We start from the raw sequence: 144,179 nt of genomic DNA, 5'->3' as shown, positions 1-144,179 counted from the left end.
AGAATACCACATACCACACAAATGGGCCCAACCCAATATATAAATAGGCCCAACCAAACATACAAATAAATGGTCCCAACCCAACATATATATAAATGGGCCCAACCCAATCAAGCAAATAGGCCCAACTCAACATACACATAAATGGGCCCAACCTAATCATGTAAATGGGGCCAACCCAACATACATATAAATGGGCCCAATCCAACATACAAATAAATGGGACCAATCCAACATACAATGCAAAAGTCACAAAGACAGGCAACATCCTACACAGTATAGTGAGAAGACTCACTTGTCTCATGAAATCATCTACACCACCGCTCAAAGTCACGCTACCAGTGCTACAACACACCTATCAAATCAAACAAGGTCCAAACTTAGTCCATACACTAAAACTGGTACTTTGACAAAAAGTCAACCCAATTCAACAATTTAAATGTCAAAGTCAAATTCAACATTTGTTGACCTCCAGATCGTGGCCATTCATCGACCATGTCGTGGCTGATGGGTCTAAACCCAATCAGAAAGTCAATCTTGGGTACACTTAGATACGCACCATCTCATTTCCATGTCATGGAATCAAGGCCACCATGTCATGATAGAGTTAGTCTCAATTAGTTGTTGAGTTCTTCATCTCCACATCATGGTACCTTATGGCCACGTCATGGGAACCGGTTGATGACAGATTTTATGAACAAGTTCTTAATCTGTTGAACCATTTACTCAAAATTTCCAGGAAGCGTATAGGGTCCTAATGCTCCCTAAAAGTGTAACCATTATGGACATATATGACCCATGCATGTCCTCCATCAAATCTAGTTCAAAAAGTAGAAATGGGAACTAAACTCATGTAAGATTTCCCAAACCACAACCATTTCTTAGATCTATGAGATATAATGAATTTGGGACTCCTAGAAGTCATAAAGTTGCAAACTTTATTCCTTTATTTCACTCGAAAATCAACTAAAGGTTTCTATCATGCAAGATATCCCTAGATCAATTAAGAAAGAACTAAAAGATTAGATCAAAAAGCCTTACAAATGGTCCAACAAGATACGTTAGTGATTGGGAAGTGTTTCTTGCCCAAAATCTTCTTCTACTTCCTTTAAAACCACCAAAAGGCTTGTAAATGAGCTCAAAAGCTTCAAGAGAGATTAGAGTTAGGGTTTCTGGGATTTGCGAGTGACAGAGGCCGAGGATGAGCAACCTTACCCTCCCTTTTTTATTTAATACCCGAAAAATTAGGGTTTTAGCCACCAAACGGATGCCACGTCGTAGCCCAAAGAATGTCACGTTGTGGTAGATTTAATAAGATCCACGTCCAACTCATACACTGCCACATCTTAACGATCTTTCCAACACAACGTGGCCTCCCAACATAAGAAAAGCAATATTGATTTAGTAAGAAATAATTATTTAAGGATTCAGATGTTACAAATCTCCCCTAATTGAATCAGACCTCATCCTTGAAGTCCTCTTGCACAAACAACTCAGAGTAGTGTTACTTTATCTCGATCTCGGGTTACTAAGTCGATTCCGAACCCTTCTGATGCTGCCATTGCACCTTCATTGGATCCATCAGCTTTTTATGAAAGATCTTCATCTTCCTGCCGAGAATCACGATCGGTCTCTCTATATAATCCAGGCATTCATCAACCAGAGTATCATCCAAAGGAATCACAATGGAATCGTATACACTTTCACAACTAGGAGATGTGGAAACTGTTGTAGATCTGGTTGAGCTCGTCAGACAGGTCTAACCGGTACGCAAGCTTGCCCATCTAGATGATAACCCTGAAAGGTCCAATGTACATGCATCTTTCCAAGGTGACACGTTTAGAAGAAAAAAATCCCTAACCTAGAACTCGAGTGTAACAGCCCGAAATTTCAGGTATTGTTTTAAAACTATTTTTGGGGCACTTTTAGGAGGAGACTCGGCGAGTTGGTGCCTGACTCGCCGAGTAGGACCACGGACTTGGTCGCAGATTCGCGACTGGACTCGACGAGTCCATTAGGGACTCAGCGAGTCGACGCTGTTCAGCAGAAACCCTAGCCGTTTGATTCTGAATCGTATATAATGTCTTTAGGGCCGTCATTGCTCGTATTTTGGCCGATTGAGGAGAACCTTAACGTCTGTGGGCATCTGGAGCAGGAGTGAAGGCTAGTGGAAACTTGAAGGCTTTGTTAGAAAAGAAGAGGCAAGGTTGTGGTCAAAGGAGGATCAAGGGGATTGAGCTCTGAAGGTTGGGGACACAGAGAACACGTTTCCAGGTAATACTCGGACCATTTCTGTCGTTTTGGTGTTGTACACGAATCTAGGGTTTATGAGACCCATTTGGGGATTAGATAGATTATTGTGCGTTACCCAGTCGTTTATACCCCAGTAATAGGATACTTAGACGTCTAGAAAGTCCCATGGGTGCATGTCTCGGGACCATGCGTATTTCAGGGAGCAGGTGATCGACTGCATGGCATGGACTCGCCGAGTCCAATGATCAGACTCGGCGAGTAGCTTGAAGATTTACAGGGACTCGCCGAGTTGTTCTTCAGACTCGACGAGTAGTTGAGGATTCATTGGAACTCGTCGAGTCGTCTTCGGACTCGGCGAGTGGAGTCGGGGTGGCCCCGCAATTCTTCCACGAGGACCTCGTCGAGTCAAGATGGATACTCGACGAGTAGAAAGGGAAACAACAAGGAAAGTTGGGGAGGACGTCTAGACTCGTCGAGTCGCCTTTGCACTCGACGAGTCCGGTCAAGTTGACCATTGACCAGAGTTGACCTGCATGTAATTTCGTAGGGTCAGTTGTCTTGTTTGATAAGATTATTAATAAGGGTACATGGTATTATAGGGAGACTGCAGATTGGCGGACCGAGTGCGAGTGGTTTCAAGAGTTTATAGTTTACATACTACGAGGTGAGTCTTCTCACTATACTGTACCCGGAAGGGTTTGATTGTGTGACCGGAAGGTCGAATATGTTATGCGTTATATATATATATGCTATAATTGAAAGGAATAGTTTATATGCATGCTATGTATGTTTTTATGGGCCGGAAGGCAACGTACTATGTGACAGGTAGGTCAGGTATGATATATGTTATATGTGATATATGTGTTAGAGTAGATGTATTATGTGTTATATATGTTTATGGGCCGGAAGGCAATCATGTTACGGGCCGGAAGGCAATCATCTTATGGGCCGGAAGGCAAGTATTTTTTGGGCCGGAAGGCAATTATATTAAGGGCCGGAAGGCGATTATCATATGGGCCGGAAGGCATTGTACTGTGGACCGTAAGGTCCGGGCCTGTAAAGGCGTATATGTGTAAGTGGTATACTGGGGAACTCACTAAGCATTTATGCTTACAAGTCGTTATGTATGTGTTTCAGGTACTAGCGAGGACCGTGGGAAGGCGCCGACATGATGCATACACACTGCTGATATTTGAGATCTTGGGGAATTTACATATGTATTTGTTTTGAACATGAAATAAATATTATGGATTGAACGAACTCACTTTATTTAAAATGAAAAATTTATTTGAAAATTTGCGTTGTTACAATTGGTATCAGAGCCTTGGTTTGAGGGATTCGGGTGTACCTTCGGGTGTAACTGAACTCAAACCGAGGATTTGAGGAAAAATCTTTTAAAAATAATAAATACATAAACTTTTATAAATGGAAAAGTGGTAAACAAGAAAGACGCAGTGTGTACGATCAGCCAGCGCCCGAACGGTAAAGATCCCCAGAATACCTTACAATGTTATGTTATGCATTGAAGTATGAATTGTATGCATGCGAGAAGACTAGGTATACATGATAGGACTAGAGTGGCCTGTTTTGTGATGCCTTAGTCTAGGGAAGTTGCTTGTATGAGATATTCGGTAGCGTGCAGGTAGATAGTGCATACGAGAAGTAGAGTACTCACTATTTGGGGTTTGGGGAGGAAGATTTGGGACGAACATTGACACGGTGTGGTCGGTAGTATTGGGCCCGTACTACCGAAGACACCGGGTCGGTGGAAGACCCAAGTAAGAATCCCTGGATATCGGAGACTGAGTAGGGTTGCGTTATCGAGTACAAATGTACTTGATGGAGTCTCTGATAATTTTATGTTGTATTTCAGAGACATCATGGTTACGACACGCCACGGAGCGAGTTCGAGCAGTATGAGTGACGAGGAGATTCGTCAGATGATTCAGGAGGAGGTAGCTGCGGCGGTTCGGGCTGAGATCCCGGAGATGTTTGGGTCCATTAAGACCACCCTGATGGAGGAGTTTAAGGAGCGGTACGCCGCACTGACTGAAGCTGCAGTCGCTGCCGCTACCGCAGCGGTGGCCGCTGCTAGACCGCAAGGGGGTGATTCGTTGCTATTCCGGGAATTCAGCAACACGAAACCCCCTGAGTTCGATGGGACGCAGGATCCGATTGCTGCGATGAGGTGGATCGCCGATATAGAGGGGTGCTTCTACACTTGTTCATGCCCGAAGCACCTGAGGGTACGGTTCGCCTTGAACCAGCTCCGTCTGGGAGCGAAGGATTGGTGGAAGTTCGTGACGGCAAACTTCACTCAGGCGGAGATTTCAGCGGTGACATGGGAGAGGTTTACTGAGATGTTCAGGGACGAGTACGTTCCCCCAGTGGAGAGGGAACGATTGATCCAGGAGTTCTTGACCCTTAAGCAGGGTACTGATTCCGTTGCGGTGGTTACACGGAAGTTTCATGAGAGGGCGATGTTCTGCCCCGAGTTGGTGTCTACAGAGCAGTCACGGATGAGCCGATACTTGGGCGTGTTGAGGAGGGATATCCGGGAGTTTGTGTCGAACTCCACCTATCGTACTTTCACTGAGCTTCAGGCGAATGCCAGGAAGCGCGAGATCGAGTTGGAGACCCAGGCCAGGGAGGAGGTCGAGTCTCGGCAGGTGGACCGGCGACCGGCTTAGTCTCAGCCGGCAGCCAAGCGGTTCAAGTCCGCTGATTCGAGGACGGGAGGTTCGAAGGGCCGCACTTGCGGAAAGTGCGGCAAGAGTCATGAGGGGGCGTGTAGAGCGGGTGGTTGCTACAAGTGTGGCAAGGAAGGACACATTGCCAGGGATTGTCCTAAGGGGTTTATGGTTTGCTTTCATTGCAACCAGACAGGCCATCGGAAGGCCGAGTGCCCGCAGCTTCGACAGGGATCTACACCTACTACCAGGACTACCGAGACACGACCGGCGAAGGTCGAGGCCCCGAGGGCTCGCGGGAGAGCCTTTCAGCTGACTGCGGAGGAGGTCCGCGCTGCACCCGATGTTGTGGCAGGTATACTGTAATTCGCATATTTATTTAAAGTTGAAATGTTATGCTTATGTTAATATATGTGTAGGTACTTTTATTGTGAACTCTATGCCTGCTCTTGTGTTATTTGATTCGGGTGCGAGTAGATCCTTTGTATCTTTAGCTTTTAGTCAGCATATCAGCATTGGTCGTGAGCCGTTAAGTCGGCCTCTGAGCGTTTCTATAGCAGCCGAGAGGGTGGTTTGTGCTACGGAGGTTCTTCGGGGATGCGTGCTAGAGATTTTTGGGGTTGCGTTCCCGATTGACCTAATTCCTATTGTGATGGGTGATGTCTGTGTCATCGTGGGCATGGACTGGTTGAGCCGATTCAGCATCGTCATCGACTGTGAGCGCCAGCTGGTGACTATACGAGACCCTAGTGGGGGAGTTCTTACGGTGTACGGCGAGGGTACCCGTTCGGGATCAGTTTTTTGTTCGGCTGCTAGGGCGAGGCAATGTCTACAGCAGGGATGTAAAGGTTTTGTGGCGTATGTGATGGATACGCGGGAGACTTCCGAGAGACCGAGGACAGTGGAGGAGGTTCCAGTGGTGCGCGAGTTTCCAGATGTTTTCCCCGAGGATTTGCCGGGAGTACCTCCTGCGAGGCAAGTAGAGTTTGGTATCGATCTGGTTTCGGGGGCTGCGCCTATTGCGAAGGTGCCTTATCGTCTAGCACCTCCAGAGATGCGAGAGTTGTCCTCGCAACTCCAGGAGTTACTGGGGAAGGGATTTATTCGGCCGAGTAGCTCGCCGTGGGGAGCACCGATTCTATTCGTTAAGAAGAAGGATGGTTCACACCGGATGTGTATTGATTACCGGGAGTTGAACAAGGTGACGGTCAAGAACCGCTATCCGTTACCGAGGATCGATGATCTATTCGATCAATTGCAAGGGGCATCTTGGTTTTCCAAGATCGATCTGAGATCAGGGTACCATCAGGTAAGAGTGCGGGATGAGGACGTCCAGAAGACAGCATTCAGGACGCGGTATGGGCATTACGAGTTCGTGGTGATGCCTTTCGGGCTCACCAATGCCCCGGCAGTGTTCATGGACCTCGTGAACAGGGTATGCAGGCCGATGCTGGATCGGTCTGTGATTGTATTTATCGACGACATCCTAGTATATTCACGAACTAGAGAGCAGCATGAGAGACATTTGAGGGAGGTCCTTGAAGTACTGAGGTCGGAGAAGCTATATGCAAAATTCTCCAAATGTGACTTCTGGTTGCGGGAGGTCCAATTTCTTGGACATGTTGTTAATCAGGCAGGGATATTGGTCGATCCGGCCAAGGTGGAGACAGTGATGAGTTGGGAGGCACCGAAGTCACCTTCCGAGATCAGAAGTTTCCTTGGGTTGGCGGGGTACTATCGGAGATTTATTAGGGACTTCTCCAAGATCGCGGTACCGCTCACCAGATTGACCCGGAAGGGTGTGACATTCTCATGGGGACCCAAGCAGCAGACTTCCTTCGAGACACTTCGTCAGAGACTGTGTGAAGCCCCGGTATTAGCTCTCCCGGAAGGGATGGAGGATTTGGTCGTATATTGCGACGCATCGATTTCGGGACTGGGTGCGGTGTTGATGCAGAGAGGTCATGTGATAGCTTATGCGTCGAGGCAGCTGAAGCCTCATGAGGCGAGATATCCCACACATGATTTAGAGTTGGGGGTAGTGGTGTTCGCTCTCAAGATATGGCGTCACTACTTGTACGGGGTTCGTTGTACTATATACACGGACCATAAGAGTTTGAAGTATTTGATGGATCAACCCAACCTAAATATGCGTCAGAGGAGATGGTTGGACGTGGTTAAGGATTATGAATGTGAGATCCTATACCACCCAGGCAAGGCTAATGTGGTAGCCGATGCATTGAGTCGTAGAGCGGAAAGCACTCCATTGCGAGACTTATGTTTGAGACTGACAGTGATGACCCCGATATTGGATGCTATTCGTGGGGCGCAGGCCGAGGTTGTGAGATCCGAGATGCAGAAGAAAGAGAGAGTCATTGGGTTAATTTCAGAGTTCGTTAAGGATGGACGAGGACTTCTGACGTTTCAGGGTCGGATTTGGGTACCATTCGTGGGCGGTACGCGTGCTACTTTGATGGAGGAGGCTCATAGATTGAAATTCTCGATCCATCCCGGTGCTACGAAGATGTATTTTGGACTTGAGGAAGGAATATTGGTGGCCTAGCATGAAGAGAGACGTCGCTTGGTTCGTTGAGAGGTGTTTGACCTGCCGTAGGGTTAAGGCCGAGCACCAGAGACCGCATGGTAAGTTGCAGCCCTTGGAGATTCCTGAGTGGAAGTGGGAACAGATTACGATGGATTTCATCACCAAATTGCCAAGAACTGCCAGAGGAGTCGATGCAATTTGGGTGATTGTGGATAGGTTGACGAAGAGTGCACACTTCCTTGCCATTAGCGAGAGTTCATCAGCGGAGAAGTTGGCGGAGTTATACGTGAGAGAGATAGTATCTCGGCATGGGGTGCCGATCTCGATTGTTTCAGACCGTGATGTACGTTTCACATCCAGGTTCTGGAAGAAATCTCATGAGGAGCTGGGTACTAAACTGCATTTTAGTACCGCATACCATCCCCAGACCGACGGGCAGAGCGAGCGGACGATTCAGACATTGGAGGACATGCTTCGAGCGTGTGTGTTAGACTTCGGGGGTAGCTGGGATGCGTATTTACCCTTGGCAGAGTTTTCCTACAACAACAGCCATCATTCGAGCATTGGTATGCCACCTTTTGAGTTGTTGTATGGTAGGAGGTGTCGGACCCCCATTTGCTGGGGAGAGGTGGGGCAGAGAGTGATGGGCAGTACAGAGATCGTACTCCAGACGACAGAGCAGATTCAGCAGGTTAGGCAGAGATTATTGACCGCCCAAGGCCGACAGAAGAGTTATGCGGACAGACGCCGGTCCGAGCTAGAATTCCAGGTTGGCGACTTCGTTCTTCTGAAGGTTTCTCCTTGGAAGGGAGTGATCCGGTTCAGAAAGAGGGGCAAGTTGGGGCCCCGGTTCATAGGTCCGTTTCGTGTAATTGCAAGGGTAGGTCGGGTAGCTTATCGGTTGGAGTTGCCAGCAGAGTTGGGTCAGATTCACAATACCTTTCACGTATCACAGTTGAGGAAGTGTATAGCCGATGAATCGGCGGTGGTTCCGTTAGAGGATATTCAGGTGGATACAAGCCTGAATTACGCCGAGAGACCAGTAGCTATCAGGGATCGGAAGATCAAGGTTCTGCGGAACAAGGAGGTACCTCTGGTGTTGGTTCAGTGGCAACACCGGAAGGGATCGGAGATGACTTGGGAGCCGGAGCGTGAAATGCGGGAGCAACATCCGGAGTTATTCGCAGAGTGAGACTTCGAGGGCGAAGTCTAGTTCTAGTGGGGGAGAGTTGTAACAGCCCGAAATTTCAGGTATTGTTTTAAAACTATTTTTGGGGCACTTTTAGGAGGAGACTCGGCGAGTTGGTGCCTGACTCGCTGAGTAGGACCACGGACTTGGTCGCAAATTCGCGACTGGACTCGACGAGTCCATTAGGGACTCGGCGAGTCGACGCTGTTCAGCAAAAACCCTAGCCATTTGATTCTGGATCGTATATAACATCTTTAGGGCCGTCATTGCTCGTCTTTTGGCCGATTGAGGAGAACCTTAACGTCTGTGGGCATCTGGAGCAGGAGTGAAGGCTAGTGGAAACTTGAAGGCTTTGTTAGACAAGAAGAGGCAAGGTTGTGGTCAAAGGAGGATCAAGGGGATTGAGCTCTGAAGGTTGGGGACACAGAGAACACGTTTCCAGGTAATACTCGGACCATTTCTGTCGTTTTGGTGTTGTACACGAATCTAGGGTTTATGAGACCCATTTGGGGATTAGATAGATTATTGTGCGTTACCCAGTCGTTTATACCCCAGTAATAGGATACTTAGACGTCTAGAAAGTCCCATGGGTGCATGTCTCGGGACCATGCGTATTTCAGGGAGCAGGTGATCGACTGCATGGCATGGACTCGCCGAGTCCAATGATCAGACTCGGCGAGTAGCTTGAAGATTTACAGGGACTCGCCGAGTTGTTCTTCAGACTCGGCGAGTAGTTGAGGATTCATTGGAACTCGTCGAGTCGTCTTCGGACTCGGCGAGTGGAGTCGGGGTGGCCCCGCGATTCTTCCACGAGGACCTCATCGAGTCAAGAGGGATACTCGATGAGTAGAAAGGGAAACAACAGGGAAAGTTGGGGAGGACGTCTAGACTCGTCGAGTCGCCTTTGCACTCGACGAGTCCGGTCAAGTTGACCATTGACCAGAGTTGACCTGCATGTAATTTCGTAGGGTCAGTTGTCTTGTTTGATAAGATTATTAATAAGGGTACATGGTATTATAGGGAGACTGCAGATTGGCGGACCGAGTGCGAGTGGTTTCAAGAGTTTATAGTTTACATACTACGAGGTGAGTCTTCTCACTATACTGTACCCGGAAGGGTTTGATTGTGTGACCGGAAGGTCGAATATGTTATGCGTTATATATATATGCTATAATTGAAAGGAATAGTTGCTATGCATGCTATGTATGTTTTTATGGGCCGGAAGGCAACGTACTATGTGACAGGTAGGTCAGGTATGATATATGTTATATGTGATATATGTGTTAGAGTAGATGTATTATGTGTTATATATGTTTATGGGCCGGAAGGCAATCATGTTACGGGCAGGAAGGCAATCATCTTATGGGCCGGAAGGCAAGTATTTTTTGGGTCGGAAGGCAATTATATTAAGGGCCGGAAGGCGATTATCATATGGGCCGGAAGGCATTGTACTGTGGACCGTAAGGTCCGGGCCTGGAAAGGCGTATATGTGTAAGTGGTATACTGGGGAACTCACTAAGCATTTATGCTTACAAGTCGTTATGTATGTGTTTCAGGTACTAGCGAGGACCGTGGGAAGGCGCCGACATGATGCATACACACTGCTGATATTTGAGATCTTGGGGAATTTACAAATGTATTTGTTTTGAACATGAAATAAATATTATGGATTGAACGAACTCACTTTATTTAAAATGAAAAATTTATTTGAAAATTTGCGTTGTTACATCGAGGTTTGAATGACGCCGGTCATCATAATTCTTCTGGAAACTCTTTGTGATCTGAAGCCACCCGTGTACCTGTTGTATCAACCTGGTGGTCTTACTACCTCATTACTTCCCATCACCTAATGCCCTACCTTGCCCCAACAAACCGGGGTCTGACATTTCCTCCCGTAAAGCATCTTGAAGGGAGGTCAGTCGATACTAGCATGGTAACTATTGCTGTAGGAGAACTTAAAAAAGGAAGATAAGTAAGCATATCTTCGAGTGTTTGAATAGTCCACTCGTTCTGTCTATAGGTCCGGGGTGTTATGCTATGCTAAAATGCAACTGAGTACCCAAATCCTCTTGAAACTTCCTAAAAAATCTATAGGTCAAGCGAACATCTCGATCATAAACCACCGATACTGGCACCCCGTATCGAACCACCACCTCCCTAATGTAGATGTCAGCTAATTTATCGACATAAATGCTCTAAGAAACGGGTATGAAATGAGCACTCTTTGTTAATCTGTAAATAATGACCAAAATAGAATCAACCCCTCACGCAGTCCTAGGCAACTTTGTAATAAAATTCATAGTGATCTATTCCTACTTCCACATGGGAATGGGTAATGACTGTATTTTTATAGGGTTTCTCTAATGCCCAACTATGATTTTCCGGAAAGTCAAGCACCGCTCCACGAACCAACCTATCTCTCTCTTCATACATGGCAACCAATAACTCAACATCAGATCTCTATGTATCTTCGTGTCCCCCATATGGATCGAAAACTTCAATTTATGAGCCTCCTCCATTAATATATGCCTAACCCCATCAGCATCCGGGACCTAAACCCTGCCACAACGAGTCAATAACCCATGATTGACCCTAAAAACAACAAGATCTGAACCCTGATAATCTCTTTTTTCCAACTCTCATTCTCCAATCCTTCTACTTGAGACTTCTTGATCATATCCAACAATGGTGAAATAATAACCATCCTCAAACATATATATCTGATAGGTTTACTCGTGGCCTTGTGAATCAAAGTGTTCTCCATAACATTAGCCTTACCAGAGTGATACAAGATCTTACAGTCATAATATTTAATTACATCTAACCATCTCCGTTGTCACCTATTCAGGTTTGGCCGATCCATCAAATATCTCATCCTCTTGTGATAAGTATAAATAGTGCATCAAACCCCATATAAATAATTCCACTAAATCTTGAGGGAGAAAACCATAGTTCCCAACTATAAATCGTGTGCGGGTAATTCGCCTCATGAAGCTTTAACTCCCTCGAAGCATAAGCAATCACATGACCCCTCTGCATAAGCACTACTCTTAATCCTGAAATTGAAGCGTCGCAATAAACCACAAAATCATCCATACCCTCGGGAAGAGTAAGTGTCGGAGCCTCACACAATCTCTTTCTTAGGGTCTCAAAAATTGTCTGTTGATCAGGCCCCTACCGGAAAGTAACATTCTTCTTCGTCAAGCGGGTCAGAGGTACAACAATCTTGGAGAAATCCTGAATAAGTCTCTGATAATAACCTGCTAGACCAACGGAAATTTTGGATATTGGATGGTGTCCTCAGAACCTCCCACCACATCACCGCCTCAATCTTGTCCGGAAAGACCAATATGTCCTTCTGGTTGACGATGTGCCCCAAAAGATACACCTCTCACAACTAAAATTTCATTTGGAGAATTTGGCATAAATTCTCTCGCTCCTTAGGGTCTCCAAAACCTCCCATAAATGCTCCACATGCTTAGAGTATACTAGAATGTCATCGATGAACACTATCACACACAAATCTAACATCAACTTGCACACTCATTCATGAGATCCATGAATGTATTAGGTGTGTTGGTGAGCCCAAATAACATCACCACAAAGTCGTAATGACCATATCGAGTCCTAAAGTTCGGCTTTTGCATATCCTCATCGTTGACCCTCATCTGATGATAGCCCGATCTTAAATAAATCTTAGAGAACCGATTTGCACCCTGAATCTGGTCGAACAAGTCTTCTATGCTTGGGAGTAGATAACGGTTCTTCTCCGCTAGCTTGTTCAACTCTCGGTAATCAATACACATTGAGTGTAAACCATCATTCTTCTTCACGAACAGAATCGGTGCTTCCCACAAAGAACTACTCGGTCTAATGAATCCCTTGTCTAACAGCTCCTGCAGCTATGTAAAGAACTCTTGCATCTCCGGCGGTGCTAAATGATAGGGTGCCTTGGATATCGGTGTCGCACCCATAATCAGATCAATGTGAAACTCAAACTGCCTCTCAGGAGGCACTCATGGAAAATCCTCAGGAAATACATCAGGAAAATTCTAAATAATGGGCATATCGCTAACGGTCGTCATCCCCTCAACTTAAGCATCTGACATATATGCCAGAAATCCAGAACATCCCTGTTGAATATATTAGGAGTGTTGATCGGGTAAAATATTCGGGTTTCGGGTAATTCAGGTCGGGTAATTCGGGTTTTTCATATAAAAAAATTTACCCGTTACCCTACCCAAATTAAATTCGAGTAATTTGGGTAATGGGTCGGGTAAGCGTAATTTGGGTATTAATTTTTTTTTTAATTTTTTAATGGCACCTATAAACAAATGTAATGAAATAAGTATGTTGTGCTAAACTTTGAACATTAACATTTTTTACTCAATAATATTTGAGATATCAAGTATTCTTTCCAAACTTTCGATCTTGGGTTGAATTCTTTATTTTTTTTTTCTATTTTTCATGTGGAACTTGAACATTGGTTGGGTTGTCAACTTCAATCGTCTCATCTTCTACTTCAATATAGTTATCCATTGGTGACGAATACCAACGAAGAGCAGACGAGGTACGAGGGGTTTTTGACGTGGGGAAAATAGAACGAGCCTCAATGAGGGAAATTGGGATTTGGGAATTAGGAGGGTTAGATAAACTCATAAAGGGACATTATTTCTTATATATATTTCAGGTAATCGGGTATACCCGAAACCCAATCAACTTACCCTTTACCCGACTCGAAAAAAATTCGGGTTACCCACTTACCCAAAAAATTAACCCGATACCCGATTTACCTGACTCGATTTACCCGTTACCCGAAAAAATCGGTTGGGTAATTTGGGTAATGGGTATTTTTGACAGGGCTAGAATATATCTCACAGCTCTCTTAGCTGAATAGAGAGTTGGTCCACGTTGAGCACCCTCATCACGGATAACCATTTCTGCCCCACTTAGGGTTCGAACTCTCATCAACTGGTGCTCATAATCATTCGTTTCCCCATTAGGGACCAACCAACCCATCCCTAAAATAACCTTTGACCCTCTCAGAGGAATCAAAACCAAATCAATGGGATACCTCATGCTGGACATATTCAAAATACATCCCCGATGAACTCTCAAAGCACAAGTTGATCGATCGTCGACAATCTCCACCTCCAAAGGGCAATATAGAGTCCCTGGAGCGTCGCTAAACTTCTTGTTAAGAGCAAGAGATACAAAAGATTGGGTAACCCCCAAATCGAAAAGGATATAAGTAGTCATACCATTGACTAAGAACGTCCTAACCACATTAGGAGCTGCTCGTGCCTCCTCGTATGTCAACTGGAATGCTCTATTCTTCACCATAGGAGCCTCCTTCTTCCCCTAGCGGCTATCGGTAATCCTTAGAGTGAATGGTGCAGGCATCGCCACTTCTCCCCCTGTTAGCCTCAGGCAATCGACCTTTTTATGGCACGTCTGATTGCAATGGAAGAATATCAATGCTCCACGAGTGCAATTCCTGCTGAAATGGCCCATTTTGACGCATCTGAAACAACTCCCTCCTTTACCTCGATAACCTTCCTTGAGATTCTTCCCACACTTAGCACAACGGCCTCGACCCTGATGGCCCCTCGATCTCAAGTCAGTAGTCTTGGTGTAACATCCCGGAATCGCAAGAGTAGAGTTGAAGGGCTAAAAGTGTAAGTTTCGGAGGGCAACTCGGCAAGTCCATGGATGGACTCGGCAAGTCAGGTCGCGACTTTGGCCGCGTATCAAGTGGCCTACTCGGCGAGTCCAAAGATGGACTCGGCGAGTAGGTGCTGTGTGGAGAAAACCCTAATTCTCGAGGTTGAGCCCTATATAAAGAGCATTATGTTTCCTCCCCAGCCTCTTAATCACCCCCTTTAGTCCCAGAAACCCTAGAATCATGGAGAAGCACCATTGTTAAGTGGATTGAAGCTTGGAGAAGTAATTTTTGAAGAAAGTTTGGAAGTTTGAAGGTGTGGAGCAAGGGGCTTTGCTTGGTTTCAAGTTCCTTGCAGATTGGGGCATGCTTGGAAGGTAAAATCTTATTCTTGAGCTGCTATTGTCTAGATTCTTCACTTTTGGGGATGTTGAGATCACATCTTTTGGTGTTATGGAGTCTAGAGGTTAGATCTGAGGTTGCTACCTCAGATCTGGAATGGAGAAGGGTTAGGATGCCTGAAAGTCCCTGTGATTGAGTATGTAGAGAAGCTATCTTGTCCCAAACTTTAGCCCTAATGTGTATTATGCCTAGATCTTCATGGATTCACGTAAAGTTTGCCACTTTACATGATAGATGGGTTGTAGGAGGCTAGATCTATGTTTTGGATCAACTGCATGGCCTGGAATGCTTCTGTATAGATTCAGACCGGTGGTACTCGGCGAGTCACAAGGGTGGACTCGACGAGTTTCTTGAAGATGGCCTGGAACTCGGCGAGTTGGAAGAACAACTCGGCGAGTAGGTTGAAGATAGCCTTAAACTTGGCGAGGCTATTCTTGGACTCGGCGAGTCTTGTCGAAGAGTCCCAATATTTTCTGGTTGAGTCGAGAATCGTGAGTCAAGGGATGACTCAGTGAGTTGGGTGCGAGTGCACTCAGAGTTGTTGGACTCGGCGAGTCTTGGGGTGACTCGGCGAGTTGGGTCGCTGATTGAGGGAAGTTCTGAGCATAGGGACTCGGCGAGTCATCGGGTTGACTCGGCGAGTAGGGTCAGTCGGGGGTTGACTTTGACTTTGTCCAAGGTTGACCAGTTGTCTTCCATGGGTATTTTGGTAATTTAGGGTATTTATTGAATTGAATGTTTTGGTGTTCAGTGGAGGAGTTTGTGTCAGAGTTGGAGCAGCGGGATCTTATCCTTTCAGCCGGCAGTTTCGAGGTGAGCTATCCTCACTATATCAACAGGGTCTAAGGCACCAAGGTCGGCCCTTATCGGATTGAGATTCGGGTAGTTGTTATTTTGTTGTTGTGATATGCTTGCATCCTGAGAGTTAGGACGGTATATGTTAGAGACCTGATTGAAATCAGTATCCTAAGAGATAGGGAGATGCTATGCTAATGACCTGTTAGGTCGGTATCCTGCTTAGAGTATGTTATGCTATGTGATCTGCTAGATCGGCTTGTTTGAATGTGAACTGTTATATGATTATATGTTTATGTGTATATGGTTGTTTGGACTGGAGATGGGTTGAGGCGGTCCTGCTTTGTGCTGTAGGCCAAGATACTCAGGGCGGACCGGTTGTTCCGAAGGCCCAGCGAGCGGTCCGGATATGCTGTAGGCCCCACGCGGGCGGACCAGACGTGCCGAGGCTCGGAGAGTGGACCAGGCCGACTGAAGGCCTGATGCGGGCGGACCAGTCATACTGTAGACTCAGAGAGTGGACCAGGTGAGTTGAAGGCCCAGTGCGGGCGGACCAACCACACTGTAGACTCGAGGTACTTGATTGGACTCGGAGGGTGGACCAGGTGGACTGAAGGCCCGTCATGGCGGACCAGTCCCACAGTAGACCCGTTATGCATGACTGTTCTGTGATTCGTTATGAGATAGTATGATATGTGTATGATATATGAGGTTGGTATTTTGGGGGTATCTCACTAAGCTTTCGGGCTTACAGTTGTGGTTTAATGTTTTTCAGGTTCTTCAGGGAGCAGTGGCAAGGCAAAGGCGTGATCGTACCGCTCCTCATGATTTTGTAGTAATGTGATTCTGGGAATACTCTAAATGATTTGTATTGAAAACCTTTTTGTAAACTATTTAATGAAATCGGGTTGTTTTTGAAAAATTTAAATTGGTTGCATTTTTCGGTCGTTACAAGTTGGTATCAGAGCCTTGGTTTGAGTGAATTGGACGAACACTTGTGTAACTCCAGTCTCAAATCGAGGAGGGTTTTCAAAAGAGAATTTAAAATGGTTTTCAAAATAAGTAAAGGAGGACGCGGAGGTATGATCATCCGGAGCCAGTAAGTAACCCGAAAATACCATACATGATATTTGTTTTATTGAGCTTTGTGATATGGGCATATTTAGTTATAAAATTCATGCATGATCTTAATACTTTATGTTGATTTTATCTCATTTAATGAACAAAAGGTGCTTAATTAGTTTAGAATTTCATTTTTCAGCAATAATGACATGCTCGGATGGAAAAAGAAGCGGAACTAGCGATTGGAAGCTTGGATCTTGGATTTTGAAGAAAGAAGGATGTTGCTGGAGAGCTTGACCCATCATCAGTGTTTTGGCCATATCTCCTGAACCGTAATTCCAATTGATGAGATTCAAAATGTTCTGAAAAGTAGACAAAATTTCGGACGACTTTCGTGTTTTGACAAAATGCTGATTCCAAACGTACTCGGCGAGTATGGTCGATTACTCGCCGAGTTGGTCAGAAGTTTTGCGATTCTTGACGCGCTGACTTGCCGTACACGGGTTTTAAGTGATGGACTCGCCGAGTAGCCCCTGTTTTGTGAAAATCTATATAAAGGGACTTTCAGATCGATACCCTAGCATATAGATGAACCCTTGGAGGCCAATTATCGACTAAAGGTGCTGCTGGAGCGTGGGAAGCAAGGGAATCAACCCTACATTCAATTTTAAGGAGAATCAAGCCAAAATCAAGTTTACTCTTACCTAATCTCTTGTTTGAACTATGTTTTTACCAATTGATTTCGTTTTTGTGCTTGTTTCTGCTGTAATCATGAGCTAAAAACTCATAACTTCTGTTTAGGTAGATGAATTTGTGAATATGGATTGATTATTTGATTAGGATTAATTTTAATTGGTGATTATGTTTTATTAAGCTTGTTAAAGAACCTTATGTGTTACCAATAGCTATTCTTCTGTTAATTAATTAGTAATTAAGTTGTATGAATATCTCTTAGTTATTAATTTCATATGATTTATTGTGACCACATAGTTGTATGTCTAGGAATAACGAATGTGAAACTAGAATTAACTAGAAGATAGGTAAGTTAATGTGTGAGATTGTTTGATGAACATCAACAAGAGGTTAATTGAAGGGCCAATATAATTAACCATTACAAGTCTTATTTAACCTGAATCAATAAGTAGGAAATTCGTTAATTTAGATAACTGGCCACTGCTTGAGTTAATTTGTTTCCTAAGGATTAGTAATAGCAAACGTGAAACTAATCATCTTAGTCGGTAGCCAATGAAGAATTAATCCGATACATTAAAATCATCCATGGGAACAAATGAGTCGAACCTAAACAGATGTCCTCTTTATTATTGAATTTAGTTGATTTTTATTTGCTTAGCTCTTAGTTTCTCAGTTTAAGTTTTAGTTGATTGTTTAAGTTTCTAGTCTTGCAAAACTAGAGAAAACCCCTTTTCTATTATTTGTTTTATTTAGATAATATTAGCATTTATTTTAATTTTTTATCGTTCCCTGTGTTCGATACCCTACTTGCTTGAACTATATTACTAATGGATAGGTACACTGCCTTTCGTGTGTTTATTTTGTGTCTAAGTTAGTAGGATTAAAACTAGTTTGTTTCAGACACATCACTTTGATAGAACAACATGCTAGAGTTAGGCTAGGGATCTTTAGGATTTCTTGATGTGTTGCCTGATTTATGATGCCTGCTAGCCTAGGGTTTCCTTGTGAGAGATTTCTAGTGTTCCTCTAGTTGTGAAGATAGAGCGTTGGTACGTATGTTTTCGCTAGGGTGTTATGGAAGTACTTCATACAAATATAGGTAGGTGTGGAAGGTAGTATGGGTCCGTACTACTGAAAGCACAGGACCCATACGCGTATTAGGGAAACCATGACCTCTAGGGTTGGGTTGAGAGTTGGTTCCCGGGATAGTGGGAAGTGTCTGAGATTTCTGGTGGTTTATTTTTAGTATGGAGACTTCAGGACACGCTGGGAGTGGATCCGGGTCAGGATCAGGAGCAGGGGAGGGAGTTTCGGGTGGGTTTGTACAGCCCGAGGTTGTCAGTTAGATGAGTACGCACGAGTTGGATGCAAGGATTCGTGAGATCCTGCATGATGAGGTTGCTGCATTGTTTCGGGCTGAGCTGCCGGAGTTGTTTGGGTCGATCAAGACCGCCATGGTGGAGTATTTTGATGAGCGCTATGCGGCTCTCACAGAGACGGCTGCCGCGGCGGCTACAGCAGCTGTAGCAGCGGCAGGGGGAGTAGCTAGTAGAGGTTTTCAGTATCGGGAGTTCGATAATACGAAGCCTCCCACCTTTGATGGAGTTCAGGATCCGATCGTTGCTATGAGATGGTTATCAGATGTGGAAAGGTGTTTCTTCACGTGTTCGTGCCCTGCTGATCAGAGGGTGAGGTGTGCTCTGAACCTGTAGAGGCTCGGGGCGAAGGATTGGTGGAGATTGACCACGGGGTCGTACTCGGATGCGCAGAGAGCTGCGATTTCATGAGATCAGTTCAGAGAGATGTTCAGCACTCGTTATGTTTCGCAGGTCGAGAGGGAGAGGTTGGCTCAGGAGTTCTTGGAGCTGAAACAGGATTCGGAGTCGGTGACGGAAATCACCAGGATGTTTACTGAGAGGGCGATGTTTTGCCCTGAGTTCGCTTCATAACAGGCTCAGATGTCCCAATATCTGAGTATGCTAAAGAGAGACATCAGGCAGTTTGTGTCTGCGCAGAGGTGCGAGACCTTGTTAGAGTTGCAGGAGGCCGCCAGGCGGCGTGAGTTAGAGATTGAGTTGCAGATGCGTGAGCTGAGGCAAGCTCCGGTACAGTCGCAGCCAGCGACGAAGCGGTCTATGACCGTTGATTTCAGGATGGGAGAGCAGAGTAGCCACATCTGTGGAAAGTGTGGAAGGGGTCATGCCGGAGTTTGTCGGTCCGGTGGTACATGCCGCAAGTGCGGAAAGGAGGGACACTATGCGAGGGATTGTCGGCAGACGGTGCCGGTTCGGGATTTGAGGATATGTTATCATTGTCATCAGGTTGGACACTTGAGGGTCAACTATCCACAGCTTGCTGCAGGGCCGGTGCGGGCTCCAGCACCGGCCACGTTGAGGATCACAGGTGGAGGTCAGGATGGAGCGGAGCCCCCAAGGGCTTAGGGTCATGCTTTTCGGGTTGCTGTTGCGGGTATGTTTCTTTCCTGTTGTCTTGATTACTTATGATTATTGTGGAGTATCGTTTATCTGCTAGTCTTGTTGGATGGTTATGGAATCGTGTTTCGGGTTTTCGTGTGGTATCTATTGTTCCTTAGGGGTTTGGTGAGTGGTGTTCAGGATTTTGTTTTGGTATCCTTTGTTCCGTAAAGGATCGATATGGTTATGGATCAGTGCTTAGAGCTATCGTCGATTATCTTTGTGAGGATTAGTGGCGGCTGAGGCGTTGGGTTGAATGTCAGGTAGCCGCTGCAGTCTGAAGAATGGATATTTGAAGATTGGGTTCCTTTCGAGCAGGTTGTTCAGTGTAAAAACATGATTTTTATGAAAGTTGTTAGCGTTGGTGAGAAACATTTTGCGTGTAAGTGTTGATTTTTTGCAAGGTTGCTTTGGGAGATCGGTGATGGCGATCAGTGATTAAATTTCAGTGTCTTAAGTGGGGTAGAATTGGAAATTCTCCGGATGGTCGTTAGGCTTGAGAGGTTGCTTAGCTGCTTTGGGAATTCAGCGGTATTTCTATCAGCCAAGAGCAGGCTCGTATGAGTGAATAACAGGCACGCGGGGCGGAATACAGACCTAGGGCACTTGATTGTGGAAGGCCTAGGAGCAGGCCGGGATCGAGAATGTATGATGGAGATAGAGTTCGGAATCCCTAGAGGGCTAGAACGGTATGCATGAGAGGATTTCCCGAAGAGATAGCTCGGAATGATAATGCTTGTTGAGCGGTCCGGATAGACTGAAGGTCGGTAGGCGTACCAGTCAGGCCGAAGGCTCAGAGGACAGTCCAGCCAGATTGGCTGAAGGTTCTGTGAGTGGTCCAGATTGGCTGAAGGCCTGGGGAGGCGGTCCAGTCATGCTGAAGACTCTGCGAGTATTGTTGGATCGGTTTGAGGACATATATTGCGTACGTTGCAGTGTGATTACATTGGGAGGTCTGGCCCCGAGTGGCGATCTCGAGCAGTGAAGGTAGTGCGTGGGCTTGCGAGTCCCTGCGATGAGAGTCAGAGTAGTGGTGATGTATGGATGTCGGGTGCGCTTTAAAGAGATGATGTAGTGTGGGGTGATCACCGTGGTACTTGTCGTGGTGACAAGGCGGTCGAGTGGTTTCCTTGGTAAGGAAAGAGGGAGGAATGGAATTCCGAAAGGAAGTGCAAACTCACAGAAGTGAAAGCGGCAGTGTAGAGTTATGATCGGAGTGGTCCGACGGTGGTCATTGAGCAGCATGTGCGGTGGCGGCTTGGGATGACATCATGAGGGGATGCCTGCCGGGGTTGCAGAAGGGATTTCCGAGGCTGTAAAGTCAAGAGGCTCGTAAGGAATGCAGATATTGAGTTTTGGGTTCCCAGTTTGATTTCGGGAAGGATTTGTGTATCAGTGGTTCATCCTGGAGGATGCTTTGAGGATCGTCGGAGTGATGGGTTTCGTAACCCGAGGGTGCTAGAGCTAGTTTAGCATGTGCATGCTATTGCAAGAAGAGAACTCATGGGAGTTGCTCTGAAGAGTGTGTCCTTCTGTCAGCCTGGAATGGATAGTGTTGGACTCGGATCGGGAATCGGGTGGTGCATGATTAACTTCTAGCTCATATTGGTCGAGTAATGGTTGTGATTTGAAGCAGTAATGGATTAGGGGTAATTCTCGGTTGTTGAGTGCGGTTATCGGAGGGTACAGCTGGTGCCCGGTTTGAGTAGGTGGTTGGGACACCGTATGAAAGGAGAAAGTGATTAACTTCTCCCCCACTTATCGGAGGGTACAGCTTCTGGTTTCTATGGTTGTGCCTTGAGGAACCTGGTCCGATTAAGCTCAGGTGGCGCATCGTGGGAAATATTTTGAAGATGAGATGTCGTAGGCTTCGAGGATGAAGCCTAATTTAAGTGGGGAAGAATTGTAACCTCTCGGAATTGCAAGAGTAGAGTTGAAGGGCTAAAAGTGTAAGTTTCGGAGGGCAACTCAGCGAGTCCATGGATGGACTCGGCGAGTCAGGTCGCGACTTTGGTCGCGTATCAAGTGGCCTACTCGACGAGTAGCTGCTGTGTGGAGAAAACCCTATTTCTCGGGGTTGAGCCCTATATAAAGAGCATTATGTTTCCTCCCCAGCCTCTTAATCACCCCCTTTAGTCCCAGAATCCCTAGAATCGTGGAGAAGCACCATTGTTGAGAGGATTGAAGCTTGGAGAAGTAATTGTTGAAGAAAGTTTGGAAGTTTGAAGGTGTGGAGCAAGGGGCTTTGCTTGGTTTCGAGTTCCTTGCAGATTGGGGCATCCTTTGAAGGTAAAATCTTGTTCTTGAGCTGCTATTGTCTAGATTCTTCAGTTTTGGGGATGTTGAGATCACATCTTTTGGTGTTATGGAGTCTAGAGGTTAGATCTGAGGTTGCTACCTCAGATCTGGAATGGAGAAGGGTTGGGATGCCTGAAAGTCCCTGTGATTGAGTATGTAGAGAAGCTATCTTGTCCCAAACTTTAGCCCTAATGTGTATTATGCCTAGATCTTCATGGATTCACATAAAGTTTGCCACTTTACGTGATGGATGGGTTGTAGGAGGCTAGATCTATGTTTTGGATCAACTGCATGGCCTGGAATGCTTCTGTATGGATTCAGACCGGTGGTACTCGGCGAGTCACAAGGGTGGACTCGATCAGTTGCTTGAAGATGGCCTGGAACTCGGCGAGTTGAAAGAACAACTCGGCGAGTAGGTTGAAGATAGCCTTAGACTCGGCGAGTCTGTTCTTGGACTCGGCGAGTCTTGTCGAAGAGTCCCAATATTTTCTGGTTGAGTCGAGAATCGGTGAGTCAAGGGATGACTCGTTGAGTTGGGTGCGAGTAGACTCAGAGTTGTTGGACTCGGCGAATCTTGGCGTGACTCGGCGAGTTGGGTCGCTGATTGAGGGAAGTTCTGAGCATAGGGACTCGGCGAGTCATCGGGTTGACTCGGCGAGTAGGGTCAATCGGGGGTTGACTTTGACTTTGTCCAAGGTTGACCAGTTGTCTTCCAGGGGTATTTTGGTAATTTAGGGTATTTATTGAATTGAATGTTTTGGTGTTCAGTGGAGGAGTTTGTGTCAGAGTTGGAGCAGCGGGATCTTATCCTTTCAGCCGACAGTTTCGAGGTGAGCTATCCTCACTATATCAACAGGGTCTAAGGCACCAAGGTCGGCCCTTATCGGATTGAGATTCGGGTAGTTGTTATTTTTTTGTTGTGTTATGCTTGCATCCTGAGAGTTAGGACGGTATATGTTAGAGACCTGATTGAAATCAGTATCCTGAGAGATAGGGAGATGCTATGCTAATGACCTGTTAGGTCGGTATCCTGCTTAGAGTATGTTATGCTATGTGATCTGCTAGATTGGCTTGTTTGAATGTGAACTGTTATATGATTATATGTTTATGTGTATATGGTTGTTTGGACTGGAGATGGGTTGAGGCGGTCCTGCTTTGTGCTGTAGGCCAAGATACTCAGGGCGGACCGGTTGTTCCGAAGGCCCAGTGAGCGGTCCGGATATGCTGTAGGCCCCACGCGGGTGGACCAGACGTGCCGAGGCTCAGAGAGTGGACCAGGCCGACTGAAGGCCTGATGCGGGCGGACCAGTCATACTGTAGACTCAGAGAGTGGACCAGGTGAGTTGAAGGCCCAGTGCGGGCGGACCAACCACACTGTAGACTCGAGGTACTTGATTGGACTCGGAGGGTGGACCAGGTGGACTGAAGGCCCGTCATGGCGGACCAGTCCCACAGTAGACCCGTTATGCATGACTGTTCTGTGATTCGTTATGAGATAGTATGATATGTGTATGATATATGAGGTTGGTATTTTGGGGGTATCTCACTAAGCTTTCGGGCTTACAGTTGTGGTTTAATGTTTTTCAGGTTCTTCAGGGAGCAGTGGCAAGGCAAAGGCGTGATCGTACCGCTCCTCATGATTTTGTAGTAATGAGATTCTGGGAATACTCTAAATGATTTGTATTGAAAACCTTTTTGTAAACTATTTAATGAAATCGGGTTGTTTTTGAAAAATTTAAATTGGTTGCATTTTTCGGTCGTTACACTTGGGCCTCTTAGGATTGCCCTATGATGTCAATGTCTGCACTGGTCTCCAATTCTTTAGAAGCTCAAAATAAATCTCTCGTTCCAAGGCTCTAGCAATCATATCATCCAGGTTCTTTCACCCCAAAAAGCTCAAAAACTCCCTAATGTCCCCCCTCAATATATCATGGTACCTCGTCTTCTTCATATCATCATCTGTTGCATACTACGAAACTAATAGAGCTCTCTCCCGGAACTTGGTGGTGATCTCATCCCCAGTCTTTGTAGTCTTGCGAGGGAGTTGAAACTCCCTTAACAGCTGATTCATCTCGATTGTCGGTGCAAACTCAACTCGAAACCTCGTCACGAAATCATCCTAGGTCATGGCCGCCACAACCATTGATCCCAACGCATTATCAACCTCCTCCCACTAGTCACGAGATCGATCCCTCAGAAGGAATGATTCGAACCCCACCTTCGATCCCGCGGGCAGAAATTTGTTCGTTGAGCATTCTCCATGTTAGCGATCCTTCAGTGGCTAGAAATAGTGTCCTTGCCCCTAAAGAACTTTGGGGCTCGACAAGCCTTGAACTCCTTGAATAAGAGAATTCGTGCCCCTAATTGTCATGCCGCAATCTCGGCCTGAAAGGCCCCCAATGCTCATCCATAAGCTCCATAATCCTCTCCTTGATGGTACCAAACATCACAAGAGTAGCATCTAGGATGCCGCGAGTGATCTCTGACGTGATGAACTCGCGTACTCTCTCATTAATTGGTTCAACACTAGAGCCAAAATCAGAACCCGATACAAAATCTCCTCCTCCAGTGATCACCATACTTACATACAAACATGTAAATGATCAGAATAACCTCGGGGGAAACTCTCACTCTATAAGCTCCTTAGAATGACCATTCTTGACTCGAGTACAAACACTAGTGTAAAATGGGCCCAACCCAATACTACCTTCTACACCTATCCGTACTTTCCTCAAGAACCGTCTTGAATCCTCTAAGTCACCCTAATATATCAAATCACACAAGACCTATGATAAGTAGCATACATATCCTCACTGAAGTACTTCCTAGGATCTCCTAGGAATCCTCACCTCGCTAGCCTCCCTATACAAGGAAATTCTACCAACACCTCTGGTTGTCCTATGCATGCAAATTGTACACAATACGAGATCAGAAAGATGGTCGAATAATGCTTCTACCATAAGCCCACAACCAAACAAGGAACATGAAATAAGGATAAAGCAATAATTCTAGGGCTATATGATCCTAATTGTATACAATTTTTTTCAATACATTTAGAAATTATAGATCCCAAGTACTTACATAACATCATATCCCCCTAGGCAATAAGGCATCACACAAACCAAAAAATTCTAGCATATAACTCCCGAAGGTATCCTTAGCCCTACTCTATCATGCAATATAAATAGATAATAACATACTACACATAACACATATGTATAGGTATTTTGGGAATCACTTACTTGAGCATGATCGATTGCACGCATCACACCCATTTCTTTGTAAAAATATTTTTAGAAAACTTATTATCTTTTTTAAAAGATTATCAACACCTCGGTTTAAGTTCAGACACACCCGAGAGTGTGTCTAAGTCTCTGAAACTAGTGCTCTAATACCAACTAGAAACATCCCAAAAATACTGGTAATTTTTTATTTTTCATTTTTATAACCATCGAATCAATAAATCAGATGTTTCAAAACCAATGACAACATAAATCAATCACAATTACCAATGTAAAATAATAAACTTCGGTGCAGAAATCATAAGGGGATGTGTGCAGTCAAGTCAGGCCCTTCCCCTTAGAACTGGAAGTACCTAAAAAATATTTAAACCACAAACCGTAAACATAAAGCTTAATGAGTTTCCGAGAATACCACAAACCATACAAATGGGCCTAGCCCAACATGTAAATAAGTCTAGCCCAACGTACAAATAAATAGGCCCAACCTAATCATGCAAATGGGCCCAACCCAACATATATAAATACGCCCACCCCAACATACATATAAATGGTCCCAACCTAATCAATCAAATGGGCCCAACCCAACATAAATATAAATGGGACCAACCCAACATATAAATAAATGGGCTCATCCCAACATACAGTGCAAGAGTCACCAAGACAGCTAGCATCCTATAGAGAATAGTGACAAACTCATCCATCTCACGAAATAACTACACCACCGCTTAAAGACACGCTGCCATTGCTACAACAAAGCTATTGAATGAAACAAGATACATCCTTATTCCATACTATAAAACTGGTAACTTAACCAAAATCCAACCTAGGCCAATAAGTCAAATCTCAAAGTCAAAATCAACGTTAGCTGACCTCCACATCATGGCCATCCTTTAGCCATGTCGTAGCTGATGGGTCCAAACCTGATCAGAAAATTGGTCTCGGGTACACTCAGATACACACCACCCAATTTCCATGTCGTGGCATTAAGGCCACCATGATGTGGCATAGTTAGTACAGATTAGTCACATAATTCTTCAATTCTACGTAGTGGCACCTTATGGTTACGTCGTGGGAACTGATTGAATACTGATTTTATGCCCAAGTTCTTAATATATTAAGGCTTTTGCTGAAACTTTCCAAAAAGCTTCTAGGGGTCCTAATGGTCCCTAAAACTGTAAACTTTATGGACATGCATCCCCCATGCACGTCCTCTATCAAATCTAGGTCAAAATTAGAATTAGGACCAGAACTCATGTAAGATTTCCCAAACCACAACCATTTCTTAGATCTATGAGATATAATGATCTTGGGACTCCTAGAAGTCGTAAAGTTGCAAACTTTATTCCCTTGCTTCAGTCAAAATCCACCAAATGGTCCAATAAGATGCTTCCAGAGATTGGGATGTGTTGTTTGTTTGCTACTTGCTCAAAATCTTCTTCTATTTCTTTCAAAACCACCAAAAAGGCTTGCAAATGAGACCAAAAGCTTCAAGATAGATTAGAATTAGGTTTTATGGGATTCGAGAGTGATGGAGGTTGAGGATAAGCAACCCTTCCCTCCCTCTTTCCTTTAAATACCCGAAAAAATAGTGTTTTAGCCACCAGACGGCTGCCACGTCATGGCAGCTTAAATAAGACATACCTCCAACTCATACACTTCCACGTCGTGGCGGTCCTTCCACCATGTCGTGGCCTCCCAACATAAGAAAAATAATATTAGTTTAGTAAGAACTAATACCTGAAGGATCTAGATGTTACACACAATATATATAATTAACATTATTTAAGGTAAACATGTATTACACCAAAGGCAATCTCTATACTTATCTTTAATTCTCTTAACTTTTGTACATAGGAAATATGAATGTACTCTTTTGCTGCAAATTTATAAATCATTTCTTCGAATAACAATCCATAAAAAAAACACCAAAGATTGGCTAAAATAAGATAATAACTAAAAGAAATTAGTAAAAATAAGTTAATTAAATTGATATAACTTATGTAGATGGTCTAATACTTAATGAACAAGTATCTCTTGCACATGAAAGAAGACTCTATTTGAAAAGTAATTTGGTGCCATGTGCTGAAGCTTGAAATTTTTCTAAAGGTCATATGTATTAAGGACCAATATGTTGTTACTAATGTACCCATTGTGATTTCTAATACAAGAGTAAAAACAATGAAAACTTTGCAAACTAAAATTCACTATAGGTAAATGGGAAAATGACATTGAAGCCTTACAATGTTTTACATATTTACCCATTCAGTCCCTAAACTATTTTCGTGACTTTGTAAGGGAACCAACTTGTGGGCAACTTGTCTTTTTAGTCTCTTTTACTTGTTTTATCCGGTTTGAGTGACACATAGACAAAAGTTAGGACCCATCTCTCTCTCTCTCTCTCTCTCTCTCTCACACGCACTATAACATCCCGATATCCAAGGTATAACACTTGTTATATAGGCATGAGTTTGATTGGGTGACTCGACGAGTTGGATCCTTAACTCATCAAGTTAGGTTGCGACTTGGGGACGCGTAAAATGGATGGACTCGACGAGTCAGGTATCTGACTCGCCGAGTCAGCATTGTGGATGGAAAACCTAATTCATTGGGCTTGAGACCTATATAAAGGACCTTATGGCCTCCCAATTGCAGCGACATCGTCCAAAGAACAACCCTAAAGAGTCCTTGATCGTGTAGAGTGAGACGAAGATCTATCTTGAGATTATAAGTGTGATTATACAAAAGATGAGGAGGTTACAATCGAGAATGCCAAAGGAAATTGCTAGATCTGAAGATTTCAATCAAAGGGGCTTTAGTTGGAGATATTATCTTCGACCCCTTTCCTTCCCTAATTGTGTAGATCTATTATTTCGGAAATTTGGACTTATATTATCTTCATGATGGGGTTTTGGATGCATCAAACCCCTTTCCAAGCTTGAGTGGTAGATCTGGACCTTCTAAGGTCCAGAGAGTCTGAAAGTATGAGATTATTGATGAGCAAACATGGAGTTTGGAAGCTATGAAGCTTTAATGGAGTCATAACGGTATAATGAGAAAAATATACCATGAATGGACATCAAGGTTGAGCCTTTGCATGACTTTTTGGGTTCTAGGAGCCCAGATCTATAGATTGGTGAAGCAGATTGACCTCGGGAGGTCGATTGAGCATGTGCATGGAGGGAACTCACAGAGTGCCTTGGTGAACTCAACGAGTCGGATCGGGTTACCCTGCGACTCGTGAACATTGGTGACCCGACGATTTAGGTGAGTGGCTCAGTGAGTTGAGTGAGACCTTAAGAGGAATCTGAGTACGCGCATGGACTCGCTGAGTCGTCGCATGAACTCGACAAGTCTGGTCACAGTGAACTGTTCACTTTAGTTGACTTTTGGGTTTAGTCAACCAATGAACCTTTAGAGCAGTAGAGGGGTAGAATGGTCTTTTACCCTTCTAGAGATTATAGTAAGAGACTTATGTATCCTTTATGAGCCATTATTGAATTAAAGTAATTTATTTGTGTGATTAGGCGGAGGCTAAATCAGTATTCCAAGTTCAAGATTGTTTGAGATATTTCGAGGTGAGTCTTCTCACTATACTTTACCTATAGTGTTAATTAGAGTTATGTGACAGTGTATTTTGTATGCTATTTATATGATGTGATACACTGCATTATATCTATGTGATTTATGTTATGTATGTTTCAGAGTTTACAGAGTTAGGACCAGAAGGTCCACAAAATTAGGACTAGAGGGTCCACAGAGTTATGGGTCTGTAGGGTCCCACTGAGACACATTGACCAGAGGGTCAAACAGATTTATAGTCTCGAGTGGCTAATATGTGTTGTATGTGGTATTTTGGGGAACTCACAAAGTTTTGTGCTTACCGTGTTATGTGTTACGTGTTTCACGTTTTTCTCAGGATCGCGGGAAGGTACCGACTTGATTGTACACACCAGCAAAAGAGTTATGTTTCGAGGAACCTGGATTTGTAATCAAACAAACAAGGAGTTGCGTTTGTAAATTAAATAAATGAGATTTTTATAAATGTGTTATGAAAATTATGTGATCTTAAATGAAAATTTTGTTTTTAAAGTTTTACGTTGTTACAAGTTGGTATCAGAGCCTTGGTTTGAGGGATTTGGATGCACCTTCGGGTAAATCTGGACTCAAACTGAGGATTTGAGAAACTTTTAAAAGGAAATGATTTTCTAAAAACGAGCAAGATTTTTTAAGAGAACAAAGAGAAGGAGCAGTGTGTACAATCAGCCAGAGCCCGAACGGTGATTTCCCAAAATACCCTTACTTTTGTGTTATGAGATATGTTGTGAGATAGTACACATGCTAGAGATAGGCTTGGTGTTTCATATTTTAGGACTAGAGTGGCCTGATTTGTGACGCCTTAGCCTAGGAGTTGTTGTTATCTGTGTTGCACTTTCGAGTATGTGCTGAGTGAGAGTATCCAGCAGGAATCCTTATAGAGAGGAATTTGGGTAGTGGAGTAATCTAGGATAGATACCTAGATGCGTATTATGGATCCTATCGAGAGAGTAGCTAGATACCCGCGAGGAGTAGAGTTGCAGAGTTCGGTGATATCTTTTGAGTATGAGCAGAGCAAGTGGAGTTATCACCTAGAGTGGGTTTTACATGTTGATAGAGATTATTCGATGCCCGAATGTTGCTTTCTTCGTGCTTTGTGGAACTCTCGGTGATGGGAGTCAGCTACTAAGTGAATATGACGACATTCAGGAGGTAGATGACTGGCACCATAAGGATTTTCTCAGCAGCTGATGGCAGAGAAGTGTGAGCACATAGGAAGAGCCTAGGAAGTGACCTTGGTTAGACGAGTACGATAGCAGAGTAGAGCATTTCGTTGGGAAGCAAGCACATGTGTTGAGATTGGTGATTGAGAAGGTTGAGCAATTACTTAGGGAATCTGGGATGGTCTGTGTAAAGGGTATGGGTAGATCTGGTAGGTAGTATGGGCCCGTACTACTGAAAGTACAGGACCCATACGTGATGTAAGGAGTATTCCGGATGATCTAAGTAGCAGATCAAGAGGTGGTGTCATGGTTCGAGTACCGTGATAAGTAGCAAATCGAGAGGTGGTGTTATGGTTCGAGTGCCATGATAAGTAGCAGATCGAGGGGTGGTATCATGGTTCGAGTACCGTGATTTGGGGTAGATTGAGAAGAGAGATCATGGTTCGACTACCATGAGATTAAGAGGAGGTAACATGGTACGGGTACCATGATTCATGGTAGATCGAGAGGTGGCCACATGGTTTGAGTACCGTGACATGTGGCGATTAGTGCTTCTGGTTTTACCAGATATTCCGTGGTGATCGTCTAGACGGAGATCAAACGTGAAAGAGTATGGTGCCAATAGTCCATGATGAACGAGTTTTAGTGGAGCATCCTTGGAGGGGGGAAATCGAGTTAACTCTAAGGGATTGTTGGTGGTATGCCAGTTGGAGTCGCAAGACTCAAGGATGAGTAGGCATGGTGCGCAATGGAAGAATACGGTCTCGGTTGGGCGATCAGCCGATAGTGGAGATGTCACCTTCTATGACCTGAGTGGTACAAATTCCATTTCCTATGGGAGACGTAAGAGGTGTTGAGATTTTGGTTTCTGAGTTTAGGGGTAAGCCCCATGGGATTGCACTGATAGTGATCTTCAATCAGAGTATATAGCAGTAGTTCTACCGCGAGGAAAGCATGTAGCTTGAACACGGCGTCAGTGGGGACTGAGTTGATCAAGGACCAGGATACACCCTGCTTGAGTATAGTAGGGCATGTGTTAGCTGCAGGGTCGGTCGATCAAGAGGAGAATATCAGAACGGTGGCTATTATTATCTTTGATGAGTATCGAGAGTGGTAATGTGAGTTCAAATCTTATCATAAGTGTCATGATGGAGCGTGGTTCGAGGAGTCGAGAATGACGAGAATGTTAGTTTACTATTTCCAGACTAAGAGTCAGAGTTGATACTGGACAATTGGACTTTCCGGTGATGGAATGTGTGGGATTCTGATTGACCAGAGGCGGTCATGATGGGAAGTTATGAGGATTTCATCTGTGATTTGGAGTAATTGGTATTGCTCGATTTCTATCGGGAAGAATCATCGAGCGTTGCGTAGCTCTTTCAAAGGGTAGGTGCAATTTTGCTGATGAAAATAATTTGTGGGATAAATTGATAGTGCGCCAATTGGTGATGGTTCATACCCTAAGTGGGGGAGAACTGGATATTTTTTAGGGGATCTTAGATTTGTTCAAGACCGGTCAGGGGACTGGTTATAGTGACCTATGTTTCGGATACATGAATTCAGGGATATTTAGTGATTGGGGCAAGGTGCTAAGTGAATTAATGTAATGTTGCACGTGGTCAGGGAGGGAAGAGTGTCTCCATGGCAGGGACCGTTGGTTGGGGACCCTATGGTAGTCAAATAAGGATATTTCTGCAGTTGAGAATCCCCAGTTCAGTGTATGGGAGGTTATGTACACTCGGGGAAGGTAGAAGTTGATTGGGCAACCAACTTCAGGTTGGGTATGTGTTTTCTTGCGTGGGTTCTGGGGAATAGAGGAAGGGGTTCCGGACGGACGACGACTTGTTCTGAGACATTAAAAATTCCTTCGTGTTTCAGCGGATAGTTGGAGTATTGCAGGATTACGAGTTGCATTAGAGAAAGATCAGTTATGAGATTCCGAAGAAATGCATTGTTGTATCCGAGCATGATGCTATAAGCAAGAGATTAGTGGTTGAAGCAAGACATATTGAGGCACCGTGATGGTGCACCTGGGGTACCCAAGTTTGATATCCAAAATTTTGGATTATTTTGAGTTTTGAGTTGAGATGGAAAGTGGGTATATAGTAACTACGATTCCAGTAGGAACCCTACTACCAATTGGCATCAAGCTAGGTTATTCAAGAATGTTGGTTGCAGCAGGGAAGGGTGTTTTGTTATAGTAGATGTCGTCAGACATAGTAGTGCTTAACTTGAATAGGTGTGTATACCTATGAGCGGTTGTTCTGCGGAGCATGAGTTAATGATCGTGATATGGCGTCGACATGAGGATGAGATTGCAGGGAGGTTGTTGTGATGCTACAGGGAACCATAGTACTCATTGTTAAGTAAGAGGTTGTAGTGATGCTATGGGGAGCTGTAGTACTCACTATTCAGTGAGAGGTTGTGGCGATGCTACGGGGATCCATAGTACTCACTATTCAGTGAGAGGTCGTGGTAATGCTACGGGGAGTCATAGTACTCACTATTCATTGAGAGGTTGTGGTGATGCTACGGGGAGTCGTAGTACTCAGTATTCAGTGAGAGGTCGTGGAGATGCTACAAGGAGCCATAGTACTCACTATTCAGTGAGAAGTCGTGGTGATGCTACGGGGAGCCATAGTACCCACTATTCAGTGGGAGGTTGAGGTGATGCTACGGGGAGCCGTAGTACTTACTATTTAGTGAGAGGTTGTGGTGATGTTACGGGGAGCCGTAGTACTCACTATTCAGTGAACAGTGTTGTGATATCATGGGGAGTCGTGGCATTCACTAGTTTGCAGGAGGTTGTTGTGGTGTTGTGGGGAGCCGTAGTACTCACTAGCCGGCGACAGGATATTGTGATGAGAACTCTCTGGTAAGGATCAAGACGCAGATGAGTTTTAGGCTTGGATAGCCCTAATATTTGAGTTGTGGTTGTTGCAACCTGAGGGAATTGGAGAAGTGGTTCATGCATGGGTTGCGGGTCATGAGTCATGAGTTGAGTACTTCATCGAGTTTAGTGGTTCCAACTCTGGGTCAGACCAAACTCTCGAGTATGAGTTTGGCTCCGGTGGTGCGTTGGCTAGGCGAGATGAGATTATGGATCCTGAGGTGGGTTCCATGTTGAGTGGTATTGTTTATCATATGATGTGTTATACCTATGGAGGTTGGGGATGAGCCGATTTTTAGTTGAGAGTGTAGCTTTCACTAGGGTTAGGTGAACCTCGTGACTTGTGTGTCACAATGGGCCGATGTAGTTTTTAGGAGAAGGAAACCATTGGGTCAGTTGGGATAATGCAATGGGGAATCTTTGGAGGTTCTAGGTTATTAAGTGAAAGTGACCTAGTACTCAGGGTTTGTAACGCCCGCAGATTACGGCTAGTCAATTTAGAGACGATAAGCATCAAAAATGACTTTTTGATGGAAGATTATTTAGAAGGATTAATCTTAAATAAGTTGTATTATATGTTACAAGGATTTTTTACATATAAAAAATGCCGAAATCCGAGTTATAACGAAGAAGTTATGACCTGTCCAAGTTTCTCGACAGAACCAGCACGGCATCGCGCGACGTAAAATATGAATTTAAGATAGATCGATATCTAGCCTTAGTAATCTAAATGAAAGTCGTAGAGTATGTTAAACTGAGAGTGTACCTAAAAAGAACGCCCAAATCTGACTTTCTATGAGGAAGTTATGATTTTCCGAAGTTTCGACTTAGCGATATGCAGCCCGAATACTCGATTTGAGATCGAGCGGTTTTTAGCCGAAACAATCTAAACGAGAGTCGAATATCTTGTCGATAGTAGTCCAACGGTAAAAAGACAGATGAAAACGGACGTCGGATGAAGAAGTTATGAATTTCTAATGGAGTTTTCCTGTCCCGGCCTATTAAAAATAATATATTAATAATATATTAAAAATAAAGTCAAAATTAGCCAACAGAGTCTAAACGAGAGTTGGTGAGCATAATCTCACCAACGCGTTGATATAAAGAACATCGAAAACGGAGTTCGTATGCGAAAGTTAGGAATTTATGAAGTTCGGGGCGTGAACCCTAAAGCAGTGTCGGTGACCACGACGTGGAAACAGTGCCCATGACGTGATTTGACTTCTAGAGTCTTATTGAGAACGACATGGCAAGTGGACCAGTGAAGAACGCAATGACCTATGACTGACCAAGCACACGACGTGAAATAAGGGCCTACGACGTGGAAAATGAGAAATTTACCCAATAAATGGATTCGAAGGGGCAGCCGGCCAAGGTTTCTAATTCACCCTTCTCTCACCCGTATTGCATCGATTTACTTGCAAAGAAGTACCCCCAAAGCCCCGGTATCATCTCGAGACCCGAAGCGAATCCTGAAGCCCGAAGATCCCGAGAAGAACAGTGTTTCCGAGCCGAAGCTCTGCTTGCGAGAAGCCCGTTGTTTGAAGATATTCTAGTTTCACCGAAGAATACTACTTTTAGAGCTGTAGTGTTGTTCGAGCACCGTCTAATCAAGTGAGTGTATAGTCTCTTACATAAACACGATTTTAATACAAATATTGTTTGAATGTATTAAGTATATGTTTGGTGTGAGTGTGTAGTTACTTTCTTCTACCTCATAGATATGAAGTATTTGCTATGAAATACGTGCTATGTGTCTAAACGTTGTTTGTTTACTTGAGATGGTTGTTGAATGAATGTTTTATACAGGTTTTTTAAATGATTTAAACTATATATGTAATTTATATCTACAAATATGTTGGGTAGAACATGGGTAGATAAAATACTTGGTGTGTGAGGAAAGATTAGTTTGAGGATGAGATGAAAGATGATATAGATCATGAGATGAGGGTAACAGGTGAAAAATGAGTGAAACCTTTACCCAAACGATGGGCCCCATCATTCAGCAGAGTAGGGATGACAACCACGGACTATTCTAGATAGTCTGTGGAACACTAGCAAGCTCGTAACTTGTAGGTGTTGTGGACTTGATGTTCACCGATGTACTCTAAGAACCCATTATTATGTATTGCTAGAGTATGTCTCGGAACCAATACTGTCAATAAATGAGATAAACCTCGACGACAATGGAGTTAGCGCTGTTAAGCGAACCTTGGTGACTATGGAGTTAGCGCATGTTACATAAACCTTGGTGACTATGGAGTTAGTGCCTGATAGTTATGCATTTAGTACCTGATAGATAAACTTTGGCAACAATGGACTTCGTGCCAATTCCTTAGGTAAATCCTTAGGAATGAATGAAGGAAGGATAGTCGATTCTTAGGGTAAAACCTTAAGAAATAAAGAAGATAATGGGGATGGGTAATTGGGTTGATTGTTTGATGATTGAATATAATAAATATATTATTGTGGGTTGAAAACCCTATACGCTCACCAAGATCCCAAGCCTGACTCACTCAGTTTTCTTTGCATTACAAGTAATGGCACAAGAGTATAAGTTGGTGGACTTTGACGATAGATTTGGATTATAGATCAGTAGTTATAAATAACTATTGTAAGGTCTATTTTATACTGTTTATGCTTTTGATCTCTATCAGAACATGACATCCCGATATTTTGTTATTTAATGGAAAATACATTTCTTAAAAGAAATGCTTTCATAAATTCTTATCACATTTTGTCTTGGGAACAAATTCTGCAGCAGTTTTCTTTAAACGATTACTCTTATTTTAAAACAAAGCATAAACAAATCAGTCTTTTTTGGCCGTGAAAATGGGGATGTCACAGAGTTCAAGGGGATACCTGAGAGGAAGCTGAGGCTTATGACTGCTAGATGTCAGAAGATATTTTGAGCATTTCCCTAAGTTTGAGGGCAGAGTATTGAGAGTCCTTTGTTCAGATGGGATTTTGATGACAGTACAGTGGATGGATCCCTGGTGTAGCGTGACCTTTTCGCTCCTTGGAGTAGGATATGGAGCACTTAGTACGAGTGGTATGAATCATCGGTAGCCAATTGTTGGTGTTTGTTTGTAAGAAATTAGAGAAGCAGTAAGATAACAGGGTTTGGTGATTCGAGTAGCAAATAGCATGGTGATAGTTCGAAATGGCGGTCTGGCGACGGGTTAGGCCACAAGAGATTCAAGATTCTTGGGAATGTCAGAAGGGAGTATCTTGGAGGAAGAAGGGTTGGTTTTGTTTCCGACTTGAGATTTTTGTGTGGATTCAGGAGCCCATGGGAAAGATATTAGTGTGGTATGAGACCCTTTCGGTGGTGCCTTTAGGTTGTTAAATTCAATCTATGTATGGTTAAGGAGCGATTTCGAGGACGAAATCTAATTCGAGTAGGGGAAAATTGTAACATCCCGATATCTGAGGTATAACATTTTTTATATAGGCATGAGTTTGATTGGGTGACTCGGCGAGTTGGATCCTTAACTTGTCGAGTTGGTCACGACCTGGGGTCGCGTCAAATGGATGGACTCGATCAGTCGGGTATCTGACTCGACGAGTCAGCGCTGTGGATGGAAACCCTATTTCCTTGGGCTTGAGACCTATATAAAGGACCTTAAGGCCTCCCAATTGAAGCCATATCTTCCAGAGAACAACCCTAAAGAGTCCTTGATCGTGTAGAGTGAGAGGAAGAGCTTGTTGGATTAGTGTCTAAGTCCATAACTATTTTGGTATGTACTTGACCCGATGGTGCATGGTCCTTTTGGGTTGCCTTCACCAAAGCAACTTGATATGATGAATTATGGAGAGAAAGGATTAAATATGATTTATTAATATATTATGAGAATAATATATTAAAGGAGAAATCATATTGTTTAATTAATATTAGTCAAGAATTAATAAGAATTAAGTTTGTGGCTAAAAGAGATTAATTAAACTTAAGGGACTAGAATTGTAATTATAAGATAATTGCAATTGAGCTATGGATTACCTTATAATATAAGGTTGGACGAATTCTATGGGGAAACCCATTAGAAATCGTCCAAGGGCCTTTAAGGAAGGAGTCCATGGGTTGCTTAGGGCTTAAGCCTCCAAATTAGGGTTTCCTTGTTAAATAACCCTAATAGCCTCTCTATTTAAAGAACCCTTAAGGCTCAAAAACAGGGTGAACTAATTGGTTAGGGTTTCCTTGAGCAGCCTCCTTTTCTTCTCCTATTCATCCTCTTTCTCTTGGTGTTTGTGAACCATTAGAGGAGTGACATTTGTGACTCTAAGCTTTCTAAAGTCAATACAAGAAGGATTTGAGATTGTTATTGCTACATAACAATCAAGGTATGATCTAAACCCTTATTTATGTGTTATATTGATTAGATCTATGGTTTTAAGTCTTGGATTAAAAGCATGTACAATAGAGAAACCTAGATCCAAGCTTTAGGGTTTGCATGAGCACATCGGATGTTCTTATGACCAAAACCCATCAGTGGTATCAGAGCCTTGATTGGTTTCTATTGTATTGATGCCTTGTATCTTTGTTCAAGCTGAAAAATCGAATTCTGGCCTACTGTTCGAACTGACTCGGCGAGTCACTACTTGGACTCGGCGAGTCTGCCCTACTTGGCGAGTTCCAATGTGTGTCTCGGCGAGTCAGAGCGTCAGACAGAGGGAATTTCGGATTTTATTGCTGTTTTGCTTAAGGATAATTACCATATTCATTTTAAACTTATAAAATACTATTTTTAATGTTTCTTAAAGATTATCCTTGCCAAAACACAAGATAATTAGCAATTGATTAGATAATAACTTCTATGTATGATTAAAGATTGATTATTTGTATTAATTGGGTAACTTATTTGTCACACCCCCAAACCTGAACGGCAGAAACGTTCGGGGGCGGATGACTTCATGTGGTAGCGTAACAAGTGAATACATAGTAAAGAAAGCAATACAACCATCATATATATATATATATATATATATATATATATATATATATATATATATATATATATATATATAAAATTGAAAGTTTACATTTGTCAAAAGTTACATGTTCAAAATCAATTACAAATATGATGTCAAAATATGAGATTTAAATTGGCGCCGCAGCATCTCTTCATCAAAAGCATAATGATACCTGTAGTTACTGAATCCTTGGGACATACAAGTAATTTTGAAAGAGTAGATCAACATTTAAGCTGGTGAGTTTCATAAGTATTTAATGACAATGTTTGTATGAAACGAAATATCTTGTCCTTGTTTGTTTGTGTTTAGAAAATTCTGTATTTTCTACTAGTATAAAAGTAGTCTTCCTTCCAGACCAAAGTTTGTTTCCAAAATGTTTGTAAGTGTAAAAGTAACCAATATGTTTGAAAACCTCGTAAATCAATGTATTTTTAATACCTCCTGTGAGCTTTATAACCATACTATTGACTCGGATTGCCTATACACAACGTTCTTCAGGCGTTGGAATGTTATGACGTTTGTCACCCCAAACGGTGGACTGTAGCTAACAGTCAGGGAGCGGGTTGTCAAGCCCGTGTAGATCTATACACAAACACCATGCTCCCCCTCCAAGGGATTTTGGTATATAATACAGGACTTGAAATGTGTACTTGAACGTACGTGAAGTAAATGTCTCACAGAACCGTAGTATAATAACATATTTACGTGTTGAAATGTTCGTTTGTCATTGTACATGAAAATGATTTCTCGAAAATCGTGTTTCTAGTATGTAAAAGTTCGCAATATCTTCATAAAACTATACCTATTATAGTTTTCTAAAAGTGTGCCTCGTTTGTTTTTAGAATATCTAGAAAAGAATCATTTGTTATGAAAACATAGATTTTCGTAGCGTCTAAGATAGACACAACATACTTTAAATCTAAGAAAATGTTTAGTTTATACATGCATTACAACCATTTATAGTTTTTAAAGATAGAATGCTATTATAATATATTTTTGTATACGGGAGTTCCCTATAAAGTTTGTAAATAACACATGATTCCACTTAACAAAAGTGTATAATAATCTTTATATATAACACCCGATAGTAGTCGTGTGTTTTACTTGTATTTCCCCCCCCCCCCCCCCCCCTCCCCCCTAGAAAGCATATAAAAGCGTTTAGAATATTTAAAAGGGTTAATTAAGGGGTATGAACTCACTTGAAAGTTTGAAGATAGCGAGATGGAAAACCGGGCAGAGTTTCGCCTCGGGAAACGGATTTTCCTCGGGATTCTCGGGAATCTTGGGAGTAAAATCGACCTTCGGGACTTGCACAAAATGACCAGGGATTCGGGGTAGTGCCGGCACAGAAAACGAGGTAAAACGCAAGAAAAGTGAGAACGAATGAGCAAATTTTCCGAGAACCCTCGCATCCTATTTATAGGAGGCTAGAACCGCCTCCGTACGCGGGGCGTACGCGTACGTCACGCATGACCAAGTCGTCAACTGCCTCGCACTTCGGATGGGACGGGGGGGGGGGGGTAGGCTCGCATAGGGGCAACGTGGACGATCCGAGGCTGTGGCATCGAGTACGTTGGGCGTACTCGTGTACGCGGGGCGTACGTGCGTGACTCAGACTTCGGCTAATACCGAAGTTTTCAATAAAAATTATATATAATTTATTTATCAAACTTCAAAATTTCATATCTCCTTCATACGAACTCCGTTTTTGACGTTCTTTATATCCCCGCGAAGGTGAGACTACGGTCTACAACTTTCTTTTAGATTCCGTCGGCAAATTCCGAATTTATTTTTATTATTTATTTATTAATATGACGTGATTAAGGAATTTCTTTAAAAATTCATAACTTCTTTATCTGACGTCGGTTTTTGCCAGACTTTTTACCGCTGAACAAACATTGTCGAGACCTTCGATTCTCATTTAGGTCATTCCGGCCAAAAGTCGCTCGATCTCTGATTCGAGTTTTCAGTTGACTGTTGCTAAGCCGAAATTGGAAAAATCTTTAACTTCAATATATGAAGTCGGGTTTGGGCATTCTCTTTTACGTACGATCCCGGTTTAATGATATAAAACATAGTAGGTAGTTAAATAGAAACTTTTTGGACATTTTATTACCAACGTTTATTTTGATTAACTCAAAAATGGTTACAGTACTTGACCTATCAGGCCATTACAAAGAGTTGAAATATCGGGTTGTCACATTATTTTGCAAGAAATTGAAATTAGGTCATATATATATATATATATATATATATATATATATATATATATATATAATGACAAAATTAATTGTTTAATTTCTATTATTTGTTATTTGATCCTTGTGTTATGGAAAAGTTTCATTTGTGCCCATGTAAGTTTTATAGTTTAAATTTGAACTTAAAGGTTTTGTTTTGAAATTTAAATAGTTGAAACCCTAATGTTTTGAAATGTTTCAAAAACTTGCCCTCAAGTTTTGGAATTTAAAAGTTGATTAAAAGTTTAATTTAGAAATGTTAAATTCTAAAATCCTAATATTGTTTTGAAAAGTTCAAATCACACCCTTATGGTTTTATTAATTAATTAAGGTGTATAATTAAAGGAGGTTCAGTAAATCCATAAAGTTTTTGGTTTACAATTTAATTGAATTCAAAGTATAATTGTTAAATTTGACCATCTAGTATTTTAAAAAGTGTAAAATACACCCTATACTACATATATAACATTAAAAGTCTAACATTATATATATATGTATGAGAAAAACTCAGTCTTACCGTTAGTAGGCCTCATTCACGAAGCTGGTCTATAAGGGGTGTTTAAGGAAATTGCATATAAAATGGCGATTGAATAGGTATCCACTCTTACCCACCGCACTCTTGACTGGTGGAAGGTCGTTAGCCGAACTGGTAGGATAGGACAGAAACCTTCCATTATAAGTATAATGAAGAATAAAAGTAACTAAATGCTTTCATAAAATTCCCAATCTTAGTTACTTTAGGCAAAAGTGAATTGATGCAATTCCATGAAATTACACTTTGTGCCCTTGCGAAGACGTTAATGGAGCGTGTGTAGTTTACCGGCACACTAAATGGTTCTAAACAAAGGTAGCAAAAGGTGACTCATTGTTTGTCATAGTTCGGTGGAGCGTGTGTGGTTTACCGGCACAACGAATAGGTGACCGTAACATGTGAGGGCACCATGTAAGTTTGCATGGTTATTCACACCCACTTTGCGATCCTCGGTATCCCAGTCACAAACTAGAGGGGCATATTGAGATTTAAACATGCCATAGAAATGTTCAATGAATCTCAAAGGATCTAGGAGTTTTCATAGATTTAAAACTTAAATTTATTTTTCGTTTTTCATGGTGGAAAATTAGTGAATCGTGATTCAGTTACCTTCAAATATTCTGCAACTAGATTACGGCATCCCTTTTCTAGGTTGTAGCGTATTGTGCTGGGTCCTAGCCTTAATATCTCATTTGGGTGATTTATTAAGGACTCAATCTATCAACTAACCTAAATTTATTTATTTTTCTCCCGTTTTGTAGATGTCAAAGTACGACAACTATGGTCTTCCCAAATCCCATGGAACAAGATTTCCACATCAAGATGATATTCCACGATTCGATCGAGGAACAATAAATCATGCTTCACTTCCTCCTCATCCTCCCGTTGTTCTCCCTAACCCACAAGATCGAAGAATTGAAAGGTTCAATGTCACTAAAGCCCTATTGGAAATGAAACATGTAGATGGTAAACCCATGTGTGCCCACGTTCTAGGAATGAAATCACACATTGATAGGTTGAAAATGTTGGGTGTGTCATTCTTGGATAAGTTGGCTGTGAACTGGGTTCTACAGTTACTTCCCGAATCATATAATGAGTTCAAAAGAAAGTATTATATGATGGATCATGACGAAAACCTCATTGACCTAACTTACATGCTCATTGCTGCTGAATCAGAAATGATTTGGCAAAGCAATGGAGCGTATTTGTTGGGAAAGTCAACCAACCATGCTTCCGAGGACGTTCTAGGAGAACCGACCTGCATTTTCTGCCAAGAGAAAGGGTGATGGATACAAGTCTGCCCTAACAGCCTGAAGAGTCCAGAAGATGGGAGAGTCAAAGAGTATGACTGTGCTTCAGGTAAAATCCACTATCTAACTCTATTAAATTCATATTCATTGATACATAATGTGATAAGATTGCATTTGAATGCTTGCAGGATCAGTGAAAAGAGAGGAAGCCTGATGGAATAGCAAGATGAGTCTAATCACGAATAGATGGATCTCGATCACGTGGATTCGAAGATTAGATTTTGAGCTTAGAAAGTTATGATAGAGTTGTTAGGAATATTTATTACATAGTTTTTCAGTTGATTTTTCATTGTAAGGACAAATGTTTTCCGCTGCTTTTATGAATAAAATAAATTTTGGTTTGACCCATTTATTTATTTATTTATTTCCTTGCAATGAAATCATTATGAAAAATTGATGTTCGTATATTTACACCAAATGGATATGATTCTTAATTATGTTGTTTGTGGAAATGACAAGAATTTACCAAATAGGGAAAGTTTCTCATCTCCCGAGTTTCAATTGGATAGAGACTTGGAATCATACAACAAATATTGCATGATAAATGAGAAGTTTCATATTTGGAAATTAGACTAATTCGTTGACAAAGTATCAAGTGAAGGACTAGGAGATCGAGTACACAAGGTTATGCATTGATCAAGTCCACCATAAGAGTAACAAAGATATCCGTCATGATTTACTAAAGGTTTAGTAAATATGATTATACTTATAAGATTAAGTTTAATTCTGAATTGATTGTAAGAGTTTAAATCAATAGTAGAACGAATAAGAAGAATCAAGTAGGTAGAAAGATAAAAGTTTCTCTATTCTAAGAAGAAGGGAGAGTGCCTTTTATTATGTTTTATGATAGGTCTTAATGATTAAGAACCATATCTCAATTGATCCTCTAAGTTAGTCTTAGTGCAATTGTATGTCTAAGAAGAGGAATCGAGAATTGAAGAAATGGTTAAATCAAGAAGTCAATCATACTTCGTTCCAAAACAAGTCTTAAAGTTAAGATTGAGATATTGAGTGACAAGTCTTATGAAGGTTTATAACACTCATCAATTGTAGAATATGGAAAAAGTTTTTTATTCTTGCACATTTGATAAAAGCTACACTAACTCTTGAATATTTGTTTGTCAAGAAATGCTTATTGATTAGAGAATCTTATATGTCAAGGAGACAGTGGGAGTCTTAATGGTCTTGAAAGGTTTCAAGAACAAATCAAAATAAACCTTATCGAACATCACTAGCACACGACTTGAGGTTTACAACCTATCGTGTTGACATTATCTTGTTTTTATGTCGTTCCAATAGAGTTAATTATGCATGTGAGCCGTTTGAGTTCTCATTTGAATGCATAAAAGGCAAGGACCTTGATTAGTGAATGGTACATTGATAAGATAGGGTGAGTTGCTTAACTACTTGGAAGACATGGTGGGCAGCCGTGTTACCACAAGGCAAGAGATCAAGATTGAAAAAGTTCTATCCATAAGAGTTTGGATTTGTCGCAAACTTTGGTTTTGAAAAATTCACATGGATAGGAACACACACACACACCATTAAAATCTAAGTGTCATAAGATTCCCTCTTTCATGAAAATGACTATGAGGAAATGCATTCACTGAAAAGAGATTTTAAGAAAATAGTGATTGTGAAAATTGGATTCTCGAATTCGATTATGGTTACGGTATCCCTTTCTATGATTCGAATTGTGAGATTTGGCAATTAGTCTGAATTGTTTAAGACACACATATGAGCTATTTTGGATAAAGTTGTATGAGATTGAGAAGCTTAGATAAAAGATTATCAAAGCATTAGATATTAGAAACATGAACTTAACAAAATTCAATAGGTATTGTTTCTGAAAGTTATGTTGTTTCTGAATACATGTCAAAGCTAGTGGGAACATAAGTATTATGTTCATAATAATCATTCTGATAGTGGGAGCATAAAAGTTGTGATCGTATGATTATTAAGGCAGGTATTGCAAGTTAGCAATATTAATTATAGAAAACAAGAGTCATACTTTGCAAAGTTGTAAGGGTTGAATAGTTGTTTTGCTATAATTAAGGGAGAGAATATTATGCTTCATTTCAAATCTAAAGGTTTAGGTTGTGGAATGTTAGTAAATTTAGTCAAGGATACAGAGTGTGTTCTTAAATTTCGACTATGATTACGGCATTCCTCTTCATAAGTTTGAATTATGAGAACGTAGCATATAAAATATTATGGCAGAAGATTGATACAGTATCAAATCTTTTTGTAAGACATTATGCATTGTGTCCCATACGCGTCGGGTATAGGATCGATTGTAAATGCTATAATATTTGACCATTCTAAATTTTCCAAATGTCTAGGACATTTAGAAGGAAAAGGAAAAGAATCGGTTTTGACTGAGACAGTTAAACAACTATCAAAGGACAATCCAAAGTTCGCCGAGGATTGGTCGCTTGTGAGTAGTTGGAAGTATAGTATTGGATGGAGCATATCGACATTATTATGAATAGATAAGATTCTATTAAGAATGAGTTGTCATATGGAAAACACGGAATCGTTTCCATATTGGGAGTTAGATATTGAGAATCTATGTCTAGATTAGAATCTTTATGCAAAAGGATGTTCAAAGAAATGTACCTTCACTGAGAGACATCGCATCTATGGAATTGTATTGTAACAATCTCCAATAGAGGACTTCGTAATTTCATTGGCAATAGTCCTTGTGACTTTAGTGCAGTGATATTACGAAAGGATCATTGCATAAAATGTTAAAATCTAGCATATTTTGTAAGTGGCAAGAATTTGATATTCTTTCACTTGTAGAAAGGATTAGGAGTTGTGAAATGAGTATGATCGGTAATGTGTGTTGGAATAGTGTCTAAGGCTGCAACTATAATAGGCAAGTATTTGATCCGGTTGTGCATGGTCCTTTTGGGTTGCCTTCACCATAGCAACTTGATGGATGATTTGTTAAGAGAGAGTAAATATTATAAGGAATAATATATGGTTATTTGATTAATATAAGTCATAGATTAATTGGAATTAATTTGGTGACTTAAAGAGATTAATTAAATAAAGGGGTATAAACTATCAATTGTTTGATAGTTAAACTTTAGACTGTAAATCCATTGGGATATGCTTTGGACGAATTCTATGAGATATAGGATAGCTAAAATCGTCCAAAGACTTATCTATGGAATGGATTTGGATAGCCTTAAGAGAAGATTATCCAATAAGGGTTTAGGTTGTAACCCTTAAGGAGTCTACAAGTATAAATAGACCCTAGGGGTGAGGGAATTCGACACACCATCTAAAGTAGAGATACTCTGGCCGAATTCCTCCCCTCTCCTCTCTCCTAAATCATCTTGCTTGCTATTGGTGTTTGTAAGCCATTAGAGGAGTGACATTTGTGACTCTAGAAGCTCCAAGACAACAAGATCAACAAGGAACTCAAAGGTATGATTCTAGATCTGTTTCAATGTTGTTATTTAACCTAATTAGCCATTAGAAGTCTTGGATTCAAAGCATGTTTAATTAGAAAGCCTAGATCCAAGCATTAGGGTTTTGCATGCGCACATAGGAAAGTTCTTATGGCTAAAACCCATCAATGTGTTCATTTGATCTATTTCACAAAGTAAGAACCATAGGTAAACATTGTGTACATGCTTAGAGCATGGGACAAGTGTGGTAATAATTCAAGTAAGAAGTTGATTACCCGAAATAACAAATAATGAGTAATCGATATGGTGATAAATAAAAGGTGTTTTATTTATACTCAAAGGTTTAAGGCCATATCGGATTAGTATTATCCTTGTGTTTCACCTTGCATGTTTTGACTTCCTGAATAATTTAATTGGTTCAGAATAGTCAAATTATTCGAACGGACCACAGTCGTTCATATGTTGGAAGTAGATATGAATGGAGACTATCATGAATTGGTGTGTGGATTATCTAAGGAGTGTTGGACATAAGCAAATGTTTGCTGCAACATTCATGAGTGCTTATGAATATGATTTGAGCATTGGATTAAACCCACGCTCACGTGGATTACTTCATGGATTTCATCACGAGTGATTGGTGAGACGATAACATATTATATTCTTGAAACCGAGATGTGTGAGTTGTATCTTGCGAATCGGTTGTACATTGATAATATGTAAACGCACCAGTAACTTGGTGTTATAAAACATATTGTTGTGTGTGATTTGGTGAGTGAGTACAAACGAGCATTGAGTCAAAGTTTATCCGTTTCTTTTATCCAAAGTAGGATAAAAGCGATATATGTGGGCCCCTCAATGATTTAGTGATGGCACCTAAGCGCTTGGCCAAGCCGGGACTAAATTGATGTGTTCAGTTGTAGTCTGTTGTCAGTCGTCATAAATTTGAATCTGGGAAACAACACATAGACAGAGAGAATGATTTAGATCCATGTCTCAATCTATACGATATCTAGAATGGAGGAATATATGATCCCTTATCTAAGGACACACATATTTGATAAGATCATAGTTGACAACGACTTTGGAAAGCTATGGTTGCAAATCAGGATCTGAAGTCATACGCAAAATAGTTATTAGACTTATCCAAGTGGGAGACTGTTGGATTAGTGTCTAAGTCCAAAACTATTTTGGTATGTACTTGACCCGATGGTGCATGGTCCTTTTGTGTTGCCTTCACCAAAGCAACTTGATAGGATGAATTATGGAGAGAAAGGATTAAATATGATTTATTAATATATTATAGGAATAATATATTAAAGGAGAAATCATATTGTTTAATTAATATTAGTCAAGAATTAATAAGAATTAAGTTTGTGGCTAAAAGAGATTAATTAAACTTAAGGGACTGGAATTGTAATTATAAGATAATTGCAATTGGGCTATGGATTACCTTATAATATAAGGTTGGACGAATTCTATGGGGAAACCCATTAGAAATCGTCCAAGGGTCTTTAAGGAATGAGTCCATGGGTTGCTTAGGGCTTATGCATCCAAATTAGGGTTTCCTTGTTAGATAACCCTAATAGCCTCTCTATTTAAAGAACCCTTAAGGGTAAAAAACGGAGTGAACTAATTGGTTAGGGTTTCCACACATTTTGGGCAGCCTCCTCCTCTTATCCTTTTCATCCTCTTGCTCTTGGTGTTTGTGAACCATTAGAGGAGTGACATTTGTGACTCTAAGCTTTCTAAAGTCAATACAAGAAGGATTTGAGATTTTTATTGCTACATAACAATCAAGGTATGATCTAAACCCTTATTTATGTGTTATATTGATTAGATCTATGGTTTTAAGTCTTGGATTAAAAGCATGTACAATAGAGAAACCTAGATCCAAGCTTTAGGGTTTGCATGAGCACATAGGATGTTCTAATGACCAAAATCCATCAGAGCTATCTTGAGCTTATAAGTGTGATTATACAAAAGATGAGGAGGTTACAATCGAGAATGCCAAAGGAATTTGCTAGATATGAAGATTTCAATCAAAGGGGCTTTAGTTGGAGGTATTATCTTCGACCCCTTTCCTTCCCTAATTGTGTAGATCTATTATTTCGAAAATTAGGACTTATATTATCTTCATGATGGGGTTTTGGATGCATCAAACCCCTTTCCAAGCTTGAGTGGCAGATCTGGACCTTCTAAGGTCTAGAGAGTCTGAAAGTATGAGATTATAGATGAGCAAACAGGGAGTTTGGAAGCTATGAGGCTTTAATGGAGTCATAACGGTATAATGAGAAAAATATACCATGCATGGACATCAAGGTTGAGCCTTTGCATGACTTTTGGGTTCTAGGAGCGCAAATCTATAAATTGGTGAAGCAGATATGACCTCGGGAGGTCGATTGAGCATGTGCATGGAAGGAACTCACTGAGTGCCTTGGTGAAGTCGATGAGTCGGATCGGGTTGCCCCACGACTCATGACCATTGGTGACCCGACGAGTTGGGTGAGTGGCTCAGTGAGTCGAGTGAGACCTTAAGAGGAATCTGAGTACGCGTATGGACTCGCCGAATCGTCGCATGAAGTCGACGATTCTGGTCAGAGTGGACTATTGACTTCATTTGACTTTTTGGTTTAGTCAACCAGTGGACCTTTGGAGCAGTAGAGGGGTAGAATGGTCTTTTACCCTTCTAAAGATTATAGTAAGAGACTTATGTAGCCTTTGTGAGCCATTATTGAATTAAAGTAATTTATTTATGTGATTAGGTGGAGGCTAGATCAGTATTCCAAGTTCAAGATTGTTTGAGATTTCCCAAGGTGAGTCTTCTCACTATACTTTACCTAGAGTGGTAATTAGAGTTATGTAACAGAGTATTTTGTATGCTATTTATATGATGTGATACATTGCATTATTTCTATGTGATTTATGCTATGTATGTTTCAGAGTTTACAGAGTTAGGACCGGATGATCTACAGAGTTAGGACTAGAGGGTCCACAGAGTTATGGGACTGAAGGGTCCCACTGAGACACATTGACCAGAGGGTCAAACAAAGTTTTAGTCTCGAGTGACTAATATGTGTTGTATGTGGTATTTTGGGGAACTCACTAAGCTTTGTGCTTACCGTGTTATGTGTTATGTGTTTCAGGTTTTTCTCAGGATCGCGGGAAGGCATCGGCTTGATTGTACACACCAGAGAAAGAGTTATGTTTCGAGGATCCTAGATTTGTAATCAAACAAACAAGGAGTTGCGTTTGTAAATTAAATAAATAAAATTTTTATAAATGTGTTATGAGAATTATATGATCTTAAATGAAAATTTTGTTTTTAAAATTTTACGTTGTTACACTTACATTCTCCTGTAAAGAAAAAGTCAACCCCCCTTTCATCTTCTTATTCCCAACCCATCTTGCTTCCCTCCCTTCACACGATGTCAAGTTTTAATCGTTGGAAAATCCAATCCTTCTTTTTAATGCCACCCTAAAACCCAAATCATGCATCATCAAACACATGTTCTTCTCTCTACCTAACTCCATTGTGCTCGGGAAATATGTCTACGAATCCTGCTAGAATTTCTGGGAAATCCTTACCACAGAGTCTTCGGTCAATTGTGATGTGTTTAACACGAGTTGATCCTCGCCATAGACTTGACCATAAAACAAAATCAAACTTTCTTAAACTAGGTTTACACACCCCTATAAACATTTTGGAGATTTTTCATAACAACGATGGTACCATAAATGGATGCTCCACTAACTGATGCTAAAAATGTATAAAAAGTGGATAGAAAGATTAAAGCATTTCTACGAGCAGTTGGTGTTCACATTAAGGCGTACACAATTAGACTTTGTTTTCACATCTAGTTGGAATCAAAATTGATGTTGAATCGAATATGACAACTAAGTATTGGGTTTAAGATAGATCGAATATCAAACAAAAATAAGGAAAAAGGCAAGAAAAAAATGAGTTGTACTTTCTGCTGTGTAAGTTTTACTCTCCGTTATCTAGGAACACATGTGATTATATCGATAGGAGGTTAAGAATGTAAGAGGCCATTAGAAAACTCAAATAATCGACTGTGAATTTCTATAAGTAATGCTTGTGAAAGTTTGAAGATTCCAAAAAGAAAGAGAGAGGGTACCTGGAGTCTATGTTTTCAACAAACTGGTGTGTGTTTATATGTGAAGTTTGATGTGCATGTATTTATATTTTTTAGTTGCAGGAGAGAGAGAGAGAGAGAGAGAGAGAGAGAGAGAGAGAGAGAGAGAAACAAATAAATTAGTAGACCAATTAAGTGAGGTGGCAAAATAAGGGGTAACCTTCGTTTAGCAAAAAAGATTTATTCGACCCGACAAACCAAACTTTATTCCTAAAAGACATGGAAATAACTTAAGGGTTCCATAGGTAAAACGGAGAAATTATTGTGAAAAGGGTAAAATTAAGAAGTTGCATGAGGGCTACAAGTGAATTTTTTTATAAAATAAATAAAACAATAAAAACTAGAAATCTTAGATATTTGACAAAATTGCAAAAATGGTCCCTGTGGTTTCTTATTTTTTGTGGTTATGGTCCAAACGTTTGAAAAGTTGAAGATTTGGTCCTTTTCAATAAGTTTTATTGTGGTTTTGGTCCCTCATCCGTTAAGTTTAACTGGTTGGCTGTTAACTTTTTTAAAATGACAATTTTACCCTCAGGGACCATTTTCGTAGTTTTGTCTTTCACCATACCATAAGGACCATTTTTGCATAAATTCTTTTTTATTTTATTGAAGTATTATATATTAATGGATATTATTTTTAATATATAATATTATATATTAATAAATATTGTTTTATTGGATTATTAATTTATTATAGTTGATTTTTAAAAAAAAAAAAAAAAAAATTTGTTAGAGTAATTCTTTTTATTGAGTTATTATATATAAATACATATAGTTTTTAATATATAATATTTACATCATAATAAATATTATATTATTGGATTATTAATTTCTTTTAGTTATTTTTTTTTTAATTTTTTTAAAATTATTTTTATTGGATTACTTCTTTTAATTTATTATTTTCTTCATATACTAAATATTGTGTTATTGGATTATTATTTTATTTTAGTTATTTTTATTGGATTACGCATTATGTGAGATATGAAGGATTCCAATGGATTATGAAGAGGTTGTTGCAGGTAGCTACCAACAACGCTGGGTGGAATAGGGTATGGTATCTATTGAACCTCTGATGAAGGTGTTTGGAGGTGATCCTACTAGGGATGTTCGTTTGGATGGATCGGTTTGATTCAATCCAATCAAGTGAATCCAAATTGATTTCGGTTTTCAAAACATGGATCCGAATAGTCCAAACTAAATTCAAATCAGATCCGATCCGATCCAATTACAATTCGGTTGGATCGGTTTTTATAATTCGGTTTTTAAAAACTAAAACATTTTAAAATGACATAATTATAATATTACTGAATTTTACACACAAGAAACAAAAACAAATTATTTAGTTACGATTTAAAATTTATAAACATCTATTAAGAAGCTATATTATATTTTAATATTTTATAGATAAATAACTTTTGAGAGAAAATGCATATTAATATATTTTATTAGGTGAAACTTTTTGAACATATTTCAAAAAATAAATTACAAAATTAATAAATACTTATAGATATATATTAAAAATAAATAAATAATAAAATGTTATTCAGTTTTTTTGGACTATTCGGTTTTTATTTTATAAACCATAATCAATCCGAAATCCAGAATAATAATTCGGTTTTGTCGGAAACCAATCCAAAAATCCAAATATCCGAACAAAATAGTCCAATCCGAATGGTCCAAGTGGACAATTTGGTTTTATCCAAATACTAAACAACCCTAGATCCTGCTAATTTTTTATGATGATAAGCGACACTTTTACGTATTTCGACTACTTTGTGGTGAAACTAATAAAATTAGAAACAATTAATAGTATACATTCAAAATAAAATAATAATTCAATAAGATAATATTTATATTAAAAAAATAACAAATTAAAAGTAATATTTCAATAAATTAATAATTCAAAAAAACAAATTAGAAAAATTAATAATCCAATAATGTATTATTTACTATGATGTAAATATTATATATTAAAAATAATATTTGTTGATATATAATAATCTAATAAAAAAGAATTGCTCCAACAAAAAGAAGTTATAAAAAAAATCAACTAAAAGAAATTAATAATCCAATAAAATAATGTTTTGTAATATGTAATAATCCCATAGTATAATATTTATTCTGATATAAATATTATATATTAAAAACTATAAATACTGATATATAATAATTCAATAAAAAAGAATTACTTTGACAGAAAAATTTAGAAAAAATAACTAACTAAAATAAATTAATTATCCAATAAAACTACATTTAATATATGAAGAAAATAATAAATTAAAAGTAATAATACAATAAAAAATAATTAAAAATTACAAAAATTAACTAAAAAAAATTAATAATCCAATAATATAATATTTATTATGATGTAAATATTATATATTAAAAACTATATGTATTGATATTATTAATAAAAAAGAATTATTCCAACAATTTTTTTTTAAAATCAACTAAAATAAATTAATAATGCAATAAAAAAATATTTAATAATATATAATATTATGTATTAAAAAAAATATCTATTAATATATAATCTTTATTAAAATAAAAAAGAATATATGCAAAAATGGTCCTTATAGTATAGTAAAAAACAAAACTGTGAAAATGGTAACTGAGGGTAAAATTGTTATTTTAAGAATTTTAACGGATAAGGGACCAAAACCACAACAAAACTTGTTGAAAAGGACAAAATCTGCAAGTTTTCAAACATTTAGACCGTAATCACATAAAATGAGAAATCACAAGGACCATTTTTGCAGTTTTGTCTAGATATTTCTTACAAATATGCATACGTGTAATTTGTAAAGGTTGAAAAATTAGTTTACGTCTAACCAATAATTATAAGATGGGTCCATCTCTAACTAAATGCAACTGCTTTTTTTTTTTTTTTTTTTTTTGAACGGCAATTAAATGCTACTACTACCCTGTGAAAAGTAGTCAATGTTGATTATTATCCTCACTAAATCGGAAGTTTCCTTTAGTTTTCTGTTTACACAAATTACGTGTTCGGTGCTCATCAATTATCATTGTTAGGGGTGTTCTTCGGTAATTATTATTATTATTTTATTGGATTTCACATGCATAGGTCGGATTAATCAAGGTTTTCTCTTTTGAAAGAACCAATATAGTTCGGTTATTCGTGTTTCAAGTATTTGGATTTCACTTCGGGTCGATTTTTTATTTATTTATTTATTTTTATTTTTTTTAATGATATACCCGAATTTAAGCTACTTTGGGTAGTTGAGTTCTAGTTCTTTGATGTTGTAAAGTTTTGTTCGTATCACATCAATCTGAGAGTTCCAATTAAAATCTAAATCTTCAACCAAAACTTTATTTCTTTATATCATATTGATTAATTGAAGCATTTTATATCAATATATTTCCATATTCCACCGAAAGGATTTAAAAGAAAAAACATAAATGAAACTAATGGTATAATAAAACCAACCATTAAATACAAATTTCTTATCTTTAATTGAAAATGATTTGATGGATAAGAAATACGACAAAACAATGATAGTGGACATGTCAACTATATTTAGGTGGTAATTAATGTTTTAAAATCGTATGTAAGAGTAGGCGGTGCACTTGTAACACTTTCCGATACGGAGGTAAAAGACGAGTGAGCAATATGACTAGCAAACTCACGCATGAACACCGCTCCTGATTTCGGTGTGTTGTGTTGGTTGTGACGACGAAGACAACTCATTTGATTGGTGGATGGTTTTTTACCTTTTTGCTTTTAATGTTAGAATAAACAAAAAATCTTTAACACTAAAACTTAATATATATATATATATATATATATATATATATATATATATATATATATATATATATATATATCCTTTAAAAACACTCTTTTAACAATATCGATATTTTTTGGGTTCAATTTCTTCTTCTTCATCAGATGATGAGTTGGTTTTGTACATGTTGTCAGCGGCACACAACATGGTGCATTAAAGAGAGGAAAATTCAAATGTCGAGAAGAAGCATAGAACTTCGATCAACCAAGATCGTATCACGAAAAACGAAATTTTGGTACATGATTAACTTACCCCTAATAGTTTATACGATCATGTTTATAATGAGGTTGTTTATGGTTAAAGGACAAACACTTATTTCTCTCTTGTTAATTCACAATTCTTCACAACCCTTAACGGGCGTTTTTCGAAAAAAATAATAATAATAAGTTTTGATCCTTTTATTAATTACCAAAAAACCTATATAAATACCACATGCCACTAAAGTTTTTCCAGCATTTTTTCACACTTCTTTTGAACATGGGACCAACAAGCGTTAAAGAGAAAACATGAGTGCCAAAATTGTAGATTTAAAGGGCTAAATAAAAGACACAACAACGTACTTCGTCTTATTTGTGTATGTTCAATTATTTCATCCAAACTCTTTACGAAGCTAGTATTCATGTCCTTTGACAAAATGCAGGATTGTACATACAGACATATGCAACCGTTGAAATTGAGAAATGTAATGCAACCTATAATCAATTGTTTTTAGTTGTTTTAGCAAGTTAAAGATTAATTTCATACATTGTATTGTAAGTTTTTGTAACACTCGATTCAGGTGCACATTGTATTATTTTGATGAAGTTAAAATTTTAATTCTAACCCATCTCACGATGTGAGATTTCTTGTCACGTTATGAGGAATTAAATGAACGTGCATACCATTTTAAGGCTCACGACATGAGCACTGGATAGATCACTAAGTGAGAATTCTCTGAGTGGGAAACCTTAGTTGTGAGGGTTTCACTCTATATTTAAAGAAACTCAGGGCTATGGTTAGCTCACCCCCAGCTTCCATCACCTCCTTACCCTGCCTTTTGAAACCTCAGCATCCATTGTTGCTCTTTGAGCTTATTTGTGGTGTTTTTAGCCAAGAAGAACAAGAAGAAGAACATCTAGTTCATCACTCCTACACTCAAGCCTCACCATCATCCATTTTGGCACTTTCTGGACCTGTTGCGAGTTCCAAGTTCATTGTTTTATGGGTCCTTAAGCTTATATCTAGATTGTTGTTCTAATTTCTCTATATATTCAAGTTGATGTAGTGATTGGAATCCATCTCCAAGGTTCCTTGAGTGTTATAATTGCTCGATCTGTAGTTTCGTGGAGTTTTATGACTCTTGCATGAGATTTGATGTCATATTTCCCCATTTTTTTCCCTAGTTGGTGTTGGGACATGTATTGGACATGAATGTCTAAAAAGCCATGATTTTTATGATGTTCTGCAGTGAATAAAACTATATGGAAAGTTTGGTTGCTTGTCTTTAAGGATCCAGAGTTTCATTATCAACTTCTTGTAACACCCATAAAATTCAAGCCAATTTAAAACTTTTCAAAACATTAAAAACCAACAGTTATTACATATTTGTTTTCAAAATAGTCTATACCAGAGTTTTCCCAGAAACATAAACAAAACATGAGGAGTTGTATGATCATGCATTCGCCTTGCTGCGATCCCCTGATGTACCTAAAACAATAAACTGAAACTGTATGCCTGATAGCTTAGTGAGTTCCCCCAAAATACCGATACACTGCACATAACACATATACAAATAACAACATATATTGGTTCCCCATCTTTACAGACTGAATTACCCCCTAAGCCCACAATGTGAGTCTGGATTGCCTTCCAGGCCCACAACTCACATCTGGATTGCTACCGAGCCCATAGTATGAGTCTCCCTCAGCTCGTATCCTGAATGCTCCAGGATTTGTTGGTTATCGCACGAAGTAGTATCATCTCAACTCATCTCACATAATATGTCAACATATAACACAACTAATGTACATACAGATATTCACATGATACTACAGGTAGTCTTATAGATCTACCTAACTGGCATATCAACTAACATGCAACACTAACTCATACTCAACATACTACCAACTGATAGGAAATCATATTCAATGGGCCAACCTTGGTGCCTTAGAACCCTTAGTATAGTGATGATAACTCACCTTGCAACTATCGAGTCGAAAGATAAGCTCAAGCTCTTGGATCACCGCCACAAACTCCACTACCTATATTCGCCACACAACCATGTTCATAAATTCCCAAAATGCCCCAGAAGTCCAATAGTCAACCCTTGCTCAATGTCAAAGTCAACTATCAAGGTCAACAGTCCATATTGACCTGAACTCGTCGAGTATAACCAGCCACTCAACGAGTTCCTTGCATAACTCGTCAACTCATCGAGTTCCTAATGTTTTGTGGCTATGAACTCCTTAGCTAACTCGTCGAGTTTCCCTTGCAACTCATCAAGTTCATGCATGTCCAAAGGTTGGGAAAACCATAGATGACTCGTCGAGTGACTTTACTGACTCGCCGAGTCTACGATAATCTTCATCGGACTCGCCGAGTTGACCATGCAACTCGTTGAGTCCCTTCAGTCCTTCATCCAAACAGATGCTTTTTAAGTAATGCTAAGGTTCCATATTGCAGATCCAAATCCCCATGGCATGTTTATTACGTGCATGCATGGCTCTAGAGACTCAAAATGACAAATGTAAGCTTGCAATGGAGTTTTACACCTTAGGAGAGTCTCATTCTTGCAAAAGCTGGAAGCTTTATGGACTTAGAGACCTAAGAGAGTTCAGATCTGTAGTTGCAACTTCAAATCTTAGCTCAAACACAAGAAAGGCTTCCTAATATGCTAGAAAAGCCCTAAAATCCACCCAAATGAGATCTAGAATGAAATGAGGTCAAGATAACGGCTTAATAGCTTCCAAAGGATGCCAACTGAGGTAGATATCTGATTCCGACACGTTCCTTGCTTCTAGTCACTTGATCTCCAAGCTTTTCTCACCAAAAATCCTCTTCCAAAGCTTAAAACACACAAATGGATCACACTCACATGAATTTAGGTTTATGGAGTATTAAGTCCCTTCTTGGACTCGGTGAGTAGGTTACTTAAACACGTGGAACAAACCGCTGGTACTCGACGAGTCCGAGCAAGCAACTCATCGAGTAGACCTTGAAATAATCAAAATCTTATAACCAAAAATCAATACCTAAGAATCGGGGAGTTACAATTCTCCCCCACATAAACTAGACTTCTTCATCGAAGTTCGCCACGGTAAACAAGTCTAGATAGTGCTCCCGCATCTCTATCTCTGGCTCCCACATCCACTCGGACCCCCTTCGATGCTCCCACTGTACCTTTACTAAAAGTATCTCTTTGTTCCGCAGAATCTTCACCTTCCTTTCTAGAATGGACACGGGCCTCTCAGCATAATTCAGACGCTCATCGACCTGAATGTCATCCAATGATACCACCGCCTTCTGATCCAAAATCCACTTTCGTAATTGTGAAATGTGAAAGGTGTTGTGGATCTGATTGAGCTCATCATGTAGCTCTAACCTGTATGCCACCTTACCAACCCTAGCAACGATCCTGAACGGCCCAATGTATCGGGGACCCAATTTCCCCATCTTCCTGAAACGGATCACCCCTTCCAGGGCGAGACCTTCAGGAGTACTATGTCCCTAACCTGGAACTCTAACTCAGATTGGTATTTGTCGGCGTAACTCTTCTGCAGACTCTGAGCGGTCTGCAGTCGCTGCCTAATCTGCTGAATCTTCTCGGTAGTCTACAAGACTACCTTCTTCTATCCCATCACCCTATGTTCGACTTCACCCCAACAAACCGGGGTCCGACATCTCCTCCCAGAAAACAGCTCGAAAGGCTGGGCGCCAATGCTGGAATGATAGTTATTGTTGTAGGCAAACTCCGCAAGGAGTAGGTGGGAATACCAGCTCCGACCAAAGTCAATAACACACGCCCTCAACATGTCCTCAAGGGTCTGAATGGTCGGCTCACTCTGACCATCGGTGTGCAGATGAAATGTTGTGCTAACATGCAACCGCGTGCCCAATTCCTCGTGGAACTTCTTCCAGAAACGGGAGGTAAATCTAACATCCCGGTCGGAGACAATGGAGACCGGAACCCCATGGCGAGCAACGATCTCACGGACGTACATGTCGGCCAACTTCTCGGCCGACGAACTCTCCTGTATCGCTAAGAAATAGGCACTCTTAGTCAATCGATTTCCAATGACCCATATAGCATTAAATCCCTTCGTTGTCCCCAACAACTTGGTAATGAATTCCATCGTGATATGTTCCCATTTCCACATGGGAATCTCCCTGGGCTGCAGCATACCATGCGGCCTCTGATGCTCAGCCTTAACCATCCTACACGTCAAGCACCTCTCGACATATTAAGTAACACCCCATTTCAAATCGTTTCCTTTTCAGGGTGGTGATCAAGGAGTGGGTATTATTTGAGTTAGAACCATCGAAGATTCAAGTTTGGGCATTTGGAGGTGGATGATGTATTTGGAATGATCCCATTTATTCGGTTTGTGTTTTGGAGCCCAAAGGTATTGGAAAAGGCGTTGGTTCGGGCCATTTATGGATTTTGGATTTAAGTTCTATTGGCTTCTAGGTTAAATAAAGTTTATAGATGCGTAGGGCTTCTTGTTAGCTTTTCGCGGATATAAAGAAAGTCAAAATCAGAGTTATAACGAAGAAGTTATGGCCATTTCAAGTTAGAAGGGTTTGGGGCAAATTGGATACGCGGGGGGTACAAGATATGTATGCATGGCGTAATTGGGTGTTATGGATGCGGATGCACATCGGAACGCCCTGCGTTCCCCAAGGGAACGCGCTGTATTCATCTGGGCAGACTAAACCCTGATTTTCAGGTCTTGAACCCTATTTAAACACCTTAACTCACCTCCAACCCTCATTTCCTTCAGCCTCCATCCTATCTAACCCTAAGAACGAAATCCTAAGCCTCTTGCAAGCATTTTGAGTCAACCTTGAGCATTTTGGTGTTATTTGGGGTGATTTGAAGAAGAAGGTGTTTAGAAAAGAAGCAAGATATTGAAGAGAGCTTGTAGATCTAGAAGTGTTACATAATTTCCAGCCTATTGAAGGTATAAAGTTCTCATCTTGGTGCTTCTACATCATAGATCTAGTTTCCCATGGATATTGACCCTTTTTGGTTTTCAAGAATGGATTTTTATGTTTCAAGTCTGTTTCTGGACTTAGGGTTGCCATCCATGAGGCTATTTGAGTCCCTTAGGCAGGAAAGTTGCTATCTTTAAGGTCCTATTGGGACCATGCAAGAGTTGTGGCCATCTTTATGGAAGTTGATTGCTATTTCTCAAGAGTGGGACTTTTGGGTGTATGCAAAGTCATCAAGTCCGTGACTTTATGATTTAGGAGGTCTTAAACAACTTGGATCTATGTTTGGATAACATGGCTTAAGCATTAAGTGCTTAATGGCCAGTTTTTGGAATCGGGGCACGAACGCGTTGCGTAGGGCTCGGGAACGCGTTGCATTCCCATTGAGACTCACGACTAGGATTGCGAAGGAACGCCCAACATTTCTCAAGGGAACACCCTGCGTTCGTAAGTCAGTAGACCTTTTTAGGTTATTTCCTTGGACTAGTTGATTATGGGCCTTAATGAACTATTATGTTGGAATGTTATTGGGCTATATTATATGTTGGGCTTGAGGGAAGGCCTATTTGAGAAGTTGGGCCTAATTTAGAAAATTGGGCCATAAGTGGACCGTTATTGGGCTTGGGAAGCCTACTTAGGGTTTGGGCTTTCATATTTTATGCTTGGGCCTTAGTTATGGACTATATCAGGGTAGGGGTAAAATAGTAATTTTACCCTGAGAAAAGACTATGTTATTGAGCTAAGTAATATTACGATTTTTGTAGCTCGGGGAGCTGAAGAAGCAGCAGTCAGGGAATTTCCAGTCAGCAGTAGAGGGTTACCAGCAAGTTTAACAGTGCAGGTGAGTTTTCCCTTTGTGTGAATGGGTCTGCGGCCACAATGCCGGCCCATGTAGTTATGAGTAGGAAGACCGGGGGGTTAGCCCTAGGCACTGTATGCTAGTATGATATTCAGGACCACGGTCCAATGTCAGCGGGCGGGTGCCCAAGGAATGGTTTACATGACAGTTTATACTTGTTGTCTGTGTGATACATGTATGTGCCTGGTAGGGAGGTGAGTGTGGGCAAGGTCACGTATCTTACCAATAGCAGAGTGTGGACGGTGTTTCATATCTCATTAGCAACAGAGCAGGGGCGAAGCCCAAGGTAGGAAGGGAGTGAGTGTGGGATGGGCCTGTATCTCACTATTAATAGGAACGTGGACGGGGTTCCATGACTCATTAGTAACAGGACAGGCGTGGGGCCCAAGATAGGAGAGGCCTTAGAACAGGAATCCAGTAGTATATGTTCACTTTATGTGTTATGATATGATTGTATGCTAGTATATGTTAGCGGGCGGGGCCTAGAGACAGGCACGACCTAAGAGAAACAGATTTGTACACCAAGCAAGGCTCGAAGCCAGGCGGGGCCTGTTATCGCGGGGGGAGCCCGAAGTAGTGGGTGAGGCCCCGTATTTGCAGTATGTGATTATGTGCATGGTATGTGGTAGGTTGGGGAACTCACTAAGCTTCGTGCTTACGGTTTTCAATTTTAGGTTCAGGTACTTCCAGTAACGGAGGGAAGATCTCGGGGTGATCGCATGGCACACAGAATTGATTAGTCAGCCTGGGATGTTTTACTCTGATAATGGAAATATGTTTTGGAATTAACACTCTGATTTATGTGATGATTTTATTTATGGTTTAACAATTATGTTTTAAGTAATGTTTTAAAAATAAATTTTAGTCATTATTTTGGGGTCGTTACATACTAATTGATTTATTGCTTCATGCATGGCCACCAGTAACTCAAACTCGGGTCTCGGTACATCTTGGTGACCCCTGTGTGAATAGAGAAGTGAGACTGACTGCATTAGGTCAATAATCCCCGGTTATCCTGCACAAAGCGGGTGTTCTCGCCCTTGATTCTCTCCATTTTCCAATTCTCCGATCGGACACCAGTAAATTTGTAATGCCGGTTTCCCAGGTACATTAATTAGTATTATAATTTGAATTGTGTTGAGGTGACTCGATGAGTTAGTGCTTAGACTCGTCGAGTCAGGTCGCGAATGGGTGACGTAGAAAATGATTTGACTTGATGAGTCAGCGGAATGCACTGGCCGAGTCAGAGCTTGCGAAAGAAACCCTAATTTCTCGGGTTTGGGACCTATTTAAGGACCCTTATAGCCACCATTTGCGGCTACCATAAACTTGAGAGAAACCCTAAGAGTGCTTGAGCTTTTGTGAGAGGAAAGAAGCCATTATTTGATCTTTGTGGGTGCGTTTTGCAAGAAGAAGGTGGTTCCAGCTTAGTGGAGTCCAAGAAGGCTGCATATCTGTGGATCTCGAGCAAAGAACAACATCCTTGAGGTAGCATATCGATCCTTTTTCTGTTTTGTTGAAGAATCCATGGATCTAGGATTTTCTATACCCTTTAATGGGATGATTGTTGGATATATGGTCCCTGATCATGTTTAGACTTAGGATTTGGACCCATTGTGGTCCAGAGAGTTTTATCCATCTTGCTTTATGATGAGTTATGGAAGAAATGGGCTTAGGATGTTGTATTTGGGGCAAATACTTCAAGTAGAGTTATTTGGACGATGAATGAGTATCAAGTTTGAACCTTTACGTGTTTATTGAGCTTGGGAAGGTCAGATCTACGGATTAGAGGAACAGATCTGACCTTAGAAGGCCATTTGAGTTAGAGCATGGAATGAACTCGACGAGTCCATGAGCAGACTCGACAAGTTGGACCGGGTTGTCCTGTGACTCACTCAGATGGTGATTCGCCGAGTTAGGGGAATGACTCGATGAGTCAGTTGGGATTTAGGGGACTTGAGTTCACGTCTGAACTCGCCGAGTCAGTGCCTGACTCGACGAGTTGGGTCAAAGGGTGGCCATTGACCAATGTTGACCAGATTTGACTTGTGTTGACTTTAGGGCATTAGTCAAACTAAGTCAGGGAGGTATTGATTAGAGATGTAATTATACTATAGGAGGAAGCTAGGTCGGAAGATTGAGCATGAGTGATCATCCGACTTCTTCGAGGTGAGTCTTCTCACTATGCCTTACCCGATGCGGTGATTATGTGTGACCGGAAGGTCTTATGTGTATGATGAAAATGTGATGTATGTTGTATATGTAATATGTTATGATATGAGTATGATGATATGGACCGGAAGGTCAACAGAGTTATGGGATGGAAATCCCCTGAGACACTTGGATCGGAAGATCCCATAGAGCTATGGCCTGGAAAGTCATATGTGTTGTACGTGGTATTTTGGGGAAATCACTAAGCATTATTGCTTACCGTTTGCATGTTATTTGTTTTAGGTACCAATGATGATCGCGGGAAGGCGCCGACATGATCAGTTTACACTTATGGTGGAGATGTTTTGAGATTCTGGGGATTTTGATTTGCAATTATGTTATGCAAAAACAATTGATTCACGTTTTTGAGACTTGTGATTAGAGTATTTTTATTAATTTAAAATGAGAAATTGTTTTGAAATTTCATGGTGTTAAAAGTTGGTATCAGAGCCTTAGTTTGAGGGATTCGGATTCATCTTCGGGTGTATTTGAACTCAAACTGAGGATTTGAGGAAGTTTTCATAAATAAACAATTTTTCCTAAAAGAATAAAAAGGAATTGAGGAAACAGAAGAAAGCAGTGTGTACGATCAGCCAGCGCCCGAACGGTGATTTCCCAAATTACCCTTACATTATGTGTTAAGAAATATGTTGTAATGTGTTATGCATGCTAGGTATTCATATTAGGACTAGAGTGGCCTAATTCGTGATGCCTTAGCCTAGGGAGAATTCTGCTGGTATGGGATCCTTGGAGGCTAGCTTGGAATGAATATTGATGCGGTATGGAAGGTAGTATAGGGCCCGTACTACTGGAAACACTGGATCAATGTGTAGTCCAAGTAGGAATCCTTATGTAATAACCAAAATTTCAACAAAATTTAAACTTTTCAAAAACATGCCAATTCATTAAGTTATTACAAAAAGGTTTTTAATACATTCATTATCAGAGCATTACCAGATCCATATCATAAAACATAAACACGAGGAGCGGTACGATCACGCCTTCACCTTGCCATGGTCTCCTGAAGAACCTGAAAAACATTAAACCACAACTGTAAGCCCGAAAGCTTAGTGAGATACCCCCAAAATACCAACCACATATACCATACACATAACATGCTATAACATAACGAATCGCAGAACAGCCATGCATATCGGGTCTACTATGGGACTGGTCTGCCGTGTCGGGCCTTCAGTCCACCTGGTCCACCCTCCGGGTCCAGTCATGTCCCTCGAGTGTACAATATGGTTGGTCCGCCCGCACCGGGCCTTCAACCCACCTGGTCCACTCTCTGAGTCTACATTATGACTGGTCCTCCCGCATTGGGCCTTCAGTCGGCCTGGTCCACTCTCCGAGCCTCGGCACGTCTAGTCCGCCCTCGTGGGGCCTACAACTTATCCGGACCGCTCGCTGGGCCTTCGGAACAACCGGTCCGCCCTGGGTATCTTGGCCTACAGCACAAAGTAGGACCCGCCTCAACCCAACTCTAGTCCAAACAACCATGTGCACATAACATACAATCATATAACAGCTCATAGTCCACAAACCGATCAAACAGATCACATAACATATCATTACCCTAATTAGGATACCGACCTAACCTGGTCACTAGCATAGCATCACTCCACATATCGGGAAATCGACCTTAACCAGGTCTCTAGCATATACCATCCTAGCTACCAGGATGCAGACATATCAAAGCAATAACATAACAACCATATCCGAATCTCAATCCAATAAAGGGCCGGCCTTGGTGCCTTAGACCCTGTCGATATTGTGAGGATAACTCACCTCGCAACTGTTGACTGAAAGGATAAGATCACGCTGCTGCAACCTCCGACCTGAACTCCAACACTATCAATACCCAAAAGACTGAATCCAATAAATACCAATAATTACCAAATTACCCCTGGAGACAACTGGTCAACCCTTGGTCAAAGTCAAAGTCAAAGTCTACCCCTGACTGACTCTACTCGCCGAGTCAACCCGATGACTCGCCGAGTCCCCATACACAGAACCTCCTTCAATTCGCGACTTAACTCGCCGAGTCATCCTTTGACTCACCAAGTCACAGCCTTCCCAAAAGAAACTTGGACCCTACGACCAGACTCGCTGAGTCCAAGAACAGACTCGCCGAGTCAACGACTATCTTCAACATACTCGCCGAGTTGTTCTTCCAACTCGCTGAGTTCCAGGCCATCTTCATCCAACTCGCCGAGTCCACCCATGTGACTCGCTGAGTACCACCGGGTATGAATCCATACAGAGGCTTTCCAATCCATGTAGATGATCTAACCCATAGATCTACCCCTCCTATGGCCATCCATCACGTAAAGTGGCAAACTTTACGTGAATCCAAAGAGATCTAGGCATTTTACCCTTGAGGGCTAGGGTTTGGGATATGATGGCTTCACCAATCACTCAAGAACAGGGACTTTAATGCACTTAAGACCTTCTCCACTACAGATCTGAGGTAGCAACCTCAGATCTATTCTTCAAACTCAAGATGCCACAAGCTAAGCCTCCCATACATTCCAAGAATCATGAATCTAGAAGAATAACAGCCCAAGAACGAGATTATACCTCAAAAAGAAGCCCCAACAGCAATGAAATCTAAATCCAAGCAAAGCCCCTTGCTCCAAACCTCGTAACTCCCCAAGATCTTCCTTCAAATCTCTTTTCCAAAGTTCAAATGCAATCCAATCCTTCACACTCGCGTTTTCTAGGGTTTTCTGGTCTCAAGGGAAGGTAAGGAGACTAGGAAGAGGGCATAATGTCCTTTATATAGGGCTCATCCTCCGAAATTAGGGTTTTCTCCACTCAGCACCAACTCGTTGAGTCCAGCCGCCAACTCGCCGAGTTGGCCACTTAACACGCGACCAAAATCGCGACCATACTCGCTGAGTCCACCCATGGACTCGCCGAGTTGCCCTTCAAATTTACACTTTTAGCCCTTCAACTCTACTCTTGATATTCCAGGATGTTACACCTTAGGATACTACGAAACAAGTAGGGTTGAGTTATCGAGTGCGAGTACGCTCCAGTGATTCTCTGATATTTTTATGTTGTATTTTAGAGATATCATGGTTGGGACACACCACAGACCGGGGACTAGCGAGGGGGTGTGAGCGATGAGGAGCTTCGCCATATGATTCATGATGAGGTGGTAGTGGCCATCCGAGCTGAGATACCGGAGATGTTCGGGTCTATCAAGACCATGTTGATTGATACCTTTGATGAGCGGTACGTCGCTCTTACTGACGTTGTTGTTGCCACGGCCACTGCAGCCGTCGCTACTGCCAGGCCGCAAGGGGTGACTCGTTGCTGTATCGGGAGTTCCGCAACATGAAGCCACCAGAGTTTGATGGGATGCAGAATCCGATTGCTGCGATGAGATGGATATCTGATATCGATGGATGCTTCTACACCTATTCGTGTCCAAAGCATCTGAGGGTTCGGTTTGCACTGAACCAGCTTCGCTTGGGAGCAAAGGATTGGTGGAAATTTATCACGGCGCATCTTACTTCTGTGGAGATCTCAGCGGTGACCTGGGAGAGGTTCACCAATATGTTCAGAGATGAGTACGTTCCGCCGGTGGAAAAGGAACAGTTGGCTCATCAGTTCTTGACCCTCAAGCAGGGTACTGAGTCAGTTACTATGATCACTAGGAAGTTTCATGAGAGGGCGATGTTCTGCCCTGAGCAGGCACGCATGAGCCGGTACTTGAGCATTCTAAGGAGGGACATCCGGGAGTTCGTATCGAACTCGACTTACCGGAAATTTGTTGAGCTTCAGGAAAATGCTCGGAAGAGGGAGATTGAGTTGGAGACTCAGGCCAGGGAGGAGGCCGAGTCTCAGGGGTTAGATAAGCGACCGGCACACTCTCAGCCAGCAGCCAAGCGGGCATAGCCCACCGACTCGAGATATAGAGGCCAGAAGGGCCGCACTTGCAGAAAGTGCGGCAAGGGACACAATGGAGTTTATCGATTTGGTGCTTGCTACAAATGTGGCAAGGAGGGGCATCTAGCCAAGGACTATCCCAAGGGATTCATGGTTTGCTTTCATTGCAACCAGACGAGCCATCAGAAGGCCGAGTGTCCGTAGCTGAGGGGGATAGCACATGGAGCATAGCAGGGATCTGCCCCTGCCACCGTGCTTGCTACTGAGGTTCGTCCAGTGAAGGCCAAGGCACCTAAGGCTCGCAGGAGAGCCTTCCAGTTGACAGAGGAGGAGGTCCGTGTAGCACCCGACGTTGTGGCTGGTATGTATTCTGTTATGATATGTGTAGGTACTTTCCTTGTGAATTTTGTACCTGCTTTGGTGTTTTTTGACTCGGGTGCAAGTCGGTCATTTATTTCATTAGCGTTCAGTAGACACATCAGTATCCAGCGAGAGGTGATGAGTCAACCTCTATGAGTTTCTATAGCTGACGAGCGAGCAGTGTATGCTACAGACGTGATTTGAGGGTGTGTGCTTGAGATTTTCGGTTTGAGGTTTCCGATAGATCTGGTCCCGATTGCGATGGGTGATGTATGTGTCATCTTGGGCATGGATTGGTTGAGCCGATTTGGGGCTATGATAGACTGCGAGTAGCAATTGGTGACAATTCAAGGTCCTAGTGGGGGAGTGCTGACAGTTTATGGAGAGGGAAATCAAAGTGGGTCAGCATTGTGTTTGGTTGCTAGAGTGAGGCAGTGTTTGCAGCAGGGTTGCAAGGGGTTCGTAGCTTATGTGATGGATACCCGGGAGGCCGCGAGAAGGCCAAGTTTATTTGATGATGTTCCGATAATGCGTGAGTTTCTGGATGTATTTCCCGAGGAGTTGCCGGGTGTGCCTCCTGAGAGGTAGGTAGAGTTTCGCATTGATTTGGTTCCGAGGGCAGCACCTATCGCTAAGGCGCCTTATTGCCTTGCACTGCCAGAGATGCAGGAGTTATCCTCACAGCTTCAGGAGCTATTGGGGAAAGGGTTTATTCGACCGAGCAGCTCGCCTTGGGGAGCGCTGATCCTTTTTTCAAGAAAAAGGATGGTTCGCACTGGATGTGTATCGACTATCGAGAGCTGAACAAGTTAACGATCAAGAACTGGTATCCGGTGCCAAGGATTGATGATTTGTTTGATCAGCTTCAGGGGGCATCTTGGTTTACCAAGATAGACTTGAGGTCTGGATATCACCAAATGAGGGTGCCTGATGAGGATATCCATAAGACAACATTCAGGACGCGATTTGGGCACTATAAGTTCACGGTGATGCCATTTGGGCTCACCAATGCACCAGTAGCGTTCATGAATCTCATGAACAGAGTATGTCGGCCGATGTTGGATCGATCGGTGATCTTATCTCCCTATTCTAATAAAAGAATAAGTTTAATCTCATATTGACAAGTGTCATGCAATTAGAACCCCTCATTAATGTTATATATTATTTATTATCATGCCACTTGTCAACCTATTAATTATTCATTTTCAAATTTTAAATTTCTCACTCTAATTTTATTAAATTAATAATTGATTCTTCATTTTAAATTTCTCTCTTTAATTATATTTAATTAATAACATTAGATTAAAAACTAAAATAAAATTAATATAAATTATAAAATGATATAACTCCACATATTTATTTAAATCAATGATTATAATTTTATATAACTAAAAAAATATTTCTTAAGTAATAATTTATTTAAAATAATTTATTAATGATTTTGATTTTTTAATACGAAAGTTTAATTAATTTTATAACCGTGGTTATCACGGGTTATAAACTAGTTTATTAATAATATTCTAGTGTATTCTAGATCCCGAGAACAGCATGAGGAGCAGTTGAGGGAGATCCTCAGGGTATTAAGGTCGGAGAGGCTTTATGCCAAATTCTCCAATTGTGATTTTTGGTTATGAGAGGTCCAATTCTTGGGGGATCTAGTTAATCAAAATAAGATATTGGTAGACCCGGCCAAGATTGAGGAGGTGATGAGTTGGGAAGTTCCGAAGTCCGCCAAGAAGATCAGGAGTTTTCTGGGGTTGGTTGGTTATTATCGGAGATTCATTAAGGATTTCTCCAAGATTGCAGTGCCACTCACTAGGTTGACCTGGAAGGGTGTTGCTTTTTCATGGGGTCCGGAGCAGTAGACCTCGTTTGAGACTCTTCGCCGGAAGTTATACGAATCCCCGAGTTATCCCTTCCAGAGGGAGTTGAGAATTTTGTGATATACTACGATGCATCGATATCAGGGTTAGGTGCAGTACTTATGCAGAGGGGGCATGTGATTGCATATGCATCAAGGCAGCTGAAGCCTCATGAGACGAGATATCCCACGCACGATCTGGAGTTGGGAGCGGTAGTGTTTGCTCTCTAGATCTGGCGCCACTATTTGTACGGAGTTCGGTGTACCATTTACACGGACCACAAGAGTTTGAAGTATTTGATGGATCAGGCCAACCTAAATATGCGGCAGAGGAGATGGTTCGATGTGGTGAATGATTACGATTATGAGATCCTGTACCACCAGTCAAGGCGAATGTGGTAGCCAAATCCCTGAGTTGTAGGGCAAAGAGTGCCCCGATATGAGGTATGTGTAAGAGAATGACTGTGATGACTCCGATGTTAGATACCATTTGTGAGGGCCAGGCAGAGGTTGTGAGACCGGAGAATCAAAAGAAGGAGCGAGTGTTTGGGTAGGTATCTGAGTTTGTGACTGATAGACGAGGGCTTATGACTTTTCATGGTCAAATTTTGGTGTTGTTTATAGGTGGGGCACGTAGTGTTTTGATGGAGGAGGCACATAGATCGAGATTCTCGATCCATCCCGGGGCCACTAAAATGTATTTGGATCTAAAGAGAGACTATTGGTGGCCTTGTATGAAGAGAGATGTTGCGTGGATTGTAGAGATGTGCTTGACCTGTCGTCAGTTTAAGGCCAAGTACCAGCATCCGCATGGCAAGTTGCAGCCACTTGAGGTTCCCCAATGGAAGTGGGAACATATTTCTATGGATTTCATCACCAAACTGCCAAGAACCCCAAGGGGTGTCGATGCAATTTGGGTGATTGTGGGTCGATTGTCGAAAAGTGCTCACCTCCTTGCTATCAGTGAGAGCTCTTACGCAGAGAAGTTGGCAGAAATATATGTGAGGGAGGTGGTGTCTCAGCATGGGGTGCTGATCTCGATTGTATCAGATCGGGATGTACGTTTTACTTCCAGGTTCTATAAGAAGTTTCATGAGGAGTTGGGTACGAGATTGAATTTCTGCACTGCTTATCACCCTCAGACCGACGGTCAGAGTGAGCAGACTATCCAGACACTCGAGGACATTCTTCGGGCATGTGTATTAGACTTTGAAGGAATTTGGGTCACGTTGATGGGTTTTGAGCATTCTAACACTTCCTAAGTGTACATGCAACCCTAATAACCTTGGATCTATGTTTGTCTAATTTGCCATGCAAAGTTGATTTCCAAGGTTATATTCCTATCTAGCATACATGGGGAACAATTTTAACATAAAGTATAGATAGAATAACTTACCTTGTTGTTGCTTGTGTTCCTTGAAACCTTGTGAGCCTAGCACCCCAAGTGTGATGCCTCAAATGCTTCACACAACACCAAATGCTCTTGGAAGAACTTATGAGAGAATACTCACTTCTTCAAATCGGCCAAGCCCTCTATTTCTTGTGTGTATGTGTTGTGTCCGATTTTAGGTGGAGACATGTTTCTTATATAGTGTTGACACATCTAGGGTTAAACCCTAATGTGTCATGACTCTTCATTTCCATGACCCATGGGTTTGTAACTCCCATATGGGTGGAACCCAACTTGATGATCCATGGAGCCTTTTAGCCCACTATACAAGATATGGATGATTTACTTAATCAACCCATATATTTAATTAGTTATCTTTTGATCACTTAATTAATTCTAAATTAATTCTTGATCAAACTAATCAAATAATATTATTAATATATTAGAACTTATAATATATTAATAATCTCCAAGCGTTATTTCTCTCATTTAGTCTATCCAATTGCATGGTGCCATGCAACCCAAATGGACCATGCCGGGTCGGGTCAAGTACATACCAGAAATAGTTATGGACTTAGACACCTTATCCAACAGTCTCCCACTTGGATAAGTCTAGTAACTATTACTGCAAGTATGACTTCAGGAACCGATCGGCAATCGTAGCTCTTTACAAGGTTTCTCGAAACTTGAGAAGATGATGGTACGCCATTTAAGATAAGTGATCATATAATCCTCTGTTCTAGATATCAGTCGGACAAATACATGGAACAATGTCTTACTTATTGTCCAACATTTGTTTCCCGATTTCCGATTTGTTTGACAAAGAACTTAATTGAACACATCAACTTAGTTCTGACCGGGCCCGGTACATAGGTCAAAACAAAATCATCGAGGGGCCCAGATATCAGCTTCTAATCCAAGAAGGAACAGATAAACTTCGACTCATATGTTTGTTCTACTACTCATTGAATTACACATAAGAGCACGATTTTATAGCATCGAGTTACCAATGCGTTTTTCGTACAATCAATGCCTAACCAACTTGTAAGTAACAAATCATATCTCTAGGTTTAAAGACTTATATGATATTACCGTCTCACGATCACTCGAGATAGAATTCCATGAAGTGATTCGAGTGAGCGTGGGTTGAGTCCAATGCTCAGAACTTATGAGCACTCATGATTGTTGTAGCCTTGTCCCAGACCTCTACAATCAAACATGACAGTCTTGATTCATACCTACTTCCGACATATGACCGACAGTGGAGGTTTGAATAATATGTTATACCAAACAAAATTATTCTGAAAGTCAAAACATGCAAAAGAAATATAGTAAACGATCGACAAGAGATAGCAACACTTTACTCATAAATAAAACACTTTTATTCATCATCAAATGTCAATTACACTTTACAAATTTCGAGATTATATAACTACTAAATCTAATATCATCCTTCAGCCCTATGCTCCGAGCATGCTGGAGATGCTTAACCCGAGTCAGTCCCTTCGTGAGGGGATCTGCCGGATTCTCATATGATGATACCCTCTTTGCCACGAGGAGTCCTTCTTCGATCCGATGTCTGATGAAATGGTATTTTCTGTCGATGTGTCTGGATCTCCCGTGATCCCTTGGTTCCTTGGCTAAGGCAACAGCACTTTCACTATCACAGAAAATTTCCATCGGCTCTTTAATAGCTGGTACAACTCCAAGGTCTCCAATGAAGTTCCTCAGCCATAACGCCTCCTTTGCCGCTTCGCTAGCTGCAATATACTCTGATTCACAAATAGAATCTGCCACTGTCTCTTGCTTGGAACTCTTCCAAGAAATTGCTCCTCCATTTAGGGTAAAGACCCAGCCCGACTGAGAGCGGAAGTTATCCCTGTCAGTCTGGAAGCTAGCATCACTATACCCTACAACTCTCAAGTCATCACTCCCACCGAGGATAAGGACCCAGTCCTTAGTCCTTCGTAGGTACTTGAGAATATTCTTTACCGCAATCCAGTGTGCCTTGCCAGGGTTCCCCTGAAACCTGCTAACCATGCTCAAGGCAAAGGCTACATCAGGTCGAGTACACGTCATAGCATACATGATCGAACCTACAGCCGAAGCATAAGGTATTCGACTCATTTCTGCTATCTCAGCCTCAGTACTAGGGCTTTGTGTCTTACTCAGCTTGGCGCTACTCTGGATGGGTAACTCTCCTTTCTTGGAGTCTTGCATTCTGAATCTCTTCAGAATCTTCTCCAAGTAGGTACTTTGACTAAGTCCAATTAGTCTTTTACTCCGATCTCTCAAGATTCTTATCCCCAAAATATAGGCAGCTTCACCAAGGTCCTTCATAGCGAAACACTTTCCAAGCCAGGACTTTACTTCCTGCAAGGTTGGAATGTCGTTTCCTATGAGTAGTATGTCATCCACATACAATACCAAAAAGCTAACTATACTCCCACTAGACTTGACATATACACAAGATTCATCTTCACTCCTAGAAAAGCCAAATTCCTTGACCTTTTCATCAAAGCAAAGATTCCATCTGCAAGGTGCTTGCTTTAATCCATAAATGGATTTCTCAAGCTTACACACTCTATTAGGGTACTCGTTACTGACAAAACCCTCTGGCTGACTCATGTAAACATCTTCAGCCAACTTTCCATTAAGGAAAGCGGTTTTGACATCCATTTGCCAAATTTCATAGTCATGAAATGCGGCTATGGCTAACAGAACCCGAATAGACTTAATCTTGGCTACCGGAGAAAAGGTCTCATCATAGTCCACTCCAGGAATTTGAGAGAAGCCCTTTGCAACCAGTCTAGCCTTATAAGTGTGTACTTTACCATCCATGTCGGTCTTCTTCTTGAAGACCCACTTGCACCCTACAGTCTTTCGACCTGGTACATTCTCAACCAAGTTCCAAACTTGATTGTCATACATGGATTGTATCTCGCTATCCATAGCCTCTTTCCATTTAGCAGACTCGGGGCCTGCCATGGCTTCCTCGTAGCTGTTAGGGTCATCTTAACTTACTAGTGTCTCATCACTAATAAGTGTCTCACCTTCTGCAGTAATATGGAATCCATAGTAATGCTCAGGTGCACTCCTAACTCTCGTGGAACGCCTCAGAGGTACAGATTCGTCAATTGGCTCAACAGGAGTTTCCTCCTGAAGTTGAGGGCTAGAGTTTGAAGTTCCTTCACCACTTGACTCTTGAATTTCTTCAAGATCAACTTGCCTCCCACTGTCTCCTTGGCTTATAAACTCTCTTTCTCGAAAGACTCCTCTTCTTGCTACAAAGACCACGTTGTCACTAGGTCTGTAGAAGAGGTAACCAAAGGATTGCTGTGGGTAGCCGATGAAAATACACCTCTCGCTTCGGGGTTCGAGCTTATCATGAGTCTCGCGTCTCACGAAAGCCTCGCAGCCCCAAATCTTGATGTGGTCTAGTTTAGGTACTTTACCAGTCCACATCTCGTGAGGAGTTTTGGCAACTTTCTTTGTAGGGACTAGATTAAGGATATGGGCGGCAGTCTCTAAGGCATACCCCCAGAATGATATTGGTAGCGAAGCTCGACTCATCATGGAACGAACCATGTCCAACAAGGTTCGATTACGCCTCTCAGCCACACCATTCAACTGCGGTGTCCTGGGAGGTGTCAATTGTGAGACAATCCCACATTCCTTTAGATAGTCGAGGAACTCTGAACTAAGATACTCACCACCTCGATCGGATCGAAGCATCTTAATGTTCCTGCCCAATTGATTCTCGACTTCCTGTTTAAATTCCTTAAACTTCTCGAAAGTCTCTGACTTATGCTTGATTAAGTAGACATATCCATATCTACTGTAATCATCGGTAAAAGTCAAATAATAACGATTAGCATCCCTTGTGGCATGTTTGAATGGTCCGCACACATCCGTGTGTATAAGGTCCAACAAACCTTCACCCCTTTCACATGAGCCTGTGAAGGGTGACTTTGTCATTTTTCCAAGTAAGCATGATTCGCAACTATCATTTGAATTTAGGTCAAACGACTCCAAGACTCCATCCTTTTGGAGTTGGCCTATGCGTTTCTTGCTTATATGTCCAAGACGACAATGCCATAACGATGCTTTATCCAAGTTATTATTATTAGTAGAATCAATACACAAAACATTATTTCCTAAGTTATCTACAATAGATACAGCTTCATACACACCATCACAAGGTAATGCTTTAAAATAAAGTACATTATTAAAGAAAGCATTAATCAAACCAACTTCATTATCAAACGAAAAGGTGAAACCTTGTTTGTACAATGCATGAAAGGAAATAATATTTCTTGCCATTTCTGGCGAATAACAACATTTATTCAAATCTAAATTTAACCCACTACTTAGCGATAAAGTATAAACTCCAATCTTGGTGACAGGTGTAACTTTCCTATTCCCCATGATTAAGTTTATTCTTCCTTGCTCCACATTCTCACTTCTTCCTAGTCCCTGCAAGTCATCCGCAACCTGTATCAAGGACCCAAGATTTCGAATGGGGTGAGTTATTAGAAATGATAGTGTAAATACCTGCATGGTTGGGTTTGACTTTCCCATCCTTTACATCTTGCTGGTACTTTGGGCAGTTCCGCTTCCAATGAGCTTTTTCATGGCAATAGAAGCATTCAGCCTCTTTTGGGTCAGAAAAAGGAGTAATGAAACCTTTCTTGGTTCCACTTGAAGAGGAGCCATCAAGGGTCCGAGCCTTGGTACCCTTTGAAGATCTCTTTCTCTTCCTCCCTCGACTCTGCCCGATTGTCAAGACCGGAGTTGAGTCTGGAGTAGGAGTGATAGCAACCGACTTCCCCTTAAGACCTGTTTCTGCGGTCTTGAGAAGTCCCTGAAGTTTGTTGAGGGTGACCTCTTCCTTGTTCATGTGATATGTCATGCAGAATTGATCATAACACGATGGTAAGGAGTGCAAAATGATATCTATTGCAAGCTCCTCAGGGAAGTTCACATTGAGCTTCAGCAAACGATCCACATACCTTTGCATTTTCTGCATGTGGCTCGTGACGGACTCTCCGTCCTTCATCATGGTTGTTATCATGGAGCAGATGACTTCGTACCTCTCTTGTCGTGCACTTTGATGGTATCTTTCCATCAAATCTTGGTGCATTTCATAAGGGTAGAAGTCTTCATAAGACTTTTGGAGTTCAGTTGTCATGGTGGCTAACATGATGCAAGCCACCTTGGTTGCATCTCTTTCATGAGTATGAAAGTCAGCGATCTCCTGGGGAGTTGCAGTGGACTCGTCAATTTCCTTAAGCTCCTTGTCAAGGACATATTCTTTGTCCTCGTAGCGGGTAATCATCCTGATGTTTCTGATCCACTTATTGAAGTTGGATCCATCAAAGGTGACTTTCCCACATAGACTCATAAGAGTAAAGGAGCCATTAGGATTCGAGCCAGAAGCATTAGTTGAAGACATCTGAAAAAGAAGAACAAGTTTAGTTTAGATTTAAGAGAGTCCTTAATAAAACACCCAAATGTAATATTAAGGCTAGGATCCAATCACAATATAATATAACTTAGAAGAGGTATGCCGTAATCTAAGCTATACCATATTTGAAAGGTAGGTGAATGACGATTCACCAATTTCCACCACGAAAACCGAAATATTAAATATTTAGTTTTTATTGGTTTTAGAAATTCCTAGATTCTTTGAGATCCAATGAACTTTTCAAAGGCATGTTTCAATCTCGGGAGTGCCCTCCAGGTTTTGTGACTGGGATGCCGAGGATCACAAAACGAGGTGTGAAGTAACCATGCAAATCACTTGGTACCCTTAAAGTTTATCACTCAATCGATGTGCCGGTAAACCACACACGCTCCACCGATACTATAATAAACCTTAAGTCACCCTTTACCTACCTTGTTAAGTCCAAGTTAGTGTGCCGGTTAACCACACACGCTCCACCAACGACTCAGACAAAGTGTAAAGTGTAATTTCATGGATTAGCACCTTATTCACATTTTTCCTAAAGTAACTAAGATTGGGAATTTAATAAACATTTAGTTACTTTATATATATTCATCATACTTTGAATGAGAATTTATAATTCCTTGTCTTACCCGTTCGGCTAACGACCCTCCACCAGTCAAGCAAGCGGTGGGTGAGAATATACACCCATTAAGTCACCATTTTATAGGCAACAACCTTATACCCACCTTATAGACCGGCTTCGTGAATGAGGCGTACTAGCGGTAAGACGACTTGTTCTTATACATATATATATAATTATTAAATCATCATAATATAAGTATAAGGTTTGAATTTTAACTTTTAAAATTCTAGGGGTTGGAACTAAAGTTTTAACTTAACTTTACTTGTTCCAAAACTTGAGGGCAAGTTTTGTAACTTTCAAAACTTTTCATTTCTTGTAACTTATGAGTTTAATAGAGTCATAAAATGAAGACTCTTCATTTTTATAACTCTTGTGTTTTCTTAATGGTTTTAACTCAAGTGTGACTCTTGGTTTTCCATAACTTAAGGATAAGTTATGGACTCCATTAAAACACATTATGATCAAGAATTAAACTACCAAATAGGTTACAAATAATTCCTATGATCATCTAAAACATCATAAGAACAAGAACATGAATATGAACATAATCAAAAATTACATAAAACTTTGTAATTTTGATAACTAGTTGTTGTAAATGAATTAGCAAAACATTACACCACCAAAAACAAGTTTACATTTACTAAAACAGTTTAGGGTAATGTTTCTAATTCATTTTCCAGCAACTGAATCGAAATTCTACACTCATTCGACCCTACTCGCCGAGTGCAAGAACATGACTCGCCGAGTTGGTTGAAGATACACATGGACTCGACGAGTCCCCCCAATAGACTCGACGAGTCCATTCGCAGACAGCAAATTTCCGATTCTGTTTTCAACTTTTAAGAACAAATAAGAACAAACAAGCCTAGGCTCTGATACCACTGATGGGTTTTGAGCATTCTAACACTTCCTAAGTGTACATGCAACCCTAATAACCTTGGATCTATGTTTGTCTAATTTGCCATGCAAAGTTGATTTCCAAGGTTATATTCCTATCTAGCATACATGGGGAACAATTTTAACATAAAGTATAGATAGAATAACTTACCTTGTTGTTGCTTGTGTTCCTTGAAACCTTGTGAGCCTAGCACCCCAAGTGTGATGCCTCAAATGCTTCACACAACACCAAATGCTCTTGGAAGAACTTATGAGAGAATACTCACTTCTTCAAATCGGCCAAGCCCTCTATTTCTTGTGTGTATGTGTTGTGTCCGATTTTAGGTGGAGACATGTTTCTTATATAGTGTTGACACATCTAGGGTTAAACCCTAATGTGTCATGACTCTTCATTTCCATGACACATGGGTTTGTAACTCCCATGGAGCATCCATGGAGCATCCTATGGGTGGAACCCAACTTGATGATCCATGGAGCCTTTTAGCCCACTATACAAGATATGGATGATTTACTTAATCAACCCATATATTTAATTAGTTATCTTTTGATCACTTAATTAATTCTAAATTAATTCTTGATCAAACTAATCAAATAATATTATTAATATATTAGAACTTATAATATATTAATAATCTCCAAGCGTTATTTCTCTCATTTAGTCTATCCAATTGCATGGTGCCATGCAACCCAAATGGACCATGCCGGGTCGGGTCAAGTACATACCAGAAATAGTTATGGACTTAGACACCTTATCTAACACACGTATCTTCCTGTAGCTGAGTTTTCCTATAACAACAACCACCATTCGAGCATCGGTATGCCTCCCTTCAAGCTATTGTATGGAAGGAGGTGTCGGACTCCCATTTGTTGGGGAGAGGTAGGGCACTGTCTGATGGGTAGTACGGAGATATTACTCCAGACGACCGAGTAGATTCAGCAGGTTAGGCATAGGTTGCTGATGGCTCAGAGTCGCCAAAAGAGCTACGAGGATAGGCGTCGCTCAGAGCTCGAGTTTCAGGTTGGTGATTTTGTTCTCCTAAGTATCACCTTGGAAAGGTGTGATTCGAATCAGAAAGAGAGGTAAGTTGGGGCCTCGATACATCGGTCCATTTAGGGTGATAGCTAGGGTGGACAGAGTAGCGTATCGTTTGGAGCTACCCGCCAAGCTTAGTCAGATTCATGATACCTTCCACGTGTCTTAGTTGAGGAAATGTATTGACGATGAGTCAACAGTGGTTCCATTAGAGGACATTTCGGTGGACGCGAGCCTGAACTATGTAGAGAGGCCGATCTCGATCCAACATGGTCGACATGGTCTAGATTATATGTAACCTGGATTCATACATCAAACAATCATAAATCGGACACCAGTAAATTTGTAACGCTCGGTTTCCCAGGTATATTAATTAATATTATAATTTGAATTGTGTTGAAGTGACTCGACGAGTTGGTGCTTAGACTCATCGAGTCAGGTCGTGAATAGGTGACGTGGAAAATGATTAGACTTGACGAGCCAGGGGAATGCACTCGCTGAGTCAGAGCTGGCAAAAGAAACCCTAATTTCTCGGGTTTTGGACCTATTTAAGGACCCTTATAGCCACCATTTGCAGCTACTAGACCCTTGAGAGAAATCCTAAGAGTGCTTGAGCGTTTGGGAGAGGAAAGAAGCCATTATTTGATCTTTGTGGGTTGGTTTTGCAAGAAGAAGGTGCTTCCAGCTTAGAGGAGGCCAAGAAGGTTGCATATCGGTGGATCTCGAGCAAAGAACATCATCCTTGAGGTAGCATATCGATCCTATTTCTGTTTTGTTGAAGAATCCATGGATCTAGGGTTTTCTATACCCTTTAATGGGATAATTGTTGGATATATGGTCCCTTATCACGTTTAGACTTCGGATCTGGACCCATAGTGGTCCAGAGAGATTTATCCATCTTGCTTTATGATGAGTTATGGAAGAAATGGACTTAGGATATTGTATTTGGGGCAAATGCTTCAAGTAGAGTTATTTGGACGATGCATGAGTATCAAGTTTGAACCTTTACGTGTTTATTGAGCTTGGGATGGTCAGATCTATGGATTAGAGGAATAGATCTGACCTCAGAAGGGCATTTGATTTCGAACATGGAATGAACTCGCCGAGTCCATTAGCAGACTCGATGACTCGTACCGGGTTGTCCCGTGACTCACACAGATGGTGATTCGCCGAGTTTGGGGAATGACTCGGTGAGTCAGTTGTGATTTAGGGGACTTGAGTTCACATCTAAACTCATCGAGCAATGCCTGACTCGACGAGTTGGGTCAAAGGGTGGCTATTGACCAGCATTGACCAGATTTGACTTGTGTTGACTTTAGGGCATTAGTCAAACTAAGTCAGGGAGGTATTGATTAGAGATGTAATTATACTATAGGAGGAAGCTAGGTCGGAAGATTGAGCATTAGTGATCATCCGACTTCTTCGAGGTGAGTCTTCTCACTATGCCTTATCCGATGCGGTGATTATGTGCGACCGGAAGGTCTTATGTGTATGATGAAAATGTGATGTATGTTGTATATGTAATATGTTATGATATGAGTATGATGATATGGACCAGAAGGTCAACAGATTTATGGGATGTAAATCCCCTGAGACACTTGGATCAGAAGATCCCATAGAGCTATGGCATGGAAAGGCGTATGTGTTGTGCGTGGTATTTTGGGGAACTCACTAAGCATTATTGCTTACCATTTGCATGTTATGTGTTTCAGGTACCAGTGATGATAGCGGAAAGGCGCCGGCATGATCAGTACACACTTATGGTGGAGATGTTTTGAGATTTTGGGGATTTTGATTTGCACTTATGTTATGTAAAAACAATTGATTCACGTTTTTGAGAATTGTGATTGGAGTATTTTTATTAATTTAAAATGAAAAATTGTTTTGAAATTTCACAGTGTTAGAAAATTTTTAATCTAAAAATAATCCTTGTTATGAACTTGATGTAACGTTCCCAATAAAACAAATAGCATGTCAATCTCATTGATATAACTTGGTATACACTATTTGGGAAAATTTGACCCTATAAGGGTCTAGGCTACATCAATGCATGAATTTTTTTTTTACCAACTAACAGACCCCGGAAGTGTAAACACATAAATCGCGGGATCGGACATAGAGTACTAGAAAATAATAGTAATATTTATGCGTAAAACTAGATTAAACTGAAGCGAGCAGTACAGGCACTACTTGCGGCGGTTGAAGCTCTGAGGATCACGAAGTGAAGACACGAAGTTCCTGGTTTCCCTCATTTTAGCACTAGATTCTGCCGCGTGGCACTCTGCTTCTGTTAGATGTTCTTCTAAGGTGTCTCGATGTTCCCGAAGTTCTTGTACTTCAGTTCGAGTCGTGGCCATTTCCCTTCGAAGAACTTCGGTGCGGTCTCGAGTTCGATCGTGGTCTTCATCAATCCGGCGGATGCAAACAGAGTTGACTTTGCTGGTTACAAGAATTTCCATAAGGTGGCGGATGTTTATCCTAGTTTATTCTTCATGGCGTGCGACACGGTGAACCATGATAGGGAGGGCTTCGTCAGCTGATCCTTCCCTGCTGAGGTTGTAGAAACCTCATTGCATGCCATAGGGAGGTCGTTGACCTTGCTCTCGACTCCATCTATGTATAGTATCGGCCCATTTGGGTGTCGGGCCTTGGAAGTGTTGCAGAGGGATAGGGGCAGGGTGTGGATTGTAAACTTTGGGTTTAGAGTCGGTTCGATCTGAGTCTTCTTCCTCTTCACCGTCTACTGACTCTTCCACTTCTACGGGCTCTTCGTCCTCCATGGGTTCCACATCCTCCATGGATTCTTCATCCTCCATGGGTTCTTCTTTGGAATTTTCCCGTGGGTCTTCCAATATCCAACCGGAATTCCCTTGGTTGGGGAAATAGGGTTCACCCGACAAGTGAAATCCTGCCATTGTGCCTATACAAGAATAGGGATAAGAAGGATGTTGTGAAAAATTTGGTATAAGAAGTTAGTTATTGCAATTTATAATGTGCTTACTACGGTTTTTGTGTTAAAATACTCCTATAGTATTTTTACGTTTGATTCTCAAGGTTTTTGGTAAGTTGAAGACTTGTTGCTCATCATGATCCTTCTTCAGCCTACATTGGTCATACCTTGGCTAAATATAGTTGATCAGGCTATATTCATCCAAGATCTGACTACATACCCCGAAGTTCGATCATGGTGTCCAACTTGTCTCAAAACTTTTATGTTTATTGTCATTGTGATACTAAACTAGTGAGTGCGATTGTACGTATACTTTTATAAAAATACAAATTTTTATTCTTAAAAGTATTTTTGAAAACCTACGTCAGAGAATTTTGTCCCGTCGTATTTATAGTTTGTATATCTTACGTGGTTCGATATACTTAGTTCCCTATAAACAAAGCTCTGATACCAATCTGTCAAACCCCAAACCGGAACGGTGGAAACATTCGGGGGCGGAGGACGTCATGCTCAGTATCATAACCATAGTGAAGAAAGTAAACACAACCATCATAAATATAATTTAGAAGGTTACATCGTTGCAAAAATACATGTTTTCAAATAAATTACATATGATATTCAAAATAGTTCAAAAGAAATGTGTGCCTTAGCGTCTTGCCTTCAAAATCTTGTGGTTACCTGTGTTATTGAATACCTAAGAATACAAGTTGTTTTTGAAAGAGTATCAACATTAAAGCTGGTGAGTTCATAAGCAATTTATGAATTAAAAATGAATGTTGTTCCTTAAAGTTTCTTACAAGTTTGTGTGACTTCCATAAAATTCACACCAAATTTAAACTTTTTCAATCATAAATACAAACCACATAACATTGTTTACAACATGTTTTCAAATCATTTTCCATCAGAGTGTCCCAAAAATCATAACATAAGGATGAGGAGCGATACGGTCACGCCTTCACCTTTCCACGATCTCCTGAAGTACCTGAAACAGTAAACTGTAAGCCCGAGGGCTTAGTGAGCTACCCCCAAAATACCAACACCACACTGACAATACCATAACAGTAATAATCAATCAATCAATCAACATGCATACTGGGCCATCGGTCTGACTGGATCGCCCTACCGGGCCTATAGTGTGTCTGGATCTATCCCGAGCTGTAACATCCCGAAATACCAAGAGTAGAGTTGATGGGAAAAAAGGGGAAATTGGAAAAGAGGAACTCAGCGAGTCCATGGGTGGACTCGGCGAGTAGGGTCGCGAATTGGTCACGTGTTAATTGGCCAACTCGGCGAGTCGGCGGATGGACTCGGCGAGTTGGTGATGGGTGAAGAAAACCCTAACCTTCGGGGTTTGCCCCCTATTTAAAGGATGTTATGCATCCTTTTCAGCCTCTATACCCCCTTAGAGTTCCAGAGAACACCCCCCAAACATAATAACTTCATTATTGAGAGGATTGAAGCTTGGAGGAAAGGGTTTGTGAAGAGAAGTGGGAGGAACTCGAGGATAGCTTCAAGAGGGCTTGGAGATCTGGAGTCTACATCAGTTGAGGCTCATCTTTGGGGTAAGGATTCTCTGTCTTGAGCTCTTTTCCCCCATGTTGTCTTCTTTGGGGGTTGTTTTGGGGTTTTTTGGGTGTATTTCATGAGTTATTCGGGATTGGAAGATGGATCTGAGGATGCTACCTCAGATCTGGAGTGGTGATGGTCCAAATGTGCATAAAGTCCCTGTGTTGAGTGTTGAGTGAAGCTATCTTGTCCTAAACCTTAGCCATAATGTGTATAATGCCTAGATCTTCATGGATTCACGTAAAGTTTGCCACTTTATGTGATGGATGGGTTGTAGGAGGCTAGATCTATGTTTTGGATCAATTGCATGGCCTGGAATGCTTCTGTATGGATTCAGACTGGTGGTACTCGGCGAGTCACAAGGGTGGACTCGACGAGTTGCTTGAAGATGAGCTGGAACTCGGCGAGTTGGATGAACAACTCGGCGAGTTGGTTGAAGATAGCCTTAGACTCGGTGGGTCTGTTCTTGGACTCGGCTAGTCTTGTCGAAGAGTCCCAATATTTTCTGGTTGAGTCGAGAATCGGTGAGTCAAGGGATGACTCGGTGAGTTGGGTGCGAGTAGACTCAGAGTGGTTGGACTCGGCGAGTCTCGGGGTGACTCGGCGAGTCAGGTCGCGGATTGAGGGAAGTTCTGAACTTGGGGACTCGGTGAGTCATCGGGTTGACTCGGCGAGTAGAGTCAGTCAGGGGATTGACTTTGACCTTGTCCAAGGGTTGACCAGTTGTCTTCCAAGGGTATTTTGGTGAATAAGGGTATATATATATATTGAGTTGAGTGTTTTGGTGTTCAGTGGAGGAGTTCGTGTCAGAATTCGAAGCAACGGGATCTTATCCTTTCAGCCGACAGTTTCAAGGTGAGTTATCCTCACTATATCAACTGGGTCTAAGGCACCAAGGTCGGCCCTTTATTGGATTGAGATTCGGATATGGTTATTATGTTATTGTTTGATATGTCTGCATCCTGGTAGCTAGGATGGTACATGCTGGAGACCTAGTTAAGGTCAGTTTCCCGATATGTAGAGTGATGCTATGCTAGTGACCGGTTAGGTCGGTAACCTGGTTAGGGTAATGATATGCTATGTGATCTGCTTGCTCGGTTTGTTGACTATGACTGTTATATGATTGTATGTTATGTGCACATGGTTGTTTGGACTGGAGATGGGTTGAGGCGGGTCCTGCTTTGTGCTGTAGGCCAAGATACCCAGGGCGGACCAGTTATTCCAAAGGCCCAGCGAGCGGTTCGGATAGGCTGTAGGCCCCACGAGGGCGGACCAGACGTGCCGAGGCTTGGAGAGTGGACCAGGCCGACAGAAGGCCCGATGCGGGCAGACCAGTCACACTGTAGACTCAGAGAGTGGACCAGGTGGGTTGAAGGCCCGGTGCGGGCGGACCAACCACACTGTAGACGCAAAGGACATGACTAGACTCGGAGGGTGGATCCGGCGGACTGAAGGCCCGATACGGCGGACCAATCACACAGTAGACCCGATATGCATGGCTGTTCTATGTTCTGTTATGTTATGTATGCTTTTTATGCTATGGGCCGGAAGGCAATATGTTTTGGACCAGAAGGTCGTAGCCTGGAAGGGGGTATATGTGGTTGGTATTTTGGGGGTATCTCACTAAGCTTTCGGGCTTACAGTTGTGGTTTAATGTTTTTCAGGTTCTTCGGGAGACTGTGGCAGGGCAAAGGCGTGATCGTACTGTCCCTCGTGTTTATGTTTTATGAAATGGACCTGGGAATATTCTGATAAATAATGTATTGAAAACCTTTTGTAATAATTTAATGAAATCTGATTGTTTTTGAAAAATTTAAATTAGTTGGACTTTTCGGTCATTACACGAGCGTTCGGCATGACTGGTCCGCCACGTGGGCCTACAGTCTCCTCGAACCGCTCATAGGGTATGTTAGCCTTCAGTACAAATCATGACCACCTCAACCCAACCAACAAGAAAATAACCATGTGCGCATAGCTATCATATAATGGCATATGCAAATATCAAACATATCTATCTCACTGATCACAATGATAGAATTCTCCTGTAACTAGAGTACCGACCTAGCAGGTCACTAACACACCAATCCCTATGGATCATAAAAGCATAACATATTGTCTACCTCGATTCCTAACTAACAATTCATAACCACATGCAACATACCATAACAATAACAACTAAAGGGTCATCCTTGGTGCCATAGACCCTATCGATATAGTGAGGATAACTCACCTCGTAGATGTCGACTCGGAAGGTAAACTCCAACTCTCGGATCACTTGACACCGACCCCACCACCTATAACCATAGTTCAATATATGGATAAGTCTTTACCATTATAAGGTATTCCATAACCCAATAGTCAACCCTTGGTGAAGGTCAAAGTCCTCAGTCAAGGTCAACATTCCATGTTTACCTCAAGTCACCGAGTACACCCAGCTACTCGCCGAGTCCCTTGAAGCACACTCGCCGAGTCATTGAGGTGACTCGTCGAGTTCCTTCGAATCCCGATCAGACCTTAAGGCCACCCGTCGAGTTTCCTCCGTGCAACTCGACAGATATACTCGCAAACATTATTCTTGGTTAAAACTCATCCGACTCGCCGAGTTGTTCTTCAACTCGTCGAGTCTCATGACAATCTTCATCGGACTTGCTGAGTTGTTCAACCAACTCGTCGAGTTCAATGGCCATCTTCATGCGACTCGCCAAGTTGACCCTGCGACTCGCCGAGTCCATTCAGTCCTCTTTCCATACAAATCCATTTTGAGAGATGCAACGGCTCCAAATCATAGATCCAAGATTCTAGGGCATGCTTATCACATAAAGTTGCAAACTTTACGTGCATGCATAAATTTAATGGCTCAAAATGACAAATCTAAGCTATTGAGGGGTCTTTATGCACAAAAGGGACCTCAATCACGACTAAAGCTGAAACTTTATGCTTCTAGAATCCAAAGAGAGTCCAGATCTGAAGTTACAACTTCAGATCTAGACCATAGCTCGTCATACCAACTTGATATTCCATGAAAACCCTAAAACTCACCCAATAAGGGGGATCTATAGGGAGAATGATGGATTGGGTACCTTTTGAAGTTGATATCTGATATGAGTGTTCATTCCCACACTCCAATTGCTTCAATCTCCTTCTCCTCCAAGTCTTCTCCCTCCAAGAACTCTCTTTCAAGCTTCAACACACACACAAGGCACACACACACACACGAATAAGGCTCTCAAGAGTTCTCTGGAACTCTAAGGAGGTCCAAGGGAGGCTAAGGTCCCTTTAAATAAGGGTTCAAACCCCGGGAATTAGGGTTTCACTTGCCAGCTCCTACTTGTCTAGTCCCATTATGGACTCGTCGAGTAGGCCACTTAACCCGTGATCCTTCTCACTGCTACTCAACGAGTAGGTAAACCAACTCATCGAGTTGGGCCTAATCCAAAAAATCATATAACAATACCTGAGAATGGGGGCATTACAAATCTCCCCCACTTAAACTAGACTTCGCCCTCAAAGTCCACTTGAATAAACAATGTCGGGTAATGCTCGCACATCTCCGCCGACGGCTCCCATGTCCACTCGGATCCATTCCAGTGTTCCCATTGTACGTTTACCAAAGGTATTTCCTTGTTCCGCAGAATCTTCTTCTTCCTTTCCAGAATCACCACAGGCTTTTCCACATAGTTCAAGCGCTCATCGACCTGAATGTCATCCAACGATACCACTGCCTCCTGGTCCATAATGCATTTTTGCAATTGCAAAACATGAAATGTGCTGTGGATCTGGCTAAGCTACTCCGGAAACTCTAGCCTATAAGCCACCCTGCCAACCCTGACGATAATCCTGAACGGCCCGATGTAACGGGGACCCAATTTTCCCCTTTTCCTGAAACAGATCAAACCCTTCCAAGGTGAGAACTTCAGAGAACCATGTCACCAACCTGAAATTCCAGCTCAGATCGGCGTCGGTCAGCATAATTTTTTTACCGGCTCTGAGCGGTCTGCAGTCGCTGTCTAATCTGTTGTATCATTTAGGTAGTTTGCAGAACTACCTCTGTCCGACCCATCACTCTGTTCCCAACCTCGCCCCAACAGACTGGGGTCCTACACTTCCGCCCACACAACAGCTCGAAAGGCGGGCGCCAATACTAGAATGATAGTTTTTATTGTAGGCAAACTCTGCAAGTGGTAGGTGGGAATCGCAACTTCTACCGATATCAATGACGCACGCCCTCAACATATCATCGAGGGTCTGAATGGTCCCCTCAATCTGCCCATCAATATGCGGATGGAACGTTGTACTAAAATGCAGTCGTGTACCCAGTTCCTCATGGAACTTTTGCCAAAAACGGGAAGTAAACCTGACATCTCGATCGGATACGATAGAAACTGGAACCCCATGGTGAGAGACAATCTCTCTGACGTGCAGATCGGCCAACTTCTCTACCGACGAACTCTCCCACATGGCTAGGAAATGGGCACTTTTGGTCCATCGATCCACAATTACCCATATAGCATGGAACCCCCTTGCCGTCTTCGGCAACATTGTGATGAAATCCATTACGATCCTTTCCTATTTCCACATGCGAATCTCCAGAGGCTGTAACTTACCATGCGACCTCTGATGCTCGGCCTTGACCATCCTACATGTCAAGCATCTCTCAACAAACCAAGCGATATGTCGCTTCATACCAGGCCACCAATAACTCGAACTCAAATCACGGTACATCTTGGTGGCTCCCGGGTGAATAAAAAAAAGGTGACTTATGAGCCTCCTCCATCACTGTCTGCCGGAACCCTCCGGACATTGGAACCCAAACCTAACCGTAACTGGTCAACAATCCGCGGCTATCCTGAACAAACCGGGTGCTTTCGCCCTTAATCCTCTCCAACTTCCAGTTCTCTGGCCTCATGCCGTCAATCTGGGCATCTCTGATCAAACCCACTAGTGGGGAATCCAGTGCCATCCTCATACAACTGGCTGAGGTCGAGGACCCAGCTGACTTCGGCTCAGAGCATCCGCAACCACATTCGCTTTACCAGGGTCGTAAAGAATCTCGTAATCATATTCCTTAACCACATCCAGCTACCTGCGCTGCCTCATGTTCAGGTTCGGCTGATCCATGATGTGTCTCAAACTCTTGTGATCGGTATATATAGTACAACGGACCCCGTACAGATAGTGCCTCCAAATCTTGAGATCAAAAACTACCACTCCCAACTCAAGATCGTGAGTAGGGTATCTCGTCTCATGCGGCTTCAGCTATTGGAACGTGTAGGCTACCACTCGTCCCCTCTGCATGAGGACTGCCCTAAGCTTGTGATGGATGCATCATAAATTACCACAAAATCCTCCACTCCCTCCGGGAGTGTCAACCGCCCTCTGCTGCTTAGGGCCCCACCTGAAATCCACCCCCTTCCTCATTAGATGAGTGAGGGGTACAGCAATCTTGGAGAAATCATGAATGAATCTCCGATAATACCCTGTTAAACCCAAAAAACTCCTGATGTATGAGGGAGATTTCGGAGTCTCCCACTGCATTACCGCCTCCACCTTGGCCGGATGGACCAAAATCCCCTCCTCGTTAACGAGATGTCCGAGGAACTGGACCTCTTGTAACCAAAACTCGCATTTTGAGAACTTGGCATACAACCATTCTCACCTCAGAACCCCTAGTATCTCCCTAAGATGCTCCTCATGCTGCTCTCGAGTCTTGGAATACACCAAGATATCATCTATGAACACAATGAGCGAGCGATCAAGCATCGGTCTGTAGACTCGGTTCATCAGATCCATGAACACTGCTGGCGCGTTGGTGAGCCCAAACAGCATCACCACGAACTCGTAATGACCATAATGAGTCCGAAATGCAGTCTTTTCCATGTCCTCCTCCCTCACCCTGACATGTTGATATCCTGATCTCAAATCAATCTTGGATAACCAAGACGCACCCTACAGTTGATCAAAAGTATCATCTATCCTCGAGAGTGGATAACGGTTCTTCATCGTTAACTTGTTCAGCTCCTTATAGTCAATGCACATCCTGTGCAAATCATCCTTCTTCCTGATGAAAAGGATCGATGCTTGAAGCACAATCCAACTCACCGAGTCATCGAGGTGACTCGTCGAGTTCCTTCGAATCCCGATAAGACCTTAAGGCCACCCGACGAGTTCCCTCCCCGCGACTCGATGGATATACTCGCAAACATTATTCTTGGTTAAAACTCATCCGAATCGCCAAATTGTTCTTCAACTCATTGAGTCTCATGACAATCTTCATCGGACTCGCCGAGTTGTTCAACCAACTCGTCGAGTTCAATGGTCATCTTCATGCGACTCGTTGAGTCGACCCTGCGACTCATCGAGTCCATTCAAACCTCTTTCCATACAGATCCATTTTGAGCCATGCAACGGCTCCAAATCACAGATCCAAGCTTCTAGGGCATGCTTATCACATAACGTTGCAAACTTTATGTCCATGCATGGCTTTGAAGGCTCAAAATGGAAAATCTAAGCTATTGATGGGTCTTTATGCAGAAAGGGGACCTCAATCACGACTAAAGTTGCAACTTTATGCTTCTAGAATCCAAAGAGAGTCCAGATCTGAAGTTACAAATTCAGATCTAGACCATACCTCATCATACTAACTTGAGATTCCAAGAAAACACTAAAACTCACCCAATAAGGGGGATCTATAGGGAGAATGACGGATTAGGTACCTTTTGAAGTTGATATCTGAGATGAGTGATGATCCCACACTCCAATTACTTCAATCTCCTTCTCCTCCAAGTCTTCTCCCACCAAGAACTCTCTTTCAAGCTTCAACACACACACAAGGCACACACACACGAATAAGGCTCTCAAGGGTTCTTTGGAACTATAAGGAAGTCCAAGGGAGGCTAAGGTCTCTTTAAATAGGGGTGCAAACCCCAGGAATTAGGGTTTCACTTGCCAGCTCCTACTCGTCGAGTCCCATAATGGAGTCGTCGAGTAGGCCACTTAACCTGCGATCCTTCCCACTGCTACTCGACGAGTAGGTAAACCAACTCATTGAGTATGGCCTAATCCAAAAACTCATATAATAATACCTGAGAATCGGGGCATTGCAGTTTGTTTCCAGAAAATCCAATATTTTCTAAAAGGTTTATTGTAGTCTTAACTGAACCAAAACTTAGTATATGTAAGTAAATCGTTATACATATGTGTGGTTTTATATTTAAACAAAACTCCTTTTTGTGAAATCATTAGATTCCCGTGAACTATGAGTTTTGTTAATTTCCCATGTGAGTTGTTATAACCGTGCTAAGAATCGAAGACCTCGTACTCAACGTTCTTCAAGCATCGGAATGTAATGACACTTCTCACTTCAGATCTGCCGGTCTAGCTGTTGAAAGCAGCTTAGGTGCGGGTTTGTCAGACCCAATATAGATCTATACACAACTATCACGCTCTCCCTACAAGGGATTCTGGCTATAACTATAGGACTTTTGTATTGTACTAAAGAGTACTCCGAAGATGAATGTGTCACAAATTTAGTCATTAACATGTTCACATAATTTGTAATAAAATACTTGCTTTATAAATCGATTGCATTACCATTTATTTGTTAAATGAGGTGTCCAAACTATACCTATTATAGTTTTATCAAAATGTTTTATGTTGTAAATGAAACCTTATTATGAATGACATTGTATTTCAATAAAATTATATTAAAAATGCTATGTATAAAATCTTCCACACCTTGCTCAACATGTTACAAGGTGTGAATAACTCTTAGACTCGTTTTAACAATTTAACTCTTAACTGTCACTGTTTTAGATTATTTATAGAAAAATCATCATAAGTCTAAAACTAAATACGTAGACTATGAGAGTTTGGAAAAAGACTCTAATATGTTCACAAATTTTCTTATAATTTTTGGTGGCCTCAAACCAGTGTGAAAATGTTCATTTCCACAACCTAGTCCGATTTCGTTGCTGCAGTGATAGGCAATTTTTTTAAAAATCACCAAAAATTGTAGACAAATCGTATGGAGATGTGAAAGTAGTCATTTTAAAGGTATAAACCTGAATTATTTGCATACTAAATAGTTTTGAAAAATATTAAGTTTAAGTTGGGTAAAACAGTTAGTGAACAGGTCACAACGTTTTTGTTGTAAGTTGTTAAGTTAAAGTTTAAATATGTTTTGTTGTTTAACTTGTATTCCCCCCCCCTGAAAACTAAAGAAAACTAGAAATGCAGGGGTATGAACTCACCTTGAGTGATTCTTGGAAGAGTTGAATATCGAAGACGAGGAGTATCAAGTCAAGAACACTTGATGAACACGTGAAAGTTTGGACGATCCTAAGAATGATTTTTAGTGTTAAAATGTGTGTAGATGATTCAAGGATGTTATGAAAAACATGAAATAACACTTGAGTTTAGAGGAAATAATTACTAAAAATTGAAGTAATAGCTCAAGAACACTTCCAAAAAGTGGCTGGAAGTAGAGAGAAAAAGAGGCTCTTTTGAAGGCTTGAGATGTGTATAAGTGTTTGATTTGATCAAAGTGAACCAAGAAATCCTCCGGGGATTTCTTTACATAGATGTTGCTAGAGAAACTTGCAAGGTTGAAGTGATGTGTGCATTGGTTTGTGTGATGTGGATAAGGTTTGACTAATGAGAGGATGACACATGGAAGGCAAGTGGGCACACTTGACCCACTTGTGGGGTAAATATCCTCTTAATATAAAATAATGATTTATAATTAATAAATCCTTGAGAAAAAAATAAAATATGAGTGTTGGGGGTTTAAAATGGTAAAAATATGAATTTGGTGAAAAATCACCGTAAAAAATGGGCTTAGGAGGCAAAAGTATTCGAAAACCGGCTTTAGGGACTGAACCCGCAAGGTTCGACTCTAAGAAGGTAAGAACCGAGAGAAGGGAAGAAGGAACCGAGAGGGAAGGAGAAGGAACCGAGAGGGAAGAAGAAGGACCAAAGGGGCGAGGGGGAGGGCCGAAGGTTAGGTCTCGGTCTGAAGTAGCTGGGGAACCAAAATAAACCGAACCCTCGGTCCATTTCGGCTGAGAGGGTTTCAGTTCCGATGCATGTTCGGTTCTGACAGGAGGTTTTGTTCCTAATAGGTTCCGCTCCTAAGAAGAGTTTCGGTCCTAATTAGCCGTTTTGTGATATAACTCACCGATTCGAGCGGTTTTTGGTCAATTTAATGGTCGGGATGACCCGATTGACTATAAAAACTTTGAAAGAGATTTGGGAGAGATTAGGAGAGATTTTAGAGAAATTCACTTTTAGCCATTTTCATCAAAAAATCTTGCAATGCGGGGTCCGTGGACCCAATTATACTTCGTTTATGATTATTTTAAGTCCCTAAAAGGGTCCATAGTCGTGATTTGATGCGTTTAACTCCCTTCTTAGGGTTTCAGATTGATATAAACATAGATTTATTATGACACTCAAATTCTTGACATATAAATATACGTTTTCATAGAATAACTTTTAGTCATACAAGTATTATATATGATTGATTGGTTTGACTTGTTGACTTAACTTTGACTTTGACTTGTTGACTTTGACTTTGACTCGAATTTGACGGTTGTCACACAATGGACACTTTAGCTCGCCTACTAACACACTGAACTCCCTACTAAATGTCCGAGATACAAAAGACTGGCTCGCCCCTGAGTCAAATGAAACCAATGCATGCAAGGAATTCACTAAAAACATACCTAATCACAGGTACAACGGATAAGCATAGAACAGATATAATAAATAAGATAAAGGATAGAAACATACCAGCAACCAGATCCGGTTCTGCCCTAGCCTCCTCTGATGTAAGTTGGAAGGCACGCCCCTGAGCCTTCGGAGGCTCTATCTTAACTGGCCTCCCATCAGAAATCCTCAATGTAGCTGGTGTGGGAACCTTCGCAGGCTTAGTGGCAAGCAACGGGCAGTTGGCCTTCAAGTGGCTAACCTGATCACAGTGATAACATAACCTCAAACTCGGAACCACGGCGGATTGGCGACAATCCTTCACATAATGCCCTTCCTTGCTAAACCTATGGCACCCACTACTAGCTCGACAAACCCAGAATCACCCTTGTTGCACTTTCCATAAGTGTGGCTCTGCTGACCCCCGGTCCTAGAATCAGCGGTCTTAGACCTCTTAGGCACCGGTTGCGACTGTGTTGGGGCTTGCCACTGCTCCTTCAACTCCAAAAGAGTATCACATCGCTGGGTAGACACAAACTGACGGATGTCAGTCTTGAGCATGCTCAGATAACGGGTCATCTGAGCCTGCTCAGAAGCAAACTCTGGGCAGAACATCACCGTCTCTGTGAACATGCATGTGATCTCTGTCACCGACTCCCCATCATGTCTCAAACTCAAAAACTCCTATGAAAACCATTCCCGCTCAACCCGTGGAATGTATCAGGCGCGGAACATATCCTTGAACTACTCCCAAGTAACAATAGCTCTCTGATCATCAGTATACGACCTAGTCCTCAATCTCCATTAGTCCTTGGCCCCGAACCTTAGCAGGTTCATAGCACACCTGAACTTCTTGTTAGTACGACACGAGAAAGTAAAGAAACACCCCTCCATATCTGAAAACCACCTCTTAGCCCTGATGGGGTCCTGAGTCCCATCAAAATTAGGGGGTTCGTATTATCGAAGTCCTTGTACTGGAAACCCCGATTGGCTCCTACTCCTCCCCTACCGCTGTTACAACTGATGCAGCTGCACTGGAAGCCATCTCTGCAGGGGCTGTGTATCGATCGCCGAAGTACTCAACCATGGTGGTCTTAATACACCCAAATATGTCCGGTAGTTGTTCCCGAAAAAAAGTAGCAACCTCATCATGCAGGATCTCTCGAGTCCTGTCGTATAACTCATTCAGTCCCCATCTACACCACAGGCTCAGGTGTTGTTGGCCCCTCCTGGCCCCCGTCTCCTGATCCTGATCCTGAACCAGATCCAATCACAAAGCATCGTGTCATCACCATTCTGAAACATACCAAAAGATATCAGATAATCCACATAAATAACTGGGAACCAACTCCCAACTAAACCCTAGGGTCAAGAGAAATGACTCGGACAGAAGGATTGACAGGGATAGGCACATGTATAAGAATTTCTTGGGTGCCAAGCCACTGAGTCTTTATGGAAGCCCAAAACCTATAGGGATCATGGACTAGATCTCCGAGATGGAGATAGTGTTTGAAAGTTGCAATTACAGAAACAAGCAGAAAATCATCTTTACAGTCAGACAACCAAAGATTAGAGTTTTAAGTTGGTGGAAGTTGTTGGCAGATACAATGCCACGGGGAGAAGCCCTGAGGATGTATTGGGAGGCATTCATGGAGCAGTTGAAAATGCAATACTGCTCAGAAATAGATCTGATAGACCAAAACAATAAGTTTCAAATCCTAAGGAAAGGGAAGATGAGTGTTGATGAGTATGTCACAACATTCACCGAGAAGAGGAAGCTATTTCCCTACTTGGTGCCTACTGATATCTCTAAGATAGATAGGTTTGCTAACGGGCTTCCAGCAGACTTTGGTGCGATATTAAAAAGGGCAACTACCTTGAAGACAACCATTTGAGCAGCCAAGAATGTGAAGATCCAAGTTAAGTAAAAGGATTTGGAAAGAGCTGAGGTAGATGAGAAGATAAAGTTTGAGGCATCCTTAAGATCCAAAAAGAGAAATAAGTCCCCAAAGGCTGACCCCAACAACAAGAGATATGGGGATAGTAATGAAGAAAGGTGGTGTGACAAATGCAGAAGGAAACACACCGGGAGATGTCCTAAAGAGGTATCATGCTTCAAATGCGAGAGGACTGGTCACTATGCCCAAGGACGCACAACCTAGAGAGAAGTATGCTTCAAGTGTGGTGGAGAAGGACACTTCAAGCAAGATTACCCGAATAGTGAAGGGGCTACAAAGCAATGTGCCACCAATGTCGAAGGCAAGAGCATTCCATATGATCCTTGACGAAGCAATTGACAATGCAAGGAATCAGGAGTGAGGACCGATATCCGCAAATTATGTTATGAAGTAGCCATGTGGATGGTATCAGTGTTTTAAAACTCGACGATTTGGTCAAGTACTCGCTACGCAGTCCCTTACCAAGGCGAGTTACAAAATCCCGAGTACTTCCTGATCGGTCCCTAACTGAACTGAGCATTATTGTAAAACTTGGTCAACTTGGTGATTAATATGAATAACATACTTAATGATTTATTATTTACCATACACACATGTGATTATTACTATATATATATATATATATATATATATATATATATATATATATATATATATATATATCTTAAATTTTCAGTAATTATTCATGAAGTGAGACCATTAAGTGTTTTTTTAGTTTTTGTGTATTCACATGTATCTAATTTTGTCGTATATTTCAATCAATTTATGATTTTAACTTATGATTTTGACATATATAATTTCCCATAAAATATTTCTACATGAGTTACCAAATCTGAGTACTCCCCAAGTACTCCTAAGTACTCTCGAGTACTCGCTACTCAGTAGTTGGCCGAACAGGTACCGAGTAACGAGTTCTACAACCTTGGATGGTATCATGTGGCGTAGCTTATTAGAAGCATAATACATGATTAATTTTAACATTTATGTAATCGTTTCGAGAAATAATATAAACTTTGGTTATGTTATATGATGTGTTAAGTTACTATATGATTTTCTTGAACGGTGACTTGGAAAACTACGAGACAATACTTGGGATGAGTATGAGTAGGTGTGGATGGTAGTTAAGACCTATAATACTGGAAGCACATGACTCGCACTTGGATCAGGGAAAGTCACAAGGTTACCAAGCCGCTAGTAATTGATTCCATTTTGTTGATGTATGTCATTACCATCGTTTCAGTAATGACTAAGAAGATGATTATTATTCTAACCCTAGTGGTCATATCATGTCGAGTCCGACTAATATGAGTATGTTACATGGTTCAGAGAACCAAGATCGATGTAGCATCTGACTTAAGAAAAAAGATTGATGTGAAAGATAATTGAAGCGATATATAGAAGTATCGCGGATAGCCATTAAAGTAAGAAGCTTGTAGCTAGAAGTGCTACATGCTAGAATGTGATTATATTGCATTAGAATATGAAAGAAGGTATATTTGTTTCTGGAATTTGACTCTAAAAGACCTAAGTTCTAAGCATTGCATCATACGATGAGAGGTCATTAGAATATGACCCATCGGTGTATTATGGTAATCAAAGAACTTATCCTGAGTTGGTAAGAAGAAGAAGGAGTCTCCAATAATGATCAATATGTTGACATAAAGGTCATGAATAAGAGTATAACATGAGATAGAGAGCGGATGCAAGATCGAGCACCACTTGCATTAAAGAGGACCAAGAGTTAGATACTCATTCGAAGGAATGTAGAAGTTATGATTATTACCTAGGATGAAGATATAATGTATAGAGTCATTATACAACCCTGTTTCGATGATGATTCCAGGACGTAATCATTCTAAGGGGGAAATAATTGTAACGCCTGTAGATTTTGGCTAGTCAATTTAGAGACAATGAGCACCAAAAATGACTTTTTTATGGAAGATTATTTATAATAAATAATATCAACCAAGTTATAGTATATTTCACATGGGTTTCATACATATAAAAAACGTTGAAATCTGAGTTATAACAAAGAGGTTATGATATGTCGAAGTTTTACGGCTAAACCGACACGACACTACATAACATAAAAAGTGAATTTTGGATAAACTACTTTTTATCCTTAGAGGTCTAAATGAAAGTTGTAGTATACCTTAAACCGAGAGCGTGCGTGAAAAGAAGGTCCAAATTTGACTTTGGATGAGGAAGTTATGAATTATCTAAGATTTGGCATAGGATTGTGCAACATGGAATTCGAATTTTAGATCGGTCGATTTTTAGCCAAAATAATCTAAATAAGAAATAAATATATCATTAATAGGAGTTCAAGGCTAAAAAGACAGTCGAAAACAGAGCTCGTATGCGAAAGATATGGACGAAACTTAGTCCCTACTCTTCGAGCGCGGCAAATTCGATACAATTTTGTAAATCTGAGATAGAATGAGAATTAGCCGACGGGATCTAAATGAAAGTTGTAGTACTCATAAATACCAATGCATGGATATAAAGAACGTACATAATAGAGCTCGTATGTTAAAGATATGGACGAAACTTAGTCCCTACTCTTCGAGCGCGATAAATTCAATATAGTTTTGTAAATCGAAGATAGAATGAGAATTAGCTTACGAGGTCTAAATAGAGTTGTAGTACTCGAAAATACCAATGTGTGGATATAAGGAACATAGAAAACAGATATCGTACACGGAAGATACTGACAAAACTTAGAGCCTACTCTATGATCAAACCCCTATAAATGAAGGAGTAATTCTTCATATATTCTTCACACCATAAGTCGTTCTTTCTCTCTCTAACTTCTCTCTAGACTCCTAAAACCCCTATAAATCCCTAGTAACCTCACGGTGCTATAGGAAACCCTCGAAGCACCCGAAGACTCCGAGAAAATAGCTTTTCGGCTCAGAAGCTATGCTCTAGTGGATCCTGGTTTTTAGAAAAACACGTTGTAAGTTAGATACGCCTACCCTACGTTAAATATAGCTTATATTTAAATATAATATCGTTATTATGAACCTATAAATAAGATTTATCACTGATTTAAAGTTGTTATACTGATGGAACTACTTATGAGAGAGGTGTCTAGAATGGTCATATTGGGTTTGATTGTTGGATTTCAGAAAAGCTATATGCCAAAATGGTCCTACCTCCCAACACTCCTGCCTCGCTGATTGTTACTTTGTAGATCATGAAGTATACTTCGAGTTAATGATGAATCTAGAATAATAATTAGTCGCAATAAATATTAGACTAAAATCTAGTGGTAATAATACTAGGTTTCGTTGAAGGAAATTAATTTAAGAAGCAAAGCGTTGTCTGAGTTCGGAATCACCGCCATAACAAGTGAGTGGAGAGTTCCGTTCATGAACATGATTTTAATACATGTATTGATTGAAGTATTAAATGTATGTTTATGTGTGAAATATTTGATTTTGCCTGAAATACATGTTAAGGAGCATAGCTGATAATATATGATGATTTAGGATAAAGAATAAACCTAAATTAATTATGAGGAATATTGGGTAGTATCTTCTTATGAGTACGAGTGAGATATACACAGGGCATAGAACTTTAAATTATGTCATTAATCTAGGAGCATGGATTAGACATAGTCATTCATCCCTAGTCCGAGAGTATAGATTGGGCACGATTATTTGTCATTAATCCAAGAGCATGGATTAAGACATAGTCGGTTGTCCTTTGTCCGAGAGTATGGATACAACATACTTATTGGTCATTAATCCGGGAATTTGGATTTATACATAGACAATTATCCCTAGTTCGAAAGTATGGAATGATCACAATTATTGATCCGAGAGCATGGATTAGATTCGGGAGTATGGATTAAGTAAAGAGATAAATTTTAGGGTCCAAGAGTATGGATAGTATCGTTGTGAGGATCGACGGGGTTGGGTAAGAGTTGCTTATATATGGTGAAATTGTATACTTTGTGAGTTCTAAAATATATATACGATATCACATTGTAGGATTGAAATCTCTATGTACTCACCAGGTTTCCCGACCTGACCCACTTAGTTTATTTGTATCACAGGTGCTAATACAAAGCTACACTACAACGAGAGATTGAAGAGATGTAGCTCACTTGTTTAAATGAATGAAAGTTCTATTTATGCTTATGTTTCTGTATTGACGATGACATCCTAAAGTTTTAAAATGAGTGAAATACATTTCTTCAAAAATGATTTGATAACATATTTATCATGCTTTTCTAGGATCAAATTCTGCAACACTTTTCTTTGAAAGGCTACTCTGAATTGAAAATAAAGCATAAACAAATCAGTCTTTTCTGGCCGTGAAAATGGGGATGTGACAATCTGCAGGATAAGACTGCCATAGGCTTCAACATTCGGAGCCTAAGTCTTAAGATGATCAAATAAAGAACCAAGAATGGACAACATTTCATCGAACTTGTTGTTCAGAATGTCCACGATATTCCAGCAGGCCTTATGTAACATCCCGACTCCTAGGTACTTCATTTATTCATTTATTTAATGAATGACTCGATGAGTTGGGTGTTTCAATCATCGAGTAGAGTTGGATTGAGCACGTGGGTTTAAAGAGCGAATCAACGAGTCAGAGAGTCGACTCATCGAGTTGGCATTGTTAGATGAAACCCTAAATCTCTAGGATTGGGACCTATTTAAAGGAACCTATTTCCTCATTTCCACCTCACCAGCTACCCAACTCCCCTGTGTGAAACCCTAATCGGCCATTGAGCTAAGAGAGATTGATAGAGCTAATATTTGAGTGTTTTGGTGAATCATTGGAAAAGAAGAAGTGAGATTCAAGAAAGAAACGAGGAAAGGCTATGAGATCTGGTATTCCTTCACTTGGAGCTTCTGTTGGAAGGTAAAAGTCATCACCTTGCTCATCATGATTTTTAGATCTTGTCTATGAGGAACTTTTAGGGCTTTCTCCATATTTCCTTGAGATTTGGTATGACTTGTGCTTGCCAAGCATTGAGAGATTAGATATGGACTTTGTGAGGTCCATAGATACTAAAGGTCCCAGCTTTATCCCGCCATGAAAGAGTTATTGTGCTTAAACTCCTTAGTTATAGCTTGTATTGGCCTTATGGAGCAAATATCATGAACGTAAAGATCGAAGCTTTACGTGACATTCGAGCCTTGGGGGGCTATATCTAGAGTTTAGAGGGGTAGATCTGCCTTAAAATGTCTGAATGAGAAGTTGATTTAAGGGACTCAACGAGTCAAAGAGCTGACTTTACGAGTCAGCTAGGGTTTCCCCCAATGAGTTTGGACATGGGTAACTCGGCGAGTTGACGGGAGAACTCGACGAGTTAAGTTGGGTTTTAGTGAAGTTCTGAAGGAACAATGGGGACTCGGCGAGTCACATAGATGCACTCGGCGAGTCAGGTCAACATGGACAGTTGACTCGAGTGTTGACTTCTGTTGACTTTAGGGTTTGGTTAACGCAGGGAGTATGGGGACCATGGAGGGGTAAAATGGTCTTTTACCCATTCCAAGATTTTGAGAGAGAGAGAATAACCTAGGTTTTTTTGACTCATGATTTAACTATTAATTAGAGATTATTATCTTATGTGTTAGGCAGAGGCTAGTTTGAGATTCGTGTACGAGATTATTACTTGCTTGTTACGAGGTGAGTCTTCTCACTATACTTTACCTAGAGTGGTAATCTTTGTGTGATCGGAGGGTCTTATGTGTTATATTGAGTATTGTGATATCTTCCATTATGTCTTTGTGATTTATGTTGTGTATTATTCTAAGCTTACCGAGTTAGGGTCGGAGCTTCCACCCAAGTTGTAGGACTGGAGGGTCCCATTGAGACACATTGACCGGAGGGTCGTATTTGAGTATAGCCATGACAGGCTAATGAGATATTTGTGGTATTTTGGGGAAATTACTAAGCTTCGTGCTTACCATACTATGTATTATGTGTTTCAGGTACCTCACAGGATCACGGGAAGTCTCCGGCTTCATTCTACACACCGATGCAAGATTATGTGGATGATTCTGGGATAGTGTCATTTTTATGTGGATTGTGTTGAGACTTGAGACAATTATGTTTTTGAGATATATTATGAGTTTTTATGTGTTTTAAAAATGAAAAAATTTGGTTTGAAAATTTACGTTGTTACATGTTGTTATCAGAGCCTTGGTTTGAGGGATTCGGGTGTACCATCGAGTTTGTCTGAACTCAAACTGAGGATTTCAGAAAAAATTTCAAAGAAATGATTTTTCTAAAATGAGAAAGATTTTTAAGAGAAAACGAGTTGGAGCAGTGTGTACAATCAGCCAGAGCCCGAACGGTGATTACCCAAAATACCCTTACTTATTTGTGTTGTGAGATATTTATGAGATATTATTGATGCATGCTAGAGGATAGGCTAAGTAATTCATATTTAGGTCTAGAGTCGCCTGATTTGTGATGCCTTAGTCTAGGAATCGTTGCTATCTGTTATGTATCTTGAGTATGTGCCGAGTGAGAGTATCTAGTAGGGATCACTAATTGAGAGATTTATGAGTCAAGAGATAATCTAGGAGAGATACCTAGATGAGTATATGAGAGATATACTGAGTGGGTAGTCTGTTATTCATGAGAGATAGAGTACTTTTGAACTGGGATCCTAAGAGGAGGACTTGGGGTGACTACAGGTTGGTGTTAAAGGTAGTATTGGGCTCATATTACTGAAAGCACTGGATCTGTATGCAACCCAAGTAAGAATCCTTAGGATGCTAAGGAACAAGTAGCGATGAGTGATCGTGTGTGAGTATGTTTAAGCAAGTCTCTGATGATTTTTTGTGTCGTGTTTCAGAGATAACATGGTGGGTACAAGCCATAACCCCGAGAGCAGTGGGACTAGTGATGATGAGATTCGTAGGATGATTCACGAGCAGGTGTCCGTAGCCATTTGAGAGGCGCTTCCTAAGAGGTTTGGGTCTATTAAGACCACATTGATTGAGACATTTGATGAGCGATACATTGTTGTTACTGAGGCGGCTACTACTACCGCTACGGTAGTTGTCGCCGCTTCCAGGCCACAGGGAGGTGACTTGTTGTTGTTTCGGGAGTTCAACTACATGAAGCCACCAGAGGTTGATGGGACATAGGATCCTATTGCTGCTATGAGATAGATCTCTGATACCAAGGGGTGTTTCTATATGTGTTCATGTCCTAATCATTTTAGGATTCAGTTTGCGCTGAACCAGCTTCGTGCGGGGGCGAAGGAGTGGTGGAAGTCTGTGACTACCAATTTTACTCCTGCAGACCATGCTGCAGTGACGTGGGAGAGGTTCACCCAGTTGTTTAAGATAAGTATGTTCCCCGGTGTAAAGAGAATGTTTGGCCCAGGAGTTTTTGTCTCTCAAGCAGAAGACAGAGTTAGTGACTGAGATTATGAGGATGTTTCATGAGAGGTCATTGTTTTGCCCTGAACATGTGTCCACTGAGCAAGCACGTGTGATCCGGTAAAAGAACATGTGTCCACTGAGCAGGAATAAGTAGGGATGAGCGATCGAGTGTCAGTATGATCGAACGAGTATCTAATGATTGTGTTCTCTAGTAGGAACCTCAGGTAATCAGAAGTTAAGTAGATACTTTGATGGATAAGTTGCATGGAATTAGAATTGGTTCAGTATGGACAATCTGTCACGGAGTCAGACCAACTTGAGACTTCAGATTTTAGATTGAGTAACATGTTGATGTCCTGTATGAGATTATTTTTGGTTGGGAAAAGATTCGTTCATTTTTAGATTTGAAGAGCCCTGTTAGGGTTGGGCTCAGTCGCCTTGGGAATAGGGTGTTGTGTGCTCAGTATTGTGGTTGTGTCACTCAAGAGTCACCTGGTGTCCGGGTTAGAAAGGAATGATTTCAGGGACAAAATCTAATTTATGTGGGGGAGAGTTGTAATACCTTGTCCTGAATTGTTCCCATTTGGGGGTTAGTGACATAATTTAGATTATCTGGGTGGTTGATTTGTGTTTAGAGCCAAGGGGTATTTCGTTAAAGTGTCAGTTCCGTCTTTTATGGAAGTTGGATTTTTATTCAGGAAGTTTTAATATGATCATTAGATGATTAAAGCGTAGAGCTTCTCGTTACCTTTTCATGGATATAAGTATCGTCAGAATCGGATTCAGATTGAAGAAGTTATGGCCTTCGGAACAATTTAGGGTTTTTGGGAAAAACCCTAGTATGCAGGGCATACATGGGCAGTACAGAGGCGTACTTATGTGAGGACCCTTACGTGAGGTGTACCTTGGCGTACACTGAGCATAGTTAGAAGTTGGTCGCCAAGCTTCAGCCTTGTACGATGGGCGTACAAAGGATTCAAGAAACACTAATTTGAGTATGTTATACCCTATTTAATCGTCTTAAGTCTTTAGGGTTGGCCTCTTTACCAGCCTCCAAGCCCCAAAAAACCTAGAAATCGCCCCTTAGCTTCATTTATGTGATTTTGAGCTATTGAGGAGAATTTGATGTTGTTTTTTCCCATTTTGAAGAGACTGGAGAATGAGGAAGGTTCATATCTTAATAGCTTAATAGAGAACTTAAAGACCACGAATCATCCATCACTCTGGAAGCTCCAAGAGATATCAAGTTTAATTCTTGACGTGTTAATGCTTAGATCTCTTGTCTTTATTTTCATGCTATTGGGTCCCTTTTGAGGTTAATTGATGAGTTAAGATGTTTGTGTTTGATTAGGTGTCTAAGTTCATAACTATTTCCGGATTGTACATGACCCGATTAGCATGGTCCATTTTGGTTGCATGACATCATGCATCTGGATAGACTAAAATGAGAGAAATAACACTTAAGGTTTATTAATATATTATAAGTTCTAATATATCAATAATGTTATTTAATTAGTATTAATCAAAAATTAATTTGGAATTAATTAATTGATCAAAAGAAGACTAATTAGATATATGGGTTGATTGTGTAAGTCACCCATACTTGTATAGTGGGCTAATGCTCCATGGATTATCAAGTTGAGCAAAAACCCATAGGATGTTCCATGGAGGCTCCATAGTGTTTTTGAACCCATGGATCCAAGAAATGAAGAGTCATGTCAATTAGGGTTTACATGGTGTAACCCTAATTATGACACACTATATAAGCAACATGTTGTAGATCAAAATCGGCACTCGTGAGAACAAGAGGGCATAGCTAATTTTAGAAGTGTTCTATTTCTCTCAAGGTTATTCCAAGTGTATTTGGTATTGTGTGAGACATTTGAGGCATCACACTTGAGGTGTCAGGCTCGCAAGTTTCTCAGGAGTCCAAGCAACTAAAGGTATGGATTTCTTACAATCTTTTATGTTTCAAAAGTTCCCCATGGTATGCTAGATAGGTTAAGAGCCTTGGAAAATCAATTTTGCATATATCATAGTAAAACATAGATCCAAGGTTTCTAAGGTTGCATGTACACCTTAGGAGTGTTAGAATGCTCAAAATCCTTTAGTGGTATCAGAGCCAGGTTGTTTGCTTGATACTTGATGCTACATGTTTTTTCAAAAGTTGAAATTCTGCATGTTTTGCATTTGACTGCTCATCACGACGTGGTAGTATTTACCACGACGTGGTGATGCCCCTGTATGTAGAATTTAGGGGTTTTCCTTGGTCTTGGATGAGGATCATTACCCTAAACTGTTTTTTGAACCTTAAAACCTGTTTTTGATATGGTAATTATTATTTTAATCTAATTTCAAAGGTTGTTATCAAAATTTTAAGCTTTGTATGGTTTATTTATGATTCTTGAAATTGTTGATATGCAGGTTCATGAACTTATGAGTTTAGAAAATCATAGGAATTATTTTTAACTTGCATGCTAGTTTAATTCTTGATCATTATGTGTTTTAATGGAATCCATAATTTGTCCTCAACTTATGGATTACAAAAAGTCATTCTTTTAAAGTCCGTTAAAGAAACACATTGGTTACATAAAATGAAAAGTCTCTCATTTTAATAAACCATTTAACTCATAAGTTATGAAAGATGAAAAGTTTTGAAAGTTACAAAACTTTCCCTCAAGTTTTGGAACATGTAAAGTCACTTTAAAAACTTTAGTTCCAACCCCTAGAATTTTAAAAGTTAAAATTCAACCATTATACTTTATAATATTATAAGTTAATAATAATAATTATATATATATATATATATATATATATATATATATATATATATATATATATATATATATATATATATATATAAGAACAAGTCGTTTTACCGTTAGTAGACCTCATTCACAAAGTTGGTCTATAAGGGGTATAAGGTTGATGCCTACAAAATGACAACTTAATGGGTGTCCACTCGCACCCACCGCTTCCTTGATCGGTGGAGGGTCGTTAGCCGAACGGGTAGGACAAGGAATAGAAATTCTCCATTATTTAAATGTATTAATGATCAATATGAAGTAACTAAATGTTTTTATAATTCCCAATCTTAGTTAATTTAGGAAAATGTGAATAAGGTGCAAACCCATGAAATTATACTTTGCACTTTGCTTAATTCGGTTAGTGGAGTGCGTCTGGTTAACCGGCACACTAGCTGGACTTCACAAGGTAGGCAAAGGGAAACTTAATGTTTATCATAGTATCGATGGAGCGCGTGTGGTTAACCGGCACATCGATTGAGGGGTAATACATTAAGGTTACCATGTAATTTGTAAAGTTACTTCCCACCTTGTTCTGTGATCCTCGTCATCCCAGTCACAAAACCTAAAGGGCACACTCGAGATTGAAACATGCCATTGAAAGTTCAACGAATCTCAAAAGATCTAGGAGTTTCAAAACGAATTAAAACCTAATAATTTATTTCATTTTTCATGGTGGAAATTGGTCGATCGTCATTCGCCTACCTTCAAATATTAGATAGCTTGGATTACGGCATCCCTCTTATAAAATATTGTGTTGGGTCCTAGCCTTAATATTTCATATTGAGTGTTATATTAAGGAATTTAAATCAACTATCTTAAATATCTCCCAAAATATGTCTGGTTCAGATAATTATGATCTTCCCAAAACTCTTGGAATAAAGCTTTCCTAATGAAGATGATGTCCTATGTCTGGATCATGGAAATCATACTTCAATTGATTCACCTCCTCGAATTATTCTCCCTAACCCGCACGTTCAAGGTCACTCAAGCCCTATTGGCAAGCAAAGTCTATGTGTGAACACATCTTGGAGATGAAGTCACATATTGACAAGCCGAGAGAGTTAGGTGTCAAAGTCTTGAGAAAGTTGATTGGTCAATCATTTTCTAAGTCACAAAGGTAGTGTCCGTTGGGACTACTATGTAAAAGACTATGACATGACCCTTAATAATCTTATATATTTTCTTGGTGTTGCTGAATCAGAAATGATTTGGAGCTCTGATAAAGCAAATTTGATTAGTACATCAACTTCCCAAACTACCATGGACATTGAAAGATTGGTGACATTGTAAATCCAGAAAGCTTTATCTTCCCAACGGAAAGGGATCGGCCATAGTCAACTCGGTTGACCAGATGGTAAAGAGAAAGGCTAAGTCTGAGATAGTCTTGCGTACCATTCCAAAAGGGTCCATATGGTTCTATTTCCAAAAAGGAAGGGGCATTGGTTGCAAAGCTTCCCTAACTACCTGAAAGATTTGAGAGAAGGTCTAGTCAGAAAGTTTGATTATGCTTCAGGTAAGTCCACTATCTATCTTTGTTAAGTTCCTTATTGATGATTCTTAATACAAAATGTTACTCGGTTACATTTTGGTGTTTAGCGGAATCAAGCAAAGGGTAGGACACTTAAAGAAAGAGTATGTTGAATCTGATCGCGAAGATGGATTTCGATCGCATCATTTGAAGATCGGATTCTTGAGCTACTACTTAAGAGTTATGAGATATTGCTAGGAAATATGTAAAAGCATAGTTTTCATTTAAAGTTGCATTGTAAGGAAAAAAAATTCCGCATTTTATAAATAAATAAAATTTTGATTTTATTTTAGTTTATATCTCCTTGCAATGGCTATTACTGAAAATTGATGTTTATATGTTTCTAGCAATAATGGAAATGTGAAATTGATTCTTTCATTTATGGTAGTTGTCACAACTGGCATTTTTGCTAGGAAATTATATTCTCACGAAACCATCATCTATTGTAAGGCTTGTACTTTAATTGAATACTACACTCTATGCTCGTTCAAATACATCTCATATAGGCAAGTAAGGGTTGGAAACCCAAGAAATCCCGGATCAAGTTCAATATGGACTAGGATTCTTTTATTGGGCCTAAGCGACCAATAAATCATCAATTCATCAAATCTATAACATTTTGGACCATTTGGGCCTAGAATGATTCATTCTAACCCTAATGGGCCTTATTGGGCTGTAACAACTCCAATTAACCTTAATGGATGTTAGAACCCATCCTTTTATAATGTTGGGCCGTGAGATACACTTAAGGGCCCAATGAGCCGAAACATATTTATTGTGCTTCACCAAAATCGATCAAAGCCAAGAGTGGGCTTAACTAATTCAATTTAATCCATCTTAAGCCCAATTATCGGCCCAATTAGGAAAAGAAAAGAGATTAATGAAGGATTCTTTTAAACATGACAACTATGTATTATATGAACGTAATCTATGCATTACCTCTCATATCTCCATGCCAAACCCTTCATGTAATGACCAATGATCCTACTTCTTCCATTCTCCTTAAATCTCGACTATTAGATCAAAAAATCATCACCACACTCATCCTTGTATAAAAAAAATCTCTTAAAGAAGCTCCCAAGAACTCCTACATTTTCCTCTAAATTTTCGAGCTTTGTGGGCGCTTTCAAGAGGATTCTTCATCAATATCACCATCTTTGAACCCTCAAAGTTCGAAAACTTCTTCAAGGAACTTGCTAGAGCCGAGATCTTCTCCTTATTCTTCATCAAAACCGAAAACTTCAAAGCCAAGTGAGTTCATACCCCCTATTTTCTAGTTTTACTTTTTTGGGGGAGAATACAAGTTGTGTTGTGTAGATCTATGTATTTATGCATGAGTATGTGTGTTTTCATGATTTATTTGGTGGTTATGTGTTATTTACTTCATAAATCTAAAAACATGTTAAGAATATTAAGTTTATCACTTGGATCAACATGAAAACCTTGAGAAAAGTATGGGTTATCACATATAATACATGTAAACTAGCAGATCTCGGATTTATACACTCAAAATAGTAAGAATGAGTGTTGTGTTCCAAGATCTATAAACTTAACTCAAAAATCAGCCTTTCACAGGAAAGTCTTGGCCCAATCTCAAACTGTTTTGACCACCTAAATGATAATAATTTTCAAAACTGTTTTACATGCTAAAAGTTCATGTTTCTACCTTTAAAATGACTTCTCTCACGTTTTCATATGATTTTTCAACAGTTTTTGGAGAATTTTACAAAACTGCCTATCAAGTTTGAAATAATTTCGGACTAGCCTGTGAATGTGAGAAATTTAACACTTGTTAGAAGCCATTAAAAAGTATGATAAAAATGGTGAACAAAGTAGACACAATTTCCAAAATTTTAGAATTTCCGGATCCAAATTTTGACTTACAATGATTTTTCTACAACTTTTCCAACAACTAGGTCAGAAAAGCCCAAAACCAGAAAAATGTGTATTTTCACAAAAATCAAGCCAAAAATGATGTTTTTGATAAAAATGGGTTTAAAATGTTATTTTTACCACAAACTAGTCATCAACACAAGTTTTGAACAAAATGGAGACTAAAGAGTTATTCTTACAAAAAAATGGGCCTTAATTCTAAATTTCTGGCTTGTTAGGCCAAGAACGTCATTTTTACAAAAAGTGGACTTTTATGCTATTTTATTGAATACTTGAACCAAAACCAACGATAAACTAGCAAACGGATTAATTTGATCATTTTCTAGGTTATTGGGCCTTAGTGGCCCATTTATATGTTTGATAGCTCCTGTTTATTATTTATATGTTTATTGGGCCTCATTCACCCATTAATATGTGCGACGGACCTTGGATACTATTTTTATGATATTTGGGCCTGTAAATACCTTTCATGTGAAATGGTCCTTAGATGTCCTTTCATATATATTTCGGGCCCATGTTATATAATCTTATTCCAATTAAGCCTTGAAATGATTTACATGTTTAACAATGCCTTAGTGGTTCACTTACATGGTTCATTGGGCCTGGAATGAGTTTATACTTTTCTTCATGCAAATTCGATTAAGGATCTAGTGAGTTTTGTCGGTTGGCACCTATTAAGTGTACGATCGTAGCCTGTAGTTATAAACAGAGTCTCTTGGAGGGAGAGCGGGGATCTGTGTATAGATCTATATGGGGATAACAGCCCACACCTGAGTTGTTCGCTACAGTTAGACTAACTCAGTCTAGGGTGACGAAAACCTTACAATCAAAACCGGCATCCAACACCGCCAAGACAGGCGAAATTGTCATTATTTAGTATGATTATGACGGCTCACTTAGAGTAATTCACGTTAAGAAGTTTACGGGAGACCATTCTCTTTTCTGTTAGATTACTCGGAAAGATACTCTCACAGGTACTCAACCTCGAGGGTTGGTATGGTAGCTTTCTCTTTTACAAACAACATCGGGTTGTCGGGGAACATTCTCTATACATTCTCTCTGCATTCTCTTTACCCTTTTAGTCAAATAAACAATAACATAGATGCATTAATACAAGATCTGACACAAACATACTAAACAATTTTCAGAAAATATAGGAAACAAACTAATGGATATGACCTTTTTATGTTGAACTTTTTAAATTAACTTGTATTCTCAGGAAACCATTGAAGCAGGATGAACGAAACAAACTAATGGATATTGTGTTATGTTTTGTTTCATCATACTCTGACTATTTTGGCATGTAATATTCGAATACAATACTCGATGTAAACAATGAATGTTGTTACATTACATTTGTGATAATGATGATATTATGTTTCAATTATATACTCTGTAATGATACTACAATGTTGAAAGTCACATCAAGCCCCCAGACGTTTCCGCCGTCTGGTTCGGGGGTGTCACAGTAGTGTCTAAATTTATCACATAGGGAAAGATTCTCATCACCCAAGGTTTCAATTGGACCAAATTTGGAATCATGCAAGTTGTATAGTATGATGAATGAGAACTTTCAGCTTTGGAAAATTAAGACTAATTCCTTGTTCACATTTATATGTGAGTCATGTGAAGGACTAAGGGATCGAGTACACATTCGTGAGCACTGGTCAAGTCCACCACAAAAGATCGAATTGGAGGAACACTCGTGTGAATCCAGTCTCAAACTAAGGAAAAATATTTCAAAAATGGTTTTCAAATGGTTTTCAAAATAATCAAGGAGGATGCGATGTATACAATCAGTCGGAGTTAGTAAGTAGACCCCAAATTACTACATAGTTATTTGAGATTATGTTATGTTATGTTAGAACAACATGCTAGTATTAGGATAGGGATCTTCATGAATTGTATGATAGAATGCCTTATATATGATGCCTTATCTCTTATAAAATCCCTGGCTGATTATTGTTTAACACTTTCGGGAGTGAACTAACTATTGAGTGAATGCGCTAAGTCACACTGCATGAGTTAAATGGTATTAGGGCAAGGGATTTTGTCCTTTTGTGCAACTTTTTTCTAAGTCCAACCATTGTAGGATTGAATCTTTTAGCCTAAGATTGTTTAAATGTGTGTAGTATGTGATAGTGTTCATGTAATAGTTACCTATCACCAATAGAGGGTCGTGGGGCAAATGGTGGTAGGATGAGTTATGTGGGATCAACCGGCCAGTCGCGATATGTTTAGCCTTCCTCTATGGAGTGATGATGGAGTGTATGAGTATGCTAGTGTGTATTCGAGATACTGAGAGAGAGGGGTTGAGGATTTCATATGAGGATCCATCTAATTTATTGTATTTTAGTGCCAGTCGATTCCACTACTCGAATGTTGCTTGCTTCATTCTTTGTGGTACTCTTAAGTGATGTGAGTTAGCTGTTAAGTGAATATGTTAAGTCGCATGTAATAAAGCTTGAACAATATCAGAGTGATGGGTTTGACCCTATTATGCAGATCTCATCTAATTCTACCCGTTGTAGGGATGAGTCTTTTACTTGAAGGATTATTTGAGCTTTACTACATGTTATTGTGTTCACGAGGTAGCTGACTATCATTATGAGGAGTTCTTCAGCAATTGATGGCTGGTGAGGTGGGGGATCCTAGGAGATCCTAGGAATTATTTTTAGCGTGATTATCCATTGTTGAGCAGGTATCAGAAGTATTATTATGTATAGGTCCTAGAGGACCTAAGATGATTCTTGAGGAAAGTATGGATAGGTTTGGAAGGTAGTATTGGGCCCGTACTACTAGAAGCACAGGATCCATACTCGAAACAAGGAAAGTTTTGGAGATTCTAAAGACTGGACAGGAGAGATTTGCATGGTTTAATACCATTGTTTGTGGCAGTAGCTATGTATATGTTGATCTTTGGTTATGGTTGCTTAGTCAAGGATGATCTTATTGGTTTTGAGGTCTCGAGGTTTTTGCTCAAGGCCATGCATTCGAGTCGCGGGACTCAAGGATGGATCGACCATTATGATCAGTTTGGGGATTGCAGTTAGAAGTAGAATGGTTGATTGAGCATTCGGTATGTCACTATAAATAGCATCAATTTTTCCTTTCAGTCTTTCGGGTTCGGAGGAGTAGTAATCAGGCTTGTGAATTGTAGTGTTGGGATGTAACCCAGTGTGGGGATTGTTGGTCGTGATCTTCGGAGACATATTGTCAGTGTTGTAGTGCATATGTGGGTTGATGTGATATAGATGTTGGTAATGTGATCAAGGGTCCGTGTTCTTGGGTGATAGGTAGGCCAGGTACCGGTTTGGCAGTTGGAATTGCAGGCAAGGAGAGTATGTTTTGGATCATAAGTCGGTATTGGTTTATGCTCTTGTAAGGGAACCTCAGTGTTAAGTGGTCATGATTAGGGAATTTCAGAGGCCTTCAGCTGAAGTTCTGGATTCTCTTTCGAATTGTTTGATCCTTATCTAGAAGATCATCTTGTGTGCATTATTCATTCTTGGAGTCAGGGATAGTTGTACCTGGTTAAGCCGATTTGAGTTATGGTATGGTTTTAAGACCCATGAGTGGTAGTTCAAACTCTAAGTGGGGTAAAACTGGGTATTCTACTTGGTGGGTCATCGATCTGTTCGGATTCGTGGTATTGAAGAATGTATTTTGGGTTTTGCGATGCGATTGTGTGGGATCCCGTTTCAGGGTGTGGCCAAGGAAGAGGTATATAGAGGTGGGTAATTTAGGAGCTTGTTGCAACTATAGGTCCTTTTTAGGGGTGAAAATGAATAAATAAGGAGCCGATGGGATTACCAAGGATGAAAGTTAGTCACGGAAGGAAATTGTCATCTGGTGGTATGCATGACTAGCTATAATCTAGCTTGGGTAGAGATCGATTAAGGAATCAATATTGGAATTTGGTACGTTCACGATTATTGGTCGCATTTTTTGTCTTTCAGCAAAGGTTCTCTAAAGGATTTGAGTTTTGGCAGTTGAAGATCTATGGATGTGCCCACTTATCATCAAGATTAGTATGTTTTATGTTCCTCTGGTCTCTTGGTATGCTTACCCTCAATGGCGGTGTAGAATTTTGTTTCATAGCAGGTTTGGGTTGGGTGGCATTCAAGATCACTTCAAAAGTTTTCCAAAGTTGGTTGTGTATTGTTGGAACCTATTCAGTCTCAATCAAGTATGGAATCTTGTTTCGATTGACCATGAGGATGTATTTTGTTAATGATTGAGGTTCGTCGTTCACTTGACCTTTAGTATTGTAAGTCCCCAATTCGCTTGCATATCAATCAGATCCGCATGATGGTGCGGAATCCCAATCAAGCGGATGATGCAAGATCAATATAGAGGAGAAGGAGAAGAAGAATAATATGAATCTTCAATGTATTGATGAATAGAATGATGCTCCTTTACATGAGATCCATACACACACACACTTAAGCTCCTATCTCTATCTCTCTCTCTCTCACTCTCACTCTCTCAGTCATGTACCACTTGTGTCCTTGCATCCTCTCCTGGTCGTACAGACTCTCACTTGCACTCCTCATCCTTACATCTATTTATATGGTGGACATGGGCCGTGAACCAGTTCACAGTCGTAAACACCCACTTGGGCTGTGAACACAAACGCAGATACATATTACATGACTAAATGTCACACCCCGAAAACCGAAGGCGGAAAACATTTCTAGGGCTGACTACCACGTTGAGTATCAAATCCAATGCACATAGTAAGTAAAGTAAAACAACCATTACATTACATAATAAAAGTTTTACAGTTGTTTCAAAAGTAAAGTTTGTACAGTTGTGATACATAGTATATATAAACAAAATGAAACGGATCTTCATGTACTCCGTCTTCTGATCAAAAAGGAATCTTCGGGTACCTGTTCTAACGCTGACCTGAGAACACAAGCGGTTTGAAAATCAGCATAAAGCTGGTGAGTTCATAAGCGGTTTTTGGTTGTGAAAATGTTTCAAGTTTCCTTTCTGTTTCTAAAATGTTATATGCACCAAGAAAATCCCATATTTTCTTAATAGATGGTTATTGTTTCCCAATTGTAAAGTATAGTAAGTTTGTACACTGAAAACATGTTTATTCATGTGAAAATGTATAGTTGGTTATCTGACTGGTTAAACTGTTCTGTTTACTTATCATGTGTTACCAGGAAAGTCCCATACTTTCCTTATTGTATGTTACAAATTGTAAAAGATGTAATGTTATCCAGTTTGTTACTCTTTCTAGTTATGTAAGTGTTACCCAGGAAAGCCCCATGCTTTCCTGCATGTAGGTTTCTAATGTAAACGATGTTAAAGATGTAAAAGATGTAATCGTGATTAGGTTCCATGTTTTCCCCAGGAAAGTCCCGTACTTTCCTGAATGTTAGTTACAATAAGTGAAAGATGTAAAAGATGTAAATGATGTATAAACTAATTCATTATTACTGTAAGTAAATCTCGGTTATCCTAATTGCGAGTTCCATAACCATACAATAGACTGAAACCTGTGGCAATAAGTAGTCCACATGTGGCAATAAGTCGTCCACATACTTATGACTTTCGTCACCCTTGAACCATTTCGGTTCGGCTGTAGCTAGCAGCCAGGTGTGGGGTAGTCAACCCCGTATAGATCTATACACTCAAGTCACGCTCTCTAAATACCAGAGATTCTGGTTATGGGTGTAGTCCTCCACTCGCGTAATCTGGGTGGAGTGTTCTCCGAGGACGTGTCTCCAATCATACAGGAATAACAAATTTACTAGTAATAATATGATAGTCCTCCATTCGTGTATGTGTGTGGAGTGTTACCGAGGACAAAACAGTGTACAGGTATTATGTTCAAATGTTTTAATGTCATGCTTTTAACTGATAAAATGTGGAAAGCCATTTGTGTAATATATGTAAAACATACTAGTTTAAAGACCCATTTCACAAATATATGTTACGTGATCTGTATGTTCAATCTGTTATCAGTTGTAGTAATCAGTTATAAAAGCATAAGAATATGAAACACACATTTGAAAACATGTTTTGAGTACAAGAATTCCCTTGTACTTTGCTTGTGTTCCCCCCTGAAAACAGTGAAAAACAGTGAAAAAGGGTAGGGGTATGAACTCACCGGACTCGGAAATGTGTCGGTTTTGAATGCTAGACGTTGGTTTGGGGTTTGATTACTCGTGATGTCCCTATGTAAAATGAAATAATGTCCATATATATACAATTAGGGATGCATTCACTAATCATATGGAACATTACACTCCAATGAGGTTAAACACCTCAAAACGAGCGTTTGGAGTGACCCGGGTGACATCTTCGGACGTGTAATGGCACTAGTGACTTGGGACTTGAGTTTACTCCCTAAGAGTAAACATTTTAAAGAGTTTACAACTATGAAATACACACATACATGAGTTTACGGCCGTAAACTCATGTGGGTGTGGTTTTGATGGTTTAAGGGCTCAAATGGACATAGGGATTGCTAGAATGGATTATCTAAAATGCCTTGGAACACTTGGAATGAATTTACATCATTTAAAACATGAGTATACGGCCACACTCATAGAGTTTACGGCTGTAAACTCACCCATGGCTAAAAATGGTTAATTTGAACTATGTAGGGCAATCACATGTGATTCAAACTAATTTTCTAAGCATTGTTATGAATTTAGATTACCATTTTACAAACTTATAGGAGTTTACGGCCTAGGAGGAGTTCTTTGGCCGTAAACTCACTTATGTAAGGTATATGTTGTGTTTAAGGTCTCCAACTCATTTTTTAGATGAATCTAGGATTTACCACAAAGCCATTGGTTGAGTTTGAAAGCATTTTGACATGTTTAAAGGCACTAAATCATCATTTAAGAGGAGTTTATGGCCCAAGAGTATGTCTTGGCCGTAAACTCATTTTTATTACTCAAAAATCATGTTTGAAGTGTTCCAAGTCTAGATTAGCAAGCCCAAAGGTCATATCTAAGTCCCAACTATGATTTGGAAGGGTTAATTGGCTCAAAAACCCTTTGAATATGAGTTTACGGCCCAAGAATGATCCTTGGCTGTAAACTCCTTCAAACCTCATAAAATTTATGTTTTAATTGTTTAGAGTCCATATCTTGAAGTCCCTTGGCCATATCTAAAGTCCAAATGAGTTTAGGAAGGAGTTTAAGGGCTTAAAACCCTTCAAATTGGTGTTTACGGCCTAGGCATGCTCCTGGGCCATAAACTCACATATTTTGTCCTAAATCATGCTTTGAACTCGAATTTGAAGGCTAAGGAGGTTACAATACAAGATAGGGGAAGTACCTTAGAGATTTGAAGCCTTAAATTTGAGTTTTGATCTCTTAAACTTGGATGAGGAGAGAGGTTGGTAGTGTTTAATGGTCAATTGACCAAAGGCTTCAAATGGAGTCTTAAACACGTTTATATAGTGTTTAAGTTTTGGGCACGGTGGAATTCTACCCGATACCGGTGTTAGACGAGGCTTTTGGTCGTACCCGATTGAGTTACCGTAACCCGATACGGTAATTTCTAGAAATATTCCGATCACTAAAGTTGGGTGTTAAAATGACTTCTAAATGTATTAAGACATCCATTAAGTCATTTTAAATGTGTACTAAATAATGACTTAATTAAACGGAAGATCGGAAATCGAAATTGGAAACGACGATTGGTTGCACGAATTTTACTACGAAAGAGTTACAATAAAATGATACGGAAATTTCGGGTTGTTACATTATCCCCCGTTAAAGGGAATTTCATCCTGAAATTCAAGTTTAGAACATAAAGCAAGATACAAATCATGGATAAGAAAAGAGTTGTGGATACTTCTGTTTCATTGAATCTTCCTGTTCCCAAGTGAATTCCGGTCCTCGCTTGGCATTCCAGCGAACCTTCACTAACGGGATGCGACTTTGTTTTGTACGTTTGACTTCTCGATCCATGATTTCGATCGGTTCCTCCATAAAGTTGAGGTTTTCATTGATCTCGATCTCGTCTAAAGGAATTGTTAGGGTTTCATCGGATAGGCACTTTTTGAGATTTGAAACATGGAAGACAGGATGAATGTTACTGAGTTCGTGAGGTAAATGGAGTTTATAGGCAACTGGTCTGATCCTGGAGAGGATCTCAAAGGGTCCAATGTACCTTGGATTAAGTTTCCCACGCTTACCAAAGCGTACAGTGCCTTTCCAGGGCGAGACTTTTAACAGAACACGGTCTCCAACCTGGAATTCTAGTGGTTTCCGACGATTATCAGCGTAACTCTTTTGATGATCACGTGAGGCTCTTAGTCGGTTACGGATTTGAATGATCTTTTCAGTGGTTTCGCGGATGATTTCAGGACCAGTGAGAGCACTGTCGGGGACTCGACTCCTGGCTAACTGTATATCCCCCACCTCGACCCAGCACAGAGGGGATCTGCACTTACGACCGTATAGGGCTTCGAACGGAGCAGCCCTAATGGTGGTGTGGTAACTGTTGTTGTACGAGAATTCGATCAAGGATAGATGTGTATCCCACGACTTTCCAAAGTCAATGACACATGCCCGAAGCATGTCCTCTAGGGTTTGGATTGTTCTCTCACTCTGTCCATCGGTCTGAGGATGATACGCCGTGCTCATATCTAGTTTGGTTCCAAGGGCTTTCTGAAGGGATTGCCAGAATCTGGAGGTAAACCTACTATCTCGATCAAAGATAATGGATACAGGTACACCGTGTAGACGTACTACCTCCTGGATGTAGATTCGCGCGAGTCTTTCCATCTTGTATGATTCTTTAATTGGAATGAAATGAGCGGATTTTGTCAAACGATCGATAATTACCCAAATGGTAACGTACCCACTAGAACACTTGGGTAGTTTGGTGATGAAGTCCATGGTAATCATCTCCCATTTCCACTCGGGAATCTCGGGTTGTTGGAGCAGACCTGAAGGCTTCTGATGTTCGACTTTGACTTTGGCGCAAGTCAGACACTTGCCCACGAATGTAGCTATCTCAGCTTTCATCTTTGGCCACCAGTACTGTTTCTTGAGATCCGGATACATCTTGTCCGAACCCGGGTGAACAGAGTATTTGGTAATGTGTGCTTCCTCCATGACTATTTCCCTGAATCCACCGGATTTGGGAATCCAGATTCGATTCATAAAACAGTGAACTCCGTCACCTCTGATCTCAAGTTTCTTTTCCATCCCTCTCAAGGTTTCATCTGACACGTTCTTGGGTTTGAGGGTTGTTAACTGGGCTTCTCGGATTTGTATGGGTAAGTTGGAATGAATGGTCATCGTCTAGTTCTTCACTTTGTGGCCTGCACTATCCTTTCGGCTAAGGGCATCTGCTACCACATTGGCCTTGTCGGGGTCGTAACGGATTTCACACTCATAATCACTGAGTAATTCTACCCATCGCCGTTGCCTCATGTTTAAGTCTTTTTGATTAAAGATGTGCTGCAGACTCTTGTGATCAGTGAAGATTGTGCATTTGGTTCCGTAGAGATAATGTCTCCAAATCTTCAATGCGAAGACTACTGCTCCTAGTTCCAAGTCATGCATGGTATAATTGACCTCGTGTGCTTTCAACTGTCTAGAGGCATAGGAAATCACCTTTCCTCTTTGCATAAGCACACAGCCTAAACCTTGATTAGACGCATCGCAGTAAACAACGAAGTCCTCTGTCCCTTCAGGCAGAGATAGAACAGGCGCGCTGCATAAGGCTTTCTTTAATGTTTGGAATGCGGCTTCTTGTTTATCACTCCAACAAAAGGGTACACCTTTCTGTGTCAGAGTGGTTAAAGGTTTGGCGATTTTGGAAAAGTTCTGAATGAATCGTCGATAGTAGCCGGCGAGACCCAAGAATTGACGAATTTCTGTGAGTGTTTTCGGTGCTGACCAATTCTCTATCGCTTTAATCTTGGAAGGATCTACATGAATACCCTCCTCGCTTACTACGTGACCGAGGAAAGGTACCTTCCGTATCCATAATTCACATTTGGAAAATTTCGCGTATAGCTTTTCGGATCTAAGGGTTTCCAACACTAGCCTCAAGTGTTGCTTGTGGTCTTCTTCGCTTTTGGAGTATACGAGGATGTCGTCAATGAACACGATAACGAATTTGTCTAAGAAGGGACGGCACACCCGGTTCATCAAGTCCATGAACACAGCCGGTGCATTGGTTAGACCGAAGGGCATCACTACGAACTCGTAGTGTCCATACCGAGTCCTAAAAGCTGTCTTGGAAACATCATTTTCCTGGACTCGTAACTGATGGTACCCTGACCGAAGGTCTATCTTTGAAAAGTAACTGGCTCCTTGGAGTTGATCGAAAAGATCGTCTATTCTTGGAAGAGGATATCGGTTCTTAACGGTTAACTTGTTCAGTTCACAATAGTCGATACACATCTGAAAGGATCCATCTTTCTTTTTGACAAACAGAATCGGAGCTCCCCAGGGTGAGGAACTCGGTCTAATGAATCCTTTACTGAGCAACTCATTGAGTTGACTGGATAACTCCTGCATTTCTGCCAGAGCTAAGCGATACGGGGATTTTGCTACGGGAGTAGCTCCGGGAATTAGGTCAATACGGAACTCGACCTGACATTCGGGAGGAATTCCTGGAAGTTCTTCGGGAAACACATCGGGAAAGTTACAGACTTCGGGGATGCTCGCGAGGTCTCTAACTTCTTGTTTCTCGTTGATCACATGAGCTAAGAATGCAACACACTCCTTTCGAAGGAGCTTTCGAGCTTTGATGCAAGAAATGATATGAAGGTTGGAACTGGGTTTATCCCCATAGATTACGAGAGTTTGATTCGAAGGAAGATTGAGACGGATAGCTTTTTCGTAACAAAGAATATCAGCATGATTGAGACTCAACCAATCCATGCCAATGATAACATCAAATCTCTTAATGGAAACGAGCATGAGATCTATAGGAAATGAGTGATCGTTTAAGTTAAGCGTACAACCTATGAATACATCGTTAGCACTTTCTTTCTCACCGTTAGCCATCTCAACGGTAAACGTTTCAGTTAGTGGTTGAGGATTTGGTTTTAGATTATGTTTGAATGCATGACTAACAAAACTCCTTTCATCACCTGAATCAAAAAGAATACTAGCATATGAGTTGTCGAGAAGGAACGTACCCGAAACAATAGTGGGATCAGCAACTGCTTCCTCCTGTCCCATGGTTAGAACCCTTCCAGTGTTATCGGCAGTTGACTTCTTGGGACAGTTCCTTTTAAAGTGTCCAACTTCTCCACAGTTGTAGCAGGCTTGACTAACACCTGCTCCTGATGATTGGTTGGCTGATTGGGTAGGAGTTCTGCAGTATCGAACTGTGTGCCCTTTCTTACCACAGTTGGTGCAAGACAATTCTCGACAGGGACCAGGATGATGATGGCATTTACACTTATCACACAGAGGGAGGTTACCAACATATTTACTGGTAGGAGTTGAGGTTGTGGATCCCATGACAGAAACAGTAGCAACAGGGGTAGTAGTAGCAACATGGACTGCTACCGTCTGTTGTTTCTTGGATGATCCTTGAGAAGATTGACCCTTCTTCTTCTTCCAGAATTTCCTCATTTCACCACTCCTTTGAGTCGGCTCAGAAGTGGTAGTGATTTCCTTAACATCATCGCTGTGATGAATCAGAATTTGAGCTAAAGTCTTGGCACTATCGTATGTATCCGGACGAGCAGCCAAAACATGACTCTTTGTTGGTTGAGATAACCCCCAAACGAACCTTTCGATCTTTTTGTTTTCAGGAGTGACTAATCCTGGGCAGAGAAATGCGAGATCATCAAATCGGGAAGTATATGCAGCAATGTCGGAACCTTTCATCTTCAGGTTCCAGAGCTCATGCTCTAATTTCTGCATTTCACCACGGGGGCAGTACTCGGCAATGAGAAGTTCTTTCATGGCCTCCCATGTCACACCCCCGAACCAGACGGCGGAAACGTCCGGGGGCTGTCGTGACTCAATTGAATACCATAACATTGAATATATATGAAACATAACAACATTCGTCACCATTCATCAACATAGTACAACCAGTAGTGTTTACATAACATACATTGTTTAAACATTACATTCCCCAAAAATTAAGTTGTTTAATTCATACAAAAATAAACCGCAACCGTCACTGGATATGATTTCCCTTGATTCACTGGCTCCCTGAGAATACAAGTATTTTGAAAAACGTCAACATATGAAATGTTGGTGAGTTCATAAGTAGTGTTTGAAATCGAATGTTTGTATTGTTTGAAGAACCACCAGAAAATCCGATATTTTCTGAAAAGATAAGTTTCCGAAAACGTTTGTGAAGATCCATAGGTATGCTTGTTTGTTTCTATACTTGTAAAAAAAAATGTTCGTTTAGAATGTATCCATTTCAAATTTGTAAGTATTGAAAACCCTAGGAAAACCCGATGTTCTCCTAGTTCCTTGAATTACGTGATGTTACATTGAAACCATGGCATAGCGTATAGTGTCAGTCCCGGGCGACGTTGGAAGGTTTTCGAGCAGGATTATTTACTACAAACCCGCGTTACACAAACGCCCAGTTTATAGTTATACTAACGACTCCGAAGGCGTCGTCAATACTAATCGCGTTATCCAATCGCCCTGACTAGGTGAAGTCCCACATCCGAAGAGAAAGAGGTCACGAAGACCCCGGTAACTCCATTAGCCGGTTGGGGATAAAATGTACGAGGGGTCCCAGACCCGCCTCGCATGAAATGTAGACCTTACTAGCAAGACCAAAGGACCCTTGGGGACCGGTGGTATACAAGCCATTGAAAGTCCATTTACGTTGTGTCGGATCGGTAAAACCCAACACTCCGTAAAAAAAATGTCTTCGGGCCTTAAGATCAGGTCATTGGGCTAGCTAGGCTCAACGAACAAGATTTTACACTTGTGGGGCCCAAAGATGGTGCATAGACGTCTGTGCACACTCGCATGTGTATGTATAACCAAACGTTACTTGTATGAATTGTAGTGTCGTAGTGTTAGTAGTTGTAGATTTCTATTGGCTCGAGACCGAGCCAATTCGTTTAACAACGACTTTTGGTATTGTAATGTATTGTATTCCGTTGATAGTCGTGGTGCCATCATTTGATCAAATTGGGTATATTGAACTAGCCTTGAAATATTCCTGTTTTCAGCCCCTCATCATTTGTAAAATTTACATTTTCAACCCTTTATATTAAATACTTCCCGGTTTAGTCCTTAAACTATTTTTCTTGACATTTTAACACCAAAAATTATTGAAATTAATATTTTTCAACATATTTTTCATAAAAACAGTTTAAGTCCTTGAAAATGCAGTTTTCACGGTTTTAACCCCTTCTTTTCGCAATTTTTTACAATTTTGGCCCAATTTGGAAAATTTTTGCAACTTTGGTCCTTTTTAAATTTAAAAAGCATTTTAAACCTTTGAAAAGGAGTTGGAACACTTATAGTCCACTGTTTTACAGAAAGTTACAGTTTTGGCCCTCCAAAACAGAAAAATTCGCATAATGGGCCTTATTGGGCCGAAAGTTACATTTTTAACCCATTAAGCTTAAAATTTATGTTTTTAGTCCCCTAAATGAGTATATTTCCAGAAATTTATTTATGAAAACTGTTTTGGCACACTTCATCCATCAGAATCTGTGACATGTCGATTTGGGCCCTTATTTTTGCATTTTTCACATTTTAGGCCCAAAATTTGTGTTTTTAACCCAAAGAAATTATTGCTAAACTACTTAGCCAATTTTTCTTGAAGCACTTTGTGTTTAGAAATATATTTGAAGTTAAAATCATGTAGCACAAGTTATATCTCGGTTTTGATGAGTTTTGAGGCTAGATCCAACATAAAAACACATAAAAGCATACATATAAGCATGGAAATCATACAAGGCATACAAACACATATAGATCTACACTTTCACTTGTATTCCCCCCCCCCCCCCCCCCACAAAACTCATAAAAACAGAAAATAGGGGGTATGAAGCTCACCTTGGGGTGTTGATTCGGTTTTGCAAGGAAAATGGAAGGAAAAATGAAGTGTTTTTGGCCTTGGCTCCCTTTGATGAAGATCTCGAGTTTTGAGATGGTTCTAGGGTGCAAGATCACGATTTTTGCATAGATTAGGAAAGGATTTTGATAACAAAAGAATTTAAACCGTAGATCTATGCATAATCTTACCTTAGATGATGATTTACTTGCAAAATCCTCTTGGAAAGTCCCTAATTTTCGAGATTTTTGGAGAGGGGAGGAAGGAGAGTTCTTGAGTGTTCTAGAGAGAATTTGAGATATTTTTGGTGTGTGTGAGAGGGGATTCGGCCGAGAGTGGGAAGAGAGAAGAGAGGAAGTGATATTTGAAGTGATACATGCATGGAGGTATGTGATATGTGCCTAGAAATCCATTAGATAATAGTGAGGTGTCACTCACTAGTCAACATGCTTCCTTTCCTCTTGGGCTCATGCATTGGGCCGAGAATGGGGAGAGAAGAAGGAAAAATTGGGCTCTTTGCCCCTAAGTCCAACATTAGAGGTAGTTTAGGGTATTTATTGGCCTTATAAAATAAAATTGTGATTTTTATGCTTTATTAAGCTAGGTTAGGTTAAATTATGGATCAAAACTTGTGTTTTATTTCATTCTAGGTTCTACCTAGCCCAAAATATTGCAATAAACGAATGTGGGTCCAATTAGAACCCAATTAGGGTCCTAAACCCATGATAGTCCAATTTGGAAATTCATTGGTCCATTTGGATCCAATAAGGAAGTCCTAGTCCTAGATGGACTTAACAAGAACTTCTAGGGTCTCCAATTGTTTGATGACTACTTATAGTACTTGTATCTTGTATTTGATTGAAGTTTTTGATTCACATGTACTTGAATGCATAGATTACATGGCTCAAAATTTATAGTTGTGACATCATCCCCCCGTTAGAGGGAATTTCGTCCCGAAATTCTGTTTGAAAGCTAGATTTGAGAAAACTAGAATAGGTGAGGGTACTTTTGCTTCATTTGATCTTCGCGTTCCCACGTGAATTCTGGCCCACGCTTTGCGTTCCACCGTACCTTCACGATCGGGATGCGACTCTGCTTAGTACGCTTCACCTCCCTGTCCATAATCTCGATTGGTTCTTCGACGAACAGGAGATTCTCATTGATTTCGATTTCGTCAAGAGGAATGACAAGGGTTTCATCTGACAGGCACTTTTTCAGATTAGAAACATGAAACACGGGGTGTACACCGTTTAGCTCTACGGGTAGTTGTAGTCTGTATGCTACTGGACCTATTCGGGCGACGATTTCGAAAGGTCCAACGTATCGCGGGTTCAGCTTTCCCCGTTTTCCGAAACGTATAACCCCTTTCCAGGGTGAGACCTTCAACATTACTCGATCACCGACTTGGAATTCTAAGGGCTTTCGCCGTTTATCAGCGTAGCTCTTTTGCCGGTCACGCGATGCCTGTAATCGAGCTTTGATCTGGACAATCTTTTCTGTGGTCTCGCGAATGATTTCCGGTCCCGTTAATGCCCTGTTTGACGCATGTGTTCTTGCTAGCTGGGTGTCACCTACTTCAACCCAACATAACGGTGATCTACATTTACGCCCGTACAGTGCTTCGTAAGGGGCCACCTTAATGCTTGAATGATAACTATTGTTATATGAAAACTCGATCAACGGTAGGTGGGTATCCCAAGACTTTCCGAAGTCTATCACACATGCACGAAGCATGTCTTCAAGCGTCTGAATGGTTCGTTCGCTTTGACCGTCCGTTTGTGGGTGATACGCTGTGCTCATATCAAGATGAGTTCCCATTTCCTTGTGGAGCGACTGCCAAAAGCGTGACGTGAACCTACTGTCCCTATCCGAGATGATAGATTTTGGCACTCCATGAAGTCTTACAATCTCTCGTAGGTATAAACGCGTCAACCTCTCCATCTTGTAGGACTCTTTGATGGGCAGGAAATGGGCAGATTTCGTCAGTCGATCGATGATTACCCATATGGTGTCCAAACCGTCCGGCGTCTTGGGCAGCTTGGTCACGAAGTCCATAGAAATCCCCTCCCATTTCCACTCAGGGATTGTCGGTTGCTGTAACAATCCGGAAGGTTTCTGGTATTCCACTTTTACCTTGGCACACGTAAGGCACTTACTAACATAAGTTGCGATTTCCGCCTTCATGTTAGGCCACCAATAGTGCTGCTTAATGTCCAAATACATCTTGTCCGAACCAGGATGAATGGAGTATCGTGTCTTGTGGGCTTCCTTCATAACGATCTCCCTGAATCCTCCGATCTTTGGAACCCAAATACGGTTCATGAAGTAGTATACCCCATTCTCTTTGACTTCCAGGTTCTTCTCCATTCCGCGTAATGCCTCGCTAGTTCTATTTTCCGTTTTCATAGCCTCTGCCTGGACTGATGCAATTTGAGCGGTCAGATGAGACTGAATGGTTATCGAGTGCGTTTTCGCACGGCGATTTGTGTACTCCTTCCGACTTAATGCGTCAGCTACCACGTTGGCCTTGCCTGGATGGTACTTGATCTCGCATTCGTAGTCGTTTAACAACTCCACCCATCTTCGTTGTCTCATGTTCAGCTCCTTCTGATTCAAGATGTGCTGGAGGCTCTTGTGGTCTGTGAAGATGGTGCACTTTGTACCGTACAGGTAGTGCCTCCAAATTTTTAGGGCGAAGACCACGGCTCCCAGTTCTAGGTCATGGGTTGTGTAATTTACTTCGTGCGTCTTTAGTTGACGGGACGCATATGCTATCACTCTTCCACGTTGCATGAGGACGCAACCTAAACCTTGATTTGACGCGTCACAGTAAACTACAAAATCTTCCGTCCCTTCGGGTAGAGATAGTACAGGAGCGCTACAAAGAGCTTGCTTCAAGGCTTGAAACGCAATCTCTTGTCGGTCTGTCCACTTGAATGGCACACTCTTTTGCGTAAGCAAGGTAAGTGGCTTGGCGATTTTAGAGAAGTTTTGGATGAATCTCCTATAGTAGCCTGCTAGGCCTAAGAACTGACGAATTTCTGTGGGCGTAGTCGGAGTTGCCCATCCTTCCACAGCTTTGACCTTAGAGGGATCCACATGAATTCCATCTTGGCTAACTACGTGACCGAGAAAATTCACGCTCCGTAGCCAAAACTCACACTTAGAGAGTTTGGCGTAAAGCCTTTCCGATCGCAGCGTCTCTAGGACTTGTCGGAGATGTTGGCCATGCTCCTCTTTGCTTCGAGAATAGACGAGGATGTCATCGATAAACACAATGACGAAGTTGTCCAAGAACGGTCGACAGATTCGGTTCATTAGGTCCATAAATGCGGCGGGTGCATTTGTTAGACCGAAGGGCATTACGACGAATTCATAATGTCCATAGCGGGTTCGGAAAGCGGTTTTAGGGATATCTTCTTCTCGGACCTTGAGTTGATGGTATCCGGATCGTAGATCAATTTTAGAAAAATAGCTAGCTCCTTGGAGCTGGTCGAATAGATCATCGATCCGAGGGAGTGGGTAGCGGTTTTTAACAGTGAGTTTATTCAACTCTCTGTAATCGATGCACATTCTGAAAGATCCGTCCTTCTTCTTGACAAAGAGCACCGGAGCTCCCCATGGCGAGTAGCTAGGTCGGATAAATCCCTTGTCCAGAAGCTCACTGAGTTGGCTGGACAATTCCTGCATTTCAGCAGGTGCCAATCGATATGGTGATTTAGCGAGAGGAGTTGCTCCTGGGACGAGGTCGATTCGGAACTCAACCTGTCTCTCTGGGGGTACTCCTGGGAGATCTTCAGGAAACACGTCCGGGAATTCACACGCTACCGGAATGTCTTGGATGTTAATTTCTTCTTTGGTCTTGTCCACTATGTGAGCCAAGAACGCTAAGTTGTTCTTTCGCAGATGTTTTTGTGCTTTGATGCACGAGATAAGACGAAGATTCGTGCTAGGCTTGTCTCCGTAAATTACTAGGGTTTCGTGATTCGGGAGACGAAGGCGAACGGTCTTCTCGTGGCACAAAACCTCAGCATGGTGGGGGCTTAACCAATCCATGCCGATAATCACATCGAAACTCCTAATTGACACTGGCATCAGATCTATTCGTAAGACGTGTTGGTTAAGGGTTAGGGTACATCCGATGTAGATCTCCCTAGTGGATTCGGTTTTCCCATTGGCCATTTCCACCGTATAGGTTTCATTTAGCTTCTGGGGTTGTTGTTTTAATAAATGTTTAAACTTCTCGCTTACGAAACTTCGCTCCGCTCCGGTATCAAATAAGATGCATGCATAAGCGTGGTTTAGGAGGAACGTACCGGTCACAACTGCGGGGTCCTGAACTGCATCACTCTGACCCATAGTCAGCATTCTTCCTGCTCCTCTGCTTCCTGAGTTGTTGTTGTTGTTAGGGCAGTCTCGACGGAAATGTCCCGTCCTTCCACACCCGAAACAGGTGTGGCTAGGCCCTGCGTTGTTGCCGCCGGCATTGGTGTTGTTGGTATTGCGGTGGTTGTTGTTGTTGTTCTGGTGGTTTCCCTGACTCTGGTTCTGAGAAGGATAAGTCCTGCAGAACCTTGCAGTGTGTCCCCTTCGGTTGCAACTGGTGCAATGGAACTCCCTACATTCTCCTTGGTGATGGAAACCGCACTTGTTGCATTTGGGATGATTACCGGAATAGGGTTTTGAGGTATTTGAAGCAGCTGAGGTTGGAGCATGTGATGTTACTGGTACCGGTGCAGTGATAGCGTGAACTGCCACCGTTTGCTGCTTTTTAGAGGTCTCGGGACCCTGACGCCCCTTCCTCTTGTTGTTCCATCCTTTCTTACCATCACTCTCCTTCTTCTTCTCAGTCTCTACCGGTTTCTCGCCCTTTTTGTGGTTATGATCGTATAACCTCTTTGCCAATCTCTTCGCGCTGTCAAAAGTTTCAGGGTTCGCAGCTATCACGTTTCCTTGAATGGGGGATGTCAGTCCCCAAATGAATCGTTCAATCTTCTTCTCCTCTGAAGTGATCATACCCGGACACAACAGAGATAGTTCGCTGAATCTCGATATGTAAGCATCGATGTTCCCATTCTGCACCGTGAGATTCCATAGTTCCTGCTCCATCTTCTGTAATTCGCCTCGGGGGCAGTACTCAGCCGTCAACATCTCTTTCATCTCTGCCCAGGGAATAGAGTTGGCGACCGGGAGTGTCATGGCTTCCACATGACCATTCCACCAAGTGAGTGCTTGGTCCACCAAAGTGCAGGCCGCGAACTTCACTTTCATCTGCTCGGGGCACTCGCATATCTCGAATACCGACTCTACCTTCTCGATCCATCGCTTTAGGGCGATCACTCCTCCGGTACCGTTGAAAGTTCGGGGTTTAGCGTTCGCAAAATCCTTGTAGGTGCACGTTTTAGTGAGTCCTTGGTTCGCCCCGTTGTTCGAACTTCCAGATCCTTGCCCGTTACCTCCTCCGTTGTTTCCTTGGTGAAGTTGTGCCATCGCTGCTGTGACTGCAGCAGACACGGCTGCCTGGAAAGCAGTGGAGTCAACTTCCGGCGGGGTTGGTTCGGGATTTCCGCGAGTAGCTAGGCGAGGCATCTTTCTGTCACGAAACGGAAAGATGTTGAGTGTACGTGGTTTCCGTGAGGTGGCGACTCTACTAACTAGGTGTATGGTACGAACCTAAACGTTACTATCATCAAGCATACAATCATAACGTCTCAACACATAACAACTGAGAATATCATAGCAAAACACACAAAAGTTTATTAATATTATCCGCATTTAGTACAAGAAAATTTGCTCGTAGGAGCATACATAAGTAATGCTAATCCGACAGCATAACGGCTCCAGTAGTGTAGTCACTTAAACATAGAGCCGGAGTACGTAACATAGTTCCTAATGATCTACTATGATAAGTCTACCCCTAACCGCGATGAGCTGTGTCCGGAGGTGGTGCCGAAGTCACATGCCGAAATGTTGCGCCAGTAACTGCGCCATCTCTGCCATGTCTCCAATAACCTCATCCCTCTCATGCTCTGTTCGCACCGCCCGAGCTTCCATAGCATACAGCTGTTGTCGCAGTGCGACGACCTCAGCTTCGAGGGAACGGTTCTCTCTTGGGGGGTTCACTGGTGGAGCGGGGTGATCGTGTTGTGCTACGTCCTCATATGGCGGGATGGGGTCCTGGTCCCCAGCCTGACCTTCCTCGTCGTCACTGTCGATTCCTCCAAACTCGTAGTCAGTGTCTACATATTCATCGGGTCCGACATCGTGTGCTTCACCTGGATTCTCTCCTGGCTCATCCACAAGCATCCCGTGAGCTACTAAGGCCTGATAATACTGGATACCCTGTTGCTCCCCCTCCTCCTCTAGCCACCCGTTGTTTTCCCTGATTAGGGAAGTAGGGGTCTCCCGGGTGATGAAAGCCAGCCATGCTGTCTGCGCGAGTACGTACATATGCTAACATTATCCTAGGAGGCTATGACTATTGTACAGACTAAGCAAACATTCTCTTTTTTTTTGGGTGCTAAAGGGTATAGTTTTAGGTTCCCTGGCTATCCCGATCTCATCAAGACGTGTGTTAGTTTTACCTTGGAGAGAACGTAGTTGATCAGGCTACATTCACTCCTTGGTATCCTTAAGAACAGTCCCGAATTAACCAAGATACCAGTATTATTGTGTTTGATTCAGCGTTAGGTTCTTATCCCTAATGCAAGCAAGTGTGTTTTATTTACTTGTGTTGTTCAGAGTTATGTTAGTCCCTCTTTTTGGTTTATAGTTGCATATCAATGTATGGCTCGACATGCTAGTTCACTATAAACAAAGCTCTGATACCAACCTGTCACACCCCCGAACCAGACGGCGGAAACGTCCGGGGGCTGTCGTGACTCAATTGAATACCATAACATTGAATATATATGAAACATAACAACATTCGTCACCATTCATCAACATAGTACAACCAGTAGTGTTTACATAACATACATTGTTTAAACATTACATTCCCCAAAAATTAAGTTGTTTAATTCATACAAAAATAAACCGCAACCGTCACTGGATATGATTTCCCTTGATTCACTGGCTCCCTGAGAATACAAGTATTTTGAAAAACGTCAACATATGAAATGTTGGTGAGTTCATAAGTAGTGTTTGAAATCGAATGTTTGTATTGTTTGAAGAACCACCAGAAAATCCGATATTTTCTGAAAAGATAAGTTTCCGAAAACGTTTGTGAAGATCCATAGGTATGCTTGTTTGTTTCTATACTTGTAAAAAAAAAATGTTCGTTTAGAATGTATCCATTTCAAATTTGTAAGTATTGAAAACCCTAGGAAAACCCGATGTTCTCCTAGTTCCTTGAATTACGTGATGTTACATTGAAACCATGGCATAGCGTATAGTGTCAGTCCCGGGCGACGTTGGAAGGTTTTCGAGCAGGATTATTTACTACAAACCCGCGTTACACAAACGCCCAGTTTATAGTTATACTAACGACTCCGAAGGCGTCGTCAATACTAATCGCGTTATCCAATCGCCCTGACTAGGTGAAGTCCCACATCCGAAGAGAAAGAGGTCACGAAGACCCCGGTAACTCCATTAGCCGGTTGGGGATAAAATGTACGAGGGGTCCCAGACCCGCCTCGCATAAAATGTAGACCTTACTAGCAAGACCAAAGGACCCTTGGGGACCGGTGGTATACAAGCCATTGAAAGTCCATTTACGTTGTGTCGGATCGGTAAAACCCAACACTCCGTAAAAAAAATGTCTTCGGGCCTTAAGATCAGGTCATTGGGCTAGCTAGGCTCAACGAACAAGATTTTACACTTGTGGGGCCCAAAGATGGTGCATAGACGTCTGTGCACACTCGCATGTGTATGTATAACCAAACGTTACTTGTATGAATTGTAGTGTCGTAGTGTTAGTAGTTGTAGATTTCTATTGGCTCGAGACCGAGCCAATTCGTTTAACAACGACTTTTGGTATTGTAATGTATTGTATTCCGTTGATAGTCGTGGTGCCATCATTTGATCAAATTGGGTATATTGAACTAGCCTTGAAATATTCCTGTTTTCAGCCCCTCATCATTTGTAAAATTTACATTTTCAACCCTTTATATTAAATACTTCCCGGTTTAGTCCTTAAACTATTTTTCTTGACATTTTAACACCAAAAATTATTGAAATTAATATTTTTCAACATATTTTTCATAAAAACAGTTTAAGTCCTTGAAAATGCAGTTTTCACGGTTTTAACCCCTTCTTTTCGCAATTTTTTACAATTTTGGCCCAATTTGGAAAATTTTTGCAACTTTGGTCCTTTTTAAATTTAAAAAGCATTTTAAACCTTTGAAAAGGAGTTGGAACACTTATAGTCCACTGTTTTACAGAAAGTTACAGTTTTGGCCCTCCAAAACAGAAAAATTCGCATAATGGGCCTTATTGGGCCGAAAGTTACATTTTTAACCCATTAAGCTTAAAATTTATGTTTTTAGTCCCCTAAATGAGTATATTTCCAGAAATTTATTTATGAAAACTGTTTTGGCACACTTCATCCATCAGAATCTGTGACATGTCGATTTGGGCCCTTATTTTTGCATTTTTCACATTTTAGGCCCAAAATTTGTGTTTTTAACCCAAAGAAATTATTGCTAAACTACTTAGCCAATTTTTCTTGAAGCACTTTGTGTTTAGAAATATATTTGAAGTTAAAATCATGTAGCACAAGTTATATCTCGGTTTTGATGAGTTTTGAGGCTAGATCCAACATAAAAACACATAAAAGCATACATATAAGCATGGAAATCATACAAGGCATACAAACACATATAGATCTACACTTTCACTTGTATTCCCCCCCCCCCCCCCCACAAAACTCATAAAAACAGAAAATAGGGGGTATGAAGCTCACCTTGGGGTGTTGATTCGGTTTTGCAAGGAAAATGGAAGGAAAAATGAAGTGTTTTTGGCCTTGGCTCCCTTTGATGAAGATCTCGAGTTTTGAGATGGTTCTAGGGTGCAAGATCACGATTTTTGCATAGATTAGGAAAGGATTTTGATAACAAAAGAATTTAAACCGTAGATCTATGCATAATCTTACCTTAGATGATGATTTACTTGCAAAATCCTCTTGGAAAGTCCCTAATTTTCGAGATTTTTGGAGAGGGGAGGAAGGAGAGTTCTTGAGTGTTCTAGAGAGAATTTGAGATATTTTTGGTGTGTGTGAGAGGGGATTCGGCCGAGAGTGGGAAGAGAGAAGAGAGGAAGTGATATTTGAAGTGATACATGCATGGAGGTATGTGATATGTGCCTAGAAATCCATTAGATAATAGTGAGGTGTCACTCACTAGTCAACATGCTTCCTTTCCTCTTGGGCTCATGCATTGGGCCGAGAATGGGGAGAGAAGAAGGAAAAATTGGGCTCTTTGCCCCTAAGTCCAACATTAGAGGTAGTTTAGGGTATTTATTGGCCTTATAAAATAAAATTGTGATTTTTATGCTTTATTAAGCTAGGTTAGGTTAAATTATGGATCAAAACTTGTGTTTTATTTCATTCTAGGTTCTACCTAGCCCAAAATATTGCAATAAACGAATGTGGGTCCAATTAGAACCCAATTAGGGTCCTAAACCCATGATAGTCCAATTTGGAAATTCATTGGTCCATTTGGATCCAATAAGGAAGTCCTAGTCCTAGATGGACTTAACAAGAACTTCTAGGGTCTCCAATTGTTTGATGACTACTTATAGTACTTGTATCTTGTATTTGATTGAAGTTTTTGATTCACATGTACTTGAATGCATAGATTACATGGCTCAAAATTTATAGTTGTGACATCCCAGCCCATGGCATTGGCTACGGGTAAGGTTACAGATTTGACTCGGCCATTCCACCAAGTCAAAGCTTTATCAACAAAGGTACAGGCAGCGAACTTGACTTTATCGGACTCCGCACAAGCACAGATTTCAAAGATGGATTCTATTTTCTCGAACCATCGAGATAAGGAAATGACACCTCCAGCGCCATTAGAGTATGTTGGTTTTGCATTCATGAAATCTTTGTAGGAACCCCCTCTTTGGTGTCCCTGGCTACCTTCAGGGTTTTGAGATTGAGGACCACCACCTGAACCACTAGGGTTCATTTGTGACATAGCTGCTACCATTGCAGCTGTCATCATTGTCTGAAGCGATGCTAGATCAAACTGGGGAGGAGGTGGCGGCGAAGAAGGATTGTTGTTGTTCTTTGAGCTAGGTCTCTTTCGGGGAGGCATCTTGATCTAATAAGATCAAGGAAAAGAGGATGGTAAGTCCTCTACATTGAATCGATAGATATGACAGTTATATGATTCGAGTAAGCGATAAAGCAGGAAAGAGTTATCGAACAAATAATTTATCACTAAGAGTAATCACAAAAAGTCACTCGAATAAGGATTACTACAGAGGATTGGGATTGAGAAATACTCCCATAGTATTTCATGAATTGTTTACGACAATGATTCGATGTTTGGGATATTAGGGTAAGTTTTAGGCATGCCGCATACCACAGTCACTCCCAAGCACATGTTGGCCGTGTCTCGAATGAATATAGTTGGCCAGGCTATATTGACCCTAGACACGACTACATAACTGTCCAGGTTTAACCGTAGTACACAACACCCATTTACTTATGTTCAGTTCTACTTGTGGTTACGGATGACGACGGTTCGGTATACTTGTATACTTTTGAAAATACTTGTAGTTTGAAGATACTTTTAATTCAGAGCACTTAGGCCCTTTAGTGTTTATAGTTTTATACCATGTAAGGTTTGGTATACTTCATTCACTATAAACAAGGGCTCTGATACCAATCTGTCACACCCCGAAAACCGAAGGCGGAAAACATTTCCGGGGCTGACTACCACGTTGAGTATCAAATCCAATGCAAATAGTAAGTAAAGTAAAACAACCATTACATTACATAATAAAAGTTTTACAGTTGTTTCAAAAGTAAAGTTAGTACAGTTGTGATACATAGTATATATAAACAAAATGAAACGGATCTTCATGTACTCCGTCTTCTGATCAAAAAGGAATCTTCGGGTACCTGTTCTAACGCTGACCTGAGAACACAAGCGGTTTGAAAATCAGCATAAAGCTGGTGAGTTCATAAGCGGTTTTTGGTTGTGAAAATGTTTCAAGTTTCCTTTCTGTTTCTGAAATGTTATATGCACCAAGAAAATCCCATATTTTCTTAATAGATGGTTATTGTTTCCCAATTGTAAAGTATAGTAAGTTTGTACACTGAAAACATGTTTCTTCATGTGAAAATGTATAGTTGGTTATCTGACTGGTTAAACTATTCTGTTTACTTATCATGTGTTACCAGGAAAGTCCCATACTTTCCTTATTGTATGTTACAAATTGTAAAAGATGTAATGTTATCCAGTTTGTTACTCTTTCTAGTTATGTAAGTGTTATCCAGGAAAGCCCCATGCTTTCCTGCATGTAGGTTTCTAATGTAAACGATGTTAAAGATGTAAAAGATGTAATCGTGATTAGGTTCCATGTTTTCCCCAGGAAAGTCCCGTACTTTCCTGAATGTTAGTTACAATAAGTGAAAGATGTAAAAGATGTAAACGATGTATAAAGTAATTCATTATTACTGTAAGTAAAACTCTGTTATCCTAACTGCGAGTTCCATAACCATACAATAGACTGAAACATGTGGCAATAAGTAGTCCACATGTGGCAATAAGTCGTCCACATACTTATGACTTTCGTCACCCTTGAACCATTTCGGTTCGGCTGTAGCTAGCAGCCAGGTGTGGGGTAGTCAGCCCCGTATAGATCTATACACTCAAGTCACGCTCTCTAAATACCAGAGATTCTGGTTATGGGTGTAGTCCTCCACTCGCGTAATCTGGGTGGAGTGTTCTCCGAGGACGTGTCTCCAATCATACAGGCATAACAAATTTACTAGTAATAATATGATAGTCCTCCACTCGTGTATGTGTGTGGAGTGTTACCGAGGACAAAACAGTGTACAGGTATTATGTTCAAATGTTTTAATGTCATGCTTTTAACTGATAAAATGTGGAAAGCCATTTGTGAAATATATGTAAAACATACTAGTTTAAAGACCCATTTCACAAATATATGTTACGTGATCTGTATGTTCAATCTATTATCAGTTGTAGTAATCAGTTATAAAAGCATAAGAATATGAAACACACATTTGAAAACATGTTTTGAGTACAAGAATTCCCTTGTACTTTGCTTGTGTCCCCCCCCCCTGAAAACAGTGAAAAAGGGTAGGGGTATGAACTCACCGGACTCGGAAATATGTCGGTTTTGAATGCTAGACGTTGGTTTGGGGTTTGATTACTCGTGATGTCCCTATGTAAAATAAAATAATGTCCATATATATACAATTAGGGATGCATTCACTAATCATATGGAACATTACACTCCAATGAGGTTAAACACCTCAAAACGAGCGTTTAGAGTGACCCGGGTAACATCTTCGGACGTGTAATGGCACTAGTGACTTGGGACTTGAGTTTACTCCCTAAGAGTAAACATTTTAAAGAGTTTACAACTATGAAACACACACATACATGAGTTTACGGCCGTAAACTCATGTGGGTGTGGTTTTGATGGTTTGAGGGCTCAAATGGACATAGGGATTGCTAGAATGGATTATCTAAAATGCCTTGGAACACTTGGAATGAATTTACATCATTTAAAACATGAGTATACGGCCACACTCATAGAGTTTACGGCTGTAAACTCACCCATGGCTAAGAATGGTTAATTTGAACTATGTAGGGCAATCACATGTGATTCAAACTAATTTTCTAAGCATTGTTATGAATTTAGATTACCATTTTACAAACTTATAGGAGTTTACAGCCTAGGAGGAGTTCTTTGGCCGTAAACTCACTTATGTAAGGTATATGTTGTGTTTAAGGTCTCCAACTCATTTTTTAGATGAATCTAGGATTTACCACAAAGCCATTGGTTGAGTTTGAAAGCATTTTGACATGTTTAAAGGCGCTAAATCATCATTTAAGAGGAGTTTCCGGCCCAAGAGTATGTCTTGGTTGTAAACTCATTTTTATTACTCAAAAATCATGTTTAAAGTGTTCCAAGTCTAGATTAGCAAGCCTAAAGGTCATATCTAAGTCCCAACTATGATTTGGAAGGGTTAATTGGCTCAAAAACCCTTTGAATATGAGTTTACGGCCCAAGAATGATCCTTGGCCATAAACTCCTTCAAACCTCATAAAATTTATGTTTTAATTGTTTAGAGTCCATATCTTGAAGTCCCTTGGCCATATCTAAAGTCCAAATGAGTTTAGGAAGGAGTTTAAGGGCTTAAAACCCTTCAAATTGGTGTTTACGGCCTAGGCATGCTCCTGGGCCGTAAACTCACATATGTTGTCCTAAATCATGCTTTGAACTCGAATTTGAAGGCTAAGGAGGTTACAATACAAGCTAGGGGAAGTACCTTAGAGATTTGAAGCCTTAAATTTGAGTTTTGATCTCGTAAACTTGGATGAGGAGAGAGGTTGGTAGTGTTTAATGGTAAATTGACCAAAGGCTTCAAATGGAGTCTTAAACACGTTTATATAGTGTTTAAGTTTTGGGCACGGTGGAATTCTACCCGATACCTGTGTTAGACGAGGCCTTTGGTCGTACCCGATTGAGTTACCGTAACCCGATACGGTAATTTCTAGAAATATTCCGATCACTAAAGTTGGGTGTTAAAATGACTTCTAAATGTATTAAGACATCCATTAAGTCATTTTAAATGTGTACTAAATAATGACTTAATTAAACGGAAGATCGGAAATCGAAATTGGAAACGACGATTGGTTGCGAATTGTACTACGAAAGAGTTACAATAAAATGATACGGAAATTTCGGGTTGTTACTCTAAAAACCTAATTGCCTAGAAAAGTAAATTATAAACAATATTTTTTGACCCAACAATCTCTCCTTGGTTTATAGCTTTCTTTTCTAATTGACCCAACAAACTCCCGCTAAAAATGTAGCTGGCTTTTCTTGTCAATCTTCATTGGGAGCTTGGCTTCAGTGTTCATCTTCGATTTCTTCACAGGTTCAAGATGAACTTGATGAATAAAAGACTTCATCTTGAGCAGTTGGGCATTTCTTCAAAATTTGACACTAAACGGACATTGGGTGAGGAAGCTTCTTGTAAAGATTCTTGAAAAAATGATCTTCATTTGAATCTTCTGGATCACTTCAGCAGGTTAAAAGATAGCAGAGGGAACACCAGAGAGAACAAATCTTCTGGATCACTTCAACAGGTTAAAAGATAGCAACAAATTGATTGAGGAGGCTTCAATGCAATCTGTCACATAATCTTTAAGTGCAACTTCACCTTGCTTTTGGGGTTGAAATTTTGAATGTTGAAAGAATGATCTTCATTTCATGTTCCTTCGAATGAATATTCTTAAATGATCACTGATGCATCTTAAGAAGTAATTGTGACTAAAAAGTCCCTGTGGAGGGCAGAAAGAATCATGAAGACCCTTCTCACCACAATTGTTCAAGGATGAATCCTTAGCTCATAAAGAGACTTCTCGCAGTATTTGTGTGAACTCGGAGGAACACACTGTGATTTTTTGAGTATCGGAGAACTACTCATGGCTAGTTTTGATGTTAGCCCCTATATATCCTTGATCATAGATCTCAATACAGTTATCAAGTTAACGAGTTAACTTGGACCTTGGCGAGATGTTCAGCGATAAAGTTTCCATGTTGGGTGAATCGCCCTGGTGCCAAGACAGTTCTTATGTAAAGAAAGCTGACAAGAGCAATCTGATAATTTGTAATGTTTCAGTGTTTCAATTCCTTAGATACGACAGTTCTTTTAGAAAGAAGTTGCCTGACTGGCATTTTGTACAATGTCACACCAGGTATGAGTTATTATCCGTCAATTTATGGGTGAAATCTAGAACATTAAAACTGTTCACCGTCAATTCATAATTAAATGGTTTTGGATTTTGTTTTTCACTTAGAGTCATGGTGACAACGACATCTAAGATCATAAACACGAACTTTTTGGAAACTATCAGCCGAGTTGTTTTATACTTGAACCTCAAGTGGTACCGGTACGTGGAAACTATTTAATGGAGAAATTTTAGATAAAGGTGAAGAATGGTTGGGTGTTTCACATTGGTCATTGTGAAAATGACATTTGATCATTAACATTTGATGCGAAGACTCCAATTAACATATTTTTGTATTTTTGAAATTTTCTAATTTTCTGTTTTGTTTTTTCTTAATTCTCCCCCTAAAATTGTGCATATAAGAGAATATGAACAAATTTAACCAAAAACGAAACTAAAATACAAAATGTAAAGACAAAAAAAAAATTATTTTTTATTATGTTTTTTTTTTGTATTTTGATTTCTCCCCCTTAAATTGAGAACGGGGAAGAAATAAAATAAATGCGCAAAATTAAAAGAAATTTTTCTTTGAAACGAATCATTTTAAGAAGAACTCAAGAGCATTGAAAGAATTCAAAACGAAAGTCAGCAATTGAAGACGCAATCAGCAACGAATTCATCCTTAGTTGTGTTTCAATCTCAGAACAGATCCAAAAATTCTTCACATCATTAAGCACAAACCCCATTTGTGATCCTCTTTCTTCTTCCTTTCCCACAAAGGACACATACTCTCACTGGAAGTTATGAGTGTTGTACAGTTGAGAGATGTCCCTTATCATGTGCTTGGAACAACCACTATCAACAAACTGGAGTCTGATGATATTCCTCCATAGCCGCTCCAGCATATTGCGGGATTAGTTGGTCTTTGGAACCTATTCCATTTTGAAACTGGGTCGACCTTTTGTCATCTGTGCAAGGAACTCTCTCCCATGACATATCATGTTTATCACAAAAAAAAAAGATGAAGAAATATTAGAGTCATTAGGTGATTTGGGAGAGTGAACCTTTGGAACCCGTCTATAGTTTGGTTTAACCCATTTCTTGTTTGAGCAGATGGGTGTCTCGGCACTTGATTTTGAACTTGAAGTCGATCGTCGAGATGAATTTGACTTAACCGGTCTTGGTTTCACTGGAGCATCTCTTGGATTGGACTTCTTATCCGTCATTCCCTTCTTGACTTTGGGATTTTGATTCTTGGCCTTTTGCGCATTCCAACCAACATTGTGCAAATGTGACCTTGAGGGGTTTCTTTTGGAAAATCTCCCTCTTTGCGCATTCTGCCAGCCTTTGTGCGAACATGAACTTGAGGGGTTTCTTTTGGAAAATCTCCCTCTTTGTGCATTCTGCCATCCTTGTGCGCATTTCATTGGGAAGTTGTCTCTTCCTGCCCCTGGTGGCGTACCCTTGCCTTGTCTCTGATTGTTCCCACAAGCACACATGCAACAAGTAGTCTGCTTCGCTTGTTTTCGTGGCCTGTATTTGTCAACAGTAGGTCTATTAGAAGCACATGTGTTAGAAGTAACATATTTAATGTTCAATGACTCATTGGTTTCTTCAATAGTGTTCTCCTTGTCCTCATCTTCCGCTACTTTACCTGCACACAAATTAGAAACATTAGCGTTTTTTATCTCAACACCCTCATATGGCCGTGGTTGTTTAGTCTTAACTGAAGCTGGAACAATGGTTTGTCCATACTAAGCAGGTGTCTCTTCCTCATTGTGTAACATCGTGAATTTTCAAACAAAATTTTAAATTTAAAATTTCATAATCACATATAATAATTCTCAAAATCTCAAGTGTTGGTGTCATAACATATTTCAAAATAGTGTTGAAAAGCAATTATTCAAATCCACAATCCTCGTTCATGACTCTTTTCTCTTGTGTGTACAATCGAGTCACTGCCTTCCTGCGATCTTAATAAGAACCTGAAACACATAACACATAACACGGTAAGCACGAAACTTAGTGAGTTCCCCAAAATACCACATACACATAATAGCCAACTTAGGATACAAGACCTTCCGATCACTGTGTATCAGTGGGATCTTCCGATTCTAGAATCCAGGTAGACCTTCCGGTCCTACTATACTGACCTTCCGGTCCTAACCCTGTTGACCTTTCGGTCCAATCCTGCTTGACCTTCCGATCCAAGTCATACAGCATATACATATCATATCAAATCATATAACTCATACAAGCACATAAGACCTTCCGGTCACACATAGTTACCATTTCAGGTAAAGTATAGTGAGAAGACTCACCTTGGCAGCAACCACGCGACAACCTCGCACTCAGAAATCTCGACCTAGCTTCCGCCTAGCACATAGGATGAACATTTCTTAGCAATACTTTCATACTCAAACATACCCAAGGCTTTCCTCTTTCTCTGTCTAGCTCTTGAAGTGGATGAAAGACCATTTTACCCCTCCATGGTCTCCATTACACATGGTTGACCCAACCCTAAAGTCAACCAAAGTCAAAATCAAGTCCACAGTCCCGATTTGACCCGACTCGGAGAGTGCACCCTTGTGACTCGTCGAGCCCACTCACTTTCTCCAAAGTTTCGCGAGGATTCAATTCAACTCGTCGAGTTGACCCCACAACTCGTCGAGTTAGTACGTGATTCAGCTCGATCAGGAAAACCCTACCCGACTCATCTAGTTGGGTCATTGACTCTGCGAGTCTACCAGTCTCATTCTCATTTAGATGATTTCAACCAGATCTATCACTCTAAACCATAGATCTATCATCTCAAGGCTCAATAATCACATAAAGCTTCGATCTTTACGTTCATGCATGATGCTATTGCTTCAAAACGCCATTACATGCTCTTCATGAGGGATTTAGCTCATCAACCCTCATTTGGACAACTAAAGCTGTGGCATCTTGTCTTCAAGGACCTCACAAGGTTTAGATCTAAGTTTTCCCACCTCAGATCATGACTCAATTAAATCATAGGTACAAGAGAAGGGGAGTAAAACCCTAAAACTCCCAAGATCATGAGATCTAATCAATATACATGAAAAGGATGTAACCTTATACCTTCTACAGCAACCCCACGTGAAGAAGTACTAGATCCACAACCCCCATCTTGTTTCTTGCTTGAATCAAACTCTTTTCCATCCAAAAGACCCACCAAATTACTTGATTTCATCATAAGAACTCTCTCATGGTCCCAATGGCGATCTAGGGTTTCTTACAAGTGGTATGGGTAGCTAGTGAGGTGCATCTTAGGTTATAAGTTCCTTAAATAGGCCCGAACCACGGAAACTTAGGGTTTTCCCTGCCCAAGACCTACTCGGTGAGTCAGTCCTCTGACTCGTCGAGTCACTCATTAAATCCACGTGGACAACTCGACATGACTCGGCGATTTGGACCTTCGAATCGTCGAGTCTCTCCTTAATCCTCAAAATTGAAACACAAAATATTATTCCTAAAAATTCGGATGTTACACGTTGGTCTCAAGGGTTGGGTTATAGTTATCATTGAAAGGAGGTGGTACATTCTGATACCCTAGACCCTTGGTTTGATTATCCTTTAACTTCAATTGTTTCTCAAGCATAGTTTCAACCTTTTCACTTGACACATTGAATTTCTTGAAGTTAAAATCAGCATTTTGAAAAAGGATTGTCAAGTTCTTCAGTGACAGTAGCAAGTTCTTTCTCAAGGTATTTATAGGTGACACTTGTTGTTGTAATCCTCTTGCAATTTTCTAAAGTCCTTAGTCTTGGCCTCTAACTGTTCTTTTCAATGCTTTTTGGCCTTTCCCAAGGGTGTATCACTCATACTTAAGTTCCTCGTTATCCCTTTTTAATAATGAGATTTGTTCACGTAAAAATTTAATTATAGCTACACAAGATGGAGTACATGAAACTTCATTTACCTGAATGTTTGAGGAACTTATTTTTACCAAAAATGTCTTTTGACCGAACACTAAAAAGTCAGCCTTAAAAGTAAATTTTAAAAAGTCAAACTAAAAAGCTAAATTTGAAATTTTGAAAGTTAAACGAGAAAGTCAAAGTTTAAAGTCAAAGGTCAATCATGAAAGTCAAAGTCAAAATTTAAAGTCAAAAGTCAAAAATAAAAGTCAAAGATTAAAAACTAAAATTTTTGGTTGAAAATGAAATTTAAAACTAAAAAGAAATTGATTTTTGGGTTAAAAAGTTTAAAAATTGCGAAATTAGGAACCGAGAAAGCGAATCCTTATGAATTAAATTGCAATGGTATTGAACAAGATGAATGCTAGATGAGTTGGTAAGGCATTGGAATGATGAATTGAGTGACCCAGATTTGAATCCTTGCAACCCCAAAATATTTTTGAATATTTGTTGATGTGCAAGCGAGGATCCTGTGTGTGAGGATGCTACGTGCGAGGACTATCCGAAGCTGGAAACGATGTTGAGTCGTGAACGAAGCGAGGACCGCAAACAACGCTGGACCGTGAACCCTTCTCGGTCGTAAACGAACCGCAGACTGCAAACCACCGAGGAGCATGAACTTTGAGGGTCGTGAAAGCATTGGAGCTTGGATCAGATTATTCGCATGAGGTTATGGGTTCCTGAAGGATATACATTGTGGCAATTCTTTGTGTGTGTATGGACAGGACAAGATAGCATTGGAGCTTGGATCAGATTATTCGCATGGTTCTTCTGGGTGATAGTCTTTGAATTGGATCAAGGGTGCAACCGTTATCCTGTTATCGGGTTGTAGGCAACCATGATTTCGTAGGGTTTTGCATTAGTAGTAGGTTGTTCTTTGAAAGAAATTATACATGGTAAGATTTCGGCATTGTTGTGCTCAGTTGGCATTTAGAGGGATGTTGTTTAGGTCCCTGCAAGGCGAAGGAATGAGGTGAGTATCTTTAGGCCCGGGGCGTTGGGTGAATGATTTAATGTCGACAGGATCGGCGTAATATCGGGAGCATTCCAAGTATAGGTTGTGGTCCTAGTGATCATGATTGTTTAGTTTATTTGAGTATTGTACTTTCGGTATTGGTGCATTGATGGAATTCGGGAGGCACAATCAGCTGGTTTGGAAAGGAAACAATTATTGGGTGTTGGGAGTATCAGTGATACATCAGAAAAATCTTTCGAAATGTTGCATTATAACCCCGTTTGCTCACAAGATGTTATGAGGGGTTAATTATCAAGGTTAGGAACTAGTCATGAATCAAAAGTTCTTCGTTAATGTATCAACTGATTTGCTTGATGTGGGTACATCTAAATTGTTAAGGATTGGAGGTAAATGTGGAATTCCTAGAATTTCCATCTTTGCTCATAGGAGTAGTGGTTGGAATGGCATGTCAGGGAGTTACGGTTTAATTAAAGGCTTTTGGTGCATCTTATGGAATTGAAATTAGTGGAAATTTTGCAATTGATGTGTTGGTTTCTTTTCAGATAAAGGATTGGATTCTTGCTTTTGGAGTTGAGTAGTGATGGTTATCCTTTATCAGTTAACTTCAGCAGGAGCGAGGATTCGTCCATCTTCAGTATGAGAATTTAGCTTAGAATGGGTTTGATTAATGGAAGGCCATCGTATGTCAGGGTCGACTTTTATCAGGATCTGGCAGGTGGTCGGGAGTATATGTTTTCGGGTATCTGTAAATTCGTTCAGGTCAGGTAGGTTTTCAGTTCGGGTTGTGAAGTTGAGTCTTTACGGGAGCCGTTTTGGATTGGTTTTGTATGTTTTGGAGACCGACATTGTTTAGGGTTTTCAATTTCAGGCATGGCGGTTGGATATTAGTTGGCTTAAGGAAAAGTTGAGATTCATTCTTCGTTTAGGCTCGTGATATCTTCTATTTTGGATTTGACATCAGTAAGGGTAGGCGGTTATCAGAGCAGGGTGACTTCCCCAGTCGTTTTTGGGATTCAGGGTGTCTATTCATGATTGTTTAGTTTCGTAAAGGAGATAGTAAGGGATGATTTCGAGGACAAAAGCTAATTTAAATGAGGGAGAGTTGTAACACCCAGAAATTTGAGGAGCAATTTTTGGAATGAATCACCTTTTGAGGATTTGACACGGCATGTTGGAGGCACCAACATGACGTGTCCAAATATGAGGAATCTCATATTTCATTAAGGACAACACGGTGTTTTGCCTCTTAGAACACGACGTGTTGATGGCTTGTAATATCCCAAAAATCATGACCAAAAAATTAATTTTAAATTATTAAATTAAATCATAGTTATCAAAATCTTCTCAAAAATTGTAAATCAAAGTATCTCAAACAACTTAACAAAACTCATATCAATATATCCGAGTAAAAACATCCCACCATATAAACATCATGGTCTGTGCAATGCAGTCATCCCGAGCTCTTCCTCTTGCTACCAAAAGTACCAGAAACCAAAACTAAAAATTGTACGCACGAAGCTTAGTGAGTCTCTCCAAAATACCACATACCATATACATAAACACATAATCACATAATAACATATCAAGGGCCTTGCCCACTTCTACAGGCCTCGTCCGGTATCAGACAATATCCAGCATCGAGCTCCGCCCGACATTAGACCGAAATCCGGCATCGAGAAAAGCTCGGTATACATATAAACATATCAACTAATACACATAAATAATCACATAACATAAACATATAAACATCCCCCCCCCCAGCATCGGACCGAAATCCGGAAACATACTAACATTTCTCGGGCATTGTCCGGCATTGGACCGTAATACGGAAATATACAAAACAGACACATGCAAGAATCATGAAGACATCAAGCATACAAACCTTCCTCATGCACCGCCTGTCATCGAATCAAAACCCGGAAACATATAAACCTACATCGGGCATTGCCCGACATCGGACCTTAGCCCGGAACATACTAGCATACATATACGGGTTGGCATTAGTGCCTTTGACACTTTCATACAGGAGGAAACTCACCTTACTGTCGGATGATAGTTGAAATTTCTCTGCCCGTAATCAGCTCTACTCACTCCCTGAACCAAAACAACCCCTTAGATACCATTCCATACTCATAACCCTTAAGGGTCAACTCTGGTCAAGTCAAAGTCAACCACACCATGTTGACTCAACTCGTCGAGTTTACCCTTCAACTCGTCGAGTTCCCATGAATCAAAGAATCATGAAATCGTTATCTAACTCGTCGAGTTTTCCTCCAACTCAGTGAGTTTTTCCTTCTCAATAGAAACGGGACTTTCTCAGTACAACTTGTCGAGTTCCCTTATAGACTCGCCGAGTTCCTTTAACAGAATCGGGAATGTTCGACCCAACTCGTCAAGTTCCTCCTTGAACTCACTGTGTTCCTCATAGTTCTTAGTCTATTAAGCCCTTCCTCATATCTAAGGTTCTAGAATATATATATATATATATATATATATATATATACATTGTTTCCCTGGTATACATATGTAAAGTCGACAACTTGATGGCTTTGCATGCCTCAAATGGACCCAAACTCGAGATATAGCAACCTACTTCAAGGGATATGGTCTTTTCTTGGACAAGAACGGGTTCAGGACCCCTTTTTATGACTCTAAGGACCAAGTAACACTGAGAATGGGAGTTTGTAGCATTAGGACTATGAAGGTTATCATGCTTCCAACAATGGGGTCAAAAGACCCATAAAACATGACTAAGAGAGATCTAAGCCATTAAGCATTAAGTTTGATACTTTTTACCTCAGAAAGTTGCCAAAGATGGACAAGATCCTAGATCTAGTGCTTCTCCTCAAGCTCAATGACCTTCTAGTTCTTCCAAGTCCTTCACAAAGCACAAGAACACATAAAAATCCACTCAAAACCTCTATTTTCTCAACAAGGATCTCACAATATGATTTAGAGTTTTAGGGAGGCGGATGAGGGCTGGTGGGAAAAGATTAAGTCCTTTAACTAGGGTGCAAAATTGGAAATTAGGGTTTCATCCTAACCAGTCTACTCATCGATTTAAGGCCTCTCAACTCGTCGAGTTAAGGCCTCTCAACTCGTCGGTTAGGTTACTTAAGTCACACGGCCCATATGATCTCTACCCAAAGACTTTGGGGCTTCCAACTCATCAAGTTGCTCTTATAATTTGAATAAATAGTGATTTAAATACGTACTAGGATCCAGGCGTTACAATTATCCCCTATTTGTCTCAGACTTCATCCTCGAAGTCTGCTGCCTTAAATAACTCTGGGTAATGCTCTATCATCTCCTCATCGGGCTCCCAAGTCCACTCTGACAGCTTGCGGTGCATCCACTACACCTTCACTCACTGTATAACCTTGTTTCTCAAGGTTTTCGTCTTGCGATCAAGAATCCCCACTGGCCTCTCAATGTAG

Source organism: Lactuca saligna, chromosome 9 (assembly GCF_052625555.1).
Source record: "Lactuca saligna cultivar CGN05327 chromosome 9, ASM5262555v1, whole genome shotgun sequence".
Taxonomy (NCBI): Eukaryota; Viridiplantae; Streptophyta; class Magnoliopsida; order Asterales; family Asteraceae; genus Lactuca; species Lactuca saligna.
This window is presented reverse-complemented; position numbering follows the sequence as displayed.